The sequence below is a fragment of the Lepisosteus platostomus genome, chromosome 12 (assembly GCF_059453375.1).
Source record: "Lepisosteus platostomus isolate fLepPlt1 chromosome 12, fLepPlt1.hap1, whole genome shotgun sequence".
Classification (NCBI taxonomy): Eukaryota; Metazoa; Chordata; class Actinopteri; order Semionotiformes; family Lepisosteidae; genus Lepisosteus; species Lepisosteus platostomus.
Genome location: NC_142622.1, coordinates 35,392,815 through 35,514,710, shown reverse-complemented (window position 1 = coordinate 35,514,710; position 121,896 = coordinate 35,392,815). Strand labels below are relative to the sequence as shown.

Here is a 121,896-nt window from a genome sequence, read left to right as displayed (position 1 = left end):
AGAGCTTTTGCACTGCACCCACAACATGGCAGTAATCAATATAAATTACTGTTTGGCAATGTGCGGTAATCAGGTTTCGTCCTGACTTCTTTCTATATGAAATATTTGTACAAAAGTTATTATAAAATTATAGTATATAAAAACACGAAATTTCATAATTCTGAGATATTACAAAACCTACCAAAGGACTACTTCAAAGGTCATCAAGGGAATGAGAGTGTACAGGTAGAATTCAATTCTCCCCTGTCTTTCTCTGTTTGGGAAGATTTCATCTATAAGTACTGACTAAAGAGAAAAAGAATAAAATCATACTTTCTTTCATTGTCTAGGACTGTGGTTCCCACTGATGGCAGCAGAATGCTATAGTAGTACTTCTCTTTAAGACTTCAGAATCCTATATACAGTGTACTGTACATTTTGTCTCCATTCACTACATAGTGATTAAAGAAAATCTCCTAAAAGAAATTGGTTGCAGCAGGACTGGACACAATACAGTATAACAATTAATCCTGTCAAGCCCTACTAAAATGCCGACCACCCTGTAGAAAAGGATTGCATTACTAAGGCAAAATCTTGATGATGCTACAATTAACCAGGCCTTAGGAGCTGTTCTGTAGGGAGGAACTAAACACAAAACTGTACTAATATCTTTTTTTAACTTCCAGTTTCTTCAACTGCTTAATTTGTTAAGCTTTCTTCAGTGCGTCATTATGATTACACGCTTTTACTGCCTGATTTGGAAATGTCTGTGTTATTCTTGCAGGCCAATACAGTAATTTTATTTATGTGCCAATGGCTTGCAGAAAATTTGAAGGCAGGAACTTAACTTAAGTTAACTGACAAATCACCCCTCTGAGTTTTTTGCCTCAATTTTCCCGTCACAGCTGATGACAAGGAAAAGATTTTCCCGTGTCAGCTCTTCCTAACCAGGACTCCAGGAATCATATCCAGTCAGCAGTTCCAGTTCCATTGCTGACATTTGTGATAACAGGCAGGCGTTTTTTTCTGCCTAAGCAAGAATAGTACTGTATACAGCACATGACCAAATCAATGCAAGTCGGTGTAATTTTTTCATTAAAAAGCTTTTCTGAAAATGAAAACTATAAATGGATACATCATGAAAAATGACACGTTTGTATTGCTTTTTAAAGCATTTCTAAAAGTAGGTTGCAGTGTGCAGAAGGTATTTTCCTGAGAGCTGCAGATTGTCGATTTATTCCTTACCGCTGCACCACTTTTCTTTTCCCTTAAAACTGCACTTAAAGAGAACATTATTGTATTACAGTGCTCACCCGTATTCATTCTAGCAAGACTACACAGGAAAATATCTAGATAGGAAAATTACATTGGAATACTACATAGGAAATTTTGTGTTGCCTTAATCATAAATGAAATGAAAATAATTATTTAAGTGTTTTTTAAACGTATTAAAGAAAATGAATCTTTGGGATTTACACAGTTTTCTGGAGAATGCACAACAGAAAGAACAAACTTGAGTTTTTTTACTGCTTAAGATGTGCAGTTTGGATATTTTGCACGACACAGTTGAAAAATAAGCCCTTGGTAAGCACCCCTCCCTTGTGTGAGTCTCCATCTTTTAAACAAAATCAGTACTGTCCTACGCTATAACACAGCAGAGGTCAGATGGTTAAAAATGCAAAACGAAGGTTTCAAGGTTAAGAAACACAATCTTATATTCTGAACTTTACACCTTCACTACCTATTCGAAGTAGTTTCGGGCTATTCAGTTGTTGAACATGATTTAAAAACAGGAGTGACATGGGTACAATCAACATCTTAGCAATGAATAATGATGCATATTTTATTAAATATAAATGTGTAGCTATTTATATTTGGTATATACTGTACATGCGCGCCGCTTTGACGCAGGTACCGCCCATTTGAATGTATAACTAGCTAGGTTTGTGTTACGATGGCAACCTTGATGTGTCAACAGGGAAGGAACCCGCGCTGCGTCTCATAGCAACTCAAAAATACAAGAGAGAGAAGGTTGCACATGCAGCACCAGTCTGCTGTGTGCTGCTGGATATGCGGTTTTATCTTTTAAACATTGATACATTTTAATTAACGAGTGGAAACGTGTTAATATAATCGCTCGTTTGTTGTGACCATACTTTGGCAGGCGGTATTTCTTTTGCCATTTGGTGCTTTTCTAAAAGATAAAAAAAATAATTTTGCGCATCGCACCAGCGTTGCTAATGAGCTAATTAAAACTGTCAAAGCTGCCTTTTGTGATGAAAGTTAAAATTCGCGTCGTCTTTTAAACGTAATCTCTCTTAGCAGCGGAACTTAAGTGTTTGCCTTTTGAGTCTTGGTTTCCACTCGGATCACATTCTGCAGGGAAAGGAAGGGGAGGCAGGCTTTTGAATTTTATGTCAATTGGTGGGAGCCTACACAACAACACAAAAGTAGGAGCAGAGCAGTTGAAACCCATCGTTCGAGTGCAAGAAGACAAAAAGAAAGAAGATGTTTAAAAACACATTTCAGAGTGGATTCCTGTCCATTCTGTACAGCATCGGGAGCAAACCACTACAGATCTGGGATAAAAAGGTATGAAACATGTCAATCAATTACCTGTTTTGTAAGTAGATGATATATTCAACAATTGGTAGCCCAGGTTAATAAATTCGCTCAGAAGAGTCACTTTCTGATTTAAAGGTTTCCGAATATAATAACTGTGGATGGATATTGTAATTAAGGGCGTATACATTCCTTAAAAAAGCATTCGTTGTGATAATGCTAGCTTTTTAATTCTGAAAATTATAAACAAGTTATTTATCGATCTTTGTGAGAGCTTAATTGATGTAGCTTGTAGCATCGTTGTCCCCTGTGAAAGGTCTTTTACGTTATTATGATCATATACATCATACTGTATGTAGTGCCATACTAAGCTGCCAATGTTTTTACAATTTTATATATACTGAATTTAAACGTGTCAGTTTAGTTGGGACTGCTAGCTTTGTTCCAATCGAGCTTTTAATACCTAGTGCTGATATTGACATACCTACTGTACTTATTTATCGGATTCTCAGTAGTCATTCTTTGGTTTCAAGAATACTTAAAGCATATTGTTCCCAGAACATCAGCAGATGCAGTGATGCGGTCTGCCATTCATTTGAGAGTTAAGACTCCCTCATGCCAGTCTAAAAGACCTCCTAAAGTGGTAATCAATTTATGATGAACAGGCACAGAGGGGGTCAAAAAACTCCCATAGTGAGCATTAGGCATCAGGCAGTAGGCTTCACAGCTGTGAAAAGCAAATTTAAGAAGATATCAATAGAAAACTGAAATGAGTTAGGTCTAGCCTGTGAGTAAGATCACTGGACCAAGGCTGGACCAAAACAGGAGCCTCAGTGTCCCCCAGGACCAGGGTATAGAGATAGTGGACATTAAGTGGAAACACCAGTGTAGAGTCTGCTTAATGTGGCGTTGGGCCTCCATGTGTGTCCAGTACTCAAGAATTGTTCCATAAATGTTGGGTTGGGTTCAGATCTGCTGACTTCCTAAAAAGGACCCTGTATGGCTTTCATTGAGCTCTGGCATCTTCTACAAGTAAAAGATACAACTCCCTGTTCCTTATTTTAGGTGAGAAATGGCCACATTAAACGGATAACAGACAATGATATCCAGTCGCTGGTGCTGGAAGTTGAGGGTACTAATGTGAGGTAAGTTATAATTAAATAAAGCCTCAAAAGGAATATATTTCTTCGGATTCAGAACAGGGAGTGCACATAACATTTACCACACACATACAAAACTAATTTGCTTGCTTTGAATCATTAAATGCATTTTGAGAGAGGTTTGGAACTTTAGTCAGCTGTGACTATTAGGCTTGTGGATTGTAATGAGAAAATGGTAAAGCTTAGTTTCTTTTATGACTTGGAAGTACTAATAATGAGTTTGTTTTTGCTGTGTGACTTCCATTTTCCAGCTCCATTAAGAACAACTGAAGTTAATTACTTGCTATAGTTCTGCTGGTAATATGTTAATGGTCCTAAGAATGTCTGGAGCAAGTCTTACTTGTCACTATTTGCATATCTGTGCAGGTCAGTTGCTTGGCTTGCTGGTAACTGGACAAGGTGGATGTTAAAGTAATCTCCATTTTCTTCTATTGTAGCACGACATACATCACATGTCCGGCTGATCCTAAGAAAACACTAGGTATCAAGCTGCCATTTTTGGTTATGATCATCAAAAATTTAAAGAAGTATTTCACCTTTGAAGTCCAGGTAAGATGACAATAGTATTTCCCCACCACATGACATGGTTTTGCATTTAACTGTTTCGCTGCAGAGACAGAAATACACATTTACTTTATGTTCTTGAAAGAATTCTAACACTACTTTGCCAGCGGCCATAAAGACACTTGAGCAACACAGTGGAGCAGTGGTTAGCGTTGCCGCATCGCAATTTGGGTTAAATTTCCGACTGGAGTACCATCTGTATGGAGTTTGTATGTTCTCCCCGAGCTCACATGGGTTTCCTCCCACAGTCGGAAGGCCTACTGGTATGTTGTGGTGTGGCTCATGGGAAAGTTGTGCCCGGTGTGAGTCTGTGTGTGCGCTGTGATGCTTCGCGTCTGTTTGCCAGGCTTGCCAGGATAGGCTGTGGCTCCCTCGTCTCCTGGTATTGGATAATAATAATTGCTTACACTTATATAGCACTTTTCTGGACACTCCACTCAAAGCGCTTTACAGGTAATGGGGACTCCCTTCCACCACCACCAATGTGCAGCATCCACCTGGATGACGCGACGGCAGCCATAGTGCGCCAGAACGCTCCCCACACATCAGCCATTAGTGGGGAGGAGAGCAGAGTAATGAAGCCAATTCATAGAGGGGGATTGTTAGGAGGCCATGATTGGGAAATTTGGCCATAAGGTTGGATAAGAATAAGGTTGGTTAGAAAATGGAGGGATGGCTAGACAAATTAATTTCCCAAGGATTACTCATCACTTCATTTAATTGGAAAACACACATTAGCCAATGTTTTCACACAGTGAAGTAGGTGCATTAAATTAACAGCCGTCGCTGCTTGTTTGTATCTAGGTGTTAGACGATAAAAACGTCAGGCGGCGTTTTCGAGCAAGCAATTACCAGAGTACCACCCGGGTGAAACCTTTCATCTGCACTATGCCAATGAGGCTCGATGATGGCTGGAACCAGATTCAGTTTAATCTGTCAGATTTCACGCGCCGAGCCTACGGCACCAACTACATCGAGACACTCCGAGTACAGGTAAGTGAGTGAAGTCCCATTCATAGCATTTGTTGATGTTCATATACTTTCTGCTCACAGTGCCAAATTGCATACTTAATAATTAGTTGCATTTCTACTGTAAAACCACTCCACATATGGTATAGTTACAATTTTTTGTACCAGCAGCTAATACTTAATGTATTCCATTAATTACTGTTCCTTACAGGGTAAACCAATTGGCATATAAATGACATTTACCTTTAACTAGTTATTAAAAATCTAGAATAGTTTTCCAAAAGAATACCAGATATGGATAGGAAGAATATGATGTCCAGTTATTGAACTGTCTTTGGATTCTCCAGTCACGAAAAGCTTGCCATCAGAGGTAGCAAGCTTTCCACAGAATGTTCCTCATTATGGTACTAACATACCCCTGCGAAAGCCAACTTAAGTATAGTCTCTAAAAGTTGTCTGTCTTTTTTAGATACACGCAAATTGTCGTATTCGAAGGGTGTATTTCTCAGACAGACTGTATTCCGAAGATGAGCTCCCAGCAGAATTCAAACTATATTTACCTGTTCAGAATAAAGCAAAGGTAAGCCTTCGATTATATAGTTATTCAGAAAATAAATGTTTCCTCTAAATGAATAAAGGAGATTTACTTTTGTTGCTTAGGTGTTTTTTATCCTTTCCATTATTATTATTCTTATCACAGGAAGTTTCTACTGTTTATAGAAGAGGTATGCAAATGCCTTTAAGAGGTATCAGATGAACTGTGTAATCTTACTTTCAGTAATAAAATCCATTAGGTCATCAATAATCCCACAGGAGCAACAAAAATAAGGCTTGGATTCCACCCTGTGTTCAAACTGCCCATTTAGTTACTGTGAATTGGCAGCTTGCCCACAGTGGGGACTTTAGTATAAAGTAATATGGACTGAAATAATTCTAAATTCAAAATAGTTTTCTGTACCAGAATAATTTACTTGACTGCAGTATAAAGTCTTGCAATCATAATAAATGCTAGTTTATATTAAAAATGTGTAGGCAGATAAAGACCTTGTTTTTCTTTTCTTTGCAGCAGTAACAAATGGTGAAATTTTCCATTCCATCCTTGCTGTTAATTTATCTTCAGATCTTCCTTCAGAATGAGATTAAGACACCTACATAACACAAACTGATTTTTATTGTTTTCCAACCATGTGTTCACCTCTGTCTAACATTATGAATACCCTGTGCTCAATAAAATTTTATATATAAGCATTTGCATAATTATTTCTTGTGTAAATTGAATTAAAACTATTTACATGAACTCAAAAGTCAATTTCTTGGTTAGATTCTATTTTTTTACACTAATAAGCTTACAAGCAGCTCTTAGTTGATAACACTAACCTGTTTTCATTAAGAAAAGATGTCCATGGATTTTACAATTATGTAATCATTTTCATTTTCCCCAGTTTTTAACTACACAAAAATGTGGTAAAAGTTCTCCTTCTTCACTGTTACAAATAGGTGTTCCTAAAAAAGCAGTCCTGTTGGAAATTGATTTGCTGAATGAAAAATATTTATTTTTTTTCCCCAAAGACAAGCTTTTATTTCACACATATAGTAGCTACTGCAGTAGCAGATAAAAACAGGAATAAAATTGAAAATATTGAAATATATTAAACATTTCATAAACAGTATACTGTATGGTATTGGGAATAGAAACTTCAATACGAGTGAATAAAGAATCTGATTCGCTTAATCTCAGACCTTTGAATTTGCTTTGCATTGACTAGACGGGTAACATACTGTACATAAATGCTTGTTTCCTGGAATTGTCTGTTTTCTGTATAAAATGTTCTTAATATGTAGTTGTGTTTTAAATAAGATGTTAGGTGTTCCAACCAATACTTGGGGAACTGTCTATGTAATTAAAATTATTTAAAAATTGTTACATTTCTCCATCTTATTGAGTGGATTCATACCAACCGTGGGCATTATTATTTCATTAGTATTATACTTAGAAAATCATCTGACTATTTAAAATGACTTGAAATACACCACAAGTTAATCGCTACATCACCAAACTCCTGGCAGTATTTGTTTAAACTTCTAGAGCAGACTTGTATCATGATTTTGTCAAACAAATGGCACACTTACATTGTCATCTAAAAAAAGGACCAGGACAAAACGAATACTTGATTAAAAACAGTTATTGTCCAGGATGACTGCAACTGTTTGTTTCAAAGAACCTTGTGTTAAACTATGAAAAAGAAAAACAACCATGGTGCTGGCAGAATATTGTATATGGAACTGTAAAGATCAGAAAATTAACTCATTGGTTGTAGCAAAAAATAGCTCAATACTTTGCATGCCATATGCTCAAAGGAACATGCAAATCTTGAAGTTCTATTGTAAAAGTTGCAATTGCTTAATATACAAATTTTAGCAACTTTAATATTGTATTTTAATTTAAAATATACAGTTTTCCCAGTTATATTGTAAATGATCAAAGGTACCGTGACTGAGACCTAAGATCTATAGGACAAAATGGAAATTATTTTCACGACTTTTATCCCATATAAACAGCTGCAGACTTGGCATTGCACGATACAGTTTCCTATTGAACTGACTGCAGGATACTTCCCTCCTATTTTCTTCCTAAACATGTAGAAGTGCAGTTAAACACAAGAAAGAACACTGCATCTTAAATTTAGACATTTGACAGCAATGCATTTCTACACAAAGTGCATTAAAAATCACTGTGGTCTGTTGTATTGTGAATAGAGTTTGCAGAAAGTCTGGTGTAATGACAATGGAAAAAAAAAAATTCTGAGGCAGCTTTAAATTGAATCAAAGGGTGCTTTAGATCTTGCTGCATTTACTCAAAACCAAGCCAAACTGAACCTATTCCTATTACTTCAGTGTCTGTGTCTCTTACAGCATTAATGTCAAACAAAAGCAATAGGTAATCTCCTTAAAAAGAAACTGTAGTCAAAGTATCATCTAGTAACATCTAATAAGGCATCCAGGTATGCCTCTTTGACATTGTGAAAAGCAATGAAAAAGGGGATACTTTGCATTGATCATATTTTACAGGAAGAGTAGAGTTTTCAAGTAAAAAAAAAAAAAGAAAAACAGCATAAAAACATTTATTGAAATTTCGCCTGGGCAGTGTTTCAAAGTTGATGCACATACTATAAGAGCCCAGAAGCTGCAGTAGTAAAGTGCAGAGTACCAGGAAATAGAACACCATTGTGAGCAATGCCATGAACAAAGCCAGCATCTTTCCTTTAAAGATCCCTCGTTACTGGATGGGAAATGATTGCCCTTTTTATCCATTTCTACAAATAACCCCTCGCTGTATTCCAGTAAGACGAACGAATGCACCTTTTCCCTCCCAAATTTCATTTCGAAAACATATTGCTTCCCCCTCCGCCCCCAATTTAAAAAATAAAACTCTAGAAAGGGATATTTTTGCATCAGTGTTTCAAGGCCTCTGGAGTCACTCCGTTTCAGTGTTGCACAGCCGCCGCTGGGGTCTCTTCGAAGTTCAGAATGTAGTAATCGTGGACGTACATGAGCACTGCGATGGGCTGCCCGATTATGAGCGAAATCCACACGGCCGCATTGCCATAGTTGCCTCTCAGGAATCTGCCCACAAACCACGCCAGGGGAATCTGAAATTGCAGATCACAGTTTTCAAAGTTATGTGCATGTTAGAGAGATATTAGGGGGGAAAAAACCCCACAGCGTATAATTTTGCTATGCCAATGTCGACAGTGTAGTAATGGTGTATTTTCTCCCCTCTACCTGCACACAGATACAAATTTCTCCAATAATTATCAGTTTCTATATGATACTACAGAAGGCCTCCTTAGGCACTTCTCAGTATTTTTGAAAGCTACAGACAGGTGCACACATTTCACACCGTAGTCAATATTATTATGTTGACGATTCACAAGAGAATGTTTTATTTTATTACAGTTGACACTTTCATAACAGCTATAAATGGTACTGGTGTCACGGCTGGTGGGCGGTTATATAAGTGAGATTTAACGAATAGCTAATATAACATTTAAGGGAGTGATCCCATTACAAATACATTTCTCAAACGTGTGGTTGTGGACTAACTCCAGATGTGTATATTACAAATTTACAATGGTAAGTGTTTAAAGCTTTTCTCTAAAACAAAACACAAAATGACTCCACCTCCAATGCATGTCAGAGATGGTGAAGACAAAAAGGTTGGAGATATGAAAGCAAACAGTGTTGGGGAAGTCTAAATAAGGATTTTTAAAAATACAATGCATGGTGACTTATCCATCAAACAGCGGCAATATTTTAAGACCACTTGCAGGCAAACTTCCATTTACTGTGTTCTTACCTGCGCCATCATACCCATGAAAGCCCACAGGCGGAACATCTTCAGAGGAACACTGACGAGATACTGAAAAACAAAAACATGTTGCATTATATTTCACGCATTGTATGTAGACAATGGATACAGTCACCTAGAACACAGAAATGCGATTCAGCTGTCAGCAGCACACAACAAAGGGACACATCTTAGTTTTTATGGCGAGTGCAAATCACAAACTTCAGCAGGTGTCACCCCAGCAAGGACAGTTCTCCCCCCTGAGATTTTTGCTGTCATTATTCAAAATGAGCACACCTGTGAGGGTCAGAACACAGCTGGGCCAAGTAGTCCTTCCATTTCTGAAGGGTTAGAATCCAGCAGATAAGCAACTGTGCTTGGATTCATATAGTACATCTTTCCATTGGATGAATGAATCTTTTCTGGTTGTTCAAAGGCTGGTCTTACAGAATGGAACATTTCTCTCTCTGTGTTTAAACTCTGCCTTCTACCAGTGATGAGCTGTCTTTAAATGAGAGTGATGATCATGGTTCATCATTAAAAAAGTTAATATAAGAAAATCAGGAGTTCTCAAATACCAGCTCAAATACTGGGTAGGATTCCCACCAGATGTTATTGGTATCTTGAACCATGAGAAAGGTGAATAGGTAGCAAAAATGATAAAATAAATGCAATAATGTTTTTCAAAGAACAAGGACATTTAATTATTTTTCAATATTCCCAAAACAGTACTGCATTTATTTTATATCCCCCTATAGCCATTTATTTTCAGGGGTCTTATCAGACAAGCCAATTACAGCTGAAAAGTTTTGCTGATCATATTTGTACGTGAAAAGCAATTTCAATCCATAATTGATGAGAGGAGGGTTTGAAATGCCAAAAAAAAGGAGAATAAATCTCAATCTGTTACCAGGGATGCAAGGCTTCTAGGAGAATGTGCAGATGAACTGTCAGTCCTTACCTCATGAAAGAAAGCTGAAGCCAAGAATACAGCAGTCTGTGCTGCCCATTTACCCACTCCTCTCTTCAGTATGGGTTTGTAAAAGTGGCTTCAAAGAAAATAAAGAGATTAATAATAAATCACTGAGGAAGTACGAACTCAAATTAGGTTCTGACAAAACTGAGCCTGGAAACTGCTGAACACGTCTTTCTCTTTGCCTAAAATGTTTTAGAATATTTTTTTAAAATATTTTTTAAATAACATTGCCAGGTTCATGACTTATGAAAATTTTAGAAATTATTTTCCTTGGAATTCACTATTAACATCCCTATCATTTAAAAAGAAATACCCTTCCAAGTTGTTCTTTGCCATGATTATTTTTTCCTCATTTTGAGAAATGATCTAATAGTGACTATCAAGCCCCCACACTTACAAAGCATTTTTTTTTTTACTATGGTAAAAAACAACTGTCAAAAATGACAATGTTAGATAACTTAAGTAAAAGAAATATGTGCCTGTAGGCAGATTACTTGTACAAGTGACAGTATTTTAATTAAAATGCCTAAATTAAAACCTTCAATGCCTAAGATTATGAGACTTACCGGAGGCACCACTTGTGGACAGGAATATTCCAGTTCTGCCAAAAGTATGTCACCGTTTCAGAGTTCCTGAAAAATGCAAGACCTGTTCATTGCATGTGAAATATGAGCCTATGCTGTGCCTTGATTCACACAACATAAATATCCTGTGTCAAGACTGAAATTTATCTGAAGACTGTGAGCCTGCGGAGTGATGAAAAACAGTCCTTCCTTAAATAAATTAGCTTTTGTTGAAGACTTAAAAAAAACCTCAAGATTGCGGTAAATATTCAGCAGTATTCGTCAGCTTTGAATTTAGTAAATATTTCACTGTGCCATAGTATTTCTTGTCCTGACTCTTCACCAGGAGTTTTTCCCCCAGAAATAAACAAGATTAAAACTTGTTAGGAAACCCAAGATACATTTATGAAATTACATGTGTCCTAGATTTCTGCTGCTGTCAATGCCCTTATCACTAGCACTCCAGACCAACAACCACTTAAGCTTTTTAGCAAAAAAAATGTTTTCTAGAGACATCAGTCCTGAAGCAAAGACAAGACCAGTCAAAAGATGATTTATTACTGAGATTATCCTAGGGTCTTTGTAAAAAACATTTGAGCAATACTTTACAATATATATAGATTCATAATTTGATGAACAGGCTGGCTTCCTCACAGCTGCAGTAAAAAAACCAGCTCATTTCCAAGGCTTGTGACTCACTGCTTCTATTATTAAAAAGTGTAGGAAATCAGGCAGAGGATTGCCTAAATTCCCTGCTAAGCATTTCAAATTTATAAATAGCAAATCTTTTCACAGCTCATTACTAGCAACTCAAGTATTTTTTTTTTAATCCATAATCTTAGCTATGTCCCTTGACATTTATTATTTTTCATAGTAATAAACTAAGAAACTGGAAAGAAAATGTAATGTTCATGTTGGCTTACTGCATGGAGGGGACAATTTTTAAAACTAATATCCCCCCCTTGACACAGCACCAGGCAGAATTTTAGAAATTCTAGTAGGTGTTTATTATTCATATAATAAAGAAAGGTGAACCTTATTTTCTGTAATTCTAAGAGAAGTGGGTCAGAGAAATGCACGCTCACTAATCTTACTGATGTACTTTTCATATTATGTTACACAGAGACGCTACACTCATATGTGGTTATCCTGGCCCAGGATACCAAGTCTTACAACATTTTAAGAAAGCAATCAGATTCTAGTCTACAGTGTAATTTAACTTATGCAATTATTTCTTATGGGAGAAACTAAGCTACGGTATTTCCACAAAATCTTCCATCACTGACTATGACGGAGTGATGTTCAATTTCTTTAAATGTCATGACAATGACAAATATTCACACAGAAACCATCACAGATTGCTCTCAGATACAAAAAAAGCTGAGATAGCGTGTAACAGATTCATCTGGAATGTGTACCTCTACCTGATATTTACAGAGAACAAAAAGCTCAAATGTTAATTTGCTATGTTTGTTGTTTTACCCTGTTCATCTTGGCCATTTTCTGGTGTTGGACAATAGGTTTCCAAGTAACAGCACAGCACATCTATTCCTTTAAGAGGTTCTTAACCTTTACTGCAGGATGCACCCACTTTGACTCTCAAAATATATTCCCGCATCCCTTATCAAACCTCATTGAAGTAGATCAGTTTACAAAACCCAAGAAATATCATACAGTAACTATAGAATAAAAGAGATAGAATTATATATATATATATTAATTTTGCTGTAAAATACACAAAAATGAAAACACTTTTGTAAGTTTACCTTATAATACCTAGATTTGAGGCCACAAAGAAGTTGTATTTAACAGTCTACTTAATTTGTGGTTTCACAAATCTAAAAAATTTCACAAATTTGCTTTAAGGAGTTATCAGGCATGAGGCAATCGCACAAAGTAACGTGTTTGTACATACCACCAGTCCCTGTAGAACTCGCGGTCTCCGAACTGCATGAGCTCAGCTACAAAATTCATGGAGGAGTGGAAAAACCAATAGAAAAATATCAGCCAGATTAAGTGATTGGGAACCTGTTGGGATTAAAGGCGAAAAGGGAAACCTTGTGCTTTTTAAAATGCTTTGAAACAAAAACACACATACACAGCCTGGTCATTCAAATCGTGAGGAAATATTCCATTTTCAGGTTTTCAGGCCTCAAAACCTTCTTCTTTAGAAGGGCTTTTATTCAATGGGTTCTGTGTCAGCCCCTTTATTACTATATTCCAAACCCTTATTGTAATTGTGTAATTCTGCTGTCTCCTCTCTTGTGTACGTTTTCTTCAACTTGTAAAGCTCTTTGAGATACCACTTGTAAAGGTGCTATATACAGTAAAGTTGAATTATTTTCCATGCTATTATCCATAAATATGTTCTTGTTTTTAGCACAAGCCAGGACCTTGCCAGCTTGCTTTCAGGCGACGTAGTGAATGGTTCTGTTTGGGGTTTTCTGAGCCAGTGGATGTACTCCACTAGAACCGGCCCGGGCTGTCGTCAACACCAGTGACTCCCAGTTGAGAAACTCCCATCCCATCATTCGCCAGCAGCTATACTGTAATTCACAACTGGCAACCTAATCGAGCTCAGCAGGTGTGAGCCAGACTAGTACCCGGATGTGAGACCTCCTGGGAAAGCTAAGGTTGCTGCTGGAAGAGGTGTTATCGGAACTAGCAGGGAGTGCTCACCCTATGTGGGTTCTAATGCCCAAGTACAGCGATTGGGGATCGTATCCTTTAAAAAAGGCGCTATCTTTCCGATGAGATTTAAAAATGAGGTCCTGACTCATATTAAAAACCCCAGGGCATTTAACGAAATGAGTAGGGGCGTATTCCTGTGTTGTGGCTAAACTTCCACCTGATCATGCGTCAGCATGTGTAGGCTGCAAAGGAACATTTAAAGGTTCATCCCATGCTGATAGGAAAAAAAGAGACGCAACTTTCCACGGTGGAGCCTTCTTCAGGTGTGCCATATTGTGATTTTTGTTACCAGCATGGAATTACCTTGACCTGTTCCTTATCTGGTGTATAGGATTGCAGACAACTGAATTAGCAGGAAATCTGTAATTCTGAAATATCTGTCGCCAAATCAAGAGTCATTTTATGATTTAATGAATGTCACATTCCTTCAGTACTTACAGCCAGCTTCAGGAGCCGCTCGATCATTCTTGAAAAGTCCATGTCCTAAAAAAATGACAGACGAGATTGATACTGCGGACGGTAATGAACAAGTCGGAAAAATAAGAAATCTGAGGAAAGATGGTTTTACCTTAAATGGTTTCATGGAATTTTGAATTGTTGGAACCATCCACTGGAAAGAGAAAAAGAAACTGAGACTGTTTTCAGCCAATACACTGATTGCTTGCTCTTGTTTTGCTCATTAGGAACACCTGGAACTCAAACGCACATATATCTAGCCAGCAGCCATATCACCCTGCAACACAACTGGCAACCCACTGAAGCTCAGCAGGTGTGAGCCTGGTCAGTACCTGGATGGGAGACCTCCTGGGAAAAACTAAGGTTGCTGCTGGAAGAGGTGTTACTGGGGCCACCAGGGGGCGCTCACCCTGCGGTCCATGTGGGTCCTAATGCCCCAGTATAGTGATGGGGACACTATACTGTAAACAGGCGCCGTCCTTCGGATGAGACGTAAAACCGAGGTCCTGACTCTCTGTGGTCATTAAAAATCCCAGGGTGCTTCTCGAAAAGAGTAGGGGTGTAACCCCGGTGTCCTGGCCAAATTTCCAATTGGCCCTTACCACTCATGGCCTCCTAATAATCCCCCTCTATGAATTGGCTACATTACTCTGCTCTCCTCCCCACTGATAGCTGATGTGTGGTGAGCGTTCTGGCGCACTATGGCTGCCGTCGCATCATCCAGGTGGATGCTGCACATTGGTGGTGGTGGAGGGGAGTCCCCATTACCTGTAAAGTGCTTTGAGTGGAGTGTCCAGAAAAGCGCTATATAAGTGTAAGCAATTATTATTATTATCTAGAGGTTTAGAAACAAGCTCGTACGTTTAACAACACCAATCCTAATATTCTTCAATTCCAGAGGATATGAAGAAACAGTGAACTGCAGTTTTTAGATGTGTTATTTAAAAAGCACATTGTAATTGAACCACACATACCTGTTGAATTAATCCTACCAACAACTGTATGAAGAAAAGCTGGAAGAAAAGATAAGTACTTTAATATACCATATACATTTCATATAATATGTTTAAATTCGAAACTCCAAAAAAACAGTAAAACTGCTCAATACTGCTCTAGGGCTATGGAATGATCTCTGTTTTTTATTATATTTATAGGGCAAAGTAAAACAGTGAACATGCAACACTCCTAACCATGGTAAGCACTGTGTGGTCTGGCTGAGCTTTTTCGTTGGTTTTTTTTGGTAGAAAGAATAGCTTACTGTGCTGCCAGAAGAAGTTCATTGCTTACAGCATGGCATTCAAAAATTTTTATTTGCAGTTTTTATTTCAGAAGATGTCCAGATTTAAAGGTGCAAATCTAGCAAGCAAAAGAGAAATTTAACTTTTAACTCAAATGTAATTTTGGAGAACTAGCCCGAGTTACATCCAGTCTTACAAACCAAAGTACAATCTAGATTCCAAGCAAGAGTAATCCTGCCTGACAGCACGGTATTGAACCGGCTCTCTGCAGCAGTGAAAACAAGCTAAGGCACCAGGACAAGATGAACGTGAACACTCTGAAGTACAACTCACCATTTCAAAAAGCCTCCTCAAGAGGAAGCGCTTGCGTATTCGAGGAGAGCGGGGAAAATTTAACTCGTAGCACAGGGTGGGCGCAAAAATAAAATAGTACATATCTGGAACACGGACAAAAAGAGCAAACGGACAAAGTGAGAAATCCTGTGGGTGAAAATGCACTCATCATGGTACGTATAGCACCATTCCCCCTTATACTTCAAGCTCAGTACTTCCTTACTAACCTCTGTGTGTGAGATTCCCGGGATAGGTTGTTTGAGCCTGAATTGCTGAGCCATTAGCCTTCTCGACCATTGGATCTGTTTAAATACAGGATTCAATGCTATCAGTACAAAGAAGGGCCTCTATGATCTCGTCTGAAAACACAGAGAAACCTTTTCTGGTCCTATTAGTTTACACATTTAAGAGAATGATTCCAAAGATCAGATTTTTTTTTTTGAGTACTTCACTCAAAACTAACATTCCAATTCTTATTCAACATTAGCCACAGACACTTATGTCACTGTCAGAAAATTCTCCAATATGGGTAGACATTATAAATGGTCATTCAAAAGATCATAATAATCGTGAGCAGATTGCTTTTTCTAATAAAGTCGTCCTTATGAGACATGTTAAATGTTTATGTAAGAGTAGCACCACAAAGGCGAGAATCTGGAATTACTGCTTCACTGTCTTACACAAGAGTTTATTTTTTATTTTTTTCAAGATGTATTTGGCTAGGGTGATAAAATTCAGCCCCAAATGAGATTTCTTCTCCAAACTGTTTGAAAACGTGTGCTTAAAAGCACAATTATGGAACATTTTATTTCAGACAGAACTTAATCATGCCCTCAAAAACCTGTTACCTCACTGCCTCCCATTGCATAATAATTAATAAAGAGCACATTCAACTGGATTCATATTCATCCTGCTATTCATTGACACACCAGCAGAGGACAGTAACCACCGCAGTGGCTTAAAACTGATTTAAAAAATTAAGGAGAAAAATATGCAAAAAGAGAAAACGTCTTCACAGGAAACATCTCATCAGTAAACAGTGGGTCACAAAATGTATTTACACATTAGTCATATAAACCTGATTGAGGCTTTTTTTTTGTTCAGATGCAAGAGGCAATATAGGAAGGTCATCGTCATTCCTTGCGTTACACAAGAGTTCGGGAGGCGAGACAGCACAGTAAATTATGAGGACCCCTGGGTGGTTACGAATGGTAGGCACTGCGTTCTGTGACTCAAGTTTTGCTGATCGTAGCAGCTCACTAACATAAATCCCAAATGGTTACATGGTAAAAAAATCCTGAATTTCATAAACAAAACAAAAAAACCCCAGAAAGCTCAGCCTCGAAAATAAACTTTCTCTTCCATTGTGTTTAATGTTCTTGAGGCTTCTGTTCATCCACAGCTCGGGGAAGGTTAGATAACACAGCCGTTGTGGAAGCGTACTCACACGACTGCGATCTGGCCAGGCTGCGGGCGTGGGCTTGCCGAATTTCCCTGCACCACTTGTTCACGTCTTTATAGGAGTACAACTTCAGGAACAGGATGGTGTAGACTCCAAGTACGAATAATCCACCAACTGTTTCATTAAAAAAAAAAACAGAAAGAAGGGAACAAATCCGTTTCAAGGCCCAGCGGTCATTTTAAATTGGTTTCCAGCATCAATACTGCCGTCTCCTCCATTTTATGACAATACTTTTGTTCTCTCCATTTCATAAGCCGCTGCCTCCGTATTCTAGTCACGGCCTTCGACGGGATTTAGTCCCACGTTGCTGTGCCTCAATCCACACCATTCCATTTAGAAGCCTAATCCTCGAGCTGATGTGTAAAATACCCTACAATATAATTTCTAGATTGCTGCTATGCCACATATAACCGCAGTTATTAACATTATGAATATCTCAGCCAAGCTCATTTTAAATTCAGACAGCCCCTAAGTTTTATGCTCCATGATTCGGGTTCAGACAGACTTTTCTCAATTTAAACTCATTTTTACTTACTTCGGTTAAAAGGAACATGTATAACGCTACCTTCACTCTTAACTGCAACCTGCATTTCCAAACTAGAACTGGTGGTCAGTCAGCTTGTACTGGGTTTGCATGATAAAGAACATGGCTTGTGATTGACCAATATAGGTATATATGGTATAGGATAACAGGTAAAATAAAGACATTTAAGATTTTCGTTTTTTGGACCACAATTTAATCTATATATTTCAGAGAGATGTACTGATACTAGATCTTTCAAACCACTACAGATGGCCAGTCATTACCTACTAACATTTAGACTACATAATATTTCAGAATAGCATGGTTATATTACTTCTGGGTTAAACTGGCAATGTAAGCTGATCTACTGGTAATGTACAAATGTCTTGTTATGCTGCAGCAAGGGCTGCACCACCTAACCTCATATATGCAAAGAAATTAAAGACTTTACACTCTTCCCGAAGTACAGATCTCAGCGATGTTGCATTCAGGAAAGGAAAGAACAAATATTATCTTATTCAAAAACTTAAAAATGAATAGAAATTCTGTTGCAAGCATACGCGATGTCAAATATAACTGACTGCAAAATGAATCACATCATACAATGTTTCAAGTCACATCTAAAATGTTTTTTAAGGCGTGGGACAGTGGCACAGTTATTAGCACCTCTGCAGTGCTGGGGCCCCGAGCTCAATTCCTGGCATGCTATCTGAGTGGAGTTTGTATGTTCTCCCTGTGTTTGAATGGGTTTACATTGGGTGCTCTGGTTTCCTCTAACAGTCCAAAGACATAAGAAACCTAATTGGTTTCTGAGAAAACTGGTCCTGGCCCTGTTGCTTGCCGTATTGGATACATCAGTTAGGAAATGGATGGATATGTTTTTAAGATGGATATAGAAAGGTCTGATTTTAATTATTTTTTTCTTAAAAATATCACTGTTATATCCCTGTTTACTTCACAACACTGGATACGGGGTTTGTTTTGGATGGTTGAGTCAGATAAAAATACAAAAGGAATTGATTCCTCTGTTTAGGTGTTTGTTTTAAAAAAACAGACTACATACTGTAGTTAAAATAGACTACATACTGTAGGTTTTGGATACTGAGTAAATGTTTTTATCATCAATTTGACAGATTGATCATGACCGTGATGCTCTTGAATGACTTACTGCTTAAGCACTAAATCACCTCATTAGTGAGTGTTCAACTTGGCACAGGTGGAGGGGATTTCATTTGTTTAAGAGGACAAAGAGAATAGAGACTTTCTCTTGAGAATGGTGCTCAAGAGAAAAAAGCCCTTGTGTCATCAGAATGCCTGAAGGCTTCACAGAGTCAATAAGTCAAACAGGTGGACCTGTCTCCTCCTTAGAGAAGAATCAGGTCTCGTGGGAATGTTCTCTGTAGACCACCCTGACGGATGTCAGCAGGCGTGGCACAGATGTGTAGAGAACTATCCTCTTTGTGTACAACAGACAAATCCGAGGGTGGTCCAAGTGTGTAATGGTCTGGGCAGGAGTGCCTTGTCTTTAAGGGACTTCGCCTGCAATTTCTGATCTCAACCTGACTGGGATCTCTACACTGCGGATAATCTACACAGGATCCTAGGTGGTCCTGTTGCCCTTTCTGTGATCTCGTCCCGATACAATATTCTAGCAGGACGACACACTGGTTACCCTGCTTGTGTAACAATGGCTTTCTTGCGGAATGAGAATGTGACGGTTCTGCATGGATGTCCAACTGAACAGTTGGTGGCATGAGCTGTGTGATACTGTGTGACTGTTAGAGCTCAGGAACCAGTGAACACACACAGACACACACATCCAGTACAGCTAACGGCTCTTCTTCTAAAATTGATTGGCTCATAGTCTACTAGCTCATCATTCTAGTTTCCCCTGTTTACTCCGCTGAAGTAAAACAGGATTCCATCTCCTTGCCACCACTGACTTTCAAGCCTTGCCACTGTCTAGAGCTTGATTTACTAACGCAGGTTGCCTTTCTACATTGTGTGGGTCGGGACGTGCTCGGAAGCCTTCAAAACTGCATGTTGTTCTTGTTTTTGCCTGCATGATTATTTTGGCTTGACCAACCGACCAAAACAACAAAAACACCAGCAGCAGGTCAAAGAAACAAGACACCAATGCCTGTCAAGACAGACTACTGGCTTTTTAATAATGACCATGTGGTCAGTGGAAAAGGCCCTTGTTAGAGCTCCAATGGACGGCACTGCCACCAAGATAAAGCTGGTGCTCACTTGTCAAGAGACTGCAGCAGCTCACTCCCCTGACCTTGATATATAAACAACCGCCCTGTGTGAGGAACAACTGACAGATGGTGGATCTTTGTCACTCCCTGTGGCGTTAACAGATGAGAGGAAAAAATACGCCATTAAGTACTTTCCCAAGGTAACAATGGTTTAAATTTACAACAGAACAGCGTGTGATGTATATTATTCTTCATCCCCTGTTTTCTACACAACTCACCAACTGGAGAAAGACAGAGATAACTTGATAAAAAGCTCTATGCTAGCAAATGAAAGAAACTCGTGGCTTATCATACTGAATCAAGAGGGAGAGAAGTAGCTGCCTCACAAGACCACAAAAAACATGTTTCTGTGCATCACCATATTTGCCTCAAACCACCTCTTTTTCAGGCCTGAAAGAAACACCTGCAGGCTGCTATTCTGCCTTTGAGCTTGTCGTGCATCAGCATTCCCTTGGACACAAGACTTTCTAATGAAGGTCATTACTGCGGTCTTGACCGGTTGCCTGTCAGATTCTGGAGCAGGTTCAAGATGTTTCTCCTCATGAAATCCATGAACTTTACACAATCAGCCCTGACAACCTGCCTGATCTACTGACCGTTTGTACCCTCTGAGGTGCAGCTAAGATCCTGGGACTGTGTAACATGTTCAATTCCTCTCCCTAAGCCAGCTACAATAGCAGGAATGCTCTAGGGCTGTGATGCAGCCTAACACTGGGACACTGGTGGCTACTGTTAAAACAAGCCCCTACTGTCTCCTAGTTTAAATATTAGCTGAAGACGGATCTGTTTCATACAGCTTTACTTCTTATGTATCTGTACGTGCACTTAGACAAGTGCATTTCATAGCAACACACAGCAAGAAGAACCAACTTTTTAAACTGCGATGCTATATTTCTACAAGACCAGTGGGAAGCTTACCTGGAGTCATGGAGTTAACCATTAACACAACAGCAGCAGGGAAACAGAGGATCGTGGAAAGGTTGAGGAAGTGAACAAACAGCCCAACCCTCTCAGAAAAAGTACCCTGTGGAAAGGTGCAAATCGCAGCCACTGGTTAAACTCAAAAGTACTTTGTCACAGAAACGGATATCATTATTCTGCCCTGTGTCATCCAATAGAAATATGTGATGCGTTGGGTGCATTGACAATTCATATGCAAATATGTTCTTCCTTATTGGCTGGTATACCCAAAGTGTAACATAACGTTCTTTTTAACCAAGTAAGTAATTACACTGATAACAGCTGCCCCTCAAATTATTGTGTACAGAGGAAACAAAGGTGTTTGTTTTTAAACAATGAACTGACGATGCAAGCATATGAAAGGCAGCGCGGTACAGTGTTGAGAGAAAGAAATGTACTTCTGAAAAGAAACATGGACTCAATTTCTCATACTCAATGAAAGAACAAGCTAAGAGTGTATGACTGACACCGAGATTGATTAGTAAAAAAAAAATACATTGTTTCGCTAGAAAGCTCATAATAGTGATCCATCAATTCTGCACTATATAAGCAGTACTGTGAAGACATGTGGGTTGCAAACACTTCAAAACAAGAATTTAATTCTCATGTTTTTCTCAAAATCATTACATGAATTGGACTGAGTCTATATGGGCCATATCAGAGAAGAATTCAACAAATCTAAACTTGTGGAATGTTTTACAGACATTTATAATAAAAATCCTAAAGCATAGAGTGTAGAGTCAAAATGTACAGTTACAATATTGTACATTGATGCAACGGTTATAAGTCATTTATTAGGTCACATCTATAGAGATAACAACCCTTGTTTGCACAGTACTGCATATTGAATGGAAAAAAAGACCGTAATGTACTGAATTAACAAACCATTTAATAAAATGCATTCCTAAATTGTAAATTAACAAATCATAAAGCTTTCAAATTCACCTCAATTAATTCAAACAGACATTTTACAGCCAATACTACATTTTCCTGCAACACTAACAGAAATCCACTGGAAAAAAGATTCATTTTATGGGATTATACTCACCACAGACAACTTCCTCTCATTGTACAAAGCTATGATTATAAATGTATTTGACACTGGGACAGAAAAGCAAAAGAACAGGAGTTAGCATTCTCGCAACAGGACATGTTCCCGGCATTATTATTTTTGGGTGGATAGGCTAATTGCAGGCGGTTCAACAAAATGTTTTAAAAAGCAAAAAAGGCTTGTGAATTCTAATTATCAAACCAGTTAAAACATTTATGTCTATGTCTACATCACCACTGTCACATATAGGGAAAGTACTTTTACAAAGTTTTGTAAACAAATACCATCTTTTGGAAATTAACAACGGCTAAGCTGATCTACAGCAAAACAGAGGAAGAAGGCTATTAGTAGGATTTACTGTCAAGCATCAGTAGGATTTACTGTCAAGCATCCTTGAGTTCTTACCACAACAGTGTTTATAGTACATTTACAATACTGCTGGGAAGAATGGTCATTTTCTCCCATTTTCTTGTTGTTGAAGTGAAGAAAATTAATAAAAATGAAAAACCATCGTTAAAGCTCTGACTGCTGTCATTTCTCTAGGTGATGCAGACAGAATGTCAAGAAACTGGGAGATGATTAGCTACTCCAGAGTACTAACACCTTTTTGAGAGTGGAAGAGGTTATTGCTTTTTTCATGGCACTCTCAAAGATATGTGATATTCAATTTTTCAACGTTATATTTTACCATCTTTTCTTCATGATTAGGCCACCCAGAAAAGTCGAAGGAAACTAAGTACTTTTGTGACCATTTTATTACAACTGAGTAAAATAGTGTATCCTGCAGAATTGTGTATTCTAGAATTAGTGTATTCTGCAGAAACAAACACCAAGGTCAACCTTTACATACATGACACCATGGAATGTGTATGTAACAAAACATTAAAATTATTATTTTAGATGTTGTATTCCACAGTGTATTAACTAGGACAGGGGAGATACCTCTGGAGATGATAGTCGAAAATCAGGAAGTAATAAACTTTCTTGTAAAAACTACAGCATTCTCCAGAACGAACAGAAGGAACATCCTTTTAGGCAAGCTAAAATCCACACACACTGTACTCGAAAAACACTACTGAAAATCCACACCACAGAAATAATGAATACATACCAATTACAAGGCATGGAGCAGGCCAGCTATAAGGGTCCTTTAAGAACAGTGAAACAACTTGGATTGGGTCCACTAGTATACCATATCTGATTGAAAAGAAATAGCAAAGGGAAAATTAAAGTCAGGAGCGGTGTTAAACAATTTTACTAGGGTCACAATAATGCAATAAAAATAGCATACCCACACCCTCTAAATTGCTTCACAGAGCAGTGTTTAGATATGGTTGGCAAACAATACAGATGACTGAAGTTTAACACATCGTAACAAAGATTTGAAAGCTTTTTTTAAAGCACTGGCTTCCTATGTTGTTACAAATATTCCGCTTAATACTGAAAGATAACACATTGTTAACTTCTTTACGAATTTGCATTTACACAAACGTTGCAATGGAACTAACTTGCCACACACCCCAATACGAACTTTATAACAAAGATGTCGTTACACCCCATCAGAAGAGTCCTGAATACATTCCAGAAGACAGTAAGACACAAGATGCGGGGGAAAGATTCTATATTGTTCAGTAGGGTTATTCAAAGAAAAAACTAAACCTCAGCATCTTCAACTTGGTAAATGCGAGGATAAAGGATTCTGCAATCAGAGACATCTGGGAAAAACAGCACACTTGAAACTTTTGCAACATTTCGCATTTTGCAACATATGGCCTGCAGTATGGTGGCTTACACTGCTTTCCTCTTTGCAACACTTCAGTCCATATTTCTTCCTGTCAGAAGAGTGCACAAAATAGCAGCTACGCTAAAAAAAAATACTATATGGTCCACGGCATTCCAAAAATGAACTTAGGATCCTCAACACGGGTAAATATTTGAAGCAAAATGCTGAGCAATCATAAAAATCTTCGTAACTGATAAATTTGATCAAATGTATTTGTACTGCACCTAGAAGCATACTTTATTGCTCAGTATATTCTCTACAATTACATTTCCAAAAATCTGTAACCAAAGTTAAAACATACACAAAGTATGCAGACCACACTGCCCCTCTATTGTTTTACATAATATTGCAGAGAAGCATTTATTTAGATTAAATGAAAAACAGTATAACTACAGCGTACACAGGCAAACATTCATAACAGGAAAAAAAAAAACACCATTTCCCCTATCAGGTATTTTATTTGCCTGCTGTAACCTGAAAAGTTACTCTGATGTGGTTTATTATAAAACTTAAATGGATCTAACAACAACTGCATAATTCTACATAACCTAACACATATATTACCCTGACGGTATAAAATGAATTCTCGCAGATCACAAAATAGAAACAAATGTCATTAACTGTGAAATATCATACTGCCAAGCGAATAAACTTAACCCAAAGGTGGTGTTTCATTGGTACTATTTAACCAGTTTAATTGTGTGATTCATTTTGACTGAGTGACAACTGATATGGAATATTATTAAGCAAGTCAAGTACACAAAAATGGCAATACTTTTTTGCACCAGCACCATTTAGGGACTGGGCACAGATTCAAGTGACAGCTTTTGAGTGGCTCCTTGTGGGCTAAATTCTCCCATAGCTGTGAGAGTACTTCCTACTGAGCGAGCACATTAATGGGCATATTGTTCATACATTATTTAGTATTTCTAGTAATGGTTTTCCGTCTTTCTTTTTTCTGCTCATACAGTAAATTTATCTGGCACAAACACTGAAACCCATTTTTAGGAAAGCTATACCGAACAACTGACCTTCTCCCCATTTTTGTCTTTTTGTACATTCTAATGTTTTCTGAATACATAGCTGAGCTGACAGACTGACTTTCTCAGAAAGGGTCGCTGTGGGCCAGATTTCTGACAATTTTTCCCTCAAGGCCTGTCATAATACTGCTTGTGTCTCTAAGATACTTTTTGCCATTAGGAACATGAGGCCGCCTAATTACTATTTCTGCCCTCACCTACAAACACGGCATACAATGTAAAGCAGGCCCATCCTGTAGGATAACACTGAAGAAAATGACCTGCTTGTAAACTAATTCTCGTTAACACATATTCTATGTAACAGGAACTCTGTTTTGGTTAACATTCGACTTTTCCTGAGATTTTTATTTTATACTCATCACACTTGGAAAGTATAAATTATTTATTCTTATGTATGGACTCACAGCAATTACTCCTATACTGTTCAAAGACAATCAAGCAGACATCTGCCCACATCAGAACCACAGGGCCTCACAGTAGAGTTGGCACTGATTGGAGGTGTGGCGCATCTCTCACTGACTTTACTGTCAGTAAGCCTGTACACACCTGGGAAACATAAGAATTTGCTGTTCTGCCATTAGCCCAGACAGCCCATGACCAATGAATTCCAATGCCAGTATAGTTAAAAGGTATTTTAAAAGAAGTTCTAATCAGCACTGAAATTCCTGTATTAAAAACTAATGGCTCAAAGGTTGTGGGTCAGAGGAATCTTCCCCGTGTGCAGTCACAGGGTTTATAGATACAGTATGAGCCAAGACGGGGGAAAAATAGACAATTGGCTATTCTAAATTGGGTGAGTATAACAAAGTGAAATAGTGATTTCAAACTTGCATAAGTTGCTTGAGGATCCAATATCGGCTGCAAGCTTCTAATTTTTAGTCCATATTCCCAGTAGCATGAAAATGTACACCTCTTGCGAGACGAGATGGCAAACATTCCTGTCCATCTGGATGTATTGTACAAAATACAAATATGCATCTGTTTTTCTCCCTTGAAATCGGGAGACAAACTGAACAAATTATTTGGATAAATTAAAACCTGCTATGTTGCACCTCAATTTGTACAGTAGCTGAATTTAAAACATCTGTAAAAACTTCAGTCCTCGTGCATTGTTGTTTCCCAGACCCGATATAAGAAATTCGAATCTGAATTAGTGTCATTGATCGCTACTTGTGTAAAATTTCAGGCCTTTAAAGACAGGAATAAAATATTTGTTTTCGATTTGTTCAATGATGAGAACGTTATTTCAGGACGGTGGTGATAGACTTAACTTAAGCAAGCTGAAAGCCCATTTTTTGCTGGTCTGGATGTGCACACTGTTGCACATCTTTTTACCTAAACTAATATGAGTTTTCCCCCTGAAGCACATTTTTCCCTTTTATACAGCTGTGAATCCTTCAACATTGTAAACTAGAATGTTATATAGAGTCTTTAGCATCAAGCAACAGCACTCTTCATTCTGTGTACAATAACAGAACCTTTACAGATCACGCTGCACACACATTCAGTAAAAGAAAAATAAGAAAGCAGGGTAGCAGTTTACTACATTAAGGAAAATACTTACTTTATTAGGTTCTCTAGGAAAAGTCGTGCATTGCTCAATACCTGAAATAGAGAAGAAAACGTGTTAATGCAAATATGTTACAACAGCACGTGACAAATATCATAACCAGTCAATTGTAAATTCAGACGTTTCACACAACATTAATCCTTATCTGCTGTTCTAAAGATACACTGATACTATCAATAAGGAGATTCAATGTGCAGATGGTTAATTTGATAGTAGATGAAAGACAGATCAAAGTCTCTAGATGTGAATCTAAAACATTATGTGTTTATCTAGGTCAAAGAGCAGTACTGATAAAGCCTGCAATTTACATTAAACAAAAATGAACAACAGCCAGATCAAGCAGTTTTTATGGGTTCTCAGCAAAGCAGTTATAATGAAATAAAAAGAATATGTAGATTTCAGAGTTCTACATTCATATTTACTCATGTCATGTCTTGAAAATGCTCTCAATAAGCTTGTCAGAAGACCAGATGTACAGTACAGTAATATTTCTTTTAGACCTTTAATGGCTGCACTGTCTGATAAAATGTAAAGAATAAAATTATCTAAAGCATTTTACGTAGCCCTTACAGGACCCTAGAACTGTTCTGCCCTCATCCTGAACAGACGGATGTCGTTCAGCAGACAAACTGAACAACAGTTTGTCTGGTTTTGAGATGCATGAAATTTGACCAATCAATGAAAAAATCTTTATCCACGAAACAGCTGAAACATAAGAATTGTTCTCTACAATCCTGTCCCTATGCTGCAATTACTTTTGCTTACCTTTGCCTTTGAGGGGAAAACAATAATAAAGGGAGATAAACATGTTCAACCAAACCCATGCACCCATAAGGTTGTATTTCTGGCTGTGCATCTACAGCAGGCCAGTTTCAGAACTTACTGTGGTATATTAAAGGACTGAATAAGACCAAAGTCTTTTCACTCATAACATGATCTAGAAAGTGTGTATAGGCAGTAGGAGAAACATTATGCCACCTCTCCATATCAAAGTTCTCCCTTTCAGAGAAGAAATCAGAATCTTGTTTTCTCCAACTATTTTGAGAATTAGGGCATTCAGTGTGAAACCAACCAGTCTCTGGCAGATACATTTCTCCTGTGGAGGAAGAATTCAAGGCACAATTTCACATTAATTCTTTATCTCAAATAGTTTTTCTACCTACGCTGGCTTCCATGAAGAAAATCCTATCTTCCAATCTACACATGTTACAGAAACAGTCTGTGTCATTTTAAAATTTCTGCATGCCCCAGTAGGTATACTGTCTTCTAGTCAGGTTTATATTTTAACGGTATGAATCTTTCAAAAATAGCAGGTGCTCTGGTAGTTCAACACAGTAGTCCCCAACCCTGGTTCAGTGACCTCTGGGACTGATGGCTTAAGCCCCAGCTCAGCTCTAAATGTCCAGTGCTGATGAATTACTTTAATTGATGGATGTTTGTTTAGACTTCATTCCCTTGAAGTAGAGTATTTTTGAATTGAGGATTGACTGAAGAAACATTTTCAAGGACTTTAACATACAGAACTTCATGCAGTCTCTAAAACTTGCTTAACCCTATTTCTCACTAAACAAATATTAACAGGCAATCAATTGACAACAAAAGATTGCTAAAATATAGTCTTTGCAGCAATCATCATTAGTTTGACATTATATAAAAATAAAAGCAACATGGTCAATTTTAAAGATTTATATTTATAAAACATTAAAGAGTAATATTAATCAATATTAATGATTGATATAATAATGATTTACTGGGGCATCCAGTGAATCAAGATTTTGCTTACAGTATGTGTAGATCATTTATGTCTTCAACGAAGAGGAATGAACATTTAGGAAGTGGCCTACTATCCCACTGAATTCTACTTCTTTCACACCCAGCACTGTGCATGCTAGCTAACATTTAAGGCAATGCTTTCAGGTACATCTAGCTGTTGCTGGATACCATTAGTTGCCTAGATGTCAAGGCATTATAGCCAATGGCAGCATTTTTCTGAAGTACATCACAGATGTAGTAAACTATTTTTTTTAAAAAATCGAGGAAGATAGTCTAAAATGTTAAGAAACACCATATCAGTTCAAGCACAGAGGGGGGAGGGAAAGGTTTTCTTTGAAAGTGCTAGGGTAAAATGCGGTATCTGAAAAGAAAAATGAAAAAGAGGGAAGGAAAAACTGCCGACTTTTACATTTCCCTTAAAAATACTGCATACAAATACATCATGTGCTCTTCTCTCTGGAAAGGGACTGTGTAGCGGTGTGCTGGGTCCCCACACAAATACACCGCACATTAATCTTCATCTCCCAGTTGTTATTTTTGTATCCTATCTCCCTTGTGTGCACATTACAAGTGGGCTGTGATTGTGCCGGCTGTATGCCAATCAGCAATAAACGGCTGTATCTTCCAAGCAAATTCGTTTTAAATCTCCCTAACCCCTCTTTCCTGAAATATGGGAATGGTGGAGCAGGTTCCCTTGGGAAAAAGCCTGCATTAAAATCCCTTTGTGACAGGTAGGCTAAATTATGCTTAGTGTGCGGTTTAGCCTTAAAACAAGCAATGTTAAACATTTATGAAACTCTTTAGTATGCATTTTATTTATATACATCCATTAACTGCTTCTAATGTAATATAGAACTAATTGCCAGGGGCTATGACATTTTTCAATAAATACTCTGGCTTCGCTTTCAAGAGCTAAAATAAGAACTGTCACTCTGCGTAATCTACACAGCAATCTGGACTGTTCTGTATTTTGCAGTGCCAAGTTTCCACTTCAATGTGTAATTTTTCATTATTAAAAATACAAGCAAAGAGCCCATGTTCTGAAGAAATACGATAAGTGTTCAGAAAGTATTAAAAAATATAGCTATTAGTGATGTCAAAATGATCTTCTTTCAAAGAGTGGATTAATACCATATTAAAAATTAAAATTTGTTCTCTGTTGCTTTGAAGGGAAGACTTAGTAGGTGGCGCTCCAGACTTTACCATTCGGAGATGGTAGCTGCTGCAGGCTGTTTATTATTTCACTGCACACATTTTAATGGTTTTCATTAATTACAGCAGGCACTTTAAATGAATTAAAGTCACGTGCCGATTACATATTTGAGAGATGTCTCTAACGTTCTTGAAGAAGGCTTTCGATTTTTTTCCTGGTTTCTAATTCGACTTGTTGCTTTGAAGGGCTCGGGATGCCTGATCGAAATAATTTCACAATGCCATTAATGATTAAACCTCCTAAGATAAAAGTCAACTCAGCAAGAGGGTAAGAATGTTGATATATAAACCCGTGAAAGTCATACACCGAAAGGGTTGAATGTTTATTGACCGAACAAGGATCAGCTCAAAACCTATTCTGGACATTGTAAACCTGACAAGCTATACTACATTACACTGTTGATAGAGTCTTCCAACTCACTGGCTATTGACTATGTTAGGTAGCTACAGCACTTTAACTAGAACCCAAGACTGTTGATGAATCGAATTAAAGCAACAACAACAAAATAATTCCCTTAAAGAATAGTGTAGGTCACATTCTTCTCAAATAGATGACAGAAGAGTACAGGTTATCTTTGTTACAGCATACAGAATGATACGCAAATGGGCAAAAGAAAAAGACTGTATTCTTTGTTTTTCTTTTAGAAGTATCACACAAGTCTTTGCAGCCATTTCTGGAATACAGATTCGAACATTACAAATGAAGAAATGTTGTGGGGTGCTTTGGATAACAGCTCTAACAATAAGAATTCCTTAAACTTATATAGGGCCTTTCTGGACACTCCACTCAAAGGGCTGTACAGGTTAATAGAGACTCCCCTCCACTACCACCAGTGTGTAACATCCACCTGGATGATGTCACAGCAGCCAAAGTGCGCCAGTACGCTCCCCAAACACCAGCTATCAGTGGGAGAAGAACAGAGTGATGAAGCCAATTCATAGATGTGGGTTATTAGGAGGCCATGATTGATCAAGAGCAGGGCAGAAATTTGGTCAGGACACTGGGGTTAACACCCACTGTTTAAGCTAATTTTGACTTCTAGAAACATTAACAATGAAAATATTTTAAGTTTTTCAAAGCATGCAACTGACCCCTTGTAGATACCATCAGATAAAACTTTTACCTAGTCCCTTGCATATACAGTAATCTGCCCATAGGGAGATGTAGGCACCTTTTACAGCATATACATCCAGGGAGTGTCTCGATGTGGCTAGGTTCTTGAATTCTTCTTGCATGTCCAATATTCCATACAAGACCCTTTCCTGTTCACACCTATGAAATAATGACCCCGGCCTTGTGCTTTTACATTAGTAGAAACAAATCTGGTTGGATTAGCTGCACTTCATAGAACTTTATATTCATATTCATATTCATGGTTACGGGTTTGGTGACACCTCTGCTGACAGTTGTGCCCTTATAACAATGTATATTTATCATGTTTGAGTGATTTTATTAATTGAGTTATTCAAACTTGGAGGAAGGTACCACCTATGGTGGCAGGGTGGGGAAATGTTTTTGTTTTGTATTTATTTTCCAAAAATGAAACGGCACAAAAAATTGACTTACAAAAAAGAAAAAAAAGAAGAAGTAAAGCAGGTTCCTAATCTAATGTTACTGCTCTTTTCTCCAAGTGCTAGGGAGGAATGGACAAAATTAGAAACAAATCGTGTTCCAGGAGATACCACTCCATTCTGTTATCACAACACATTTTAATCTCCCATGCTGCTCACAAAATCATTGGTGGGAAGTCTGGCCCGCCTTAACAACCGAGTGTGCTTGATGAAACAAAGCCAAGACGTTCTACTGTACCAATGTCACCTTTCAGTACCTTGAAACTGCAGTCTAGCAAGAAACGTGCTAAAACACAAACGGGCACCATTACACCTCACCACAGGGGGCAGTTAACCTGGGGATTTAATGTCTAAAAATAAAGCACATAAAGGAAATTCCTTTTTATTACTTCACAAAATGACAGTCTTATGATCTTACTGCTGAAAGAAAAACAATAGTTCTTTTTTTCACCATTACTGTGGAAGAAAAGGATTATAGAATATAATCATAGTGGCACTGTGGCTAAGGATATGCACCTGAGGCTGGAAGGTTGCCAGTTCAAATCCTGTGGCCGGCAGAGGAATCCTACTCTGTTGTGCCCCTGAGCAAGGCCCTTAACCCCAGCTGCTCCAGGGGTGCTGTACAACGGCTGACCCTGTGCTCTGACCCCAAGCTTCTCTCCCTGTCTGTGTGGAGTGCAAGCTCATGGAGTGCAAGCTGGGGTATGTGAAAAGATGAATTCCTAATGCAAGAAATTGTATAGGGCTAATAAAGTGATCTTATCTTATATTCTTGGCTTCAGTGAAATATTCTCTCCAAATTGCAATATACATTATTGGCTGGAAAACAATATACACTATATATCAGAGAGCAAGAAGCAAATGATGACTTCCAATAAAAGTATTTTGCTTTTTCAAAAATCTTTAACTTTTGTGGATGGCTTCAATTAACTGTGTAACTAAGTAACATGACATATGCCCACGTATAGTCAGTACAATGAGAGCCTGTAGATAAATACAATTTGAGAAATATTTCACTACAAGCTGAAGGCTTTCCAAGTAATTTGCTTGAAAACTACAGCACATCTTCATAAATAACTCCCCTGTAAAGGGACAGTAAGCATGAGTAAGAGCAGAGCTTCCTGGTTATGGAGAAAGTTTTGCCATCACAGTTCACCGAGTTCAGCCTGTAACTGCAATATCATTTCTATCTCCTGCATGAGAGGGAAAGGTTGTGTGTTTAAATAGCACACAGCGCTTAAACACACTCATGCTCCAGCAGTCATACTGGCAACTGAAGAGGCTGCTGTGATCACAAATTGATTTTGTTTTAATAAAACAGTCATAGCTTTTAGCTCTTTTTCTATGGAAGAGGAATCTACAGGCTTTTTTTAATTACATTAGAGCTCACAGGGTGACTTTTGCACGTAAGGAACTTGTGAGTTTTGGAACCACAGATTTTATGTTCTATAAAAATACACACCTTTTATTAAACCCACCCTACCGTAGAATCCTCATGTTAGCCCAATGTTTTATAATGTTAAACATAACATGTTATCCGGTGAGCAGGGTTCATCAACTCATTTTCTAAACACTTCTTCCAATTCAGAGGGGATGTTGGAACCTATCCTGGGAAGTAAAAGGGGCAAAGCAGGGTACACCCTGGATGGGGAACCAGCTCATCGTAGGGCACACACAGAAACAGACACACACTTACTCACACCAGGGCCAATATTCCCAGAAGACACTACACCTACCAATATGTGGAAACCAGAGCACGCAGAGGAAACCCCACATTAACACTGGGAGAACATACAAACTCCACACAGACAGCACCCCAGGTTTGGAATTGAATCCAGGACCCCAGCACTACATGGAAGCAATGCCAGCTACCATTTTCAGTTTCAAAAACATTTCCTTTTCATCCTTAAGGCAATTTATAAAAATAAACAACGGCTGGCATAAGGTTTCACAATGCTACATATGCAATGGTTTTACTTTACAAACTCAAACACAGCCCTATGACCTAGAGCTAGGTAAAACTATTAAGCACACTAAGCATCATGTCATTTAAATATAAAGTAACACTTAAGAGCTCTTAAACTCATCATAACATCAAACAAACTGAGAGCTTCTTCAGTCTTTTCCGAAGGACCAAGATCAGACAAAATGTGTTCTATCAGTTGAGGATAGAAAAAACACATTGACTGATTTTACTGCATCATTGAGCCCCCTTAAAAAGTCTGCTTGTAACTTTATTTGTTACTTTCTACCCAGCAAGGCAGAACATATTGCTATGAAAAAGCCTTATAATATTTAGATTCTATAAATGATCATGAAGTTTTTTGCAATGTGCTTGTGTTTGCATCAATAGTGAGATACCAAGTTTTTAGCAGCATAATTTTTCCATATGCCCTAAAAAGCCACACTCCTGTTACTCAGCATACTTTTAACGCTGGTACTTTTATAATAGTAGAGTCTTGAGTGTCCAGAATATAGTTTCAAGGATGAACACCTCTGTTAACTGATCGACAGTGTCAATTTGCACTCAAATTATAAGCTAATTATAAGATAATAATAAGTGAATGACATGCTTCAACAGGTTTAGGGCTTTCAGATTTATTTTACAAGCATTTTTTTTCTTTATTATTAGGAGATAACATCAACAGAATAAGTAAATTATGACCTAGTTTCTAGCCTTTTGACAGAATAGATCAAACAAGATACAACTGGCAAAATGACTTCACAAAATAAATAAAAAATAGAAGGGATTATGACCCCTTTAAAACTAGATACCACACAGGGCAATCTTAGGTCCAGGCAACACAAAGCATTTATAATAAAGTCCATTTAACCACACAGACAGGTGATTTAGCCTTCACTGGAAAGGCTGTGTCAAACTAGATATGTCCAAAACTAAACAGCCTATCTATGAAATCATCTGATCTTTGCCTGAAAAAACATCATACCAGCAAGTCTATGATACCACTGGGAGACTAGCCAACACATAGCCACAATGGTGTCTGGTTGGTTTAACAGAATTAGCGGTAATAAACAAGGACTATAGAAATAATGAACGCCTCATTTAACCTCAAGCCAGAAGAAATGTTCTGTCTCCTGACATGCTCCTCTGTTTCTGCCTCCCTTTGGAGTCACAATTACCTATAAACTATGTTCATTTACCAACAAGGAGATAATCCAATTAGCTGGGTTTGATGTTAAGCGTATGTTACACTTTCCTTAAAGGTATAAGTCAAGACTACAAAGCCTTTTGCTTACTGCAATAGAATATTTGTTCCTTCCAAAACACTCTGCAACTAGAGTGAAATAAATGAGCTACAGCTGTTTAGGGGAAAGACTATACTTCAAGTACTTTCCTATACTATATGTTGCAGCTGTTGTAGCAACTGGTACTTTACCTTTTAGCCTCCAATGCCAACCCGATGTCTTCAAAGAAAAACTGACATGGCAAATTTGGAGAACTTAACGATTTATTGCCCTCCAGCTGCTACATTGTCTATTTATAGAGGCACATTTCCAATTCATATTAATAATAATGTCTTACACTTATATAGCGCTTTTCTGGACACTCCACTCAAAGCGCTTTACAGGTAATGGGGACTCCCCTCCACCACCACCCATGTGCAGCCCCACCTGGATGATGCGACGGCAGCCATAGTGCGCCAGAATGCTCACCACACATCAGCTATTAGTGGGGAGGAGAGCAGAGTAATGAAGCCAATTCATAGATGGGGGTTATTATGAGGCCATGATTGTGCCAATGGGAAATTTGGCCAGGACGCCAGGGTTACACCCCTACTCTTTTCGAGAAACATCTTGGGATTTTTAATGACCACAGAGAGTCAGGACCTCGGTTTTACGTCTCATCCGAAGGACGGCGCCTGTTTACAGTATAGTGTCCCCGTCACTATACTGGGGCATTAGGGCCCACACAGACCATAGGTGAGCGCCCCCTGCTGGCCCCACTAACACCTCTTCCAGCAGCAACCTTAGTTTTTCCCAGGAGGTCTCCCATCCAGGTACTGACCAGGCTCACACCTGCTGAGCTTCAGTGGGTTGCCAGTTGTGAGTTGCAGGGTGATATGGCTGCTGGCTGAATACAAGTATTCAGTCTTGCTTAATGCATTCAAATATAAATTTTATTGAAATAACCCACCTATATTAAGGAGCACAGTGACACAGTCACTGTGCTGTCACTGTCACTGTGCTCCACAAGGAGCACAGTGACAGTGACAGTAGAAGCTCACTCAATGGAAGTTACTTACTAGCATGACAACACACCAGTTGAGGATCCCTCTGTAGTTACTGTAGCCACTGGCTGAGCTGAGCAGGGACTCCTGCTGCCTGTGGCATCTAGTGAAGACAAAATCAAGTAGAATAATCAGAACACTCACACAGTTATTTAACCAGATAAATCACCATGATAGCACAAAAATATGTCTGATGACTGAAACGACTGGGAACGTTTGCTAGGATTATCATTTCGTTTGTTCCTTTTACATATTTCATACCAATTTATGCAGTATTTTTGCGTTACATGGGATATTTTTGTGGGCCGCATCTCAAAACATTATTAAGATTACACTGGAGCTGATGTGAATTATATGCACAATGATGCTTCAGTTGACCTGAACTAAATCAAGTTAAGAAATCCAATGAGACACGTTACATATATATGCAGGGTACAGGCAGGTCAGGTTGAGAGTCTGGATAAAAATGAGCAAACAAACATCAACCCACTAATTGTTGAGACAAACTCTGTCAACTTTTGAAACTATCCTCTGCCTGTTCCTTTGCAACTGGTATGCTCATGAGGCAACCTGTTCTAACCTCTGACCTGCTCTAACCTTTTAAGCAACCCTCTTTTCAAACAAAGTCACACAATTTCCAAAAAAACAACAAGACATAGAATACGTTTGGTCGCAATCAATAAGAAGGATCCAAATGCTTGCTTTGATTAAAAGTAACACCACCTTAAAATCTCAACCAATACAATCATTCAAGAAACAGGCAAAACCTGATGATCTGCAATATCAGCTAAGGAACAATCTATCCCTCTGTTGTTACAATCAAATTGCTTTTTTCAAAGAATCAACTGGATGAGATCATTGGATCGGTTAGCCACTAGAAACCAAGAACTAGCTGAGCCTTGCTTGCCAGCAAACTTTCTATACATTCTGATGTTGCAGCATTACATCTGTTAAGAGATATTGCAAATTTCAATAAACTTTGAAGTGCAAACACACTGGACGCCTATTGCAACACAAACGGAAAATATGACAAACTAGGTGTGCAATTTCAAATGCTTCATTTCTGTTTGATAAGATTAATAAAAGATAATGCCTCTGATGTTTTAAGTTGTGTGGTTTCTAGCTTATAGCTTAGTTTTGGCGATATGAAAGAATTTAATTGTTCAAAGTGCAAAATTTAAAGCAAATCTGTAATTAATATCAGCAAACAATTAGCAATGAACTAATTATTACCACTCCAGATGGTATCAGCCTATAAAGGCTAAGGGAAACCATTTAAAAATCAGGAATCACAATAGGCAGGTTTATGTGCTGCCTTCCCCCCCCATCTTCACACCAGAGTATTATGTATTTTAATCCATTTTTAACTTGGCAAGGCTGAAGAGTCAATTTTCAAGTACCGGATAACTGTTCAGTGCTCCTTCTATGCTAGGAAATACTGTGGAGGATCTTACCATTATATTGCAAATTATATATAATATTGTGAAATACTGTAAAACCGCAGAAAATGTATAATGTCAAAAACATGCATTTGTAAGCAATAATGTTGCAGGTGTACCTTTTCTAGTGACAATTTATCTCAGCACACCTGGGTTTTTCTTTCTTCCCAGATTTCTAGGTTAATGTGTACCTTAAGTGACATTAAACACTCTGGATTGTGCAAACAGCAAGGGCACGCCTTAAAGACCCATCCCACTGGTCCAAAAGACACAAAAGGACATGTAAAGTATTTAACTGCCATTTATAAATTAGAAAACACACAAACTACCAAGAGATTCAGATTCCGAAATCTTAAGCAATCAGAATTTGGCAAAAACCAGATGGTCGACCATTCAGGGAAAGACCTTAAATAATCTTGACTACAGGGTATATCTGTATATCAGCGAATAACATTCCAATCCACTGTTATCAGCAGACTTTTTTTTTCTAAAAGCAAAAGGTACACCAAAGATTTTTAATCTAGTATTTTGTGGGTTTTCAACACAGGTAATAAACATGGAAAGGGTCAGAGGTCTAAAAATCTCGAATAAAAGATTGTCAGATACAAGATTACAATATGTAAAAGAAGTGTGGCCAGAGGTATTTTATACTATGTCCCTTGAAAATTACTGACCCATGGTGATCTCTAAAAAAGTAGGAGTAATATCACCTTGAAGGTGCTTTATAATAGAGCTCTAATTCATATACTGCCTTCATTTTATCTGCTTTTACTGAAATAAACTGAATATTTCATTTTCTGTCATTTTGACAAAAAAATGTTTCTTGAATAAGATAAGATAAGATCGCTTTTTTAGCCCTGTACAATTTCTTGCATTAGGAATTTGTTTTTTCACATACCCCAGCTTGCTCTCCGTGAGACACAGACACACAGACAGGGAGAGGAGCTGGGGGTCAGAATGCAGGGTCAGCCATTGTATAGCACCCCTGGAGCAGTTGGGGTTAAGGGCCTTGCTCAGGGGCCCATCGGAGCCTCTGCCGGCTGTGGGATTTGAACCGGCAACCTTCCAGCCACAGGCGCAGATCCTTAGCCACAGAGCCACACTTTCACATGGAAGCACTGACCAAATCCCTAGCTATTTTGTGCAGTGGATAGGATACGACTGATCAGTTTTCATAAAGAACATTCTCCTACACATTACATTTTCCTAATTAAATGTGTCCAGAAATAGGAATTTGGAGAAAATGGCCTAGTCTCCTTTAGTTCAGGTAGGTAGCTGAGTCAGCATGCGGAGGCTGCAAAGGAACAAGTAACACCTGAAGAAGGCTCCACGGCCGAAACTGTGTTTTCTTTCTTCTTTTTTTCAGCATGGAATAAACCTATTACTTGTGACTTAATAAACCTATGACTTGTAAACCTATTACTAGTCTCCTGTAGTGTACTTTAGGGTGACTAAAATTGTTTCAAAATAATGCAATTTTCCCTAAAAGCAAAGGTCATTTTTTTAGGTATACCCTCATGAGGAACCAAGCCTCTTTCATTGTTTCGTTAACACAACTTCACACTTAGCAACAGGAATGATTTAAAGGACAAAAGTTTACTGCTTGTTACATATTGAAGGTCAAAGGTCTAAGTTCCAAGAACCTGATGCCAAACATTCAACCGCACCCTAAAAAAAACAGTTTTTTAAAGCACATTTTCTTTAGTTGATCCTGCCCGCACCTAACTGTTTGAAAACATCTTCCTTTTAACTAACTCCGGGGTTGCATACGAAGATATCTTTACAACCAGCACATTATGCTTGCATAAAGTACGCACAAGGCTGATCTTTGCCTCACTGAATCACACTTTACAACATTAAGGAAGCAAAAGTTACTTCAACCATGACAAAAAAAAGCTTTCTGTGCACATTTCCCATTAGTATTATTATGACATCTCTTAAGGAAGAATTCATTACTGCGCGTTTGTAAAACTTTTTTTATGCTCACACGTACAGCAAAACTTTGTTTAGTTTAAATCCCAGGGAGACTTCATTTTAAACGCACTGACATTACCCAAACCTACTGGTGATACCACATGTTAATGAGTTGTGGTATACTGCCTTCAACGTAAAAAGCATTGCCATATCAAGAGAATTATACAATAACATCACTTATGCTGCAACTATGTTTCCTTCATTGGTCTATATTTTATCAGTTCGTTTTTACTTAAGACGCAGATGTCAATACTAGGGATTGGGCTAAAAATCCATGTTTCACATATAATACTGGCAAGATGAAAAGCAGAAAAGGTGTTAATTTAAGAGAGAATTTGGTATCTGATTTGAACTTCCTTAATCTCCACTACAAGTAGGGGCTGCACCCGGAAACAAGTGAACTGGAGTCAACAGGCTTCAAGCCCTGGCTTAATTTCAGAACATGAACCCACACACATGTGGAGTAGTTTGCATAAAATAGCAGGACTGACACCACCAGACAAAATGTTTGTTTTTGTTGTAATTATTCCCCCCATCTAGAAAGGTCAAGCCCCAATTCTTATCACACCCAAGGCAATTAGATTCAGACTCCGTTCACGCCTCGGACTTTGCGAGAGTTACCTCTTGGAAAGGACGAACGATACCAGACTTAAACGACGTGTGACGAGATACGGTACAGTAACAGTTTCAAGGGGGGAAATTCAGCAATTGAGTGGAAACTATATCATTACATCCCAATGTCATTAACGATGCAACAATTATTTCTCAATCGAAATCACACAACTATAATAGTATACGTGAGTGCTACAGCAAGAGGGTTTGCTTCTGAGCAATCAAAGCCATTTAAAAAGATACCACCTCGCCTTTACCTGAGTTTGTCGTAGTGGTTATCGTGTTTCCCCTTGTCCTTTCTTGCTACCGCGGGGAACTCTTGTGTCTTTTCTTCCTTCGCCTTCTGATGAACACTGTGGTTCGTGACACTGTTAGTTTCTCCATCAGACTTAGTAGCTTTCCAACTTGGCCCCACTCCTCCGGTGATGGTGGTTCGCCTTTTACGGTTGTGGGGGCCTTTCTCGACTTTATCTCCCATTTTCCTTGAGATGCATCAAAACCCGTGCATGTGTACGAAAGTTTTTCCTTAAGTTTATTCAATTCCCCCAGCACAGAGAGCGTCTTGACTATTCAAAGGCTAGCCTCTTACATCCCCCCCACAGTTACCAACCCAAGACGTCATGTACAGGCGGTGGGACAAATATCGTTGCTCCTTTCGCCATGGGAGTTGTAGTTTTCTTTTCGGCTGAGCCGCTGCGGGGGATCCTGGGAGTTGAAGTCCAGAGTACTAGATAGAAATAATTTTATAGAGAATAAATCCCTTACCACGCTATCTAAGTAGAAGGTAAAAGCAAGCCCTGGAGTACAGCATCCACCTGGGTGGGATACAGATGCCAGTATATAATAAATATGAATTCTTTACACTTATATAGCACTTTTCTGGACACCCCACTCAAAGCACTTTACAGGTAATGGGGACCACCAATGTGCAGCATCCACCTGAATGATGCGCCAGTTCGCTCACCACACATTAGCTATGAGTGATGAAGCCGATTCATAGATGGGGAGTATTAGGAGACCAGGGGGAAATTTGGCCAGGACACCGGGGTCACACCCTGAGCTTTTTAATGACCACAGAGAGTCAGGACCTCGCTTTTACGTCTCATCCGAAGGACGGCTCCTTTTTTACAGTATAGTGTCCCCGTCCCCGTACTGGGGATCCACACAGACCGCAGGGTGAGCGCCCCCTACTGGTCCCACTAACACCTCTTCCACTGGTCCAGCAAATTGGTCAGGAAAGCAAGATGCTGCTTCTCGAATTGAATAACCGAGAATTTTAGTTAAAACAGATTGTTCAAGCCCAGAGTGCAATTCAGAATGGACACCAGATATTACAAACCTAGTCAACAGTATAAGGGGATTTTAACACCTGCTTAACATATCAGAATTGAATAACTACATGTCTATAGGAGCTCCTGATTTAATATTGACATAGTCTAATGTACTTCAAAACCCACATGGATCAGCCTCTTCGGCCTACAGCTTCAGATATCACTACCACCAATTCCATTACTTCTTCTGTCAACAACGTTGCGGCAGCCGCCACACAGGTACAGGTAAATTCCGAAAAATAAAGACGGAAAAGAAGTGGATTTTTTTTAAAAAAAACTACATTTCCTAGAATTCCTTGCGTGACCAGGCGCTCTCAACATAACCTGCTTGACGCCAGCGAGAGAGCCCGGCCAATCAGAAGCAGCGCTCAGGCTGGGTCCTCGAGTGGGCACCAATCGGATCAGAGACAACGACAGTTCCCCTTTCAGGTTTGTCAAGGTTGGGGTAGAAGGCAATTTGCCATTGTAGGGGGACGGTTGAGGTGAAGGAAGGCTGATGTGCTGATTTTTGAATGGTTCTGCTTACGTAACCTTTCGTAATTTCGTTTGTATTATTTAAAATTATTTAAAAGTATGTGAGATCTTGGGAGATAATCTAGTGTGTCACAAGGAGATGAAGAAGGGAAAAAAACACCAGCAGAACACTGGATCCCAAGTGACTGGAAATGGAACCGTGAAGAAGCAAGGAGGTTAAAAATCGTTCATTTATTATTTTAATGTTTCATATAACCCGTGTCAAAACGGGGAATATTTTATTATCTCAGCAAAATTACCTTTTTTTATCCGTCATACAAATCCATGTTAAGCTAAATTCGTCCAGTGTCAGAATCGGGCTGCTCTTTCAGTCTGTGCCTACGTGTAAGTGCACGTTTTCGGACAAGCGACAAAATGTGTAAATGCATAATCATGAGCAGCGGCAGTGTTACAGTCGCAATCGGTGTTTTTCGGATATAAAATATTGCACCGTGTACAGTTTGTTTATAAAAAGAGTATAGTGATTTCGTACCGGTAGCGTAGGGCTGTGGAATATAACCTGAATTGAGTATCCCATCTCGGTAATGAGGAGACAGATAACACGATGTTCCTTCGACGACAATTTGACTTCTTTCTATTGTTGCAATGAGGTATTTAATACAGAAAATTCTGTTTCATCGTATCTTGTTTGTATCACGTCAGGCTGCATGCCTAATGCAAACATCTGTACAATTGTTCCCAAAGCTGTTAGCTACTGTTTTCCGTGTACACGTAGTATTTGTCTTCCCATTTAACATGGGAATTCAACAATAAAAACACCATTAGAGGAATATATGATTACGCTGTGAGTGCAAATCTGTAAATTAAGGTTTGGACACAATCCCAGTTTTGAGTTGCAGTCGGTTCTTCCGATTCGGGTATGGAAAGTGGATTCAAAGATCCGCCGTTATACAAGCAAAGCGACGAACAAATTGTGACACACCAAAACAGAGAAATTGAGGACCACATCCCATTAGTATGAAGTCAAAATAAGATCATTCAGGCCAGATACTGAAGAAGGACAGTTATGTAAATCAGTGTTGGGTACAGGAGGAAAGTATTGATGTGTCTTGATCCACCCGGAAATTAGCAGGTGACGTCAGCAGGGCTGTGAATGAGCCCTAACACGGGCGCGTGCCGCGGGGTGACCTCGCCTGTGTTGTGAGACGTTGTGAGATGTTAATGTCATGTGCCATTAAATATTGATATTGGATTCTATGTTTCTGTGTGCTATGTTTCTGCCTTGTGTCAGCGTGAATGGTCTTTATTATAGCATACACCTGCAGTTTTTACATCTGCGTCTGTCAGCATATTTGATCCAAGTTTTTCCTTTTCTTTTTAAGATCCTATCCGTTGTTAGTCTTCAGTGTTCAGTCATTTCTAGAAGCACACTGAGGACATCACATAGAGATGTGCATGTACTGCATCTTAAGATGTTGATAGTCCTTCAGAACGACAAAAAGAACTGGTTCCATTCAGCTGATTTTAGGTCTTTTCACATTTTTTTTATCCGTCTCCCAATTTAGTTTTAGGCGACTGGATTGTTGCTTTTCGCTTCAGCGTATCCAGTTCGCTGCCAGGAGGTTTAAAAAATAAAAACGATCAGAGGCAAGAGGTGGGCACTTGGTTTTTGTCTAGATCGGGTGGTTGCTGCTAGTTTTTCCAATCGGTAATTCCATCCAGCATTTCTCAGAAATAAAAACAACATTGCAGAGTAGTTAGGATCTAAAAAAAGACTTCCTTTTCCACTGGCAAGTGAAATGTATTCACGTTGCTTGAAGGCTGCACATCTGATAGGGGTGCCACAACTTTGACCCGCTAGTGAGTTCAAGACGCTACGGGTACGTCTTTTTTTTCCACTCCTTACTCTCCCTGAATGCCTTGCCCTGAGGGGAGTCGTTTCCTTTCGGTTCCGGCGCACAGAGCACGAGTCGAAGAAGAAGCAGAAGCTGGTGGAGATCCACCGGGCCCTGAACAGCGATCCCGTGGACATCGAGACCCTGCGCAGAGCCGCCGTGAGCGAGGGGGGACTCGTGGCGGACGAGATCAGGAGGAAAGTGTGGCCCAAGCTGCTCAGCGTCAATGTGTACAATCTGCCTCCCAGACCAGGTGAGAGAGCGCTGGAAACAGCACGCAGGCGTGTGTCCATGGTGGAGATTGTGTTCCAGTGTGTGTTCATGTGTGTAATTAAGGCAACTTAGAAAGGAAGCTGATGTTGAATTATTTATCGGCCGCTGGCATACCTCAGGTGTTAATTTCTTGTGGTCAAACGTTAATTCTCCCCAGGTGCTGCAGAAGTGGAAGCCTACGATGAACGTGCATGATTTGGATGTGTTTTTAAATTTATTGGCTGCTCTTTGTAGCTTATGCTACTTAATTGCCTCTAAATGAAGCACTGTCTTGTGGTTTGTGCCACGGTTAGGTGTTATTTTTTTAACTGTAAAAGTGCAGTATGGAAGTTGTGAATAAAGAGCGCGATTTCTAAAATTGTTTTCTACACAATTGTCACACCATTTGAAATGGTCAACCATAGAAACCTAGATGGCTTCCGAAGTAGAAATGGATGAATGCTCTGATGTTCAGTCATCAGTCTGTTGAGCTACATTATTGACCGGAAGAGACATCTAATATTTGATTTTCAAATGTTATGAGCAAGAACGATAACAAAGTGATTCTTCAATATCCCCAGGAAAAGATGTCAGAGAGAGCCACAAGGATTACAACCAGGTGCTTCTCGATGTCCGGAGGTCAATGCGACGTTTTCCAAAAGGTAATTACAATTAATTAAAACATTCCCGTAACATCTCCCTTTTTATCTTTTGACTAGTTGTATGAAACTACTGTTTAAAAGTGACAGAGGAGTTCAGAATGGATCCCACTGTAAGAGGGTGGGATAGATATTAACAATCCACGTGTAGTGCCACTACTCTATAGTAAACCCCATTGTTACTGCAATGTTGCAATATTCTGCAATTGTTAAGGCAGAAAATTTCAATTGGAAACTAGAATTATTTTTGTAAGTTTAAAAAAATAATATTTTCTACAGTTTATTAGTGCAACACCCTACTTATATCTGAATCCAAAGTGAACAAACTTCGGTATGCCCAGATTTTGGCAGTAATTGCATTACTCCTGCCCTGGTGTCCTTGCACAGCTAAAGTTTGTTACTGCAAAAGATTTGTCACTTTCATTTAAGATCACTTTGTTAGCCATATACAATTTCTTGTATTAGGAATTTGTCTTTTCACATACCCCGACTTGCTCTCCATGAGACACACAGACAGGGAGAGAAGCTTGGGGTCAGAGCGCAGGGTCGGCCCTTTTTATACGGCGCCCTTGGAGAAGTTGGGGTTAAGGGCCTTGCTCAGGGGCCCAATGGAGGAGGATTCCTCTGCCGGCCGCGAGATACGAACCGGCAACCTTCCAGCCACAGGCGCAGATCCTTAGCCACAGAGCCACCCCAAACGTAATAGAATCCTGTATTAGAAAGCTGCCACATTGTCACAGTATAGGAGCACAAGGCGGGACAAAAAAAAAAATGGATCGATACATTAAAAATGTTCAAATTCATTGTGTTTAGCTACAAAAACTGTCTTCACAATTCTTTTCACATTCATTCTGACCACATCAAGAAACAAGTTCTATTAGTTCCCTGCTGCTCAGTAAATCTCCACCAATTGTACAGGTATTGGGGGGGGAAAAGTCAACTTTGACATTGCCGCCCATTAAGTGTGGTTCATACATTTACAGAACCCCTTTGCCTGGGTAGTTTTAGAAAAGCGGTGATTGTCCGTTCTATGTAGGTCCTGATCTGGCACCTCGGCCTCCTTCCCCACTCTGCGATTGCATCCCATTGTCCTTTGCAGAACACACTCGCTCAACAGATGGCAGAGGTGACAGACGTGGACTGATTATGATGTAAGGAAGTGACGGGCACCCGCTGTGCGCGGGGATGTAAAGCGCAGAGAGTCCAGTGTCCCGTGGCTCGAGCGTGGGCTCTGCCTGGCTCAGCTGTCCTCTCTCTCCTTCAGGGATGCGTGCCGAGCAGAGAGAGGTCCTGCAGGAGCAGCTGACTGACATCATCCTGGACGTCCTGAAGAGGAACCCTCAGCTGCATTACTACCAAGGCTACCACGATATCGTGGTCACCTTCTTACTGGTCGTGGGGGAGAGAATGGCAGCAGCTATGGTGGACACTCTGTCAAATCACCACCTCAGGTAAAGGGGTTCTGTCTTAATAATAATAATAATAATAAACTTTATTTTATGTAGTGCCTTTAAAGATGGCTTCTCAAAGTGCTTTACAGAATGACAACAACAAATAAATAATACACAAGATAAAACACAATTACAATATACAGAGGAGACCGTGGATGGTGGTACTAAGAAAAGCAGAGGAGTGAAGAATGGCACCAGTTAAGAAAAGGCTTTTCTAAAGAAGAAGGTTTTGAGTCTGGATTTGAAGGAGTTTAGAGAAGGTGACTCTTTAATATCCTTGGGCAGAGAGTTCCAGAGCTTGGGGGTATAATAGGAGGAAGGCCCTGTCACCCATACAATGTAGACGGGCTTGGGGGACAGTAAGGAGAGCAGAATTAGAAGAGCGTAGGTTGGGAGGTGGGGAGTAGGGCGATAATAGTTCAGACAGGTAGTGAGGTGCCAAGCCATGCAGAGCCTTGTAGGTGAGCATGAGGATTTTAAAGTCCACACGGAATTTGACAGGAAGCCAGTGCAAGGACTCCAGGATAGGAGTAATGTGATCATTTGCACTAGACCTGGTCAGGATTCTGGCTGCTGAATTTTGGACATACTGCAGTTTGTTCAAAGTAGATTTAGATACCCCAGCGAGTAGAGCATTACAGTGCAGTCTTAAGTGCATGAGGGAGGCTTCCTTATTTTCAGCAGTTATTTTTTCATAAATGAGAAATGACTCCCTGAGATAGTTACAGTAAATGTAATTCTTTTATCCATGTATTCACTTCTTGGCTACTTTCTTCCTGTTTAAGTAAATATTACGAACAAGGGGATGTGAATATATATTCAAAATCCAGGTCCTGACACCAGCTGGCTTTTCAAGTACATTATGGGAAAAATCACAGCTACATAGAGAACCTTAACATTTATCGACCTGTGCTCTCCAACACTGTGTGGTCACAAAGTAATAAACCAAGTGGCAAATTTAAAAGTATTTTTCCAAAAGCACATGCACATACAAAGTTCACCGCTCTCCTTAACAGATATTTTCAAAACTAAGTATTTCGGGGTCCTGCGTTTTTACAGGACCCGGAAAAGCAGAATTCACCCTGTTATGGAGGCACAAGTGCCGTATAGTAAAAGAGAGTCCTTTTTTCTTATCAAATAAACCGGTTCTAAATGGAACTATTTTTTTTCTAAAAGGGGTACTTAACAAACGTGGACTTTTTTCCCTATTCCAAAACCATGCTGCACTAAACAAGTAAGTCTGTTTAAGGCAATAGTCTCTTAATAATAATAATATAATAATATCTTTCACTTATATAGCATTTTTCTGGACAGCCCTCCACTGCAACGAATGTGTAGTCCCCACCTGGATGATGCGGCAGCAGCAAAAGTAGACCAGTACGATCACCACACACCAGCTATCAGTGGGGAGGAGAACATAGTGATGAAGCCAGTTCAGAGATGGGGATTATTAGGAGGCCATAATTAGTAGAGGCCATGGGGACATTTGGCCAGGATGGCAGGGTAACACCCCTACTCTTTTTGAGAAACACCCTGGGGATTTTTAATGACCACAGAGAGTCAGTTTTATATCTCATCCGAAGAATGGGACATAAAAGGCTAGTGTCTGTTTTTATAGTGCTCCGATTATGAAGAGATAATGTATTCTCTGGTCAGTAAAGGAGGAGTTCTCTCACATTTTACTCTTTCTCTATTCCTTTCTGGTCTAATTTTGTTTTTCTTTAATACTGATCTGGGGTGGAGTTTTCCTGTGTCTCATCAAGATGAAAGCTTGCTTACTAACCTCACTAGGACTGACACCTTCTCATAGTCACCAATGGGAAAGTGCTTGACTGTAGAGCAAAAACAGGTTTTCATTTTACTGTTCCAATGCCTTTGGAAGGCACTGTATAACGATTGAAGTGTGTTTTTCCCTCAACAGAGAGGGTAACAGATGAAACTGATTTTTTTCTGATGTCAGTTGAGGATAGAAAATTCACTGCATGCAAACAAGTTAACAGTGGGGGAAAAAAACATTGGAAAAACAATCTGCAATTTCCTTTTGACCTGCTAATTTGTGCTGCAGGTGTTGCTTCAAGCTATGCCCCAGACTGGCTAAATGGAGTAATAATAATAATAATAATTATTAGTAATAATAATAATAATAATTAAAGCCAGCAGCCATATCACCCTGCAACTCACAACTGGCAACCCACTGAAACTAAGCAGGTGTGAGCCTGGTCAGTACCTGGATGGGAGACCTCCTGGGAAAAACTAAGGTTGCTGCTGGAAGAGGTGTTAGTGGGGCCAGCAGGGGGCGCTCACCCTGCAGTCCATGTGGGTCCTAATGCCCCAGTATAGTGACGGGGACACTATACTGTAAACAGGCGCCGTCCTTCGGATGAGACGTAAAACCGAGGTCCTGACTCTCTGTGGTCATTAAAAATCCCAGGGCGCTTCTCGAAAAGAGTAGGGGTGTAACCCCAGCGTCCTGGCCAAATTTCCAATTGGCCCTTACTAATCATGGCCTCCTAATAATCCCCCTCTATGAATTGGCTACATTACTCTGCTCTCCTCCCCACTGATAGCTGATGTGTGGTGAGCGTTCTGGCGCACTATGGCTGCCGTCGCATCATCCAGGTGGGGCTGCACATTGGTGGTGGTGGAGGGGAGTCCCCATTACCTGTAAAGCGCTTTGAGTGGAGTGTCCAGAAAAGCGCTATATAAGTGTAAGCAATTATTATTAAATGGAGTACACAATGTCTGGGTGACAGAAGGTGTGGCCAACACAAAATGTCACATATTCCCCGGTAAATGAGCTTTCACCAAAGCTGAACTAAACATAACAGAGCCTGCAAGCACATGGAATGTGTTCCCAGTCCATCTGCAGGATTTGATCAACAAGTGCCTGTGTTAAAAAGAGATTTTGTCTGTGACGCTATTTCAATGCTTGTAATGAGAATACTTCAGCAACGTCCTGAAATGACAATTCTGTGCCCACTGTGCTTGGGACTATAATCTCCTTTCTTACTGACAGTCTTTCAGCACAACTGCAGTGCTAGGATTTACTGTCACAGCACGCATTGTTTCTTCTGACTAAATCGGCTGTTTTGTGTAGTGATGTGGAAATAAGCAAGACGACCATCAACTGGGGAAGTATTTGTTAAATACACATAAGCTCAAGGGTAAAGGGAGCTGGTGCGATTTAATTAAAATTCCACCTTGAAGACAACCAAATTGTGGTATTTACCTTAAAATTAATGGTTTTGCTCTTCTAAAATGGAGCAATGGATATTTTTCCACACTTTAATATATGCATACAGGTGTATTTAATTTAATATACGCATTTAGAGGGTTAAAAGATAACTGTGCATATTTTTCACTTCATTTTTAGGGATTTCATGGATCCTACGATGGATAGCACAAAGCACATATTAAATTACCTCATGCCAATCTTGGAGGAGGTTGATCCAGAACTCCATGACTTCATGCAAAGGTAGGGCTGTTTATGTTGAAACGGGAGCACCTTGTTTCTTCCTTGTCTGTAGCAAGACGTTTGCAACATGTCTGACCCCTCCACCATTTAGAAAACAAAGTTCCCGAAAATGGAGTCCATGTGTGTCAGATGGAAGTAGATCTTCCAGTGTTTTGCGAGAAACACTGTAGTATTCGTGCTTACTAGTTCCCTTAAACTCCAGCTGTTTCACAATAGCAGCTATCAGCTGAGGCAGCTGTGGGTTCTAACTTGGAATGTTGCTCCACTGCATCTTCATGAGAAAAGCAGTGGGCATATTGTAATGATATAGTAAGCTTCCATCCAGCTACATCCTGGAAAATCAGTCATACCACCTGTGGACAATACGCAATTTCAAGTGTTCAGACCCATTTTCCAAACATTTTGTGAACCACCACATGCTAACAGTTTTTTTAGCATTCTGTTATTATTGGATATCTAACAAAAAATAGTCTGCTCTTGGTGAACATTGTAATGTTCATGAATTCTTATTCAGTGCTCGAACAATTATATTTTTGAAAAGCTCTGCAGTGCTTCTCTGTATTGTGCTGTTAATTTAGATTGTTAATCTGTATTAAATTGCCATTTTGCTTTTTTCCAAAGATGGCGTGCCAGGTTAGCAGTGCAAGCTTTAGCCTTAGTCTGCCTCCACATCCCATTTTCTTTTCCACGGATCCCCTGTAGGATCACCATCAGGAAACCCTCAATGCCACAGTGAAGCCATATTATATAATTCGCTTTTTCTCTGTAAAAGGGAACCGTGCGCAAAATATCACATATTGTTCAAACCAGACAGGCTAGCATCCCCTAGATGGAAGTTTAAAACATGCTACCTTTTGCAAAGATAGTCCAAGATATGAAATACTGAGCCTTTTTTCCCAATTTTGTTTTTGTTTTTCAATTTGATTTTTACTTTGTATTCTAAACAGAAATATGTCTGTTCCATGTCCTTTAGAATGGATTGCAGTGAGGTCATTGTGTTAATACAGAAGCACTCTACAGGATCAAGTCAAGACTGAGAAACCTTTACAACCAGATTTCTAAAACAACTCCTATCCTTGACTGTTTTAATCGTAAAAAAAATGAACAAACATGATTAAAACGCATAGCTAAATTACGTATTGACGGTATTTAATCTCCCTGAATGTTAATAGGGCTGTGTAGCCAGTCACACGATGTGTTTTAGAGTGTTGCAATCAGACATGGGCAGATATCGCTAACTGTTTAACTCCTCTGAAGTCACTTTGGGTTTTCTTTCCTGATGCTCCCTGTGGTACGATGAGGATTTGTGCTTTGTACAAAACAGAGCTGTAGGCTTGAAAATGTGTGTCTGTCAGCTGTGTGGCTTTTTTAAACGTCCAGGAAGAAGAATTATCAGCTTATATACAAGCATTTTCTTTGGCACTTAAAGTAAAGCGATTTGTAGGCCTCTTTCCTTTGACTTTTGTGACTGATGTTCTTATCATGATGACATATTTTATTTTCTGCAACACAATTTGTTTTAAACTAATACATCTGCACCATGTCAGTCTGTACTGTGTGCTCAAATTATTGGAATCTGTGGTGATCAGTGGCACAGTAGATCAGTAGCTGTTTACAAAGTGTTTGAAAGTGGATGGACAAGAATTGCCGGAATCGCATATAGATACCATAAGGCACTGAACAGTGCAGTAACATAAAAGGTGAAAATTCACAAACAGCCTTATCCACTTCAGGGTTGCTTAAGCCTATTCTGGCAAGCAGTTGGGGCAAGTAGGGATACCCACTGGACGTGACGCCAGACTCTCTCAGGGCACTCACAGACACAGACGCAAACACGCACACACTCGCATCAGGGCCTGTTTTTGCACAAGCCAGTTAACCTGCAAGTAGGTCTTTGGACCTAATCACGGGGAGAACTTACAAACTCCACACAGATAGCATCCCAGGTCTGGAATTGAACCCGGGACCTCAGCACTAGGCTCACCACTACATTGCTGCTGTGTCACCCTACCCATTTATTAGCATGAGTAAGACATACTTTATGCAACAGGACATAATTGCAAAGTGAAAACAGCCTTTTCACCCTTATAACATTTTTCTGCTTGTCGTGGTTTCCTAGAGCGCTGCATAAGGATAATACAGATACAGTTTTCAGCAAATGAAATGCCGAATGAGTCATGTTCTGCAATTACATTCTATTATGCAATGTTGTTCTGTTCTGAGTTTCAGATGCATAATCGCCTTAGAGAGATACTTGACAATATTGAGATATTATCACCTCAAGTTAGAAATCTGGGTCGGAATTTCCTTGATTCAGAATTGATTTTTAATTCTCGCATTTTCAGCGATGCAATGGAGCAGCAGGCTGGATTTCAAGCTTGCAGCCCGTTTTCATCAAGCAGATTTTCTGCAAAATAAGACAGTGTATTAAGGATCATAATAAAAAGCAGTATAACTTTCTAATAGTCTGAGCATAGAAGCTAAGCAAGGCTGGGCCTGGTCAGTACTACACCATTAGGGAAAACCTTCAGAGTAACCCAGTTTGCTATTGCAAGTGGTATTGATGGACCAGTAGGTGGCGCTTTGCTCATCAGATGAGATACTAAACGTAATTGTTTATTACTAGCACATTAGGCATCCAAAGTTGAGTAGGGATGTTATTACAGTTGACCTCACTAAACTGCACTCTGGGCTTGTACACAATGACCTTTCTAAATTTACCCCTATAACTCAGTTGGTAAAGCAGTTTCTCATGACTTTACCTAAACTAGTACATTGCGGGGCTCATGGTGCATGGTGTGGCACTTCAGTGAATGATGATGTGGGTCCTTTATGTGTGAAAAACACTTTGAAATGTTTTAAGCTTATATAGACACATGGAATTATAATTGACAAAATTCTTTTCTCTCAGGAGTTGTGATATTGACTGTTTAAAGTCCTGGCTTACCTGAAACTGAGAGCTTTTGTTGTTTGTGTAACTGATTACCAGAAGAGCTACTCTTTAACTGATTTACCAGACAAGTTGGCTAATCACATTCGAATGTGAGCAGCTTGCATCCTGATGAAATCTAAAATGAGAAGCCATGTGATCCTTACCTTTATTGTGCGGGCTGCCTGTACGATATGGGTTTGATTCTAAGATTTATGATTAAGTGTTAAAAAAGCAGTAAATAGCTGTACTTGTTCATATTTAAATAACCTGTGTTTTGCTTATTCGTCAGGCCATGCTCTGTATAATACTTACTGTAGCTCACCCTGAGTGATAGAGGTTTCTCCTCTAGTATATAATGGCTGTGTAATGTCTCCATGCAGTTGAGATTTTGGGCCAGTGACCTTTTGAAGCTTAATTTACAAATAATTAAAACAAATGGGGTAAAAACTCAATCAGTAGTCATAATTGTATTCTAGTTCAGCTGGGTAGCTGCGACAGCATGCGTAGGCTGCAAAGGAACAAGTAATAGGTTTATTCCATGCTGAAAAGAGAAGAAAGAAAACACAGCGTTTTGGCTAATTTTAGATGTTTAATAAAAAAAAATATTGCTTTTGTCATTCTTTTTTATTTCCTGTCAGTTTTTGTTGTAAATAGTACTTACTCTCTTATTCCCGAAAAACAAGTAGTGACTAGAATAGTCGTTTGCAAAGAATTGTTCATTTTTGATGAGACATTTATGCATAATGTATTAGACTTGTTTTTGCCATTTCAACTTGTATTTCTCCTGAAAAACAAAAATTTAACAAAATCTTAAGGAATACTTCTGAGCAAGTGAAATATTAAAACTGGTGCAAAAACTTATTTTTAGAATGCGATTAGCTGCATTCAGCTCTAACGAATGCAGAGGCCCTTATGGCTTATATCTTAATACACATACTGTAGGACAAATAACTTTATTTGAACAAATCATCATTACTGCTTCACACTAAATGGGTGCAATGTCAATCATGTCCTCTATACAGGCAGTTTTGTTCATATTTTTGCTTCATGTGTAGTTTGTCTGTAAAGTGCAGGATGCAAGTCTGTCTCGGGATATTAATTACAGTAGATCAAAAGCAACAGATATAGAGAAAATCAATTTTATCGATTTTCCTCTTATGTACTTCCTCCTTCCTCCTGAGTTTGCAAAGGCTGATGAAATGTGAGAAGGGGGGCAAAAAATGAAACTTTTGCAGTAAATTAATACAGTAAACTTCCTGTTTATCAGGTACCTTTTCCACCTCTTGTATGTGCATAATTGATTACCTGACAGAAAATACACTTCTGCACGCTATAATTGGGAAGTCTTCAGTTCTTATCTGTCTCAACACTCTGTGCAACTTGAAAGAAGCTGTCGGCAGTCAAGGGAACATATAAATAGTGTTGTCGCTGTGTTTGCTATCTCAGTGTCACACCCCCTTCTAATAATTGGCATTTGCATTTCCTTTTTATATTGACGTGTCAGGTAGGCCTAAATGCATCATTTTTGAATGGAAACATCAGCGTCTTTCCAGTAAAACGGTGCTATTGGTGTTTCTTTCCCCCAAAGAAACATAACCCAATATTTTTTCTTGATTTGACCTGTATCAAGCTGTTTGTTTTGAGCCGTTTCAATTCCATGTGGACCAAAGGTTTTGGGGAAGCTATTCGTCCGTCCATTTTTTAACCACTTTATCCAATTCAAGGTAACGGGGGGGAGCAGGAGCCCGTCCTGGCAAGATTCAGGTGCAAGGCAGGGTTCACCCTGGACAGGACGGCAGCCCATCGCAGGGCAGTCACAGACACAGACACGCACACACTCCCATCACATTAGGGCCAATTTTCCCAGGAGCGAATTAACCTAATTAAAGCAACCAAAGGTAACCCACATGATCACAGGGAGAACCTACAGACTCCGAACAGACGGCAAATCAGGTTTGAAATTGAACCCAGGCATCCTGCTGCCCTTGGAGAAGCTAGCGGATGATAAATTGTGAAAACCCACTCATCGTTCAAACGGAGAAACTATAATGGACGGCTTTTAAAGCTTAAAAGGAGGTCAATATGACTGAAAGGCTAAGCTGAATAAAGGTAGAGGTTTTCATTTTTTCAATTTATGGTACGTACCAAAATCCGTCCGTTTTAAAACCTAAAAGTGTTACAAATATACACGCCAAATCTGATTTATTTTCACAAAAATAACTCCAAAAGCCTGTTGGCTCGTTGTCTGAATGTGTACGTGTACTTTTGGTGGTTGGTGGCGTTTCAGGTGCGTGCAGCTTCGGCTGCACCGAGGATCACAGTAAGTTATTTTTAATCGCGGGACATTTAAAATTTAGAGAAGAAGAGTGTCTCTTTATAAATAATGAATGTGTGCATCATGGGAGCCCGAGGGAGGTTTACATACTGCTGTCTGGTCTGAGTAGCACAAACACAGGAAAAATGTGACTGTCGGTATAAGTGCTGCTGTTTCACTTTGCGCCTAGTATATTAGCTGTGCTGCTGTAGCTCTACTGCTCATCCCGGAATGAGGGCAGAGAAAGATGCATTGTCTATAACTGCAGTCATAAGAGAGCAGGTAACAGGTTCCCCTGCCAAGCCGAATGGTGCAGAGCTTCTCCGAGGTCCTGTGAGCTGCCACACTTGGCTGCCTGTGGTTTATGAGGCCAAAGTGACAGAGCACAGGCCTGGGGAAGTGTAGGGAGCTGCAGGATCTTGTCCTTGGGCTGTAATAAAGTTGAGAGGAAGAAATTACTCATCCTAACATGGGGGGGGGGGGTTGGAGGAAAAAAGACATCAAAGTCTTTTATCACCATGTTGCCACTTTCATTCAGAATCATTGCTGACCGAAAGCCAGTCTGTCTCAGTTCAGGTCCCAGCAGACGGATATCCGCATCATAACTGACACTGTTGTCAGCAGTTTCACAGTCAAGTCAAGGACTGTGCTGTTGCTCTCTCTCCGAAGGGGAGAGCCTGGGAGGCAGGAGTCCTCTTTTTTTTTTTACAGAGCTAGGTAGTTGTTTTTACACCATGCTTTATCCTTTATACACCCCCTGCTTCAGTAAAACTGAATTCCTTAACGCTTTTGTTTTGCTTGAGTGTCGATATTTACAGCTGCACATTTTTTTGTTTTTTATCGGATGAACACTAGGACCATTTAAAAAAAATAAAACAGATACGAGGCACGCGTCGGCCAGACTTGTCATCCAACCCATAGTTTTCATGCTGTTCATCCTGGTGAGGGTCATGGCCCAAACTCTTCAGTAGCTGTTAAAATGAAACTTTTATTATAGGAGTTTTAAATTCATTCGGCGGTTTAATTGCCTTCGAAAACCACTTTAAGATGTCAGGCTTCATTTTGTACTAATTGACTGGCCCTCCAGCACCACGGTATTGGTATAAACAGCTGGGTTTTGCGCTGTGAATATCAATGGCGAGACTCTATTGCTAATGTATGCTGTACCTGTAGCTGGGTGAATGCCGTTTCGCTTCAGGGCACAGAAGTGTTTCATCTGAGGAGCTTTTTTTAAGCGTTTCAATGAAGAAAATATTGAGCCTATTTTTTCTTCTCAAAGTCGAGTAGCATTTTAAAGATTTTAGAAGTCCCGTCTGCGAAACAAGCCCCGACGTAATTGGAAATTATGTTTAATTAATACCTTAACCTAATAAAAATGGAATTTGTTTTTTGTTCAGTTTCCCCTCACTAGTGCCCTTGTGGTGGTCTGTTTTGGCTCCTGCAGGGCAGAGGTGGGCACAATCTTTGCGCTGAGTTGGCTGATCACCTGGTACGGGCATGTTCTGTCGGATTTCCGGCACGTTCTCAGGCTCTACGACTTCTTCCTGGCTTCCCATCCCCTAATGGCGATCTACTTTGCTGCAGTGGTAAGAATCCAGGTTTCCTTTCTACCAACCCCATTTGCACCCCGGTAATTTTTTTAATCTAATGGGCTTGCTGGTGTGAGGGCTCTTTTAGCTTCCACTAAAAGTGGTATGAGGGCTAAGGAAAAGCACATTGCCTAGGAATGAGTATTCGTAGCCACACTGTTATTGTTACATGAAGTAAAGGTTTCTCAAATGGTTTTATACCCATTTGGAAGAATTATTTATATTACACATATGGTTTATATCACGACCTCGTGTTTATACGACACTCGCATAGTATTCATCCTATGTGAACCAAACATAAGTGTTAAAGAGCCTTTTCCATCTTTTTCTTCTGACTTGGCAAAAGCTGCCTATTTTGTAATGGCAGGCCTGTAGTTAAGAAATGTACTCCTTGTTCAGATTAAGTACTTAAAACAAATTATTTTGACATATTTGGTCTTTGCCTAAATAGAATTTTTATTTTGTTACTTTCATAGCAATCAATATTGAATTTGCAGGCAACCTGTCATGAATTTAAGTTTGCGGGACTGGAAAAATTACCTATTATTGTTACTTAGGTGTCAGTTTGTATTCAGTGCTGCATTATGTTTGTGGGATGTATTGTGTTTGGGAACTCATTTATGAACGATTTGAAGAGGTATCAAGAGTTTTGCTGTCATCTGTCTGCAGTCACTTTTCCGACTGTAGTTCCTGTGATTATATTTTCATATTATCTTGTCTTGTCTTCTTCAAGAAAATGCCCAAGAACGATACATTTTTTCCAGTATTTTTCTTATTGCAAGCCTAACTCCTATTTGTAATATGAAAAGAACAACAGTGATACCAAGAAGTGTCAGTATTTTAAATATTTAATTTATGAGTTCCTGTAGGAAGCTGTGTTTATTATTATGTACCATTAAGGAGTTTGTTTCTCCTTACACTTATGATTATAACTTTCTGCCTTCAATAATAATTATGCATCCCATTATTTTTTTTGGTCTTCAATTTGTCTAGTTCGTGCAAAGCAACTGAGTTACTCCTCAAGTTTCCGAAAACTAGTTTTAATCTGGTATAAGAAAGGGAAAATTGAAGTTATGCTTTGACGTTTGTGCTGTTTGAAGTTGTATTTTGCCTCCATTATGTTTTCAACAACAAGGCATCTTTAAAAGAAAAGGGAAGGATTTAAATAAAACTTTTCATTACTTTCTGTTTTTGTTCTCACGTCACGAGGGAGTCTCGAGCACTTTGTTGTAGACCGGTTAATTAAAGAACTATAATGAACTCACTAGAGGTTTGTGTGGAAGACTTTTGCTGTTTGAGCAAGATTAGTTTAAATTGCTCCTTTCTTCTTTCCCATAAGCGTATTCCCCTTCAGATATGGGGTGGAAACCTGAAGGGGCACTCTGGTGTTTGAAGTTTGGATAACAAAGACTCTGGAAAATGTAGCATGGTTGCCAATAGTATAAAATAGTGACGGGAATTTCCAAAGCCTTTTGCTCCATAGCAAAATTCAGTCCTGGTTCAGCTATGTATGAGCCGTTTAGAAGTACAGATCTGGTTGGAGATGATATGAGGCTGAAAACCTCAAATAATGTTTTCACTCAACTCATTTTCTGTTTTTGAGACGAACAATGTGGAAACGTCCAGCTTGGAACGTTGTCCTATAACTTAAAGCTTACGGAGTGATGTGGCAGAGGGAGACAAAAGACATACTGCAGCATATCCCTGCATCTCCTCCACCTCTCCCCTCTCCCCTGTTCCAGATAGTTCTTTACAGAGAGAAGGAAGTGAAGAGCTGTGACTGTGACATGGCCAGCGTCCACCACCTCCTGTCCCAGATCCCCCAGAACCTCCCCTACGAGGAGCTCATCTCCACTGCACAGGAGCTCTTCACTCGTTACCCTCCAGTAGTGCTCGCCAAGAAGGCTGCCCTTCAGCCCCGCGAGAGGTAAGAGAGAGAGAGGAGATACGTGTGGAAACTGAGCCGTGTCTCCTGAAGCATTTTAAAATGTGCGTACTGTAAATCACACCGGTGTAGAAAGTCATCTTTTCCTGGACTCAGGAAGGTCACTTGACCGGAATGCTTCGTTTGCAAGTACCTAATGGCTTTCTCTAAGTGTAGTACATCTTGGCGATTTCAAGTACAGGTGTCCTTTTTATGGATCCTGACATTCCTACATGAACCTGTCTCCATATCGGAGAAAAAATAAGGGTTTAAGCGTTGCTTGTTGCGTTCCTACCTCATTTGGAATGTCTCTAGATTTCCTCTCGCTGCTGCTCGGAGCGACACATCGCTCGGGAGACCAGGGCTGATGGGACGTCACCCGGTCCGTTCACGCAGTCACCCTCCCGTACATTAGAGGGCGCTCTTTCACCTGAGTGGCCCGAATTAGATTCCGTCAGGCGGATATCATTGGTATTCAGTCGCTTCAAGCTGTGTAGAGTGGTTGAGTGGCAGAGCAATTTGAAAGGGAGGTTTGATGTTTTATCCACTTGGCTGAAGGACGGACAGCCCGGCTATGATGGCAAAGCTCACAGAAACCCTCCAGAGGGTGGCAGAGGGAGGGATGTGAAATGACACGTACTAGAAAAAGGTTGTGCCCTCCGCCTGCAGTTCTAAACTGTTGGAGTGTTCGTCCTCTTTCTCAAACTTTTCTGGAAAGTTAAAATTCATGGTCAGCACGTCTGGATCTCCTATAGCCTCCTCATGCAGTGTGATGGATTAAGGATGGTCAGCTATAATGAACTCCCTGGACACTTTAAAAATATTTAACTAAGAAGAAAAATTGGATCATTGTCAGATCAGTCTGGTGCAGTAGGCCTCTTTGTTATATATTTAGTTTCAGTTATTCACTGTGCAGGTTCTACATAAATGATGGTGTAACTGCTTAGTAAGATGTACCCAAAATTGAAGAATTCAGCACTAATCCCAACTGCTGACTGTGATGCTGTAGAGGCGCCAAATCCAGGCAAGGTAGCAGTGCAAAGACACTGTGAAGTAGATTTCTGTCCAGAAGGATATGATAAGTGGTTTTATTTAAGGTAGGCAAGTGCATCTGATCTAGTATAATTGATCGAGAGCCGTTCATGTTTGTGTAGACCGTCGTGAGGGGCCAGTAATGTTTCGATAAAGGACTTGTGAACTCTGAACACAGGCTCTTGTGTCCTGGGATGCTCATTCTGAGGCATGACGCATGCTGTTTGGCACCTTAAATTAACTTCAGAAATTAAACAAACAGCATCTGCGGAGCAAAACAGAAAACCTAGATTTAGTTAGAGTTAATCCTAATTTGTCAGGGAACTGGAGTAAAATACACTGGCGTTCTCATTTTTATTTTAAAATTTAGTCAATCTGAAAAAGAGTTTTCAGGAGAATGTGTTATATTTTTAAGGAAAAGCTGAAGTTGCACGACTGACACGAGACTGGTCTTTTCCCCCCAGCATTTTGTGATCGTTCTCCACCATTAGCTTGTCCTATCAGAATGTCTTTTCTCCAGAAGGTGGGGCTGTTGAGCATGAAATCACAGGCTGAGATCCACCGCAGCTGATGCCTTTTAGAGGTGTTGTAATGCAACAGTCGAACGTCCTGCCTATCTCCATCTGCATCCTTTCCGCCTAAACGTTGCCTGTCAGTCTGGAGATTGAATTTGTAGATCTCATTTCCTAGAAGGGAAAAGAGTTTTGGGACGTTGTGCACATGCGCTCACGCACAAAAGAACCCCCAACACATTGCCCTCCAAAAGATCAGTAGTTTTGTTCAGCTACGGTCCGGGTGAAGCAAAATAAAGCAGATACAGGCCAATATATACAATGCCTATGAGGAAAGAGTGGTGAAATAAAGTGCATTTAACAATTGGGGTTACTTCAGGCTTTCATTTGTAGCCTTTTCAGAGTTAAAGGGACTCCAGGCCCCTTATGGGGGCAGCTACCTCATGCAATAAATAAGACCTGTCCCTGGGTAATTATGTGCATGCCTAATTTTGCATAAATTACATTCCCCCTCAGCATCTGCGGCCTCGCGGGGCTGGCACTCCACAGCAGGGGTGCCGGGGCCCGTGTGCTCTCATTGTTTGTTGGAGGTGATGAAATGAGCATGCATGAAGCTTTAACCTTCCTCTCTATTGTGCTGCCTGACCTGAAAGTGTAGTGCAGTGGAGGGAATAATTCTACATTCACCCCAATGGTCATTATTTGCAGCAGTATTCATGTCTCTGCACAGTTCGTTCACCAACGCTAATGTTTGGCCGTGCAATATGTACAATATTACAACAGACGTCATTTTTTTTTTGTCTAGCTGGTGTTGCAGGTGAGGTTAATGTTCAGCCATGTAGATCCTAGATTCTAAAACGGCGTAGGCCGTGCGGATGAATTGCATTAAGTATTGCAGCCCAGGTCCATCCTTTTGCAGTGCGAATCGGTATCAAGAGCAGCAGGACTGTAAAAATATGATTACCGACAGGATTTGGTGTGGATGACTTTGTCATTGTCTGGCATCATCCTGGCAGATCTGTGATTTATTTTGTGTCCTCAGGCTGGACTTAATCGGGGGCAAGACGACGTGTTGCTACTCTGTAGCCACGTTGTAAAAAAGAATGAATAATGTGGATGTCAGTTTTCTTTTTTCCCAGCGTTTTCTGATGATTCTTATCCCTTTTTTTCTTCCCCCTCCACGTACCTAATGTGGCTTCTTTTTGGTATCGGTCAGATATAGCCCCGAAACAGAAAATGGGATTTCTAAGGTACAGAAAGGAAGGGGTGGATAGTAGATAAGCCTGCACATCCATTAGGTTAGAAATGAAGCTCTCTGAAGGTCAGGCAACACTTGAACAAGGTCTTCTCACTCCACAAGGTCAAGTGTGGCTGTGCTTCCGGACAACCGCTGAGGTTTTCTGTACGATAGCGGTAGTCCCATTGTACAGCCAGCCTCTGCATTGCAATCTAATCTACATCTCCCCCTTCACAGCAAACATATTTATTTCCTCAAGGCCCGGATGACAGTCGCTTGCAGATTGCTTTCAGTTGCTGTGGCGTCCCAGTCAGCTGCACTTCGTTTCCCGCGGAATTTGTGCTGAGTCGGATTCGGTGAAGACGGCGCGACCACTTCGAATGAATGCACAGATATCCCGATCCTGCAGGGGGACATGTTTTCCCCCTGCTGTTGCCCTTTTGCCGATGACCTCTATCCCTCGGGAGTCCCATGCGGAAATGACCTTTTTGAAATATCGCCAAGTTGAGCCGTCTGGGTCACTGAAGCTCCTGCCAAAAGCGCCCACCCCAACATTTACCCCTCTTTCAGAGTCAGTGAAGTCTCCCTCCAGATGTGTTCAACATTTGTATCCATGACTTTTACAATGCTGGGATTTTATTTGCTTAATGAATGCCAAATTTCTGTGGAATCCCTTGATTTTAATATACTTGGTGTCCCTCATTTACCCAAGTGTCTTCATTTTTGTCCCAAACCTGTTCACCGTGATTTATGGGGGCAGAATGTTAAATTATTTTGTGTTTTAAACTTTTACACATCAACGTTTAAACTTGCTGTGGAGCTATCTATATAACTAATAGCTGTGCAACTTTAGAGCTAGATCCAAACGAGCTGAAAACAATGAACTGGATGTCTCATTAAAACATGTAGTTTGTTTTCAAAGACATTGAGCCTATATATTTTTAGTTTTGTGTATGCTTTTTTATTTTTAAAAGCCCTCTCTGGCTAAATCATTAGCATACCAAAAGAGGCACTGCTATAGCTAATTGCATTAAACTTTCATTCTCGTGTTTATAGTCTCTGGAGAAAGAAATTAGTCTGGAATTATGACCCTACTTCATGGACAACAAACTCACCTTTATCCGTTATGACACAATCTGTTTTCATTATGTACTGCATGCTGTGGTTACAAGTGAATCCAAGCTCTAATTCCAGATTATAAAAGGGGTAATATGGGCAGCACGGTTTCGCAGTGGTTAGCACTGTTCTGTGGTTAGTGGTTAGTTCTGGAGCCCTGCGTTCAATTCTGGGAGGGCTATCTGTGTGGAGTTTGTACGTTCTCCTCATGTTTGCACGGGTTTCCTATGGGTGCTCCAGTTTCCTCCCAGAGTCCAAAGACATACTTGCAGGTTAACTGGCTTCTGGGAGAACTGTCCCTGGTGTGAGTGAGTGTGTCTGTCTGCCTTGTGGTAGACTGGTGTCCCGTCCAGGATGAATCGTGCGTTTCGCTAATTTGCTTGCCACGTTAGGGTCTGGATATAAGTGGATAGAGCAGTTAGAAAAATGGATGGAAAATAGGCTAGGTAGCTAAAATAAGTTCCCATTTGAACTGATTTGTTTTTATAGTGGAATGCAGGAATATGAATAAACAAGCCAAAGGTATCAAGTAGTGGATATCTTCATCACAGTCTAAATCGGTGCTCCATCCAGATTCAGTTTAAATGACGTCACTTTTAAGAAAGAAGCACCGTGTGCTGTTCTTACCATGCTGCTGAAGGACATGGCTTTTCCGGCTGTTTCTCAGTGCCTCCTCTTTCCCTTTTTCTCTTTCCTCAGCATCACCATTAGCTCCTTCCAAGACTTCCAAATGGCCACCCTCCAGCAGCGGCCCGACACCGTCCTGCGACAGCAGCTCCGGGACAGGGCCTCGTCCGAGCTGGCCGTCCCGGAGGAGGTGGCGCCCGCAGGAACGAGCCAGCTGGTCAAAATGGCCGTGTGGGGCATCTCGGCCACACTGGGGGCCGCCGCGCTGGCTGTCGCGCAGACTGCTCTGGACTGGGCCCCGGAGTTCCTACTCCAGCTCTTTTGAACCCCTGTGCTCCCGCGCGGCGGGGAGGGGCAGTGCGTGGTGCCAAATCATGTGACGCGTCTACGTGTGTTTTATTTATTCGCTGAGTTTTATACGTCTGTCTGGTACTATCACAGCAGGAAAGGGTAAGAGCCTCATTTCTGGAATGAAAAGAACACTCAATGTATTCCTATCACGGTACATCCAAGCAAATGCGCAAGGAGCTGAACTGCAGGAACCAAGTTTGGAATTAAAAAAAAAACAACTTTTATTGCCCATATTTTTGATAAATGTAAAGTGCATTCACATACAAGACCAATTCAAGAACCACTTTCCATTTCGGTCAAAAGTTCTATCTTATTTATCTGTCAAAGGAGGCATTTTTCGGTTGAAATTTATAAAAAAAAGCCACTTGGATAAAAAAAAGGGTCTTGTAAGTTTGTTGCACTGATGTTATCGCCTTGAAAATTCATTCTTTAACTTGACTGAGTGTTGGTGAGGAACAAGCCACTTAGATGCCTCAGGTTTTGGACTTATCTGTCTTCACTCGCACACAAGGAGAGCAGTGTGAGCCTGACATTCTGTTTCCTAACTGCTCTGAACCTTTGTGCGACTGCAGGAACCCAAAAAGAAAGTCAAAGAACAAGACTTCAATTACCACTGTCAGTCATATCTGGAAACACGGCTCTGTGTCTCAGAAAGGCACAGGGCAAGTTGCTACAAACTCCCTGGAAACAATTTTTTCCTGTTAGATAGGAGCCCATTACAGACTGTATTTTAGGATTTTTGAGACTGGCATTTTAAGATACGAGTGGTGCTGTAAAGAGCATATTCTTCAGATAAAATGTCTGATTGCTGGGGCTCATTTCAAGACTTATAAGCAGTATAATAGTACATGGTGCAGAGATATTGTTAAAAACTTTTCAAACAATATTTTGCCGACTGGTACAGCACTTATAACTTAATCCTGATGTCGGCCAGCTCTCTGCCAAAAGGAAATGAAAAATTGTGCACAGATGTGTGGGGCTCTATTGGGTTAATGTGGTTTATTGACCGAGTTTTGCAAAGTCAGTATACCCAAAGCCATCATTAGGACAGCCTAGCCTGATCTAGAAAAGAGAATCTCTTTTCTGCCAGAGAGCAGAAAAACATTGTTAATATTTGCCTGTTATTAAGATTTGTTCAACAAACTGTTCTTACTCCATCCTACCCCCAAAATAATGCTGGATTTTCATGTGTGTCTTTGAAGTCAAGCATATTAATACTTTGAAATGATTGTTCGATTTATATGAAGGAACAAAATGGGATATCCTTAATACAGATAAAGCAAAATACGTTAATTGTATTTATAATTATTTAGGCAAAATAGTTAATATATAAAATAGTTATATATTTTATATATGGACATTCTTATCATGTTGTTATTGTGCACCAGAGAACCATTGGTTACATTTTTCTTAGTACTTGAGAGTTAAGACAGATATTACAAATACATTGTAGTTCCTCCCAAAAAGCAATATTTCCTACTTACAATAGTTACGGTATATTTGTAGGAAGGTTTAATTAAATGAAATATCAATGTACAGTATATTATAGATGCTGCTTCCATATAGCAACCTTTAAAGCGGGTGAACATTTTTGTCTTGGTACGGAACAATAGTTCTTCACTTATCATTTTCTTTGGAATCACTATTGATGCGCATTTTCTTGAACATACTGGGACGGCTGTTTTGTACTTTTGAGAAACATTGACTATGCCATTATTACACTATTGCCATCTAACTTTGTAAATCTCAGCGTTGTTTAAAACCTTTTCTTTGGAAAATACACTAAAGTCTTGTGCACATCATCAGTATCTAATCCAATCTCTCTGTATGTTTTTGTGAGTAACTTAAGAGGATGAAAACTGGGCAAATTTCTTGTGTGGGAATAGATCAGTCTGCGATGGACTGGTGTCCCATCCAGGGTGTACCCTGGTCCCCCCATGACCCTCAACTGGATGAAGTGGTTAGAAAATGGATGGAAGGAATAGATCAGTCAAAACTCACATCTTTCCTTTATTTATATATATGCTAATGATTTATGACTACAGAGGAATCAAGTTACACTGTGTGGAAAAGGTTTTCTAAAAAGGTCTCTTCTAAAATGACGCCACACATTTTAAATGCTGACCTTGTGATCAGCATTTATGTTAATGTATGTAACACTATTGTTTTCCATCAATTAATGAAGATACCAAGATTTGCCTACCTCAGTTTTAAAGCAACCTGTACTATCAATACTTTCATAGTATGAATTAGACTAATCACTTTAAAGACTTGAAGACTACATCTTCCAGGAAAGAGCAAGGTCTTATGCTGAACTGCATTGATCAAAGTCCTTTTAGAAAGGTTAGTGAAAAGTCTAAATATGTTGCTTAAAAATCTAATGTCCTCCATGTATTTAAAAGGGAAGTAGCAGATGTAGAAATCGTATCAACTTGAAGAACTCTCTAGATTATTAGGTAACTTGGTCATTTGTGGTACAATTATTAGAATGCTAGTTCAGGCACCCCTGTGCTGGAAAATGCCTGCCAAACTCTCATATTTATTTTTTTAGCTGCCTTTCTTATTGGTCTGAATCCCTGCACTAAAATGCAGAAGACTTGAAGCAGGACAGCTTTCTGGGCAATGTTCCCATACGCGCACAGGTTATGAAAGCAGCGCACATCAGAAATTGAACTGCGCACAAAAAAATAAATTCCCCCAAAATATATGATGATAATAAAACGAACACGGTCGTCAATTGAAAAATGCTAAATTGACCACATGTGACTGGGTGCGAGAGGCCCAGCTTGGCTGTGTGCATTATTATTGCTACTTGATAATCGATATCTATGCTTTCGTAGTCTCGTACATCGCTGCTCATGCTCACTCGTCACTCGTTGAATCGCTGTCCCGGTCTTTTGGACCTGTATGCTTCTATGAGAATTGACTATATTAACAAAAAATAAATTCAGGTTTACAATTTTACATACACTCAATTTAGTGCGCACATGGTTTTGTCGCTGGGGGGGAAATGCACAACTTGGAACTTTTTTCGCGCACAGGCCATTAACAATTAGAGGGAACGTTGCTTCTGGGTGGTGCAATTGCTGCATAGTGAAGGAGCAGCTCCGGCGGTAGTGCTTTAGGGTGCCGACTGGGGCTACAGCACCCCCCTCGCTGCTGGAGGGGGACGGTCACTCCCCGAGAGTTAGAGACCGGGGGGCTGTGCTCACGTGTGACCGGCGTGCCGGAGATCGCCAGCTCAGCGGTGTGCGCGGCCCGCTTGTTATAGAGGGATCGGCAGCTGTAGCGGGGGTCTGTCGCTTTATTTTATTTTATGTTTTGCAGTGGGTGCTTGTGCCAAGCAGCTGTGCCAAAGCGCAGACGCGCTTTGAGAGGGAGAAGTGAAAGGAGGGACACGCCAAGAGCAAAACAAGAGATTGACAGAGATGTGGAAGAAGCTCAATTCATCTGGACAAAGCAGGGAGATGAATTAAAGTGTAGATTGTGCAAGTGAAGCATGAGCAACAGCTGAATTCAAATATGCTTTCATAATAAGTGGATTCTACACACCATAGCAGTATTAGATGAGAATTTGTAATTAAATGTGGTTGTTTTTTTTTGTAATCTATGCTGGCATTAACTGACTTTGTGACACCATTTTGGTAGATGTGCCATTTACAAAACCCCCGTTTTCAAATGGCTTCCTATTTGTAAAATTATTATTTTAGTTCCGTTTTGATATTTTAAGCTGATTTAGTTAGGGGTTGTGGAATGTGTCCTGGAAATCTATACTGTACTACGATTTTATTTCTTGATCAGTTTGTATACATGAAGAATAAACTTTGATAGCAGCCTTTTATTGTACAAAAAATGTATGTGTTGTTAAACAGCTACAGTATACTACAAACATGCCTTCAAGATAAACCTGTTTGTTAATAATTTACAGAAAACAATCATTGCTGAAGAGGAAAACGTACTTTAAAGTAAAAAAATATATAATAAAAGTATGCAGAATCTTCCAGACTTCTATGAGCAACTTTGTCTAAAATATGCTTTAACTGCTTTTATAATTAATGAACTTCATTAAGTAGACTGTCATGTACTGTATTGTAGATAGCACATCTGGTTAAGTTAAGAATTAAAAGCTTTTAAAAAAAATGAGAATGCATGTTTCTTTGGTAGGAAGGTGGTGTGGATTGGAAGATTATTAGGTCAATCTACAAGGTCAGACAGTAATTCAGTAGCCCTTTTGGAAAATAAACGGGGGCATTTTGCCTATATAATGTTCTCAGAAATGAAATTCTGAAGTGTCTCCAAATAACAAAGGAGAAGATTAATATTAATATCCCAAGCAGTTCTCTCTTAGTTCATGAGCGTACAGAGGTAGGTTAGCTTCGAACTCTCAGAAATAGTTCATAGAGGGTTAATTGATTAAATTAAATTTATCCTCTCTCTGTAATATTTAAGTATTAATAATGAAAAATGGCTGTTAAGCGTTCCCATTCGCACGTAGGAAATGAGCTATAGTTAATTGGCCCCTGTGCTCTTTAAACATTTATAATGGGCTGCAAAGCTGGCTGTCACATACCATACTGACTGCACATTTGATCACTTTCTGTCACTGAGGTGAAGTTCAGAGTGGGAACTGAAAAAGATAGGGTTAAAGAAACAACCTTGAGAATGTGGTTTGCATAGGTGTTTGCAAAATGCCCTTTCTTATCGTTTATGCAATGTCATTGAAGACAAGTGTAACGTCTATGTATGGAACAACTACCCTGAGATGCAGCGATTTACATTATCAGAGCTATATATAGTCACGGTTTGGATCAAATCCATAAAAAGCTAACACCAATACAGTAGGTAAAGATAGTTTTTCTGTCCCTCTGCTGAACAAACCGCATAGTCTGCAAACTTAAAGTGAAGGAAAAGACCCCTTTCTCTCTTCTGAACTGTTAGTGGAGGTTCTCTATTGTGACTGATTTTGTATCTTTTGATACAGTAAATGTCATTAAGCCTTAGTCATCTGTATAGGCCATTTGTAGAAAGATAAATTTAAAAGATTTTGCACCACATGGTCCGAAAGGAATCTGCTCGGCGCTGTCTAACTGTTAAACTGGAATGTTAAGTAGGTTTGTAAGGCTTCTGCTTGCCTTTGTTTAAATCTGTAAAAGATTCAAACAGTGGATGAATTAAAGAAACCCAGCTCATGATTTAAAAATGATGCTGTGATTTCATATAACTTAATTGCATTGTACGTGTAAACCGTTATCTTAAAAAGGTTTTAAAGATGGCACAAATGTGAGACAGTGTAAAAATGTGAATATTTGCTTAATTTGAAGAAAAGTTCACAAGTGTCACATAATTGTCTCTCATTTTTGATTCCTTTAGTTTTTTTTTTTAATTGGGTGTTCTTTCAATAAATATGTGCTGTTCAGCTCACAGTTATAGCAGTTTTATTTGTCTGATTGTAAGGGACTCACATTTGAACTAGAATCTACCCACATCTGAAACATTTCTTCATTCAAAGGCAGTGAAAAGCAAACTCATATCTTCCAAGATTGTACAGTGCTTTGGAAGACCTTTGCCCTAACAGTGATAGGTATATTAGTGCGGGATTCTGGTGCACTGTGAAAGGTTATAAAGGACTGATAGCAGTGGTCATAATGATGAACATGTACTGTACTCAAGCGAAGCCGCCGTGAGAAATTCTGACATGAGCACTGAAGCAATTGAAAGAATGACAGGCCCTTCCAACCAGGTGCAGAAGGCATTCTGAATTCTGATTCTGCTCAAACATTTAATTTCTCTCGTATCCAACAATTAATTATTTTAAGGGTTTACTGTATGTTCAGTATCAAAATCAGAATAAAGTCCAAAATAAAAGTTTGATTTACTTTAAAAAAGGATATTTTCTATTTTTTTTTCAAGCAAACTCAAGCCTTTCATAGTTTTAAGTTTGTCATTTTTATATTAGACAGGTATGTGACATCTGTTATTATTTGGAGAGTTGTTAAATATCATCTTTGGAAGAGAGTGTAAAGACATGAAGATACTGTTCTAAAGGTTTCCAGGAGTTTTCCAGCAGGAAAGATTAATATGGCAGAATCATATGAAAGCACAGTAAATCCTAACATAAAACCACAGCAGAGCAAAGTGTGTGGTATAGGCAGCAAAAACAAATTGTGAACACACCATTCTTATTTACCATGAAAACTTTTGAAGGGGTGTGGCATTAATTAAAAGGATGAAAAATAAACACTACTCCCTGTTTTAGAAATGTTGCATTCCCTTTTACTGAGAGAGCAGTGGAACCATTAGTTGAATGGAACCCAAAACTGTGGAGAAATGGACTTGATTAATTACTTGATCATGCTACCGTTTCTCTGTCTTTGACTCCAATCAATATAGTGCACTATTTAACACAATGGGTAAACAGCCATGCCCAGTTTATGTGGGAACTCCCCAGCGTTGTTCAAAACCACATTATAAATAAGTCACCAGGCGACAGAGAGAGGGGAAGAAAAGCATTGCACAAGAGGGATTTCATCTCAGGTCATTTTTAACTTTATTGTTCTTGTGCCCTGCGGCTCTCTCTGCTTCTCTGTCAATTTTTTTCTCTTGTCAATTCCCTACATGCAGGTCTAAGGCTTCTATGTTATCTATTCAATTGCTTTACCAGAAGTAGAAAGAAGAGATTATACAGTCCTTACACATTTTGTAAAAGCAGACCAAAAGGTGTTTTCTTCCTAAGGTACCAAACCTTCATACTTTGAAGTATACCTGTGGCCAAATACATAGGGGGCTATTGACTCAGAACTCTTAAAGAGCTGTGTCCCATCAGCCAGTAAGATAAAGCCTTTGACAAATTCAGTTTGGACTTGGGGAGCTATCTGTGTGGAGTTTGTAAGTTCTCCCTGTGTGTTTTACTCAGTTTCCACCACAGTCCAAAAAGAGACTGGTGGGTAAAATGGCTTTTGGGAAAATTGGCCCTGGTATGAGTGTATGTTTGTATTTGTATTTTTCTGTGCCCTGCAATGGATTGACATCCCATCTAGGCTGGATCCCACCTTGTGCCTGTGGCTTGTTGGGTTAGGCTCTGCCATACTGGATAAAATGGTTTAGAAAATGGAAGAATGGATAGATAAACATACTTCTAATTTAGCTCTTTACTGTATGTGAAATATTAACTATATATATTGTAGTAATACTACAGTAGTGAGCTTTCGTGCATTATATTAGTTTACCACCATTTCAGTCCAGTGCTGTCTGCTGGCCCCCTGCAATGAATTTTAGGAAAGAATCCTCACTTCCATATGTTTAGCAGAGCAACATCAAAAATGGGAGATGAGCATTTAACATTGCCCGACATTTGTAACACAGCCCCAGAAATTAATCAAGCCCCAGGATCACATTGCACCTAAATGGAAAAAAGACAATCAAGGATCCCTTTCAACAGGAATAACATTTTTGAGTGGGATGTCTAACTGGATGTGTGGTTGTAAAAGGATTTTTGTTTAGCAAGATAATGCATTCACAGTCTTGAAAGTGCAATAAACTTCAAGATTGAACAATAGTGGACTAGAAGGACGTGTTCTGGGCAGATGTGTGATGTGTTTGTGTGCACACCTTATTTTTAATGGTGAACACTTTAACAAGGAGGTGTTGATCTAGCAATTCAGCCTGGTGGAGGCACTGTAATGAACTGGGGACTCCTTCAAGGTACTGTTGTAAGAATGTTTTTTAATTAAAATAATAAAAAGAGGAGCACCACAGAATTCTTCAGAATCAAACTATTCAATCTGGCTGTTAACTTGTAGGTGAGTGTTAAGATTTCTAGCTAGATAATCACCCAGAGTTCTCTTCAAACCTTTGCATGGAAAACATTATTTACAGTATGCTAAACACTTAATGGCAGTCTTCAGCTCAGTGCCACAGGAAGCCTCAACTCCTCAAATGACATTTGAATTAGCAACAGACAGGAGGTTTCACTTTTTGATTTGTCCTTTAGATTAATAATAATAAACAATTAGGAAAGCCAAAGGCAATCGATCAAAATAAAATCATTCGATTGATCACTTACTATACTGATTACTTTAAACATAATAATACATTTTTACTTTAAGAAATGTGCATGTACAATTTTCTGATGATAACGTGCCTAAATATCCCTGGCTGATAAAAAAAATATATTTTAAAAACACTGAACATTGTATGAACATTCCAGTTAAATAGCTGCATAAACTCACAAGTGAATAACGATACTGCTGGGTAATTAAAATAAAAATATCTCGAAAAAGAGAAAATAAGATTTGAGATAGTGTTTGACAACAGCGGCCTTCGCAGTTCATTGTTTCTCTAAACAAGCACAAATGGCTCCAAATTGTAGTCAGGGGCATTTGGGTTAACAACAGTTGGCGATCTGTATAGTTCTGCTCCTACCATGACCAAAAAACATTATTACGGTGTTCTGCAGACATGTGTTGCCATCTGGCCAGCTTTAATTGGAGTCAGATCCATCATTCACTGAGGCTTTCTCCCAAATCACTCCTCTGCTCCAGAGCTCTAAGGTGTTTGAGGAAGAGTGGTCTGGGAATACCTTCCTCCTCGACCTGTCAGCCATTGCTTATGAGAGGGACGGCTCGAAAGCAGTCACAGTAAGATGGCTGTGGATTGCTGAACAGCTGCGGCAGGCCTTGGGAGCTTTACTGGATAAAATTGCAGAGGATCCTGATTCAAAGCCGAAGGGTTACTGCCAAAAAGTAATTGGAATCAAAAGACCGGGCTTCAGTGATTTCAGTGTTAAATTGGAAGTTGCATGGCAGGTTAAATAATTTTGTTGCTTTACAACTTATCCCTAGTGGAGCGTGTGTGTGTAGCACTGCTGCATCAGATCTTTTTATTTATACAGTGTTTGTCTCAGATTATGCTTTTATCGTCGACAAAGCTGGATGCTTGTGAGTAATATATATATATAAATGTCTGCACCGATACCTGTCTTTATATATCAAATAGATTACATCATTTGGTGTAGCTTTCTTTTGATAGAACTCCGAATCCGTTTTATTTAAATGTATAAACACTGTCATTTCTACTGTAAATTCACATTATTTTTTAAACTCCAAAAAATAAAAATAAGCTTCTTTTTAAAAATAAGTTTAAGCATTCAATACATATCATTTGAACTGCTCTTTGCTGAAAAACAGTTTGAGCAAGTGAAGGTTTATAAATACTGTATATAGGCAACTAGTTGTATACTGTATAATTTACATTTCAAAACATGTATTAATAAATTACAAATTAAAGACTTGTTTATTGTAGAGAATATTGTTTTAGATGTTCCTCCAGGTATTCACTAGTTCAAATGTCCATATTCTCTGTCTTGGACTACAGTTATACTGTAGCTCCTACTGTCATACTCATCATTGTTCTCTGTCAAGCTCATCTTTATTAATTGATTTATTGACCCTCTTTGTATACTACATGAATGCTTTGCTGATTTAAGTTCATTTACAAGTCATTATTGGCAAACACTCTCCTATCTTAGAAATCTATTTCGGTATCTGCAGCATCCTACAATGTAAGATGCAGTTGTGATCAAATAGAAACCTTCTAAGAGCAACAGGCATCTTTAAGCCCAAATCATTGTAATTTGCCATTCAAATGACTGAAAAAATCTGCTGAGTATGTTGAAACTATTCACCTTTGTGTCCACTTTAGCTTGACACTTGTTAACGCTCCCATGCCTTGTTATGCTAGGTTAATTACACTTTATTGATTACTGTTTTCTTTTCGTACTTTGTTTTTTTCTGGAACAATGCTGTAAGCCTATTGGTGTGGTCATACAGTAAGTGTAAATATTGTCATTTCACACAAGTTTGGCAAGAAGATAAATTGTAATCTTGCATTTCCACTATCCTATGTATACTTGCTGTCTGTCCAAAACTCTGTGTGTCTCTGTCTTCTGATTTCCTCTCTCAGTCCACTCTCTCTCCCTCCCTACTGGACCTAAGGCCCAAACTCATCTGAATTCTTTCATCTTTTCCTTTTCTGTAATCCTCCTTTTCGTGTTTCCTATAAGGCCCCCCCAGGTCACTGAAGTCCATTTTGGTCTGAGGGTGAGGGCACATGGCGTCAGTCTGCACCTTGAAAGGGCTCCTCGTTTGTAGCTCTCGCTGTCCCTGGAGCCTGCACCTCGGTTGCAGCTCAGGCTGCTACAGCGACAGGTTTACTCCCCCTTTACTCCTGTTGGCACCCAACTAGTGCAGTGTTGGCCCTCGGCTCTTTCACTTTCCCAGGCTTCCACCTACAAACATAGCAGATATTTTTTCTTCTCTTGGGGGTTACATGTGGAATCCTGCCTCATTCATTCAGTTCTGCCACACTTCAGCAGGCAGTAGCTCAATAGTGATTACTATCCTACATCCGGGTCAGGACAGTTCGCCCCAGGCTTCTCTTGCCAGCTTCCACTGCATACTGCTGAGTTCCAATCTCAAGCAATCTAGAGCTTGGTAGCTGATTTCACAACTGCATCATATGTCCTTCTCCTTCACTTTATCTTCCATTAGTGTTCGTCTGCAGCATTGCATATCCAAATCTACTCATTCAGACATAACTCATACCTACATCATATGCAGTTGTCATCACTCCATGCTATGGTGCATGATCTCAGGTTCCTGTGAAAATTTGCATCCATTCCTATTTGGGTGTATGCATGGCTCTGTTTTTGCAGAAATCTCCATCGTTATTTTTGGGATCCATTTGGGGGTTGTGATAGCTCTGACCTTCAGCTAGGGCTATCATTTCCTTGGTTGGGTTCGTTGATGCTAAACATTAAATTAATAAATGTGCTATCCCTTTTCTATCAATCAGCTTTGTTTCTTTGTAATTAGAATTCGACTGAACTACTGAGATGGTCATTTGTTATTTCCTAAACTCTCTGGTTAATTAAAGTATTATTGGAAAAACTGGCAATGCGATAACAACAACTGGTGAAACCCAATTGGTTCTGATTTTAATAAATATCAATATACAGTTTATTTTGCAAAAGGTTTACTCACATTCAAATTATTTTGGTTGCTGTGATAACGGAGCAAATTCTAGCATTCCTTAGCTATGACATGTTCAGAAATGAGACAAATTTTGTCAAGTGAAGCAAGCACAAATTATTGTTTTACATCCACCAAAAACAAACCCTTAGAATCATAAGTTTAAAAATAAATGGCTACTCAGTTTAATGAGATTCTTTTGACAATGGTGTGGAATTTATCATATTCCTGTCACCTAAGTATGGTTTTGTTCTAAAACAGACCACTGGCCAAATGGGGTCTGGTAGTCCCAGCTGATCCACAAGAGGGTATTATTCTGAACAAAGGCAGCACCACACAGCTCACAATGGTGAAGTTGTTCTTGGCGGTGGACCAGGGGTAAATAGCAGGGGGTCTTCATATCAGCATGGAGGTGCTCTGGCAGAGCTGTGAGAAGAAACTGTCCTTCTGCCAGCTGGTGCAGAGACTGACTTAGTCTGTGCCATTGTCCTTCACCTTTCACAAGCCCCAGGGTAATATACTACTCTCGCTCTTTAAAAAAAATGGAATTGGCAATTATTTTTTTGCTGTACACCCCCTCGACTTGGATTTGCCATTTGCTTAAGATCCTGCTGTAATGGCCATGGGCTCGTGGTCTCTTGTACTGTTTGGAGACTTGGCAGGAGTGCTCCCTCGACGAGCCACCTGTCAGAGCCCTTCGTCCTTTGACATGCAGCAAGCTCTGTAGTGCCCTACAGGGGGTGCATGTCTCCCAAATATCAGAACAAGCCTGTAGACTCACAGTTAGTCACAAGTCCCTTTTTAACAAAAGCTGGGAGAACCCCTGTTAACTGAAATCCAACCTGCCCTAGCTAGCTTTCAGCCAGTTGTGTGCGGAGGTTGGAGGAATCCTGGTTGCAGTCAGGTAACGACATGAGCTGTGCTTGAAGCAGAAATGTCTGACTGATGGAACTCAGCCTGTGTTACGAAATAAACATCATTGCGGGTTGAGCCATTTGGAAGCCATGTAATATATTACTTTAAAAGTCCGTCAGTTATTACTTTTGTGTTTTGAGGTGGGTTTGGGACATTTTCTTTGTTCTAGCTCAATTTGTTACAGAGTAATATCAGGCTTTTTTTTAGTTTTAACTCACTTACCATGGATGTTTAGATAATTTGATAGTTCCATATTTAATCTTTACATATAAATCCACATTCAAGGTTAAAATGCGGATATGTTTGCATACATTTGCAGGTCCGGTGGCAAACTTAGCCACCCAGAAATTTAATAGGTGCTAAAACCCTTCTCCCTGCACAGGCTGTCATATCCCAAAGAATCACCAGAGGACCTACAGGCCAAACCAAGATAGGAAGGCTACACAATTGCAGAGTAGTCATTATCACTGTCTACTTGTAGAAAAGAGAACAAGAAAAACAGCAAGTATCCACAAGGGTCACACACACACAAAAATGAATGCCATATTCTTCAGTAAAAAAAAAAAGTAAAGTTAAAACCGACGTCCCAAACACATCCAACAACGCCACTGTCCAAAATCAGTTCTGTCCAGTATTCTTCCACTGCACGAAAGAAAGAAACATAACTCTACGTAGTCCTTGCCTCAAGCATCCTCTATAGAGTATAGACAGTCCCAAACAATGTTATTAGATCCCCTAACCTACCATCCACAACAAATCTAGGGAAGAAGACAGTATCCAAGCCTTCCTCTCAGCCCTGGCTGCTACTCACTTGTACATCCTCTTTCTGCCACAACCAGAAGACTTCAATGACAGGCAGGAGTCCCAGGGTGATCATGGGGTGGGTAGCAAGGAATAAATAAGTGAGGGTTACTTGAGGAACTGACTGTATCCAGGTGACCAGGTGACACAGAGCAACGTTCCCCCCTTCTTTCAACCTTTGTCTCTCCTCTCTGTCCCTCTCTTCCAGGTCCAGTCCAGCCTGCTCAGGGACCCCCACATATCTAAGGCGTCGTCTCTGCCTGTGTGGTAACTGATGTGCGTCTAGGCAGAAGGCTGGGAGAGCTTAATAGGAGAGGGAAGCAGGCACAAAGGAGAAAAAAACACAAGCACTCCTTTACAAGACACCTATGTATTACAACAAAAACAACACTACTACTACTACTACTACTACTACTACTACTACTACTAATAATAATAATAATAATGCACCTTTCCAAACCCGAGAATGCTGTACGAAGGGAATAAAAAAAGTCGAATAAAAAGTAAAAGTAAAAAATTATTTGAAGAGAACCGAAGAAGTTGTCTCTCACTTTTGTCACCTGATGACAACAACAGAACTAAATCTGTGAAACAGAACAAAACTAAATATTTTGACAGTTTTCTTACAAACAAATGAGATAAAACCAGAAGTGGCAGTGCAATGTTTTGGTCTGAAAGAGTGATCTTAGCCTTCAGCCTAATTTTCAGAGCTGGCCAGATTAACTGGGCAGGTTGCAAACACAGAGTAGACTTGTTTGTCCCCTCGGTCATCTCGTTGCAGGGAAGATAACTTGTTTCCTCCTTTCCAGGTTGATGGCCACTTGTTGTAGAGTTCCTGCAGCTCTGAGCACGTGATATGACTGTGACATGATCAGAAAGCACTTACGAACCCGTGCCATTTAATTTGCTCTGCCTGAAACAGACAAGAGTCCTTTTTAAAAAAGCCTTAATTTTAACATACCGTGTCCCATGCAGGGTGTATCCTGTCTTGTGCCTGTTGCATGCCAAGACAGGCTCCAGCTCACCCATGAACCTTTATTGGATAAAGCGGTTACAAATTGGATGGGAGGATGGAATAATTTTAATATGAAAACATAAGAAGGGGTCCATTCTTCTCCCCCCTTTTAATATACTCCTTTGTAAGCAGTAATGCCTCTAATTATGGAAACATAAGAGGCAGCAGTTTTTTTTAATTTTCTTTATTGCTTCTCAGTACCTCACACAACAAACACGGGCACACAGGAAATGTTATGTGTACAATGTGTCAAAGATAACTAATTGGTTTCTTTGCAGTTGGTGCAGATTCCACCATCTGAAACTATTTATGCCCTTGGCATTTACAGTCATTGAAATGGATTCTACAAAGTGACTAGTTTCTAAGAAATCATGGGACTTAATTTGATAAAGGATGCATTTTGAGTAAGTCATATTTTTTATTGCTGTGCAATTCACTTTATAATACGTTATTGCTCGGAAACAAAAAAATGATGGTAGAAATAAATGCTTTCCATACATTTCGGAAAGCAGAAATGAGATTATTTAAAGTTAAATTTGAGATGGCCTTCAACTACAATATAGTTGCTGAAAAAGAACGGCTATTCCACATGCAGGCTTCTGTTCGATTGCAGTAGTTCTGTGTGACCCACAATTTGTGTAATTATCAATTAAGTAATTAAGGAGCAGACTGCAGTCACGTTTTGCAATGAAGTAAATTGAAAGGGCTTCAGATTAATAGAGCCTTAGATGAATACATTCTAATTTTTCAATGCAGGACGTCCCAAGTTTTGCCCTCAGTGTCTCCAGTGTTCTCCTGTTTTCATTCATGGAAAGATGCCCAGTACCCAATGGAATCCTTAATTGTGCTAATAATTTTTATTAGAAAGACCATTCTAAGGGTTTTCAATTTTTCCAAGTGCTGGTTAACTCAAGTTTACGTTCCAATTTCTAAGTAACCCAGAATCTATACTGGGAGCTAAATGTGCTGAAAACAGACTAATTAAACATGTCCATTAAATAACTGAGAACTCGGCTGGAATGAAAACCAACAGATGCTGTTTTGGGAAAACGCATGTGAAGCTCTGTTTAATACAGTACTATGAATCAAACAAATGAATCTTCATGGAGCACATTAACCCCTTAATGAATTGACTCATGTAGCTATGGACTGGCTCAGATAGTAAGGTAAAAATAAGTCAAATGAAATCTTCTGTGGTAGCACAGTAACTGGATATTCATGTCATACATAAGAATCATTAGAGGACTAAATGCAGACTATGGCAACAACTGCAGGCAGGATCAACAGGGAAAGCAGACGTATTTGTCACTGATGTAAGCTGTTTTAAATGTGAAGCTTATGAGAGAAATGCAAGGGTGAAAATGTTTTGTTTTTGATGCACCAACACCTCAATGGAATGGAATAACATTTTACAGCAGCGTTTTTTACTACAACGAAGACCCCTCCAGGATCTCTATGATTATGTTGGCTTTTTTTTCTGTAGAAAATATAAGAAACCTACAAAGTTCATTGGGCTATTGAAACAACTGAGCTGAATAATCATGCACCATGGAGCAATGAAATTGTATATGCACATAGACAGGATTATGGGAACATGTTTTTGTGGACGGAGACAGTACACACAATAGGGCATTAGATTGGTAATATGTGACCACCATTTGTATCCATGATAGTTTGTTGCTTGGAAGTATGTAGCACAGAGTTGTTCTGAGTCCATTATCAGTTTCCATGGGAATGTACTCCCTATGGTGCATTTGTATGTGCACCAAATTTCATTGTTCATTGTGCTCGGTTTTCACAGATGTTTTTATAGGCCTACCATCTTTCTAAAAGCCCTGTACATACAGTATCTGATGCTGTGGTAGTAAAATCTGGGACACACTAATGGAAACAGGGAGTCTTTGGATTTATAGAAATAAATATCCTACATGTATTCAGGTTTATAGGTTCTTTAACATTTCTAGAGTTTTCCCCGTGGAGTGTTCAGATTTGTGAAAGAGACCAAAGTGATGGACTGCTGGGTTCATGCCTTTAGTGTTAAATGAAGTTAACCCTTAAAATGTCATACAGAGGAATACAATTTAGACAGAAATAAATGGCAGACCACTTAAATGAACATTTCACCAAGAAAACAAAAAGAAAAAAAATCATTATTTTCCATACCAAAGTAATGATGCCTGTAGTAGCAAGGTTATGGCCGGGCCTAGAACTAATCATTCAAAAAAAGATCTGAAAAATAGTAATTCTCTTGTCTTCCAAATGTAGCCAGGACCTGATCAAATGAGCTGACTTCTGAGGACTGTTTCTGAGAATGTTTCCTAAGATCTCCAGTGATAGTGCAAAAGAAAAAAAATACACTGATTGCATAAGTCAGTTCCTTTGTTATGTTTCATTATTTCATATGCACAAAACGCAACACACACACACATTTGAGTGGCTTCTGTCTGTGCAATAATGGTGCTTCACATGATTTCAGAATAAATACTTCTATCTCTGAAAGGTCCTTCAGTCAGGCTGTTTCAACTATGAAGATGAAGGAGCTTTCACAAAGACTCAGGAAGAATGTTTTAGAAAGGCATCAGGACAAATGTTTAATAAACTTTGAAAAACAATGAATAAACCCTTGAGAATGGTGAAGTTGTGAAGAACTATAAGCTGCATCTTCCTACCTCGACTCTGCCTAGATCAGAGGGTCCTTCCAACCTATGCATCTGGCCAAGAAGGAAACAGCAATGTCAACTTGAGGCCAACACCGACTTTGAAAGAACTGCAGATTTCAATGGCTAAAATGGCAGAAAATGTCAATGAGTCAAAGCTTCTCTGTATAACAGAGTTACAAGAAAGAATCTATTACAATAAAAAACATTTGAAATATTGCATGGAGTTTGCAACACACTCTTCAGATAACGATGCGAAGACTGGGCAAATGAGAAAAAATTGGAACTTTTTGGTTTAATCTGCTGCAAACCCAAAGAAAGCTCCTCACCGTGTCAACACAATTGCTGCTATTAAGAATGGCAACATTATGTTATGAGGCTGCTTCTCATTAAAAATGGACTGTGGAGCTTGAGGGAAAAAAATGGCTGAGGTAAAGTACAGGCAAAACCTAGGAAAAATCTGCAACAGTCTTTAGTTTAAAACTGGGATAAAAAATACACTTTTCAGCAGGACAATGGCCCACAGCATAAGATCAAACTACAGGGACTTAACAAGAAGAATGTAAATGTTCCTGAATGGCCTAGTAAAAAGTCCTGGCTTGAATCTTATCTGATTAAATGTATGACAAGACTTTATGAGCAAGTTTGCAAAGAAGAAGAGGTGAAACTTGTATTAACCCTGGATGGGATGCCAGTCCATCGCAGGGCACACACAGACAAACACCAGGATGAATTTTCCCAAAAGACCATTAACCATGGTCTTTGGACCATGAGAGAAACCTAAGCATGTGGGAGAAACCCACATGAACACGGGAAGAATATACTAACTTACATAAATACACAAAAAACATCTCAGGAACTGAACCGAAGCACTGCAAGACAGCAATGCTAACCACTGTGCCACTGTGCCAACACAAAATATATGATACTTTTGCAAGGAATTATATAATTCTCAAATCACTACCATGTAAAATGCAGTTCCAAAAGGAATGCAAATCTGGACTCATACACTAAAAATAGCCGTCATCTATCATAAACATACCGACAGGGCCAGAATGACCTTCCAATGAGGAATGTGCCAAGTGGGTTTGCTACTACACCTGATGATGTCATGATGTCAATTACCATACGTCATAATGTGACTTAAGGATTGTTACATCTCATTCTGCACTCTCCAAAGCCCTGGCAGCTAACTAATCACATGACTTGGCCATGCTGTACTTCTAAGGCAAAAGAACATGGCTACTGAGAGACGTCTTACAAGAGACGTTTTCTGACAATTTCCCAAGTAATATTTCATATGTTCCCAGAAATGCATTTGTCACTATAGCTGAATATCAATGCATATTCAGAGAAGCAGCTACAATTTTGGACTTTGGGTTTCTCAGCCATTTCTGTGTATCACAGCAATTTGATTTAGCCTTTCTTTTGTATTGGTTTAATTGTCACAATTTATTATTGTACTAACATAATTGTTTCTTATGTTCTTTGAATCCTTGTGGAAATATTATTAATGTTTAATTGATTTGTAGCACTTTGAATTTGCCGATTTACTTTTCTCATTTTGTAAGTAAATGCAGACCATCAAATCACTACACATCGATGGTAAACATACCTCAAACTGCCTAGGTGAGCAGACAAAGAGTCAACACTAAGAACACTAAGAATATACATAATAATATGATTTTTAAAATATATATATATATTCAAGCCTATGACGAGAGAAAGAGTTTTAATTCTTTGTGGCCTTAAGATAATTTGTTCATCATACACAGACTCAAAATAAAATGACATTTGAAGATACCATAAAGTCCTCTTTTGAAGCCTTGTTTCGTTTTGTTAACATGATTGGCATCAAACTCAGACAAACAAATCAGGATAATTTCCATCACGCATCGTGTTCAGCTCCACATTTAAGATATAGCTCACTAACAGACCTAGGGAATCACATATTTCAAATTGTTTATTGGAAACGTCTCTCAGTTGATTGTTTTTAAATACATTTGATTTCACACACCTCTGAAATTTTAATTCATATAAAGACAGAATTGAAACACTGAACCCTTTCAGGATCTTCACAGGTTGGCTGTCTAAGATAGTGTAAAGGATTGTTTTTTTGACAGGAGCTGGTGATTTATTTCAAAGTAAAACTGTATTAAAAGCACAATCACACCATTCTTCCCAGATTGTCACCCAGGGGTATTGCTAATACGCCTTAAGATTACTTGGATAATGGGTAACAAGTTGAGCACTGTTTGTGGCCGAGTTTCTGTAATCATTTGTGAGTTCGGTTCCAGGTCTCCTAGCTGCTATTCCTTCCCAACATGCTCTTGGTTTGGACAGAGTCTGGCTATGTGATGAGGATAGGTAATTGTTTCTGATTTGTATTTTCCCTCGAGTAACTACTATTAACCCCATCACTGAGGGAAATGACCTCAATTCTGTAAGTGATTGATACCCACAATCTCCCTGCATGTCAGGGCTGAGGGTTTTTTTTATACTTTTTTTGGTGTTTCTCTGATTTGTTGACAGGCTTAACCTGAATCTCAGACACTCCATACAAGCTCTCTGGTGCACAGCACACTTTTAGTTTTTTTTGTATAAATGATAATGGCGGCTTATTTAAAAAGCAAAAACCTGAGAAGGCTTTCTTTATCAATGAAGCTTAAGTGCTATTCTGCTGGTAGTCAATTTATTCAGTTTGTCATGCAAGAGAGGTTCAGAGGTGTGTTCTAAAAGAAATACAGGGTCATGGTTTTAATAGTGTTACAATGTGCCCAGGAATGCTTAAGCTCAAAAATGTGTTTCTTTTCTGTTAAAACATAGCTTTCGGGAGCCTCAGCACAATTGCACCTACTGTATATGAAATACAATAATCACAGATTTCTCATTTAAAACAGTTCATTCATAACTTCTCTAATGTAAGCAGAGTTCGTCGCATAGTAAAATCACTGTATTATCTATAAATAAGCTCCCCTGCATAGTTGTATTCTTATGTCGATCATCTTTATGTGTCTTTACAGATGTAAATGTATGACCTGCATTTTAAATTCTTTAACTTCTACGTTACAGTGAAACAACAGAAAATAAAACTACTCATGTCACATTTGCTCTTTTCGTCTTGTAACGTTATTGTCTGAAAAGTTAACTCTGGTGAGACATAAAAAATCATTTTTTTTAATGAAAGAAAGGGCTTAAGGGGTCAAATGAATAGTAAGCAAAAACACATGTCATTCTTGCTGTGCCAATGCTGCTGACTTCAGATTCTGCAGTGGTACAGTACCTTCAGATTAACTAATCTGAAGAACCGTGTAGCCCATTCTGGTAAAAATCAATGTTTGGCAGACCCATTTCTGCACTGGAAATACATTTGTTCTGTCTTTTGGCCATGGTTTATCCATTTTGCAGTAGCTAGGGCTTTTGGGTATATGCAGAGCCAAAGATCTGCTCGTTTCCTTCCTTCCAGTTATACTAAATGATTTGCATAATCAGCTCTGAAGAGACTCCTGAGTCATGAGTGACTTTCAAAGCTTTCCTGTTGCTTTTTCTCTGTGCGTGTGTTTATGTGTGTCTGTCGTTACAGAGTTTAAACCTGAATGCATCACTAATCCCCAGCACTGCATTTGCATAAGTCAGCAGACTGCTTCAGTGTGAAATTGTATCATGTTGAATGGTCAAGGACTGAAAGGATATTGCATCCGAAGTCCCCAAATATTATTAGACTAGAAAGAAAAAAAAAAGTATTCCTTGATCTATTTTTTTCAAATTAAGAACGGGTAAGTCTCCAAACCTGAGAGACATAAACCCCAAGCACTAAGACACATCATACCAGACTTCTACACCATTGAGTGACCCCCTCCACTCCACCCCACAAGCAACCTGTTACCACAAGCAATGTGAAGCATTGAGAAAGGCAGGTGTCTTTGCAAAGAAGTGCTTTTCCTTTTTGCAAGAAGGAATATTGGCCAACAAAAAGTGAGATATTACCTTCAGTGTTGAAAGAAAATCAATATCTGTGGAAGTGCTCACCTTATTAATTAGCCTGAAGTCCAATGTTTTCAGTGCTGGAAGACAAATGAGCCTTAAAACCAGAACTGCAAGCCAGAAATACAATCCTATTTCTTTTTATGAAGGGGATTAGTTAATGTACAGCATCAGTAACCAGAAATCAAGTTGGAGTATTTTGTTCAAAACACAGGACTGTTTTTTCGTTAAGAAATGTGTTAGTGAAAAAGAACAAGAATGACAGAAAAAAAGCACAGAAGGTAAGCCAAATGTGCAAGAACAACCATACTTTCACCTTGCATTTGCTTCTTTGTTGGATGCTTATTCCTATCTAGATGTTTAGATTAGTATTTCTTGGGATCACAAGTGCTAAGTGAAGTTAAGTGAAGCAGCCCATGTGAAGGCTGCGTTCTGCTGTGTGAGAGCCACGTAAACAGAACTGTTTTCTTGTATCTGATATTTAAAATACTTTTTGGTGGTGGTCAGGGAGTGTGTGTGTTTCTAGGGTGCTTGATAGTAATGATCAAAGGAGGCCTTCTCCTGAAAGTTGCCATTATTGGGTTTGTCAGCTTAGCAAATCTTTCAAAATGAGTGTATCGTGGACTTCTTTATATCTACATACTGCAGGCAGTATCGAATATCAGCTGTCTGTGAGTTTGTCAGTTGTAGCCAGAGCCAGCTTGATTATGTGATAAATATGGATAAATAGGTGGTGTATTGTGATTGACATGCTACTTTTGTCTGATGAGATCTGCTCTTTACTCAGATGTGTGAAGTTCACGGCCTGAAATGTCTTTGAGCTGACTGCTTCTGAAAATGTTTGCCACACACATCAGAACAGATTTTAATTGAAGTGTACAAGCTGCAAGTTAACTTGGTAGGATAGGATGCCTCTCATTACAAGATGCTGAATCATGGCCTTGTTAATCAGCAGACGAACGGAGCCCTGAGCCATCACGCGTTTGAAGAAGCAAAGGCTGAGAACAGAAGCTGCAACACACAGTGAGTCACTTTAAAACCCAGTGAAATGAAATGTAAAAAAATATATATTCTTCAAAAGAAAACTAAGCATTACATTCAGGAAAGATGTCTTGATAAGACAAATTAAAAATAATATTAAAACAGAATATTGTTTGTATAACAGAGATGAAGATGGTTATTGTTTTGGCACGTTTTCCACATTTGTAGTTTTTTTATCTTTACTTGAATGATTAATCTGTGGTCGTTCTCATCACAATGCGATAAAGAAGCAAATGGCTGAACAAGTGCATGTCCCTAAGGATATGAGCACTGTCTTAAAAGAATAGAGGTGAGCTCAGCTCAGTAAGAGACGGCTGTTGGGAAGAAATTTTGGAAATCTCTTGTATTAATATCTCTTGTATTAATATCAATATTAATATCTTGTATTAATCGATTACAGGCCAATAATCTGAATTGAGCTGAATGACTTGGCACACTGAAATATGTTTCAACTTGTAAGTTAGATATTTACTGTGTGCATACCTGTGAACCAGTAACTCTTCTCCTGTCTGTGAGGTGGAGAAAGTCTTCTCTTTCTAAAACTGTCCCTCTTTTCCTCTTCTTAGGTGGTCCCATTGGTAAGTACCAGGTAAGCTGGCCTAGACGTTTTTTCACCTGCTGCATTTAAAGACGGTCTTCTCTCCTACAACTGCTGTTTTAAAACACTTTGTTTCATTGTGATGGATAATAACGACATGTTAAGCATATGAACCTTGTACTGTATCACCACATGTTTCTTTGGGTTTTTGTTAACAGCATTTCGCTGGGAATTCACCACCCAAGAACTGGGTGGATGAGAATTTTTACTGACTGTTCTAGTTATGGTAAATTCAGTGTTAACCTGCTTGGCTGAGGGCCAGTCTCCAGGTCTTCACAAGAATGATGATGATTCAGGGCTGCTGACTGAACGTGACTGTAGTCATCCCTCTCAAACTTTCATTGTTAACCCCATATACAGTATGAACATAAGAACATTGACAAACATGAAAATGCTACTTAGCCCATTTGTATTTTGGTTTGTAGTGCTAATTGATCTCATCCAGGATTGCAACCAGTTGTATTATGATAGCTTGTTGCTTATAGCATCTGACGGCTACAGTAAAAACAATTAATCACAGAACTATGCACATATAAGTAAAGGTAAATATGAGATTACTCTAGGATCTACGGCTACGTGGATGAGACTTATTCTCAGAATAAACAGACAGTAGTGCTTCTGTTAGTAGAGGAATGTCAATGGCAGGCTGGAGCGCTGTCATGCAATTTCATCCTCCTCCTCCAGCACGAACAGGAACAACAATAGGTTCATCCTGGATTTAAAGGGAGACCTCTTTTGGGAGGTGTCTAATATTGACCTAGAACAAAGAACACATGTGTGCTTGGTTTGAGTTCAGATTGAAAGCTCAGTAAGGTCTGTGGTCACCTGTATGCAGCAGTCATTCATTCCCCTCATCACATGTCCTTCAAGTAGGTGTAACACCACATGTGACTGGTATTTATTGTAGAATAACAATGACAATGACAATGAATTACATGCCAGCTGTTACCCATTGTTGAACACAGTTTGATCAGGGCAGCCATCAGCTTTTGGCTCACAATTCCCATTCATGGTCTTAACAGCTGTCTACTCAACTATTTGGGAGTATTTTAATCCCTTACTGTGCTCCCCTGTTGGAACCTGTTGGTGTTTCCTAATGTCTGTTTAGCTTGTGTGCATTGTTCCAATACATCCGCTGGGTTGCTGGGGTTAAGAGAGGTCCGTCTCCCTTTCCCAATACATGGTTTCCTAAAAGGTCTTCAGGCCTACGTGATTCACAGTATTCTCTGTCTGATTGCTCTGAACAGCTTGCAGTGCAGCATGCACCTTCATTACGTGTCACCAGATCTCACAGCTGCTTGATTACTTGCAATCCCAACAGGGTGCTTTTCTCCTCTGGTAAGATGGGAGCCACAGAATATGTTGCAGCTTCTGACACGCAGACATCATGGTGTTCTAGCTCCTCGTCTTCTTTATCACACACTGTGTTTAAAAGATCGGGGGAAGGAGAGAGGATTGACAGCTTCTAGAACTTCATTTTTAATGTCTTTGATCAGCTTTTCAATAAAGAGAAGGAGGTGTCTTCTCTGTTTCTTTCTGGTTGACCTTCTTCTGCGGCAGTTTCTCCACATGCAGAAGCAGATCACACACTTTTGCACTCGGCTTTTATCTCAAGACCTTAAAATTGAAGTGCAGGTTTTCTCCAGTGTCCACAGTACTGTAACTAATCTCAAGTACTTTGAAGTAGAGAGGTCACGGGGGTTATTGGTTTTCAGTACGCTGGCTAATTTAAAAGTGGGCGCTTTAGACTCTCAACCAGAACATTACCGCTCTGATACTGTCTTTGTCACACTGTCTGTAGTGAAAGTTGCCCTCAACCTCACTGTCACTTGTAGAGACGGGTCTCACAATGTGACATACTGTAAAGGCTTCTTTCACATTGTTTCTATGATTGAAACTACACAGGATGTTGTCATAGCACACTGAACATCTACATTCCTTTTTTCTAGAACAACATGTAATTTATTAACACAATTTAGTCAATTTATTAACGCAATTCCCACTGAGCACTGAGGCTGGGGAACTGTATGCTTCCCTCAATCTCATCCAATAATATTCTTAGCTGCATTATTCACTTTGCAGGGCACAATCAGGAAGCTTTTGTCAGCAATATTCTCAACTGATACATTGTGGGTTGAGTTTCCGTTTGGCACAGCAGGGACCTCATCTGACCATTTTAACATTTTAAACTTTTTCAGGTACTCTAAAGTATCAGAATTGTGGTATTCTTGGATACCAAACACAACTAATGCTTTATACAGGTTGGGTCCTATCTACTCATCTTTGCCACTCTGGTAAATAACATAATACAACAGTGCAATAACGGCAGAAATACAAATATGAATCTGACCTGGATATCGCACTGTTTGGAATACTAGGAGCTGCAGATTACAAAAACACCTTACTGGCATTCAAAATTAAAATGGGATTTTGCACGCTCAAATGTCACAGCAGTGCCTCCATTCACAAACCCACATCTCTGCATTGACTCCAAGGTTGAGTGCATCCTCCAAGCCAGAGGAAGAGCTATTCGTAATCTAATTAAGGATAAGAGTAGCATATTTTTTTCATCTTAATCCTATTCATCAGGATGTGATAACCTGGAGGTAGTTTTTAAATGGAGGTAATTCCTGTGACCTGAGCAGATAGGGATGTCAAAATATGCATTCTTCAATATTAGTGCAGTGTAGCAGTCACCTGTCCGAATCGACTGAATATTGAGAATATTTTACATGAGAATATCCTTGAGCATAAGATTCTTGAACTGCATGGAGTGACATACTGTAACAGTGGGCGTATTGTAATAGGATCTTTAAAAATAGGTGGGTCTAGTACAACAAAAACACACACAGCTGTGAGGTTTAAACACCCTACTGCAATTTATCTATAGTGCAGGGAATTCAAAATACCACAGCCAAATAAATCAAAACAAAAGCCTAAGTTAATCAAACTCCTGCCTAAACTTCTCAAAGTCCTTCTCTATCAGGACCAAACAGCTACCCTGCTTACGTGCTTCCCAGAGTCTTCTTAAAATCATTTCCAAGTAAACAAAGTTTCTCTCTCTCTCTCTGAGACTCTTTTATGGAAGGTTCAGGACACTCACAAGTTCCTTTGATCCCGTCAGTCCTTCTGTCCTCCAGATGACAGACAGCCCTCCATTCACTGACTGATCCAGGAAATGTCCTCGTCCTGTTTTTTAAGGAGTCACCTGACCAATTGGCTTCCTGCAACTGGTCAGGTGACAGAACAGCTGCTCATTCCCGCAGAGGAATCCGGGTCTCTACTGGGCCTGGTCTCTCACAGTAGTTATGAGAATTGTTTTAGGTTGTGACATGCTAGGATGAGGCAGGACCTACTGTACTTTTTCAGTATAAGGAAGCATTTTCGAGTAAAAGCCCTAATGCCAGTATGAGTGAGGGATATCATCATGACCACAGCACCTTTTAAGAGAGGGTGCTGAACATTGTGTTGTGTCAGACTCTGGCTACGTCAGACGTGAGAGGTAGTCATGGCTTTCTCTGAATAATAATCCAAAGCAAGCAAGGAGAAGAAAGAAGCCTCTTTCACATCTCCTAGTAACAAGTTGGGGGAGGGATGTGAAATGAATCTCTACACACTATGCCCGGGTTTGCAATATTTGTGGAAAGTTGCACCTGGAGGATGACCACGATGTGTGTATCACATGCCTTGATCTAACCGATCTACCTATGTTTATGATGATACCACTATCCGTGGTGTTTGTGCCACCTTTCAGCATCAACATTGTGTGTGATGGGTACACTAGGTGACCACATCAGCTACTGTATCACCTGCCTGGTCTCAGTCAGCTCTATGTCCCTTAAGAGCATCTCCTGGGCCTCTCAATGTGACAAGCCCCTAGGAGTACTGTAATGAGATGTTTAAAATTCATGGGTCCAGGACGATAGAGACACATATGCTGGATGGATGGATAATAAGAGAAAAAACAAGAACATTCCTCATTTCAAAGTACTTGAATCACTTCCCAAAGATTTTTGTGAATATAATACATAAGTACATTTGATATATTTGAGTCATAAGTCTATTTAACTTTGAACAATATTAACTAATACCAATTAGAAAACAGAGAAACAAGTACTCTTCCAGAGGGATTTTAAATGGACAAATCATGACTAAGCATGATAAACGAGGTCTTCTGGTTTATGCAGGAAAACCTTTTTTTATAAGGTCATTTTATTTCATTCAATTATTTTTATTTTAAAGTGTATTTATTCACAGCAAAATTGAATTAAGATGAAAGATTTATGTGAATAAATCCAGACAGTGTTAGTGCAACTAACACTATTTCTTAGCAATTAAATGTTTTATGATTATATCTACTTGCATATCACTCAGACATTTTCTTTTTCAATGGAAGATTTTCATGTGAGAGGCAGGTCTCTAAAAACTGAGAACTGTCTCTAAGAACTGTTTTAGCCTCCGATGTACCCACACGCCAAGTTGAAAGCTGCACTTGAAATGCTTAATTTTTGCTGACAACTGTGTTAATTTGTTACAACAGCAGAGAAGGGAGAGCATATGCCGAAGCCTGAGGTCACTTGTAGAGCGGCAGAAAAAAATAAATGCCCAACAGTAACAAGAAACAAGGCACAGCTGCCCATGCTGCCAGGCGATGAAGATCAGCCATGTCTGAGCAGCATTAGTAAAGTACCAACCACCTTCCCCCTGCGCAAACATCCATCCATTTTCTAATCTCTTCTTCCAATTCAAAGGAATGGGGGAGTCTAACCTGGCCAGCAATCGATCCAAAACAGGGTACATCCGGGACACCAGTCCATCACAGGACTCACGCAGACACAGACATGCACACACTCGCACTAGGACCAAACTTCCCAGGAGGCAACTGACCTACCAGGATGTGTTTGGACTGTGAGAGGAAGCCAGAGCGGTCAGAGGAAATCCACACCTCATACAAACTCCATTAGATAGAGCACCCCAGGTCTGGAATTGAGCCCAAGGTCCCAGCTCTGCAAGGCAGGAATTCTAACCACTGTAGTAATGTAACGCTGCTCTGTAGAGGTGAAAAGGATCCGATGCAGATGCAGGAGTCGCAGGGAGGTAAGTAAGCGTACTGAGCAAATCCAGGAGCTGAGTCGTAGTCCGAAGGCGAAGGTAGGTCGAGATCCGGTAAAGGCACTGGTGGCGAACAATCCAAAATGTGAGATAGAATCGTGGTAGAAAAGAGGGCTGCAGGGTCAAATCCAAAACAGGCAAAGATAGCAAACAATCCAAGGGGTGAGACGAGATCCGAAGTCCGAAGGCAAAAGGTGTAGGCAGAATTCCAGGAAGGCAAAAGGGGGTAAGAACGCTAGGCAGAGCAACAAGTAGTGAACTCAATACCGAGCAACGGGAATCAGGTAAGAATGGTATAAATAACCCAGAGTGCCGCACGATAGAGCAATTGCAGGTGTGTTGACTCGTGCGGCGGCGCTTGTTAATAGTAATCCGCTGCTGGTGCTGATTAGCTCGCTTACGCGTTGATCTCTGCTGGCTGGTGGTCGTGACAGGTAATGTGCCAAATCTATCTGTGCAAGCATGTTAAGAAAACTCCTTAAGCTGGACCTGTCTCTATTAACAAAAAACAAGACTGTTCTGAATTAGATCATTCCTAATCTTAGACTTTTGTGTTGCATGTAAAGAGGAAAAAATCGTATATCTAACCCACAGTAAAGTCTAACTGATTTTAATATTAATTTTTGTTCATGATTGCAAGCACAGATGTATAGTATTCCAGCATGTATTCATGACTTCCATGCTGTACAAAAGAGCAGTGTTACGATTACAGTAAGTCCTGCAGGTTTTACTTGAGCCCAATCAGGCCTAAGACTAAGATAGCATCCCACCTCATTTTATTTGATTGGCTACATCTTGAATCACACACTGTCGTGGTGGTTAGTGCTACCACCTTGCAGTTTTTGAGCCTTTGGTTTGATGCCTACTGTGTAGAGTTTACACACTGTGCTGTGTTCAGTTTGGTTTTGCCAGGTCCTCTGGTCTCCCTCTCACCTTCTGAAGACAGGCTGTTTAGGTTAAGTAGTGTCTCTAAATTGTCCCTGTGTCTGTCTCCAGTGATGTACTGGCATTCCATCCTTATGCCCTGTGCAAAGAATCTGGTTCACCATGACTCTTACCAGAGACTTTCTGATAATGGATGGATGCATACTGTATATAGACGGATCTAAAAACCTAATGGATTGTGAAGGAATGCAAAATGTCTGGAATCTCTTGCCTTTTTCCCAAGCAACAGTTAAATTTTACCACTACTACTAATATCCACGACTTTTTTTACGTATTAAAGGCCCTTTTTAGGCAAATGTACTCTTAGGCAAAAGTATTTTTTCTCAAATCCAACATTTCAAAATGTTGTGATGCACTGCAGATAACTGTCCACAATTACAGTACATTGTATCTATTAATAAATCACTCAGTTGCTTCAACAATGTATCTATCTGACTGAGCAGAGAATTCTGTGAACTACAGTATGAATAACTGAAAAGCATCAACTGTAAACTGTAGAGTAGTTCATGGACCCTATGCAGACTATATAATCCGGACGTAAGTGGAAAAGGACGATGGGGAGGAGACGATGAGGATCAGATGGGGTAGACAGACAGGGGGGCGTGACCATGGTGAACTGGCGCTTGGGGGGCGTAGCCAGGGCGAACAAGTCCAAGGAGTCCAGGGGGGAAGTCCAAAAGTGCAAAACCAGGCGATCCAACCGAGAAGGGACAAAACAGAGTTAAAAACCGGAACAGGATCCAGTAAAGGGACAGGGAATAAAAATGGGATGACGAGGCCAGGCTCTCTGAGCCCTGGACTCAGCTTGGTCAGGACGCTAATAGGAGGCCTATGTCCTCAAGATGCAGACGTAAGGCGACCTGATGGTAGGCGGGCCTCCGGACGTCCGTCTTCCAATGCAGAGCCTGGAGTAGCGAGAGCTCCAGGCTTAAATAAGGAGGGGCAGGACTGGGGGCAGGCACACGTAATTAGCAAAATAAGAAAGAGCCAGAGTGCCCCTAAGGGGAGGGATTACGATCGTGACATCAACAAATACAAAGTAAAATAGACAATAAGGTACACAAAGACAATAGTTTCTTTTAGACAATTTGGTGAGTTTGGCCCTGATGCTTACACCATAAATCACTCTTTCATTTGGTCTCAATAAAGTCCCGGGGTCAAACCATTATGATAAGCACAGGAGAGATGCTTTTCTGTGGAGATACAGTACATAGCACTTCTCCCGAGTGGAATTATTCAGTTCTGTTTCAAACGGTTTTCCATATTAGCCAAGTGACTATGTTGCTTCATAATGAATCTGAATAAGTAGATAGAAGTAGTGCTAATAATATATCTAGTTAAATGTCAGAGTCACGCGACGTGCAAGCAATCAGCTTCCATTTGAAAACTTTAAGCAGGATAAGGCCTGCAGCAATCATATTTAAGTCTGGTGTGTCATGAGTAATTTTCCTCAGCTCCTTACTTCTTGCAGCACAGTGCAGATCTGCAGCTTTTGGCTGAGTAGTGGGTGGGGGTATGTATGGTTATTTAATCCTAATAATTTAATGTTTTCACTGCAAATGAAGCTTCATAATTTAATACTTCCACTGTACTCTTACACTGCATGTCACGTTTTAATGTTTGAAGAAAATATCTAGTTTGGAGCACAATCAGCGAATGATACATACAGTATTAACCAAGAGAGAGAAATTTTGCTTTAAATAAATCATCTACTGAATATTTAAAAAGCATTACTGGGATGAAAACAATATTGACACCCAAGTAGAACTTTATTCTGTGAAACCAAAAGTCATCAGAATTATGAAACGTTAAAGAATTGCCATCAATATCTCATTTCTGAGTCCAATTTTCATTTCTCAGGAGGAGTGCAGCAACAAGCTTTGAAGCATTATGTTTATCAATATTAAACATACAGTACAGCTCTAATTCAAGTCTGTGTTTCCAGGATCTTACAGGAAAGTAGTAAAAAGTAAAAGGAAAATATTGCTTTATGTAAACATCAAAAGTTTGATGAAAGCTCAAGAATAATTAACACCAATGTTGTAGTATATTTAGATTTTTCATAAAAGTACTATAGATAGTCATAAGGGCAAACATAAACTGAGCTACGTTATATAATGTTAAACCATTTTTCCTACTACCTTAATTCTGAACCTGGAGCTGTAAAGTTTAAGGGGGACATAATTTGGATTGCTCCTCTAGCATTTGAAAGCTTGGATTCAATTTAAACTTTAATGAAACATTAAATGAGCTTGGCAGTGACTGTGGACAAGGAGATCTTCAGGTTGTCCCTAAAGAGCTGTAGCCTGCTGCAAAACCTTTTGTGTTTAACAATTAGCCTCTGCAATGCACCAGCCTTCACCTGGAATCATCTTCTTATCCCTTATTCTTAAAAGCAGAGCTGTATGGATTTTCACTCGTTTTCTGACTTCTGTGGCTTGGCAGTGTGGCTTCTAAGACCAAGTCCAAGTAAAAAACAATCAAAAGGAATGCTCATTCCACAGGACATGCTGTTAAAATGTCTTTTGTGCTGTGGGGTACTATTAGAATAGGGTGACCTGCTCTTTTTGCCATGTTAATGCTATGTTGGTATCTCAATTTGAACAATATATGGACAATTGTATAAACAGCACAAATAGATTGGACTTAATTTACATTTCTGCTCTGGTAATGAATGCTCAAGCTATGAAGCATTGATTTACAAGCTCAAAACAATAGGTATTAAAAGCTTTTTCTTGTGTGTCTTTTATTAGTACTACTATTATGAGAAATATTAAAATCATCTATAAATACAATATGTCAGTTTATGTATTACTTACTGTTGAGTCCTAATCAATAGGTAGTAATTTAATGAGACAAGTTTTATGCTCTTAAGTGTCTTTTGACCTGTAGTAACAGGTAGTGCTTGTATTAATGCATTTCTGCTCCTCATTAGTTAACTGAAGAGATAGTTCCTCAGAAGTATCATTAATACACAGTGTACAATTTATTAATGATTAGTAAAGTCTTGTGAATATTATTAGTATATTTAGTATACCTGGATTATTACCAGTAAATGAGATGCAACAAAAGGAATCTTCTTCAAAAAGCATTTTTTACAACAGGCAATGTTAATGTTTCTTTTAGGTGTACAAAAAAGCACCCTGCCAGTAGTCAAGAGATAAACATTACTTAAACCACAAGATACACTGGAGCCTTTTCACTTGTTGGGAAATACAGCTGGGTAATTTGATTGAACATTCATGCAGTGAACCGTAGCAGTAGAAGGAGTCTGTAATGGGGAAGGATGTTGAGCTAACATGGGAATATGCTGGAGGAGTTTGTTTGGCATCTTGCTCCTGCAATCTGGTCCTTCTTTACCTCAGCAGGTCTAAACCCTTTCAGAGCAGAGGAGGGTAAAGGCAGTCTGTGAATTCCCCAGATCACATACATTTTCATCGATTATTTATTGGTCCAGCATTCGATTCTGATTGTGACTAGTGTGCCATCTTTACTGTCATCGATCAACCTTCGTTACTAGGGTTCAGCTGGCTGTGATTAACATGTAAGGTAATCGCAGGAAATGTATAGGAAGTACACACTATCAGTGCATAACGAGCTGGCTGCACGTCATTAATATGCATTTTGCTTCCATTCTGCAAATTTCTGAATGTCTGTAAAACAAAATTCTGAATTTGCATAAGAATGTGAAAAAGGACACAAACACATCCAAGAATCTAATTTCTTTCGATCCTAGGGAGGCTGGGAAGTTTGCCCTAGACTCAGACATCTCTTTGGTAAGTGATGTGCCTCTTATTATGCATTAGTATATGCACGCATTGCTTATAAGCACAATTCTTATGAATTTATTAATTTATTTGGCTGATGCATTTATCCAAAACATCTTAGATATGTTTTTAGTTATTCATTTTGGTATTCTACTGAAGTAGTTGGAGTGAAGGAGTCCCAGATCGATACCTTACTGCCATAACATCGAATTGCATGGCATTTGGTCCGATAAAGAAACACAAAACAAATATACAACACAAAGCTGTCAATAGACAGCATCCACCCAACGCATTCACAAACATAGCCAGCAGCCATATCACCCTGCAATTCACAACTGGCAACCCACTGAAGCTAAGCAGGTGTGAGCCTGGTCAGTACCTGGATGGGAGACCTCCTGGGAAAAACTAAGGTTGCTGCTGGAAGAGGTGTTAGTGGGGCCAGCAGGGGGTGCTCACCCTGCAGTCCATGTGGATCCTAATGCCCCAGTATAGTGATGGGGACACTGTACTGTAAACAGGTGCCGTCCTTCGGATGAGACGTAAAACCGAGGTCCTGACTCTATGTGGTCATTAAAAATCCCAGGGCGTTTCTCGAAAAGAGTAGGGGTGTAACCCCAGCGTCCTGGCCAAATTTCCCATTGGCCCTTACCAATCATGGCCTCCTAATAATCCCCATCTATGAATTGGCTTCATTACTCTCTCCCCACTAATAGCTGATGTGTGGTGAGCGTTCTGGCGCACTATGGCTGCCGTCGCATCATCCAGGTGGTGGAGGGGAGACCCCATTACCTGTAAAGCGCTTTGAGTGGAGTGTCCAGAAAAGCGCTATATAAGTGTAAGCAATTATTATTATTAACAGTGAGGCCCAATAGGACACAGCCCTTCAACATGTAGTGCTTGGACCCTTTCAGTTACAGGTCCCATCCATCCTTTCTAACAGCTTTATCCAGTACTGGGTCCAGCAAGCAATGGACGCAACCCTGGAAGGGCCGCCAGTCCATTGCAAGGCACACACAACACACACACACAAACTCACACCAGGGCCAATGTAGCAAGAAAAACTCTATGCGGAGTTGGGGAGCCAAGTCAGGAGAGATTTCTGACGAATCCAAAACAGAGACGTAGTCGAGGGCGAATTCCGGGTTCGATATCAAAGGTTATCCAAACGGTGAAAGACAGACAAATCCAAAGCGCTAGATGAGGTCAAGGATGAAGGTGAGTTCCGGATTCGAATATCCAAAAGCATGATCCAAAGGTTTATCCAAGCGAGGCAAGAAGTTCCGAAGAAGCTAACGATACCGAGCGATGTTCAGTGAAACGGGGAAGGCTTCAGCAGGTTTGGAAGTGAAGGGTGTATTAGCAAGTGAGGCGCTCTGATTGGAAGAAGGGTTAGATCAGCAACGTTTGAGGGGATTGCCTCTGGCTGGTGTTTGATTGGGGTGAGACCGTTTGTGTGGAGGGTTCCTATTAGCAGCAGATGTGACAGCCAAGTTACAGAAGCCAATTAACCTGCCAGTGTGTCTTTAGACTGTGAAAGGAAACCGGAAGACGCGGCGAAAACCCATGCGGACACACAAACTCAGGCGAACCCAGGGCTCGTGCGCTTTGAGGCAGCAGTGCTCACCACTGTGTCACCATGCCTCCTTAGTTACTAGTCAAAATCCATAAATACTGTTCCACACTGTTGTCCAATTAAACCCTGACGTGCCCATGCAATACACTTTCAATTTTAAAAGAGACAAATATTTCAGACTGATGTGGCTTCGGCAATTAGGTTTAATGACAATAGTGTTGTGAGAGAGTTAGCGATTTAGAGTGGCCTTTCGATCAACCACCAGTGAATGTTTCTGCAGTTCCAGTGTCACCATAATAACCAGCTAATGTGTCAGCTGTTGTCTCATGTTCTTTATTTGTACTACTCCAAGCATTTAGATATGAGCATGTAATTAACACGTCTTTTGTTATGTTTGTCCTCCCTTGACTCTGTTACTCCCAATGTGCCTTCCTCTTGAGTTTTTTGGCATCTCTTTTCCATTCCAGCTCCAATGTTTCTGGAACTCTTTCTGGATCTGTGTACTGAGACTACTTGTGCCCATTTCATTGCAGTTCAGCATGTCTGTATAGCTGACATTTGCTTAGGAAGAGTTTTCAGTGTCCAAGAAAGCTGAAGACTGTTTCTGCACTATTTGTAAATAGTAGGTCATGTGTACCTGTTGAGTTTTGTCAATAATGTTACAAATGGGGGATTAAAAAAATTGTGAAAATCAGGTAACAATAAATATTTTTTCATCTTAAAAGTTTGCAGTTTTTCCCATTACTCTTCTACCATGCTGTTTTGTTTTTTTTTTAAAAGAAACAACACATACGTGTTCAGTTCACAGTCCTGAACATAGGGGGTGGATTATTTAATATTGTACATTGTTATCAAAAGGTTACTATATTTATACTGTACTTCATCAGCAACACCTGACACTCCAAATATTAATTAACATAAAACACAGAGACAGACCTTTGTAAGCAGTTAAAAAAAACAACTCAGCTCTGTTAAAATAGTGGATCTTTAACGTTGAAGATACCTTTATTATAACCTATTTGCTTTGTCCTTATTTTTCCATCTTGTGAAAGTAGGCTGAGCAAATTAGTAAATTGGGCTGTAAAATGTTGAAGCAAGTGTTTTTTCTCTTCTACAATAAATCTCCTCTATTCATTAAGGTCATGTTGATTTAGGAAAAAATAACTACAAACTAATTAGAAGAACATCTTGATTTTGGAGTAATCTTTCCCTGGGGAAAAAAGAAACAATTGTAAATAAAATGTATAGTTTTTTTCCTCCTGTGTTTAATGTACAGTATACATAATTTATATTGATATCTTAACACTGTAGACAGGCTGCCAGATGGACACAGGCTCAGTTTAAAAGGCCGGGGGCCAGATTCAAAGGTCTTGTGATGAACTTCTGAAAAGGTTCTGTATATTAAAAAAATATTGTAATCACCATTTCAAGGATTAGTCATGCTCCTCTAGAACTACTGCATCACTCCATTTATTCTTCTACACAAACAGTGCACAGAGCACTAACATGTTATAGTATATATATCAAAATGCAGTATATGGATATAGATGTATTGAATTTTATTTAATGTTGTTCTAGGACCAGTGCTAAATCTCAGAATCAAGATCGTTGGGCTCAAAGTGTACTTGCACTATAAACATCGCTTTTGGTTGTTAATTGCTTCAGTTTTGAGGAAATATCACTGATTACATCTAAATTGGTGTCAATATTTCCCAGTTATGACATTTCTGTATACATTCAGAATTTCTAGAAGAAAACTAGTTTTGAAAGCCATGTGACCTGAGAGCAATTGCAAACTTGTTGCTCACCTGGAGGGCCTGGGATTGTCTTGCCCATAATAGATTTGCAGCACACGAACTGTTTTGTTTTTTAAAAAGAAATTGTTATTGCACTGCGTTTTCTATCACTGTTGTGAACAGACTACCCGAACATGACTCACTGCACCTTCCTTCTAGATGAGCACAAAATTCAGACGGGTAAAATGTCAAGTTCTGCGTTCTTATGAGCCTGTGGCTTAGGATTTGAGAATCTGGAAGAGACATCCCTTCCCTTGAGGGGAGAAGCCCATGAAAGAAACTCTGAATAAACTGGCACCAAGCACCAGGCCCTTGAGATACCAAGCTGGCATGACATGCTGTCACAACCATTCCTGCTGTCTGACCTCATGCTTACAGTCCTCCCTGTCAAAGAAGAAGATTTCTGGGTTTCTTTATATTTTAATCAATTTAACCTTTTTGTTTTTAATCCGCTGGCAGTTTTTCCACAGTTTTTTCCCATCTTCTCATGTTTTCTACTGTCTCACAAGGTAGGAGGACTGATTTTGAAAACAAGGCAAGAAACTGTCTTTCTGTTTTTCAAATTTCCCTTTTGTTTGCCCTTATTACTACTGTACCTCTGAATTCGTTCACACTCAACCCATTGCCATCCAGAAGAAGCAGACCATTCTTTTAATAAACATGGGATTGCCAATGTACCTTCACACTGAATTTGAAATATGGCTAATCAGAAGTGCTGTGATTCCTGTGACTTGAAAACACATTTAAAACAGAGAGAGAAATATGCTAAATCTTCTATTTTTACACAAGATGATTCTGCCGGGATTGAATATAGCTGGCGTTTAGCATATGGTGCTGTATTTCACAAGCACATTGAAGAGTACTAATAGTAGAAATGAGAAAAAAAAAACACTGCAGTACTAATTACAATCTAGGGCGCAGCTAGCAAACAACAGGGAATATCTGCACACAGAAACTGAGGGGGATAAACAAAGTAAGTTTCTCGCACCAGATATGAAAACAAGTACCATAATTATGCATTTGAAATTATGTAAAAATAGTTCTGCTAAAAATATATTGAAGACCCTTTTTGAAGTCTGTTGAACCTCTTAAGCATTGACAGTTATACTAAACCATATAGTTGCTCATTATACTGTATAGGTAAGATTGTGTATCTTTCTTTGCTGTGGTTAACTGTATGGGAGTATCCACCTGTTCTGTGTTCTGTAATTGCTGCTCTTTTGTCATTGTGACTGCTGTAGAAACTAATACCTGTAACTTGCAATCCCTACAGTTTGTGGCATACAACCACTGAAGCAAATATGGTACATTTCACTGCACACATTTTAATTTACAGTATGTATCTCTTTGTTTAACCCTCACCCCACTGGAGCTCTGTGTCTTCCACCCATTATTTTCCTGACCTCTTCTCCATTTCAGGGTTGCAGGGAGCTGGATCCTATCAAGGCAAGCGACAGGCACAAGGCAGGGTACATCCTGGATGGGACACCAGTCCATTGCAGGGTAGACTCATAGACACAAACACACACTCGTACACACAGTAGTGTCAATATTCTGTGAAACCAATTTACCTACCAGTTGGTTTTGGTATGTTGGGAGGAAAAACTTCTGCTCTGTGTCACATTGGTTACACATTTTCTCAACTGCTAATAATGCTCACTCAAAACCTAGTCTCCCCTAAACTCTTATCCCTTAATCTCGTATGCCTATACAGTTGATTAACTTATTTATGTCTTGGACATGGTTTTGGTTTTAAAATGATTTCCACAATTGTTTTTACTGTGATAATTTCAGGGCACAGAGTATAATAGGTGATAATATAATTTGGTGATAGCTGTATCACCCTGCAGCTCACCACTGACAACCCACTGAAACTGTGAGCCTGGTCAGTACCTGGATGGGAGACCTCCTGGGAAAAACTAAGGTTGCTGCTGGAAGAGGTGTTAGTGGGGCCAGCAGGGGGTGACCACCCTCTGGTCTGTGTGGATCCTAATGTTGCAGTATTGTGATGGGGACACTATTCTGTAAAAAGGCACCGTCCTTTGGATGAGATGTAAACAGAGGTCCTGTCATTCAAAATCCTAGGGTGTTTCTCAAAAAGAGAAGCATCCTGGCCAAATTTCTCATTGGCCTTTACCAATCATGGCTTCCTAATAATCCTCATCTATGAATTAGCTTCATCCCTCTGTTCTCCTCTCCACTGAGAGCTGGTGTGTGGTGGGTATGCTGGTTCACTACAGCTGCCGTCACATCATCCAGGTAAGGGCTGCACATTGGTGGTGGTGGAGGGGAGTCTCCATTACCTGCAAAAGGCTTTGAGTGGAGTGTCCAGTAACGCACTAGATAAGTGTAAGGAATTATTATTATAAGTAAGAATGACAGTTAACCCTTTGTATTATCCACCCATTCTCTAACTGGTTGCCCAGTTCAGAGTTGCAGGGGAGCCAGAGCCAATCCCAACAAGCAATAGGCACAAGGTAGGGTCTGTTGTGAGCTTCATATGATGACAAAGAGCTCTGTGTGGGTGCAGATGATTCCCTGTCTTAAAGTAAAAAACGTGCATCATCCATAGAACTGGAGGAGATGTGTTACTGTATATGAGCAATGCAACTGACCTGCACAAAATACAACATTTGAAACATTGGTGAAAACTGAGAATGTTAAATGTAGGCAAAACATGGGAAATACAAGATAAATACATAATATAAGTCCACTACATGAACTTAACATTACAGAATTTGAAACATTGGGAATGACAATTCATAGAAATGAAGCTTGTGCTTTATAAAATAAAAAAAAAAACAGCTCCTTCAGCTTCCCTGCTGGGTTGCAGAGGCCTGTACTGCATTTTTGAAGCTTGCAGGCTCTGCAACATTTTCCCATGCCAAGTTAACTATATTTATATTGCTAGCAGGAGCTGTGGGACAGGGTAAACTTAGGTCCCCATGGAAGATTCTTACCTAGCGCTGCTCCTGCATCTGCTGAATGTGCACACAGTCTATCTGAGAAAGCTAATTTTAGAGGTCTCTAGTCACAGCCAGGGATTCTCCCATATAGAAAATATTGCTGTGCTTTTGTTTCAAATCGCATATCTACACCTCTTTAGTTGACTGAGAAATGAACTGACTTTGGAAACGTGACTCTGACATATTCACGCCAACACATTAACTGCTGAGACACCTGGGTGAGAACAGCAAGTTTCGTTTTTGGCACCGTAGTTTACATATACATTTGCAGAGTAGACATTTTTGTAAAGAGATTTGAATGTCTATCCCTTAATAGCTCATAAAAGTATGGATAGTGCATGAAACGTCAAAAAGCCTACACTGACAAAGGCAAGGTGGGTTTCTATAGTGCCATGTAGGTAACAAAGGCTTTAAGGAACCATGACGTAGATGTTTGCCTTCTTAACTTTTGTAAATTTATAAGCGTGCATGGCTGTGCATCAAGATTTCATCGAACCAAGCTATGAGCTGTACGGGTGCTGTTTCAAATAGCTTCAATTTACAAAGGATAGCAACATTTGACTAACAAAACATGTAGAAATGTCCTGGTATATTCTTCCTCTTAAGTAGCAACTGGAGGTTTTAAAATATAAAATATATTTCTATGAAGAAATTTAAGTTCAAATAATTTAAAAGAGCTGCTTGTTATCAAATAAAGTAATACTCTTTGATATAAGTATGTACAAGTAAATGTGCAATGCACAGCTTAGGTGTTGTATCACATACAGTAGCAATTTTGTAGGTTTGTGATATGTTGTTCTTTGTCATAATTATTCTTTATCTTGTGTTTTGTGATCTTCTAATTCAGCAGCACAAACCTGACTTATAAAATTTGCATGCATTACCGCCCTCCTCCTCTCAGCTCTGGGCTCCTGAGTCTGATTTAGGAAAGGAGTGCTTTCAGTGTGCAGTGTGTATGTTCTCCCCATGAACATGTGGGTATTGGCCAGGTGGTACTGTATACCCACCCCATCTTCCCATCTTCCAGAGACATTCTGGATGGGTTAATTGGTGTTTCTATACCGTACCTCTGTGTGCTTCTGTGTGTGTGCCCGACAGTGAAATGGAGTCTTGTCTAGGGTGCAGCCCTCCTGCAATTTGGTACACATGTTATAGCACCATGGGGAATGTGCCCCATTGTCAATGTCCATGGTACAGACCATGGACATTGGCAGGTTGCTGACAATATGATATCCTTGAAAGTATTATATGCACTGAGAATTAGTAGATGAAAAGGTAATTTCAGGAGGGGAGTTACCAATCCTATTGTCTTGAACTCTTTTGGTTACTGAATTGCAGATATACTGTAGTATTGACATCCCCTTGGTCTGCACAGAATACATGTACATATAATTAAATACATACACATACATATTGTTCAGGTGTGGATATTTAACATACACGTACATGTATGTGTTTATGCAGTGTCATTTATATGTCTCGTTCTTCTATAAATAATAAGAACAAGGCTTTGTTTTTACTAGCACTTTACAGTCTAACACAGCTAAATAAACTACAATATGCTCACCCTGGCCTATACTTCCGCTTTCTCTGGTCCAGAACTGTGCAGTCTTGGCTTGGGCCTCATAATAGCAGACAGATCCAGTCAACAGATGCAGAATGCCTGAATAGACCTCATTAACACTTTGCACTACAACTAGACCAGATGTCATAGACCTATTTTTATACAAATTTCAACTAATTAATTCACAAACAGTAATTTCTTGGTGAAATCACATCATGAATTGTATTTATAAAGCCATTTTTTTTTCTTAAAGCCGAGTGAAGCATTCATAATCTGGTTTGTTGGGATTAAAAGAAAAGAAAATCTCCATCACAATGAAGTGCTGGTTGCAAATTTCATGCTCATGGAATCCGACGGTACAGACAGCTTGACCGGAGGATGAGAGACATGACTGAGGAAGTGTGTGCTAAAATGATGTCTGGAAATAACATACCACTCTTTAATCGTTCCATGTGCCGAGCCGAACAAATAATTGCTGCTTTTGGGTCCATGAACTGATGTGAGACTGATGAATGTCAATTGTAAAAAAGAGTTTATGCAAATTCCAAGGGCTGTGATTTGTGGTTTTTCTAATGATATTCCAAAGATACAGATCCTTTGTAAGGGGAATACTGCTCACATGAGCAGTTGTCTTTAAAAAAGATAAGCATTTTTGTGCCCCCATAGCCAACTGGAAAATCTCCCAAACCTCCAAATCTCAGCAAATCTCAGCAGTTCATGACCTTTGACAGCCATGTCAATTAAAAGTAAAAAGATAAGTTTATGGACAACAGATTATTCAAAAGCAATTTGGTTGTTGTTGCTACTTCAAAGCTTGATCCTTCAATTATTTTGTAATTCCTTAATACATAGGTGAATGTTTTTTTTATATCAAGCCTGCCCTGATAATTCCTTCATTACCTACAGTAGCTGATCAGTGATGCAAAGATAACATACCTTGCTTTAGTGTGTGATTGTGAAGTGTTGTAATGTACATTACCGAAGAACCAGAGGGCATCAGACCTCTATATCGATTTTCAAAACAATAAATTACACATTAAACAATATCAGGAGGCCGTGGCCTCCTTTGAAGTCTGCTTATTTTTCAGATGTTATCACTACCAGTAAAAACTGACCTGCAGCTCTGCTTCACACAACTGACAGGTTTGAGAGTACCGACTTACCTGTCTTTGTACCTGGGGATGTTAACAGTCAACAGAACAATGCTTTTTAAATCCCCTGCCCCTGTGATCCACCACAGAAATGTGATATTTAACTCAGGTACAATCTGCTGCTTCTGACATGGGATATTAATCTCTAGTATCCTACTACTCTGCATGAAATACCTTCCTAGGATGGTTCCATTGCCTTAATTAGGGCTAGGCCATGGGAGATCACTTTTTTCCTTCCATCCTTTATTTTAGCTTTTTTTCCTACAATGGCTTCAAAGAATGTACATCTGGTAGGGAGTTTAATCTATTACCGATTGATTGATTGATTTGTGGATTTTGATTGATTAAGAAGTCCATCCACCCATTCATTTTCTAACTGCTTCTACCAATTTAGGGCAGTGAGGGAGCCAGAGCCTATCCCAGAAAGCAAAGGGCGCAAAGGCGCCAGGGTAAACCCTGGATGGGATGCCAGTCCATTGCAGGGCAGACACGGACACACAGACACACCAGGGCCGGTTTTCCCAGAAACCAAATACTGGCACCTCTTTAGCCAGAGATCGGAAGCTAGAGCACCCAGCCAAAACCCATGCAAGCATGGGGAGAACATACAAACTCCAAGCATATAGCACCCCAGGTCCGAACTTGAATGCAGGGCCCCGGTGTTGCAAGGCAGCAACACTAACAATACTAACTTTGCCACTGTGCCACCTGATTAAAAAGTCCTTGATCCTTCATCTATACAGCATATCAGAGCAAAAACCTATGAATAAGAAAAGAAAACTCCAGAAGGTATGCTATTGGGATATACCGTCATGTTTTTAACCCAAGGGTGGGTAAATTACATCAAAGGGTGAAAGACTGCAACTTCATTTTCACTGCTTTTTTCAATGAGGAGTTGCTCATTCCTAATCTCAAAGCAATGCATAATTCAGAACATATACAAAGAACATTACACATAAAGCCTGCTAGAGGGCAATATTTAACAAAGATCAAGTACAGTATTGAGTTTAACCGTTACCTGTTAAATGGGAAGATTAATCGTCTACATGGTGAGAGTAATCGATTAAGAAAAAAATGTCAGGATTAACAAACCCTAGAATCTGATTTTCAGTAAACTACTCAAACAAGAGGTTCAGAAATCCCATTGTGTTTGAGAAATGCAAGAAGCATTAATAATATGCCGTGCTTGTATTCGCAGTAAAAACGTATATCACGTATATCAAGAATGAGTTTCTCTAAAGGAGTTAACTGTAAGTTCTGTCCATAAAAAAGCAAGATACCGCAAGATAGCCTTGGTTAGTTCATCCACCTCTTTCAGCTCTTTAAGTAACCTCAAGCATGTCACAGTCCAGCTGTATTAATCAGCCTGTCTGAAAAAGCTTGTTAACACTGGGTTAGTGTCCCAGGATTAAAAATGCATATTCAGTAAACTCAGTGACATACTGGAACTGCAAAAACTACCAGAATTATGTATTTTAGTAATCCAGTTTTCTACCTGCTGAGCACAGAAGTATTCATAACAGATTGTGTAAAATGAATTTATTACTGTTGAGATTGAATTTCTTTATTAGGATTTTATCTTAATTGTGGGATGGACAAGAGGGGTATATCTGACTATCCTCCTTTTTAATGTCTTATCATCTTCATTCCTTGTAGGCAAACCTCACTGAGAGGTTTTCTTCCCAAAGCAAGACACAGAAGACCCTGTTCATCTATTCCTGTTGGCATGTTTGTCTTTAAATACTTTCACAGCTGTTCTAAATTGGGAGTTTTAGTCTTGTATAACATTTGTTGTGCTCTCAGATTACCATTGCCTTCTCACAGTAATATATTAAAGCTTACCTCTGGCTAATGTGTTTAATTTCAGTGAATTACCTTTAGCCTATGGAGCTTCTTCAAGGTGGAGTACATTACATTATCTCTCATAGGAGCCTCAGGTCTTTTTAAGCCTCTGCTTCTGTGTCATTAGAAACCCAGTTGTGTTGCTTAATGGTATCATTTGATATTGGTATACAGTAGGTCTAATGAATTGGCCAGCTCAGCGCTATGCCCCTGTGATTACTAGGACACTGCAAAATCCTTTGGCCTGCAGACTCCAGTTCTGTTTTTTACAATCTCTGAATCTAGACAGATTTAACCCTAATATTTTGTCTCAGAGGCAAAATTAATTGAAAGTCTTGACTTTTGTTAAGATAAGATACTCAAAATGAGAAATTAACACATTGCACACATTAGTACAGGAATCACACACAATCAATCCACTGTATACTGCTTGGGTTTCATAACAGGTAAAATTATCAAGGGGAAAAATTTAAACAGCTGTTCTTGATGAAAGATGCTGTTTTTTTATGTCTTTAGTATAGGTAAAATAAGTTTATGACACATGTCACTTCCCATACAAAACCACTTTACACATTTGCAAGCAACTTTGATCCAGAAGGCTTTTCACTGTATTTTCACATCAGTCTTCATTTCACTTCATGTTTTAAGTAAAATGCAGAACTTATTTAAACCCAGGTGCCGGTGCCTCAGTGTTTGTCGTTGTTTTATCATCCTTGATTATTTTAAAAGACTGATTTGAGATGTTTTCTAATTTATTCCCACACAAATATTTCTTTTTGAATATATCATTTCCCGATGTTTTAATAAGTAAAAAAAAATAGGATTTTAAGGGTTTAAAGGGAGTGGCATGAATATTTTGTTCTTGTTTTCTGTTCGACGAGGGAATGGAATAAAAAACCATCCAATAAAAAAATCATTTTACATTAAACAGTATAAAAAGTTTGCTTTTGGATTTTCATATGGTTGCCAACAAGGCACAACAAAACCGTGTTCTTTCCTTTCTATGGAGAGCAAGATTGCTGTGATGTAGCGGGGGTGAATCTGTACATTACATAGTGTCCTTCATCATCGGAAAAGAAGAAGCCATGTTTCTAATAGGAGCTCTTAAGTCTGAGTGCTTTTCTTTCGCTATTCTAACATTTTTAATTCCAGCCCTTTAAGATTAGTGCTCCCACTAATGTAAAAGCCTTACCCATGATGAGGTGAACAAACGCTTGGATCTACATCACACAGCTCTGGTTACTACCTCTCAGTCTGCGTACCAGTGTAGCACAAGGATGATAATGTATTTGCAGGGGCCCTCCCTTTCACTACCACCCATTTGTTTTTTAACTGATTTATCTAATACAGGGTCATGAAGGAGCCGGTGCCTATCCTGGCAAGCAATGGGACTGGCACTCTGAAAGGGGTGCCAGTCCTTTGTAGGGCACACACAGACACGCACACAAACATGCACACACTCACATCGGGGCTAGTTTTCCCAGAAGCCAATTAACCTACTTAATTGAAAGTGTGGAAAAGGCATCCATTTCCAGACATTGTAGATAGCAGGGGCAAAAATAAAGGAGTATGGTGTTTCAGTCCATAAGGTACAGGGAAGCGACAGGAAATAATGACATGCTACACTCTTGCAGAGTAACTCTGCATATTACTGCAACATTCGATGAAGAAATTGATGTTGATCTTACACTTTCTGTTCTTGTGATGGACTGGCATCCTGTCTGGTTGTCCTGCCTCTCTGTGTTCTGTCTTGTGCCTGTTGCTTGCTGGGATGGGCTCCAGCTCCTTCGTGACCCTGTATTGGATAATACAGTTAAAAAATGAATGGATGGAAATTGTCCTGAGGAGAGAATGACTATGGCAATTCAGTCATACATTGAACACAACTTGACAGTTTAACTTGGAGACCAGACTAAGGGGAGTAAACATGGTAATAATCTGAATACTTTAACCCCCTCCCAATTCTCTAACCCCCTGCTAGTTGGCTTCGGACTGTGAGAGAAAACTCAAAAACAGGGAGAGCATACAAACTCCATGCAGACAGCACCCCAGAGCTGGAATGGAATGGAACCCAGGTCTGAAACCAGCAGCAAAGCTAACCATGCAAGCCCTACTTTTATTTTATTATTGGAATTAAAGTTCTTGTTTTTTCAAGAGAGGCTTCTGGAAATACATATAATATCTGAAAACCTCAACGGATCTGGATTTTAATGTTTAATGTTAAACATAAATAAATGCAAAAATATATAATATATTCATTTCAAGTAAATGACTACATAAATCTGTAACATAATCAAAATAAATGAAGGCAATTTTTTGTTTTGTTTTTGCATGACAGCCATTTTTAAAGCCTCTAAATTGGAGGACGACGTTATGAATGGAACTGCACTGCATTACAAGTAGGATTAAGAAAAGCATTCCTTATAATTCACATGCTTTAGGCTGACAGACAGTTGGGCTTCTTTCCTACCGCGAAAACTGAGTCAATAACCTCCACTTCAGAGAGATGTCACAGTTATTTCAATCTTCATAAAAAAAAAAGATAATTGAAGGAAATATTCATGCACTCAGGAGCACTGGCCAGTTTGAGACAAGAATGAGTGGAATTTTTCTCTTTTGTGTCCTAGATGCCTACTCTCCATTTAAGACTATGATCTCAGTGTAAGTTTCTCTGTGGGTGACCACTGCAGGACAGCTACGCTGCATATGTTATGCTGCTGGGAGAGGTGTGGCAGACTGTATTTTAGGCCCTGGCTCTATAGGAGTGCAAATGCTATAAAACCTGAGTTGTCTTCAAAGGCAGAAAATAGCCACTCTCCCAAATTGGTGTGATTTTCCTGTTTGAAGTTGCCAGAGAGCAAATATTTTCCAAACAGATCTTTTCAAATTAAGGGGGATATTACACATACTCGTCCACACTGCTGCTTTGATAACCTGGGAACAAAATGTGTGAAATGTTGATAATGTTGCTTTCTTCCATCTCTTTAATCACATTTGCAACAATTTGTAAGCTTTATTCAACTCTTCATACAGAATGCATTTGATATTGGTACTTTGCGAATTCATGATCTATTTGCCCACTAAGCAAGGTCCAGTAATTATATTTGCAATGTCACAAATTATTGACTTTGAATGAAATTCATTTGTAGGAAACTGACTAACAAAGATACTCTCTGTTACACTGTCTCAGAATCCTAGGCATTTTTCTTTGAAAAGGTTAATAGTAGCACAGTCTATACAGTAGCACCAGCATTCTATAGTAACAGGTAAAATGTAAAGAAAAATGTTTTTTCTCATAAAATCATTTAATCTGTTGTCTCATTATATTGCCTCAGTTTTGGTGGGTAGGTCAAAAACATATATTTTGAGAAAATAAAACATGATCTACAACCTCCCTCCGATTAATGTTTTCTAACTTCTAAAGGGGACATGGAAAGAATTTATTTGCTACACCTCAATCATAAAACAAACTATTAAATAATGTCTCAATGATAAGCATATGGTAAAACAATATTGCATCTGTGCCTCTGCTGGGAGATCTTATAAAAGTGCACAGGAAAAAACAAATTCTATTTTTTAATCACAGATCTTATGTTTCTGAGAAGACCCTGAGCTGCTAAATTGATTTCATATGGCTTGAAGATCAACTGCTATGATCCTTATCATCATGAATACTGATTGGGACACTGCGTACAGTAGGTTTTATGTCTGTACAGCTATAATTAAAGTTGCAGTCCCTAAGGTTTTCTCTGACAATTTGCTTTTCCCTTATTAGCTGTGTGAATTTGTCGGCTCTTTTAATCATTGTGCGGTTCACCTTCTCTACATTTCTCTTGGTTGAGTCCTTAAATGCTGTTCTCACAAAAGGGTCATGTGTGACATTGGCTCATCTGTTGTGCAGACATCTGCACTAACACGACTTATGGCTTATTTTATAAGGGCTGTCAGGGACTGTGGACTTTCTGTTGTGTTTTTAATCTCTTTCTGCAATGTCTTTGGCATTTGCTGTCCTGCAAGTCTTAGGTTAATGTACAGACGTTTGGTAGTGAAAACAGACAAGCACCACCTTTTAAGCAACTGTCCTTATGAATACAATTCTCCTTTTTTCACTTAGTGGAATCTGATTAAACAGTACCCGTTCCCCAGATTTTGTCATATGTGTAATAAACACTCAATTCTTTTCCTGAATTTCAATCTAAAATGTAATAAATCTCATGACGGAATCTACTCATTTGTGTTTGCAAACAAATCAGATTTTTCTTCACATTGATTTGGCTGGGCATTTCGTATTTTACTGTCTGTGAGTACGCTGTCCTTCTTTAGGAGAAAACAGAAACAGCACAATCATGAATATTTATTGTTGCACATTATACTCAGTATGTGTACTGTATACTGTACAAGAAACATTTAAAAAGGTCAGTAACTAAACAGGTCAACATTATATTTTCTGTCATTCAGGACTCAGACTGGAAGAGTATGCAAAATAGGCAACCCGAAGAACTAATTTTAGAAGCATTTGTCTTTTGATTAAAATGAATATTATTTCATTTGGAATGTTGGTTCCTATAAATATATTTATAATAATCCTGTTTATAGCCTAACAATTAATCTGATGTGTATGGCATAAACATTTACTGGCATTATCTCAAAACGCTATAAATATACTGAAATTATATCTACTAATGTATGTATATGTAATGTATGAATATAAGGTTAAATGCATGTGCAATTCCTGGAACTACTCTAATCACAAACTAACAAAGATAATCCAAGAGGAGATTATTCTAATTTAAAAAAAAAACTTTTTTCTTTTTGCTTCTTCCTCAATCATGGAAAACTGTTTTTGACATCCATTTCTTCATTCTTGCATTTTGTTCACAACAGACTACTGCACTGCAACTGCTGTCATCAGTTGTTTTGCCAGCTTAGTAAGTGTAACGAAAGCGTTCTTTCAGGACCCTATGCAGATGACACGATCCGGAGTAGAGGGAGGAAAACAGGGGGAAAAGCATGCGGGAGTCGGGAATGAAAACAGGGGGCGTGTCCAGGGTGCGCTGGTGTTCGGGGAAGGTGTGGCCGAGGCAAACAATCCAGAAATACGTCCAAGGGGGAATCCAAGAGAACCAGGCGGTCCATCCAAGACGAACAGAATAAAAACGGAAACCGGGTCGGAACCGGAAGGAACAGGAACTTAAAAGCTTGCCGGGACCAGGCGCTTCCAGGTCCCGGACTCGCCTGGTACGGAAACCAATGCAGAGCCCGCAACAGACGAGGCGTCTGGCTTTTAAGGGGAACTGAAAAGGGAGCTGGAACAGGCAGCAGGTGTGGGAGATGAGTAAAGAACAAGGAAGGGCTGGAGCGTCCTTAAGAGGAGGGGTTTACGAACGTGACAGCAAGTACTAGAATGTCCGCTTTAAAATATTGTAACGCTTACGGCCGACAAGCACTGTGTGTAAGAGCCGGCGTACCAGAGCGGGTGACGTCACCGCCCTTCCCTGTGATAGCAGGACCACAGCTACTGGGCTGTGGAGAGATCTTTCTTAAGCTCACGGGGCTAGGTCGCTGCAGAAAGACGCGGAAGTCCCGGGTTCGAGCCTCCAGTCGGGATGGGGCCAACCAGATGCGGCAAGGGCACCCGCCTGAGCCCCCGTTGCGTTACATTGGTGTCAGAAGCGGGGTGGGATAGCCCTTCGCCGGGGACGGCGATTTAAGCGGGGGAGAGTGTAACGCTTACGGCCAACAAGCACTGTGTGTAAGAGCCGGCGTACCAGAGCGGGTGACGTCACCGCCCTTCCCTGTGATAGCAGGACCACAGCTACTGGGCTGTGGAGAGATCTCTCTTTAGCTCACGGGGCTAGGTTGCTGCAGAGAGACGCGGAAGTCCTGGGTTCGAGCCTCCAGTCGGGATGGGGCCGACCAGATGCGGCAAGGGCGCCCGCCTGAGCCCCCGTTGCGTTACAATATTTTATTTTGGCTTAACCTCTGCTACTGTAGCTGAAACTTCGCACCGGGAGATTCCAGTCTGTGACACCTGCTCTCCATGGGCATGACCCATGCAAACAGACTGAATGGATAAGTGATTTCGGATTGGTATTCAACTGTCTTTGGTATTTGAAGCTGACAGGCCCATTGCAAAATCCCTTTTTTTTATTATAGTGCATTTCAAACATGCAGGGCTCGATCTACTGTATATAATTTGATTCTGCTGATTCTGCAGTTACACCAATATGATTTTGCCACCTACCCCACTTGTTAATATAGTAAGCAATGAGAACAATCTACTTGCCATGATACAATTTAATATCAGCACAATCATAGATACTGTGCAGGAAAGATAATTAAATGTTCTTCACTAAAAGGATAGAAATGTATCGCAGCTGTTGGTTTCATGTGATTCTGAACTCAGGCACCCTCTGCGTGGAGTCTGTATGTTCTTTTCCTGTTCACAGAGGTTTTTTAGTGAGTGCTCTGCTTTCCTCCCTTTCCTCCCTATGTGTGTGCTCTGTGGCTTACTGACATGCTATCTGGGGTGTAGTCCATTATGTGTGCGGTGCATTACGATAAGCTCTGGGTTGTTGTGCCCTTTACCAGGAATAAGCAGCTTTCTGGTAAAAGATGAATGGAAATGTATCTATACATGAATGCACAGACAACATACAACATTGAGGTCTGACATTTTAGCAAATATGTTAAATAAATAAGGAGGATATCAACAAAATACAGATTAAAGAAATATAGTGGGGCAACATTGTTGTCCCAAGGAACAGTATTAATCAAACAACCAAGGGATTACTCACTATTTTAAATGTAAATATCATTATGTATGTGTCCAACAAGATATTAATAGAAACTTTTGTGCTGTTGTGTTTTAATTCTGCATCAGTATACAGTATATAGTATTGGGAAGTTATTTAAAATTAATCCATTTCAGGCACAAGTTGTGTAAGAAATTACTTACAAGTAATAACTTACTTGTTACTTATCAGCTAACAAGATTTTAAAGGAAATTTATTTGAAAGAGGTCATTTACAGTATTACTTTAACTCAAACTATTCACACACTACATTGATCACTGTACTGATGACTTTTCAGAATGTTTTCCCTCAGCTTCTTGTTCATTTTAAACTGTAAACACACGCAGGAAATTGAAAAAAAGTACCTTTCCACAACATTGAGTACATATCTATAGTTATCATATGTTCAATAGCCATACATAAATATCAGACACATTCACAAAATAATGTATTTAACTGTTTTATTTGTGCATTGAATAATTGCTCAGTGCAGTGCACACTGAAATATTGTAGCAGCAATTGATCATTATCTTTATGATTAAGAAATGCTATCATGTATCACTGAAGTCTTATTTGTCTTCTTCTTGTTAGTATTCCTTTAAATATTCCCTCATGGAGAATATAGTTCTGCACTTCAGTGCTGAGGAATACAAACATACTTTGGTGCTTCGATCCTCACATGCAGTAATAGCTGGTTATTTCAGTGTCAGGAGAGGGTTCATTTGAATATGAAGTTATTATAAGCTACTTTGCCTTGCTTTGCAGTGTGCAGTGTCCCCTCTTATACAGCTGCCCTAAGGCGTGAAGCACTTTGCATGTAATAAGATGCAGGTTACCATGAAGGTGATTCCTTGCTCAAGATGTATAATAAATGCTGTAGCCTTGGAAATGGATGTTGCAGAATAGCAGTTGATTGAACATAATTTCAACAGTTATACATAAGTATTGGCCATATGATAGGTTCATATTTTTTAGTGAGATTCATTTTAGCTTAAAGGGACTTTTTAAGGTTTTGTTCAGGTTCATTATTTCTTACTTTCGTGACAGAAATAAGTAGCCTTATTACTATCATTGCCAGGAGGATTACATTCGCATTTTGAAAGAATCTGGATTCATACAGTATATACAGTATATCCAGTTTCTCTGCCACAGTTCGGCAAGCATTGGTCTTTGAAAAATGCTATATTCATAGTTTATTACCTTTGATACACATTTATATTTCAAAGTAACGTGTTCAATTTTGAAAAGGCCTTTTTTTAATGTCTAAATTTAAACATGGTACTGTACTGTAGTCAGTGGCACAGCCTCACAGCTCTTGGACAATGGGTTTGGCGCAGGACTAGGGCACCTTCTACAGTGTATGTGGAGTTTTGATGGACTGCCTCTGTCCATCAGAGAGGGTTTTCTATCTGTGTTCCAGTTTCTTCCTACCTTCTAAAGACATGCTTGCTAGGGAATCTCCCTGGGGTGTAACCCACTGTGACATACTGTACTGACATCCGTTAAGGTGTAGCCCTGACTTACATCTTCTGCTTCCAGGATGAGAATCTGTGATCCTTCGAGCAATTAGGAACTTGCTGAAATGGAATTGATGTTTAAATTTAAGAATCATCTCAATGCCTTGCTCTACTCTCTGTGTACACTTTGTGTGTCTACTGAATAGATGTCTGGCACATCACGTTAGTAATACAATGACGAACACAACAACACACAATGAGACAATGACACAAGGGACTGTCATTGTCACACCCGTAAAAACAAAAGCAAAATGATCAAAAATAGGAATGCCAATAATGAATTCATGCTCTTTAAAGGGGAAGAGGTAGAATCCTAAAAGAATGGAGATAACCATATCCCTTTTAATCTCTGGTTTTTATGACTTGCTTTGATAAAGTTTTACTTGAGCTTCAAGCCCCTTTCTGTCTCCTCACAGCCTGGCCTCAGAGTGCAGGAGATGTGACTGAAGTCTGTGGATCAAATAGGTACCTTTCAGAATGGGATTCAGTCGCCTGGGATGGGAATGGATGACTGGAATCAAAGGTCTTTTTCATCTTGAAGCTGGGATGAGATTGGTTCAAGAGAGAGGTGTGCAAGTCAGATGAACATCAATGAAAACTGAACAAAACTGGTTGCTTCTCTTGGGGGAGAATGTCTGAGAAAGATTCCAACCGCAGAACTGTAAGGTGGTGCAAGATTTGAAAAAAAAAAGAAATCAATCAACCCGCGCCTCTGTAATTGCATTTAATCCAAAGTACGTTGTTGAAGAAAATGTAATAAATAACTGACTGCATTTGTATAGATCTTCGTGCATATTTACAGTACATACACACATCCTCAGTTATATCACAAAATATTAAACTGCTTCCAACAAAATCACTTAAAGAAAACAGTAAAATAATTACAATTTGCTTTCTTTCCAATGTTATTTGGAATATTTAACCAAAGAACATAAAGGTATAATCTAAGATCTTACATTTTAGCATTGACCTCAGAACCAGTCTTAAAATCAGCGCCTCTAATTGCCAGGGTTACACAATTCGTTGTTGTTCACACAGAAAAACAAAGCACTACAGCTGATGAAAGCAATGTCTGATCTTCTATTAAGAGCATTGAAGATACTACCTGCAGATATTTACAAAAATAAGTCTGCTTTCTACAATTATAAGAGTAATAAGGGTAGTCCCTGATACCAGTGTACTCTCATCAGTTAAATCTATTACACACAGGCCTAAATGCTCCTTCCTAATGCCTCATGTTACTTGTGTCTACTTTGGTGATGCTCATGCTCTTTTTCAGCTTGCTCTGGTCATCAGATCCCGTAAGTCTTGATTCCAGACCAGCTCTTCTTTCTACTTCTGGTGCTTCTTTTGAAAGGAAATATTTTCCTTTGGTGCAGCATATTTCTTGTTCAGCTGAGAAAACATTTTCCAGTGATCTGCTCTCCAATCCATTTGATCTTTTTGACACTTTTCCTGAGGCTGGATTAAAACAAATTTGCTCTTCCAGAAGAGGGCCTGGAGGTTTCTTCTCACTTGGGGGTTGTTTTCGACCACTGAGGGTGGACCAGCAGGGACATTAATAAAATGTCTGAAGAACATTTCACAAACATTAATCTTTTTCCTCAAAGTGTTGAATTACGAACGTGTCAATCAAACTCAAACTGCTTCACTTCTTTCTTCTGATATACAGTATGCCAACGTTTCAAGGTGTCTTTTTACACTGGATTTACTCTACATAGTCACAAATTTACACTATGTCTATTTACTGTTTCTACTTTTTAGGAACGTAAGAGTTTGTAATTAAGGTTACAAATAAGAGGAGACCATTTGATCCACAGACACATTTTGGCTTGATCTCATAGAGATCATGGCTGGATAGTTTGTTCCAGAACCCACAACCTTTTGTGTAATGGGACTGTATCTAGTCGTACTTTTCTGTCTTGATTCCAACGCAGCTTTTTGCAATGTGGTGACAAAATTGTGTACAATATTTTAAATACATCCTGCCTTCTATTCTTTTACCTTAACATTCTGTTTACTTTTGATTGGTTCCCTAAAAATATATATCAATACAAGTACAAATGTTTTTGTTCTTCAAGTTCAGTGTTTCATATACAACTGCATATTTATAGTTTATGGACTTGGTTTCCTAAACTCTGCACTTGTCTAAATGAATTGTGATCTTCCAGGTGTTTGCCTAGTCTCAACTTTCTCAAAGCCTATTTGAATTTCCTTTGCTGCTTCTTCAAATATAAACAATACTTATACAAGAATCTTCATTACGGATAAAAATTAGGAAGAGTAGTAGTCCAAAAACGTTTCCTATGGTGTTCCACTAATTACAGTACAGTTACAGAATGCACCCCTTATTTGTCTATTTTCTTTCCATTAACCAGTTCTCAATCCAAACAAATGCAGTAACTGACATGCATTTGGAAAATTACGATTACTCACCAAATGAAATTGACATTACATCTCCAAGTACTGTAAATGTGGTAAAGAACGAGAAAGAAAGGCAAAGTTAGGACATGATTCAAAAATATAATTTAAATCAAGGGCTGTTGTGTTAAATTCGTACAGTGAACTGAAAGGATCTCATTTAGAGTATTGTGTACCATTATGTCAGCACATTACAAAAGAAAAGGATCTTTTGGAGTCGCCCTGGAATTAAAGAAGAGCAACCAAATACATAACCATGCATGGAATGGAAGGCCTACACTGACGGGGCGAAATAACATTCATTTTAGTGGTGAACAGAGAAGACAAGCAGGGGACCAGATTTGTGTATCCTTCCTTTGTCGAAGGCATTGGCAAAGTAAATCCAAGTGGACAACTGGAAATTCTACAGGATGGTGTAAAAACTAATATCAATAGGCTTCTTTCAAGAAGCAGCTGGATGAGTTTCTTTGATCAGTTATCTAACAAGCAACCAAGCAAGATGGATCAGTCAATTTAACTACTTTTTGTTTGCAACATTGGATTCATTCCTGGATGTTGCTAACCAATTTACTTTAGATACAGTTTATCAAAGCTACAGTATGAATGCATTTGGAGACTGTTCTATACACTTGACCAGGTACACTTTTAAGTTACTGTGTTCTTGAGAATTTAAAATGAATAAGGAAAAGCTGTGAGTTCTTCAATGGCACGGGGATTCATTCTGCATAGAAATGTTGTTCTGAAGGAGTTACTTTGTGCATATGTCACAGAAAGAGAGCATTTGCATATTTTTCAGAAAGTTTCCTCTATTAAATATTTAATGTATAACACTGACCAGGCAGCTCGCAAAAAGAAAGTATCTGAGTTTTTTTTCACTGTTTTTCCTTCACCTGCAACCTGAAACTCATCATACACAAATTTTTAAATTTAATTTGATATGCTACCGTTGTTTCAGATCTGCAACATTACCATATTGCTTTGATGGTGATTTTTAAATATAATCTCACAGCTCACTGGATTGCAATTAGCACTCAATACACTCAAATGCCATCATTGCTAGCCAGTTGCATTCCTTAACATTTATTAGTTCAAGCAGTGACAACAGTTTGATTCTTTTAAAACCTCAGAAAAACACAGATGGTGGAAGAACATGCAGTTACAAGACCTAATATATAGTGGTCCCAAAAGGACCAGCTTCAGTTAAGACATAGAAAACTAAAGTTTTGCCATTGGGTTATTCCTTTTGTAATTAAACAGAATAGTTTCTTAAGAAAGGGCTGAATTGTATGCTTTCCTGAATGATCCTGGTCCTTTCTCTGAGCTTAACTGGGAATCATCTCAAAGGAACAGATAAAGATTAATGCTGGAAGGTAAGGAAAGGAACACAAGGTTTCAGCTGTGGAGTCTTCTTCAGAGATGTCTATGACAACTTGAATGTGCTGTTTCTTTACCTTTCAACACGGAATCAGCAATCTTTATCTGTTCCTTTGCATGCTTCTGCAGCTTCCTACTCAAAACCTCTCAAAGTCCAGGAAGACTTGCACATGAAATTCCCAACTCAGTTGTCAGTCTTCCAACAAGAGGGTGTCACCTCTTCCTGTTTGGAGTTGATCTTGTCACCCACTAAAGCAGCGATTCTCAAACGTTGTCCTGGAGTACACCTGGGTTTCCTGTGTTTTGTTCCAGCCGACATCTTAATCGCAGTCTAATTGATTTCCATTTTCTTTGCTAGGCCTTTTTTACAACTTGGGTTTAAGCCTTTAAAAAAACGGAATGCGATTTGTAATTGGTCCTGGTGAGTGAATTTTAAGACTGCCCTTATTTGGGTGTGCTAACTGAAATTTAACCATTGGGAATGATGCAGGATGTATCAAATGTATCAGGAAATGATACAAGGAAAAACACTGACTCACTGTGGGAGTTTCCTGCACAGTGTCATTCCCACCTATGTCTGCTAATTATCAATTGGTAACCTTTTAAGAGCTATTTATTAAATAAAAGTAAACATATTCTTAATCAACAAGTTGATAAGGGATAGTATAAAATTCTGCACACTGAAGTTGTTGAAAATACTACAACATAAGTGGTGAATTTAAACTAGCAAACAGATCTGTTACTGCCACCAAATAGCACTGGTGATTAAGGACACAGAGGTGTTAACTGCCTGTTGGTGCAAGAGATCATGGGATCTGTAAGCTGTTATGGACAGGCTGTGATTTCATTGAGCTGCTGTGCATGGACTGTAGTGGTCCTTTATAACACGCATCATTTCCAGCTGTGGTGATGTGAGCTATGGATGTTTTGGGAATCTTTAAGGAGGAAGCTACAGTATAACTTCTGAAGAATCATTGCAGTGATGAGGGAAGAAGTCACCTTGCTCCTGTTTGGTAGTGTGTTAACTCTACCAAACAGGTAAAACAAGAACAACTGTGTTTTCTTATATCCTTAATGCGTCAAGGACATAGAAAATTAAAATGCGTGTGCTTTAAGGCATTGAGACAATGCGATTTTTTTTTTACAAAGCAAGTTTTTTTGGGATTGCTCACTGTATTAAGCAACAAGAAGACATGAACATGGAAACCCTTTAAGTATTTTAAGTTTAAACCTTTTAAGTATTTTAATTATGCATGCTTGACATACAGTACAGTACATACAGTAACACCTTCTACATTCATCACTTGTACACATCAGAGCCACCCACAGCTGTTTTCACAACAGGCCAAAGCAGTGATAAAAAGGACCTCCTCCTCCTCTTGTCTTCTGCATTTTCCTCTGCCCATGTTTTATTGTTTCTGACAATGCTCATGGTTTTATAACTTGGCTCTGTTTGAGTGGCTCTGTACAATATGTAGCATACTTTTTGTAAAATGGCTCATAACAAAATTCTGGCTCAGCTGAGCAGCCCAGTAAATCTTTTAAATACAGTATGTCATATCCCCAGCCATAGTGCAGTGGTGACAAAATTTGAGTGTTTTAACTGCTGATTTTTCTATGAATCTTTCAAATGAATATGCTCATGTAAAAAAAAATTGAAAGAAGCAAAACGGCATTTGATTTTACATCAGGACGTAGTCTAACTGTTAATTGGGGTTTTTTTGTCTGTTTTTTTTTGGGGGGGGAAATCACACCGTGCTTCATAAAGCAGCTCAAGTGCTCAGAAAGACCTTTTCTTTACCTTTGGATTCCTATTAAGTTCTCGAAACACGACAATAAATTGTAAGCCAGACGGAACAGGTGGTCCATAACGAGACATTTAACAGCAGGCATTTTGACAGCCTGAAAGAATATAAAAACAAAACCAGGAAAAAAAAAAAAACAGCAAAAGCCGTTTCTGAATATTCTTATTGAAGGATGTAGATAGTTAATGATTACAAAGTGTTAGATGTATAAAGTGTATAGTATATGCATTTAGGTTTAATGTGTTTACTAGCTTTAGTTCATGCATTACAAATGAGCAGCTAGAGCAAGTTAATGGCTCTGTATGTTCCCTTTTCATAACCCCCCACCACCCCTTCCTCTCTCACTGCAACCTCCCAGCCCCTGTGCCTCTCCCCAGTGCTACTACTACCACCAATTCTCCTTCATAACCGAGCTGCTACCTCTTGGATACGGTCATGCACATCAGCAAATGAGCTGAGGGAGTTTGGGGTTTGACAATCTATTGCTAGCAGGGAGACAGAGAGAGGGAGAGGGGAAAAAAAGGCAGAAGGGAGAGGAGTGGAGCTTAGGTCAGTCCAATTACAGAACATTCACTCAGTCTTGCTCTCTCGTTCTCTCCGTGATCCTGCCTATGGGTCTGCTAGGCTTTTCACTTATCTAAGGGGCAGAGAAGGGGTGTTAAAAAGACCCTTATATATTACTGCCCTTTCAACTGATACAGAGCTGCCGTTATGAAGGAAAAAAAAAAGTCTGTTCTTACAACAACGGGATATTAAAGAATATGATACTTAAATACGATTTCCTTATTTAAAATGTGTGAGGGAGGAAAAAAAATACTTTAGGAAAAATACATTTTTTCTCACTACTTAGCATAATATTTTATTACCAAAGATGTTGCTGAGAGTGAGGTGTCATTGGAAAAGGAGTCCTGGGGCATAGAATATAATGGTTTTGTTAATGCATGCTTTACCACCTAGCCTGTCTCACACACTGCCTATAAAAACCCCTTCAAAAGAAAAAGCCATGTTAAAGAAAAATAAGAGCTTGAAAGAAATGTCCCTCCTGGCTTCTGTAAAGCAGTTTAAATGTCTACTGTTCTACTTGACTTATTTTAGTCATTGTTCCATTTGATGTACTGTTAGGCCTTCATAAGGAACTGGTGTGTAGTTTCTGTTGTTTAAACTAAGCAGATATGTCACAGCAAGAAAGTCCAGAATTGTACTGTTAAAAAGCATGCATAAAATTGTTTAGGTTTCAACTAAAATGGCCTTTTCACCACTGGGACTTTTTTTCTTTAAACTTTAATTTTTTTAAAAAAACATAATCACCTTCTTATATTTTTGTCTAATAAAGTGTTGAACAAACTATTATAGTATGTAAATCTATTACCCAGACTGGGTAAGTCTGAATTTATAAATGGCAAACTTCCTTGTGCCTTTCTGAGTACCGTATGTTTTCTATATGGAAATGCTGCACGCTGACTCAACCATATTTTGCCCTCTCAAATACATCAGTACAATGCTGATGATGTGTTATAACTATGAGCTCTGATTTTGACTTTTTTCACTACTACAGAAATATATACAGCTTAAAAACATTGACACATGTAAGAAAGATTATAATCCTAACTTCCCAGGATGGAATTACATTTAGAACACCCGGATTTTGTGCATTTACAGCACAGACCAATAAAATCAAGTTCTTTTATATGTGCAAAAAAACATTTATCTGAGTTGAATTTACCAACAGCAAACAGATCTCATATTTTTAAATGGACTGTTATATACTATAAAGTTATGCAGTAAGTATATCCTACCTTGAGTTTCGCTTTGATATATTGTGACACTTGGGAAAGCTCGGGTTATGCAAACAGCCCTCCTGGAAAAAACTATTTTACAGAACCTGATGAGAAAAATAACGATGCATCACAGAGACAGGATTCGCAGATTGCAATGAACTTTCAAATGAACATTTTTGTTTAGAATGTAGTGCACAGAGTTTCAGAGATAATTAGCAGCGTTCCTCTTCGTTAGTTTCTGCCTGAGCACTTCATTCACCAAAACAGTCTCCAAAGCTCTTTCAAAGTCTTTGCATTCCATATTAGTTTGTCTCTGTCTTTTGAAATCTATTCTGTATAACATAATTAACTTTAATTACTACCACACTCTTTGCTATAAATAACTGTACAAGGTAGGTCCACTCTCCTGTACTCACTGGGCTATGTGATAAAGGTTAAATTAACATACTGCTCATATCCTTGCTTTTTTGTATAATGTGTTGTGATGGTAATTTTGAGGAAACAATCCTCTTCAAATTCAACCCGAACAGTACGGACATCAACTAAAACATTCGTGGGAACACAGGAAGTTGTCAGAGAAGTAATCAGAATTGCATTGCTCTACATTATGTGTAGTGTTTTGTGCAAATTGATCTGGATATTTTGGTGAGAGTAGGTTCACACCTCGCCTTGCTTATCTAACAGTGCTCATGCGACACTGGGTCTTATACAGAAGGTGACATTGCTGTCTTGGAACCTGGATAACACTCAATTCTCCCAAATAGCATAGTTGAATTCTCGGCTGTCTGGGGAGCAGAGCAGCATCTCTGAAGCCAGAGGTGCCCACGAGTGGCTGTGATTGAATCCCAGTGGAAGCACAGCTGAACCCAGCAGGTCACTTGCCATTGTACGTTTTTTTGTACCAGCAGATGTTTCACAGTCCTCCTGTAGGTCATTGGCTGTTACTGTAGGATTCAATATG

The 121,896-nt window shown here is 39.3% G+C and overlaps 3 protein-coding genes across 4 annotated transcripts; 2 read left to right on the top strand and 1 right to left on the bottom strand.

Annotated features, from left to right (window-relative positions):
- Positions 1-1,941: 1,941 nt before the first annotated feature.
- On the top strand, positions 1,942-7,158 carry cfap20 (cilia and flagella associated protein 20). Of its 2 annotated transcripts, none has more exons than XM_088601786.1 (6): positions 1,942-2,571; positions 3,607-3,686; positions 4,139-4,250; positions 5,070-5,258; positions 5,704-5,814; positions 6,304-7,158. In XM_088601786.1, exons 1-6 carry the CDS (start codon positions 2,488-2,490, stop codon positions 6,304-6,306), a joined length of 579 nt encoding a protein of 192 aa, XP_088457912.1. In that variant the 5' UTR covers positions 1,942-2,487; the 3' UTR covers positions 6,307-7,158. The 2 variants fall into 2 exon arrangements, with proteins under 2 accessions (XP_088457912.1, XP_088457910.1); XM_088601784.1 differs by having other exon boundaries at positions 1,946-2,571; positions 6,301-7,158.
- A 1,411-nt stretch (positions 7,159-8,569) lies between these two features.
- dgat1a (diacylglycerol O-acyltransferase 1a) lies at positions 8,570-39,976 on the bottom strand. The gene is made up of 17 exons (XM_088601783.1): positions 39,579-39,976; positions 35,312-35,399; positions 26,484-26,524; positions 23,208-23,293; positions 22,094-22,146; positions 21,004-21,109; positions 17,287-17,415; positions 16,067-16,141; positions 15,840-15,943; positions 15,243-15,281; positions 14,381-14,422; positions 14,251-14,295; positions 13,037-13,149; positions 11,125-11,190; positions 10,544-10,631; positions 9,592-9,654; positions 8,570-8,884 (listed from the first exon to the last, which is right to left on the bottom strand). The coding sequence occupies exons 1-17, from the start codon at positions 39,797-39,799 to the stop codon at positions 8,720-8,722; spliced, it is 1,524 nt and encodes a 507-aa protein (XP_088457909.1). The 5' UTR covers positions 39,800-39,976; the 3' UTR covers positions 8,570-8,719.
- A 1,110-nt stretch (positions 39,977-41,086) lies between these two features.
- LOC148651472 (TBC1 domain family member 20) lies at positions 41,087-67,915 on the top strand. The gene is made up of 8 exons (XM_088601782.1): positions 41,087-41,341; positions 43,089-43,274; positions 43,855-43,935; positions 45,197-45,383; positions 48,757-48,858; positions 55,549-55,690; positions 57,436-57,620; positions 62,214-67,915. Exons 1-8 carry the CDS (start codon positions 41,266-41,268, stop codon positions 62,464-62,466), a joined length of 1,212 nt encoding a protein of 403 aa, XP_088457908.1. The 5' UTR covers positions 41,087-41,265; the 3' UTR covers positions 62,467-67,915.
- The last annotated feature ends 53,981 nt before the right edge of the window (positions 67,916-121,896 follow it).

Coding starts and splice junctions, on each gene's coding strand:
- cfap20 (XM_088601784.1), top strand. CDS start 2,488: ATGTTTAAAAACACATTTCAGAGTGGATTCCTGTCCATTCTGTACAGC. Junction 3,687..4,138: donor GTTGAGGGTACTAATGTGAG/GTAAGTTATAAT, acceptor CTTCTATTGTAG/CACGACATACATCACATGTC. Junction 5,259..5,703: donor TCGAGACACTCCGAGTACAG/GTAAGTGAGTGA, acceptor TGTCTTTTTTAG/ATACACGCAAATTGTCGTAT.
- dgat1a (XM_088601783.1), bottom strand. CDS start 39,799: ATGGGAGATAAAGTCGAGAAAGGCCCCCACAACCGTAAAAGGCGAACC. Junction 26,525..35,311: donor ACTGGTGTGTTGTCATGCTA/GTAAGTAACTTC, acceptor TCTCTATTTCAG/GTATTGAGCAATGCACGACT. Junction 9,655..10,543: donor CTTCAGCTTTCTTTCATGAG/GTAAGGACTGAC, acceptor TTTGTTTTTCAG/TATCTCGTCAGTGTTCCTCT.
- LOC148651472 (XM_088601782.1), top strand. CDS start 41,266: ATGAAGAAGGGAAAAAAACACCAGCAGAACACTGGATCCCAAGTGACT. Junction 41,342..43,088: donor AACCGTGAAGAAGCAAGGAG/GTTAAAAATCGT, acceptor TCCGGCGCACAG/AGCACGAGTCGAAGAAGAAG. Junction 43,936..45,196: donor AATGCGACGTTTTCCAAAAG/GTAATTACAATT, acceptor TCTCTCCTTCAG/GGATGCGTGCCGAGCAGAGA.